Source organism: Mobula hypostoma, chromosome 2 (genome assembly GCF_963921235.1).
Source record: "Mobula hypostoma chromosome 2, sMobHyp1.1, whole genome shotgun sequence".
NCBI classification, from domain to species: domain Eukaryota; kingdom Metazoa; phylum Chordata; class Chondrichthyes; order Myliobatiformes; family Myliobatidae; genus Mobula; species Mobula hypostoma.
This window is the reverse complement of record NC_086098.1, coordinates 154,701,006-154,840,301: the sequence shown is the minus strand read 5'-3', so window position 1 is coordinate 154,840,301 and position 139,296 is coordinate 154,701,006. Positions and strand designations below refer to the sequence as shown.

The window sequence follows — 139,296 nt, the reverse complement described above, 5'->3', positions numbered from 1 at the left end:
GGGAAAATACTTAAGGGGAACTTGTTCACTCAGAGGGTGGTGAGAGGATGGAACAAGCTGCCAGAGGAAATGGTGAATGCATGTTCGATTTCAACATTTAAGAGAAGTTTGAACAAGCACATGGGTGGAGTATAGTTGCCTATGGTCCAGGTGGTTGGTTGTACGGGGGAGAATAACAGGTCAGCATCAACTAAATGGACTTGAAGGTCCTGTTCCTGTGCTCTGGTGCTCTATGACTCTGTTAGTGTGTAATATAAGTTGTAATAATTTTCCTCAGAGTTCCTCATTGTCAACAGATGAAGCACAAGTGTGTGCTCCCCATTCTTAGTGTATTCCATTTGGAAATAATTGTTCCCTTGCATTGAAGGCAAGAAGGAGAATAGTTGCCAGAGAGTAGAGCTCTGGTCCAAAGGGTGGAGAAACCAAACTCAGGGGTGGAGTAGCTGCGCAGGAAATTCAGCCCTGGGCCAGAGACATTTGAAAAAGTCATTCCAATAAATTTCAGTGACTCCTGAGTCTGACTGCTGATTCAACAGGCAGTAGAAATCCCTGAAGCTGATATCATAAGTTAATGCTGAACAGATCTCAACAGGTATATGGATACAATCTACAGATCAACCTGGGGATTCAGAAATGTTTAAATGGCCCGAAGGATAGCTTGGAGAGCAAGAACACAAATTCAGGGTATGTACAATCTTCATAAGACAAAACCTACTGACTCATTCAACAATATTCCTGGTTTGATTCAAGACTCTAGTTTATTTATCGCAATTATAATGAAACGTACAGTGAACTGTGTTGTTTCCTTTAACAACCAACACACCTAAGGGTGTGCTGGAGGCAGCCTGCAAGTGTTGTCACACATAACGGAGTCAACATAGTATTCCCACAACGCTCAGCAGAACAACACAGAACACCACAAATCAGAAACGAACAACAGCAAAACAAGCTCTGTTCCTACTACCCACCTACCCACGTAAAATCCTCTAACCCTAAGATGGGCCACTTTCTTCTGCCTCCAGCAGACTGGGATTCACACTCGGAACTCAGAAAATGGGCCTTCAACTACACCAGCTGAGGTCAGAATGGAGATGAGGAAGAATTTCTTTAGCCAGAGGATAGTAAATCTGTGGAATTCGTTGCCAAAGGTGGCTGTGGAGACCAAGTCACTGGGTGCATTGAAGGTGGAGGTTGATAGGTTCTTGATTAGTCAAGGCGCGAAAGGTTCAGTGGGAAGTGGATCAGCCATGATCAAATGGCAGAACAGATTTGATGGGCTGAACAGCCTAATTCTGCCTCGATGTCTTGTGGTCTTATGATCCAAGTTTGGATGTGGACTTTTCAATACTGGAGCATGTTTGAGGTGCAAATGACTGACCCTGGCTTCTGTTTCTTATGAATCTTTTAGACTGTGGTGTACAAGAAGATCTTCCTTTTGAATTCAGTGTAAACAGCTGTTTCAGCCCATGGAATGAAGATGAAATTCATAGCTTTCAGAAAGAAAGCCAAAGTATTTTCTGTTTCATGTAATATGAACAATTTTTCCCTTATCCTATCTAAATCTGGCAGCCCTTGACCTACATTATTAAGGATTCTTCTCCATCCAAAGTAATGTAGTCAATTGCACTACTCTGAGCAAAACAGGCCCACCTTGCCTTATTTTCTGTAACATGGGCTCATAAAGGTGATAGTATCAAAAATAGGTTTGTATGTTTTTGTCTTAAGAATACTGACTAGAAAAGGAACAAAGTTACACTTAATAATTATGACATTTTCCCATGGAGAAATGATAAATAAAACATTAACAATAAATATTCGGCAGGTCATAGAATTCACTTTCACACCATGGAAAATGTAATGTGCTTCAGAGAGACTGAGACTGAATTGTGTGAAATGGGTGACTGTTGTGTAGGTAAAATGTCTTTACTAAATAAAAGGCACCACAGGCATGCATTTGGTTCCTGTTTTGTGACGAACTGAACTTAAAAGCTGCTTGAAAACATTAAGGAATGTGAAATTTTTGTTTAGCTTGGCATATTGCCTTGGTACTAATATAGCAGGGATTCAGAACCCAGTCCAGGAAATGTGGTTCCTTCAAATACAGACATACAAGAAAAAAAACACTTGTTCTCACTTAGACAGAGTCTGAGATTCATTCTTATTCACCTCCCAAAACTAAAAGAACCTAGCCTATCCAGCCAGATGACTTTATGTGGAAGTGCTACACTGGTGTGCTGCCATCTTTTAAACAGGACAATAAACCAAAGCCCTGTTTGGCACTTCAGGTAAACTTGGCTGAACCCAAAGAAGATCAGAAGAATTTTCCTCAGTGCCATGGCCAATATTTATTCCTTAACCAACACGTAAAAATATATATTTGTGTTTGAAACCTTGCTATGTGTAAATTGGCTGCCATATTACCTGCATCTCAACAATAACTCCATTCAAAAGTTCCTCTAATGCTCTAAAGTACCATGGGAAGTCATTAAATATGGTACAGAAAAGCAAGTTGATCTCTTTTTTTTTGGAGCCAATCAGATTTGGAACATCCTAAGCATCTTTAAGCCAAAGAGTGAAGAGAAGAGCTCAGAAATAATAACAGGAAAATATTATTTTTTTTAAATTAAAGCAGACTTCAGGTATAAGTATTCCAGAGTCTTCTGTCCTTGGTTATAGGCTTTATAAAGAGCTTTGTCATGCAGAGATTTTGAAGGGTACCATTTAACACGTGTTTCTTTTGAATCTAATTTACATCAAGAATGAGAAATAGGTAAGTGTCTAATGCATAAAAATTATCAGCATAGGTGAAGAAGGCAAGGTTAGGGTTTCTTCACTGGAAGAAGTCTTTCCAGTGGAAAAAGCTATAAGATCCACAAGGAGCACTGACATAATCATCACCAAGGACCCCCACCATCCAGGCTGTGCTGTTATCTCACTGCTTGCTATCGGGAAGGAGGTACAGGAGCCTCAGGACCAACACCACCAGATTCTTCTGCTCCTGAACCAGTGTGGATAACTTCACTCACCTCAACTCTGAATTGATCCCAAAACCTATGGACTCACTTTCAAGGACTCAACAACTCATGTCCTCAGTATCTATCTATCTATCTATCTATCTATTTATTGTTTTTTTTTATTTGCACATTGTTTTGTATATTGGTTGTTTGTCAGTCTTTTATAGATTCTATTGTATTTCTTTGTTCTATTTTGAAAGCTTGCAAGAAAGTAAATCTCAGGATAACATACAGTGACATATGTACTTTAATAAAAGATTTAGATTATGAAGACATGCAGTCCTCTTTTATTGTCATTTAGTAACGCATGCATTAAGAAATGATACAATATTTCCTCCGGTGTGATATCACAAAACACAGGACAGACCAAGACTGAAAAAAACTAACAAAACCACATAATTATAACATATAGTTACAACAGTGCAACAATACCATAACTTGATGAAGAAGTCCATGAGCACAGTAAAAAGTTCAAAGTCTCTCAAATGTCCCACATCTCACACAGACGGGAGAAGGAAGAAAAACTTTCCCTGCCATACCTGACCATGGTCCGACTCTGAGTCATCTGAAAACTTCGAACTCTGATCAGCTCTCTGACACCGAGTACTAAGTGCCATCTCTATCCGAATGATTCGATGTCCATCTTGGTCACCAACAGCAGGCAAAGCCAGGGATTTTGAGGTCTTCCCTCTGAAGGATTCCCGATTCACGCAGTAACAACAGCAGCAAACTGGCATTTCAGAAATGTTTCCAGATGTCCCTCTGTGCTTTCATGTCCATCTCCATCAAATCAGAATTGTCCACGGCCCCTACTTAACGGATACGATATCATTTACTTTGAAATTTGAAAATATAGATACAACTGTAGTGTTTATCATGAATATCACAAATGAGAAAACCTGCAGATGCTGAATTCAAACAACACACACAAAATGCTGGAGGAACTCAGCAGGCCAGACAGCAGCTATGGAAATGAATACAGTCAATGTTTCAGTCTGAGACCCTTCAGCAGGACTGGAGCATAAAAAATGAAGAGTTAAATTTAGAAGGTGGGGGGAGGGCAGGGAGAAATGCAAGGTTACCATGAATACATAGGGATGGAGGAATATGGATCATGTACAGGCAGAAGAGATGTAATTTAATTCAGAAGTTTGTTTGATATAGACATTCTGCACTAAAGGCCTGTCTCTGCACAGTACTCTTGCAAATAAAAGTACAAAACAGAAGACAGATGAATGAATTAGAGGCTTCATTACAACTTGTAAAGAATGATATGTGACCAAAACAAAGAACAAAATACAAGAAAAGATAGGAACAGAAATAAACCATCTTGCTGCTTGAACTGTTCCATCATTCCAACAGTTGTAATAGGTTCTCCTTTCCAATCACTCTTGTCATGAAAGCTAATATTTGACTGCCTTCTGCACCTACATGTTGGTACTCAGTGACTTGTGTCCAAGCACACCCAGGTTACTTCGAATATCAATACTGACCAAAGCATCTCATGCTTTTGTCTTGAGTCCAGCAAAATGAATGATCTTTTCCCAGATACTATTCCATTTACCACATTCTCCACACTCATTCAGCTTGTCCATATCTCACTGAAGCTTACTTTCTAAATGTTTTTCCATACTAACATAATGTCAGAATCATAGAGCACTATAGCACAAAACAGGCTGTTCGGTCCATCTAGTCTATGCCAAAATGATATTTTGCCCAGTCACATTGACTTGCACCTGGACCATGGACACTGTAGCCAAGTACTTATCCAAACTTCTCTTAAATATGGCAATCGAACCCACATCCACCACTTTCTCTCATGCTTCATCCCATTTAGTCTTGCATCATCTGCAAACCTAATTTGTTTTGAAGTAACCTGACATTGAAGGGAAATCTAATTTGAACCAAGAATGTGAACATTCAGGGATAAGCATAAGAAGGAAAATAGTATAAGAAATAGCACAGGCACTAAAGAGTAATTGATCCATGGAATTAAATCAGAAAATATGAAAGTACACAAGTGTCATTTGTGGAGACAGAAAGAGTATTATATCTTACCACCAAGCAGTTTAAACTAAACAATGAATTGACAGTAAAGAGAATGGAAGATCCAAAGTGGTGTTTCTGTAGAAAGTGAACTCAGTGGCCAATTTAGTAGGTACACCTGTACACATGCTCTTTAATATAAATATCTAATCAGCCAATCATGTGGCAGCAATTCATTGTATAAAAGCATGCAGGCACAGTCAAGATGTTCTGTTGTTGTAAAGACCAAACATCAGAATGGGAAAGAAATGCAATCTAAGTGACTTTGATTATGGAATGATTGTTGGTGCCAGATGGGGTGGTTTGAGTATCTCATAAACTGCCGATCTCCTGGGATTTTCAAGCACAACAGTCTTTAGAGTTTACAGAGAATGATACAAAAAATAAAGCAAAAAGAAAATCCAGTGAGCAGCAGTTCTATGAGCGAAAATGTCTTGTTAATGAGAGAGGTCCGAAGTGATTGCCAGACTGGTTCAAGCTGAAAGGAAGGCAATAGTAACTCAGATAAACATGCATTACACCAGTGATGTGCAGAAGAGCATCTCACAATGCAGAACCATGTTGAGCCTTGAAATGGATGGGGTATAGCAGCAGAAAACACAAACGAGGTGCGTTAGGTACTTAGTAAAGTGGTCGCTGAGTGCAGTAATCAGATATACAAAAATCATCAGCAAGACTAATAAAATATTAAATTTATAATCATAAATACAGACTATGTAGGAGAGGAAGTTTAGCCACAGTTGTACAAAGTTCTGTTTAAATCACATCTGGAATAACGCACGCATAGCTGTGAAATGCTATTACAAAATCTGGACAGAATACAATGCAGATTTACTAGAATGTCATTACAGCCAAGTGATTTAGATCAAAAGGAAAGTAAATCAGTTAGTCTTGCATTTCCTGCGCTCCTTACTTCACTGAGTTTAGGATTTTGAAAGGAACCTACAGAGTAGGAGGAAAGTGGAACAAACAGAACCTTAAAACCAGAGTCAAACCCATCAACAGAAACATTATGAACCACTTATCCACTGATTGTGACATAGAAGTGGGACAAAAATACAGCTGTCAACTCAGTTTTAAATCTGACAGCAGTTTTTTCAGTTCAGATGATGGGTTAGGATACACTTCAGATGTGAGATCAATAAATGGCAAGAGAGGTTCAAAGATCTGATGGGTGTATTCTTGTTGTCCTGTAATTTCTGGTCAATGGCACAGCAAACATGTTAATTCTATTCTAATGGACATAAGCAGAATGATAACCTAAAAGTCACTGCGGAATCACATTCACAGACATTGTATCCCCTGGCATTGGAGAAAAAGCAACTGCTGATGATGAGCAGTGTGAAACGGTTTAAGATGACTTCCGTTAATTATATGGACATCTGCCACTGTGAAATAGTTTCTATCTTCTTCTGATCCATTTGTAACAGTCAGATTGATTCCTCTACAAATCGAATGGGCGAATCCAGGCTGCAGACCCATTGAACTGAGCTAATGAGGTTATCCCAATGAGGAATTTAACACATGGCTCCAAATACAAATGGCTGAAGAGACTGGGAGAGGAATTTAATAGATGCAGCTTTTTCATGAAATTACACAACTATCATGCAGCTATTTTGTACACCAGAAGTAGATAAGTATTAGGTTATCAACTGAGATGTTCCCTGCATCATAACATAACCTATTGCCAATACCAGAAGCAGTAGCCTGTGTGGTATATTAGAAATAGATCATAAATAAAGTTGAACTGAAAAGAATATGTAGGGAGTCCAACGGAGAAGATCTTGGTGCTGGTTGGAGCACTGGCAAATGAACTACGATGTATTACAGAAGAGAGGGAAGGAAGCATCTAAGCAATAATGACCATAACATAGTAAATACTGAAATAAAAATTGAGAATAACAGAAGTATGATGAGGACTGGAGAAATACACGGACAACACTGATTTTGAGAAGCAAAAAAAAAGGGAGAGGGAAAGGACAATAATATAACAAACCAATGGCAATGGGAAGCATCTAAATTGGAATTAAATAGAATTTAGGAAAAATTCTAATAAAAATCAAACCGACATTGTTGTGTTGAACATTTGTTTAATTGGAAAATAGCATATAATTTCTGCTGTATACTAAAGAAAAGGTGCAGCAAGTGTTGCAAGGGCATTGTCAGAAAAGTATAAAAATGATTGAAGGTTTTAAAAGAAAGATTGCAATTCTATATCTTTCTTGGCCTCAAGCCATCATGGAGCCTATAGTCAATAAGCACATTTGTCAGGACACCACTTCTGTAATGTTGAAACTGAGCTTCTAATTTGTTCACTGCATTCCTCCACAGAAACCAATATAATAACCAGATAATCTGTTTACACCTCAGCCAAGGGATCAAATTTTGAAGTTATAATATGATTTGATACAAGTAGGCAATAAAGAGATATGTGGATAATCAAAGTTAGATTTTATCGAGATATCCTTGTCACAAAGAAATCAAACAGGCAAATTCTCTGCCTAGAAGCTGGGGGAATGTAAATCTGTAGGATAATATACATGTAGAGGCTGGATAAACACAAGAAGGAGAGGGAATGCAAAAGTTTACTGATAGTCAAGGAATGTCAGGAAGAGACAAGAGTAAATAAATAGCAACATGAATCTCTGAGCCAAGTGGCTGGTTTTTTGTACCATATATACCTCTACACATCGTGTAATTCTACATAAATGAAAGCTAACAATGAATTTTGAATTAGAAATTTACAAGCAGTGGCAAATTCCAGAAATGATTTCAGAAAGTCTGTTGGCTACAACACAGAAAGTGACCTCAGTGAAGCTAATGAGAAATAGAACTTTTGATTGTGTTGAGCACATGCTATGGGCAGAGAAGACTAGCACTCAAAAAGCACCAGACAGAGCAGCTGGGCAGAGATGAATGATACTGAGAAATGTATTTTGGAATGAAAAACAGTGATTAATATCTGCTCTTTGAAGTAGGCGTGAATCCCATGGCAATATTTTATGACAAGCAGGAGCATTTTCCTAAGTATATTCGCTTTCACTCAATAAGTTGTTCATACCACTAGTTGTGGGAGCTTGTTGTACACAAAATGCCAATTTAAAACACCTGACTACATTTCTAAACATTTTCATTGAAGGGTACTAAAATATCAAAGTCTTTCCTTTTCACGTCGCCAAGTCCACATATAACATATTTATTCAGTTATAGCTGCAAGTGAATAGAAAGATGGGTATAATTAAGGCATATCTACTTGCTGTCTACTGCATATACACTCAGTGGCCACTTTATTGGCAACCTCCTATACCCAATAAAGTGGCCACTGAATGTATGGCCTTGGTCTTCTGCTGCTGTAGCCCATCCACTTCAATGTTTGCTGTGTTGTGTATTCAGGGATGCTCTTCTGCACATCACTGTTGTAAAACACAATTATTTGAGTTACTTACAATTTCCTGCTGGCTTGAACCAGCCTGGGTATTCTCCTCTGACCTCTCTCATTAACCAAGGCCTTTTCACCCACAGAATCGCTGCTTACTGGATTTTTTTTGTTTTGTTTTGTTTTTGCACCTTTCTCTTCACCATTTACACCTCGGACTTCAACTACTGCACAGAGTCTTCTCATCTTCAGAAGTTTTCGGATGACTCTGCCATAGTTGGATGCATCAGCAAGGGAGATGAGGTTGAGTACAGGGCTACGGTAGGAAACTTTGTCACATGGTGTGAGCAGAATTATCTGCAGCTTAATGTGAAAAAGACTAAGGAGCTGGTGGTAGACCTGAGGAGAGCTATGGTACTGGTGACCCCTGTTTCCATCCAGGGGGTCAGTGTGGACATAGTGGAGGATTACAAATACCTGGGGATACGAATTGACAAACTGGACTGGTCAAAGAACACTGAGGCTGTCTACAAGAAGGGTCAGAGCCGTCTCTACTTCCTGAGGAGACTGAAGTCCTTTAACATCTACCGGATGCTGAGGATGTTCTACGAGTCCGTGGTGGCCAGTGCTATCATGTTTGCTGTTGTGTGCTGGGGCAGCAGGCTGAGGGTAGCAGACACCAACAGAATCAACAAACTCATTCGTAAGGCCAGTGATGTTGTGGGGATTGAACTGGACTCTCTCACGGTGGTGTCTGAAAAGAGGATGCTGTCTACATTGCATGCCATCTTGGCCAATGTCTCCCATCCACTACATAAGGTACTGGGTGGGCACAAGAGTACATTCAGCCAGAGACTCATTCCTCCGAGATGCAGCACAGAGCGTCATAGGATGTCATTCCTGCCTGTGGCTATCAAACTTTACAACTCCTCCCTTGGAGGGTCAGACACCCTGTGCCAATAGGCTGGTCCTGGACTTATTTCATAATTTACTGGCATAATTTACATATTACTATTTTACTATTTATGGTTCTATGACTATTTATTATTTATGGTGCAACTGTAATGAAAACCAATTTCCCCCTGGGATCAATAAAGTATGACTATGACTATGACTCTGTAAATCCCAGGAAATCAGCAGTTTCTGAGATACTCAAACCAGTTAGCTCTGAACAACTGAACCTCTTGACCATGTCTCCATGCTTTTATGCATTGAGCTGCTGCCATATGATTGGCTGATTAGATATTTGCATTAATGAGCAGGTGCATAAGAACCTAATAAAGTGGCTACTGATTACAAGCTGTTTATTCTGCCCCATGTAGTTCTATGCCTTGTTTCTTCACACCACCGTGTCACTGGATCATTCTTTCCTCTATTTCCTCTCCAAATGCCTTCGTCTCTTCACATAGTGGCAGATTCCCCATGCTCATTTCTTGTTAAATTATAGACTTCCTTGTGCATCGATTCTGGGGTTTCTACATCGCTGAACCAAATGTGGTGAAAGATTAACTTGACACCACTGGAAAAAAAATGAATGGTCTGTGTAGAGAGATGGTTTACTTTAACCAAAAAAAGAAAAACAACGATTAAGAACATAAAATGAGGAAGCGATTAACTAATCGCTTAAAGAACACTTCAGGGCTGATAACTATTCATGAAGTCGAAGCCAATTAGATAAGTTCACAGAGGTCACATTTTGAAAGGGAGAGAATAAAAGTGGGCTGATTTTAAGTGACTTTAAAAAAAGAAGCAGAAAGTAGTTTGAAATAAGATCTGGACATTGAGCAAACATCTCCAATTTTCGTCATCGGATTGGCAAGCCAGCTGTGCACTGCGATGTTCTCCTCGCAGTAACCAATAACAGATTACCTCAATCTTGAATGTCTGATTACTGACATTTCTGGGCTCAGTCGGAAACATCCTCATTTTTGTTTTAAGAATGTAAACTATCTTAATATATCTCAGTCTGAAAAGTAAACATTAATGTTTGAGGTCTCTTCCTCCCAGAGCTGGCCGCGCCATTGTTAATTGATACCGAAAATCATTGAGAAGGAAAATCGGGCGATGCGTGTAACCCGCTCCTGATCTACATCGAACAACTTCCGCCGTCTCCGGAGCCAATCTGTACTTCTTCGTTCATTTCCAGTTTACCTCACACTTTCCTGTCATAAATCCTTACATTTTCAAAGGGCTGACTCTTGCAATAATTGTCTCACTATTCGCAGTATCTCTTGATCTGTTTGTTTTTCCTTGTTGTTTATCCGTTTTTAATTCCTTGCAAGTATGTTCACTTGATTGGCTCGTTATGCCTGCTCAGCTTCTCTGATTGGTCTAACCGAGACGGCCTTTGCACCTGATTGATTATACATTAGCCATTTATAGTACTGTTGATTGGCTTACAGGTAGAAATTCACGCCACGATTGGCTAAACAAGGATATGTCATACGCCTGATTGGTTCCTTGCACACAGAGAATTGTACACGCTGTCTAAATCATGTACGTGATTGGTTCCGTGCCTTCCCCCGCTGCATGCAATTGGCTCTCTGATTGCGCTGGGTACCAGTTTTCACTCTGTCAGTAATCCTGGCTCTCTCGGTGAATCAAGCTCCGTGTTCTCCGGTCTTGGAGGGATTTAAATCTACCACAATGGTCAGCAACGTCAGATTTAAAAGCCGAATGCTGAAATCGGGTAAGTTCCCTTTATTTCCGCAAAAATAACCCGATTAGCACTTGCCAGAGGTCTCCTCTGTTACTGAATGAATCTTTCCATTCACTGCCTCTCCTTTCTCTGCCCGCTGCCGATGGGCGTCGCTGGGATACTGAACCTGCCGTATTTCAACGACCGGCGCCGCTTCCCCCGATGCGCTCGCTGCTCCCGCGGCATCCAGAGGAGAAAGAGGTAAGTCTCATACTGTCCTGTTCCCTTTCCTGAATGCCATCGAGCCGGCTTCGAGCTCCGGCGCTTTTACTGTGCGTCTTCTTTCCGCGTACAGTGGCAATTTTCACATTGTATTGGCGTCCCGGTCAATGAATCTAAATGTTCACACTGATCTCAGGATCCCTTTTCCGGGTTCGTCCCCAGCAACACCCGGCACCGCTGCGCGCTGTGGACCACGTTCACCCTCCTTGTTATTTTTTTTCCCCAACCTCATCCAATAAAAAAAATCTTTGTGCAGAGATTTGCAAAGCAAATGAGGCCAGACAAGCTGCCTGGAACCGGCCCGACAAGCATCAGATTGCGGTCAAGAATGAGGGCTGGGAATGGAGCCGGGATGAGTTTAATGTGTGGGATCTAGTGGGAACCACCTCACGCCAGTTCCACCTCTGTTATTCCGCTTGGCCTACGCCTGTCTGCGAGACACCATAATTTGGCTGCCGTTTGAGGCAATTCGTTCTGAATTATCTTGTATTCCCCAGTGAGAGGCAGGTTGGTGTGTGTACTATAACAGACATAAAGGGTGGGTGCATAAAGGGATTTGGCTTGAAATCATTTGTCCAAATACCATGGAGGGTTTGTCCTTCAGGGTTCATGCGTGTTTATTCTCTCCTACTCCGCCCCCATTTGTTAGTCCATTGCTACAGTATTATGTTGTTATTCCAATCTTCAGCACGTTTGGGGTTAAGATTTAATTATTTCTATTTGGAAACCTACCTTTGAACCAAGACACGGGAAGGTGTTTATAGTTCACATGGGGTTTCTGGTGGTTATAGTGACGTGGGGATGGGGGCCGGGGTTGGACTCGTGATCTCTGAAGGACACTTTTTCCTATTTATGTAACTATGGAAAGCCTGATGAGCAAACTTCGTTACTGAGTGGGAAGGCCTGTGCTGAGTATCCTACGTCATTTTCATTGTAATTGGAGAAGGTAGATCGAGAGGATGTTTGGGTCAATCATACAGCCTAGGGTAGTGAACTGAATGGCTGGGATGTGTTTGTTCATGCCTCATTACCAGCAGGTCATAGTAAATGATATTTGTGTCGAAAATTAAAGAGCATAGTTTCGGATAAGGAGTAAGAGGAGATTTGAATAAAGATCACTGACATATCGTGAAATGTATTGTTTTACAGCAGCAGTACTGTGCAATACATCAAATACAATGAGAAATGTACAGTGTGATGACATTTTTGAGTACCTCCTGTTTCTAATAAAGTTGCCACGGAGTGTATGCTCGTGGTCTTCTGCTGCTGTAGGCCACCCACTTCACGTGTGTTCGGAGATGCTCTTCTTCATACCACTGCTGTAATGCGTGGTTATCTGAATTACGGTCACCTTCCTGTCAGCTTTAACCAGTCTGTCCATTCTCCTCTGACCTCTCTCATTAACGAGGCATTTTCACCCACAAAACTGCCACCCACTGGATGTTTTTTTAAAAGTTTTAACACCATTTTCTGTAAACTCTGGAGACTGTTGAGCGTGAAAATTCCAGATCAGCAGTTTCTAAGATACTCAAGCCACCCTGTCTGACACCAACAATCATTCCATGGCCAACGTCACTTGGATCACATTTCTTCCCCTTCTGATGTTGGGTCTGAATAACAACTGAACCTCTTGAGCGTGTCTGTATGATTTGCTGCCACATGATTGACTGATTAGATATTCACATTAACAAACAGGTGTACAGCCATACCTAATAAAATGGCCACTGAGTGTGTATATAACAAATAAACAAGTAGTGCAAAAACAGAGCAGGAATAGTGAGGTAGAGTGCATGGGTTCAATGTCCATTCAGAAAACTGATGGTGGAGGGGAAGAAGTTTGTTTCTAAAACATTGAGTATGTGTCTTCATGTTCCTAGACCTCCTCTCTGGTGGCAGTAGTGAGAAGAGAGCATGGCCTGGGTGGTGGGGTTCTTAATGATGGATGCTGCCTTTTGCAGCAGCATTTTTTGAAAATTTCTTTGATGATTGGGAGGTCCATGATTGAGCTGGCCAAAGTTACAGCCTTCTGCAGCCTTTTCCGATCCTGTGCAGTGGCCCCCTCCATACCAGATGGTGATACAACCAGATAGAAATTTTACATCCTATGGCACTGCCTGAGTCGGTTGTGGAGGCAGATGCTCTCAAGGGATTTTAAATGGTCTGAAAAGCACTTGAGTTGCCACAACACTGAAGGCTCTGGACCAGTTGACAGTAAATGGTATTACTATGGATAGCTGATGATTGGCGTGGACTTGATGGGCCAAAGGGCCTATTTCTGGTCTGAATGTTACTGACTTTATAATTTCACATTAATATTAAACTAAGAAAAGGAATCATGTAACAAAAGATGTTGGATGATTAGATTAGAAATGATAGAACCATATTTAAAATACAAGGGAATGTGCATAAATGAATTCAAAGACAATAAAACTCCTACTCCAGAAGGATTTGATAATGTGCATTTTAAAAGGATCTAGGAAGGAGACAGGAAAAACCTTGTAATATATAATCAAAATATTGTTGGGAAATGGTATCAACAGTAATAATAGTGGATATAATTGGTCATCATAATGTCTATTTTCAAGAAGAGGGATGGAATTATCTGATGAACCACAGACCAACCAGATTAATGTTTTATTTATTTAACTGTAGGATATAGATATTGCAGACCAGGCTAATTTTGATGTGCATGCTAAATTACCCTTGAACTGAGTAGTATAATTGCCATTCCGAATCTGGAATCACAATAGGTTGAACTAGGGAAGGTTGGCAGGTCACCCCTTCCTGAAGGCCTTCTGCAAGCCAAGTGTGTTTTATGTGTAATCTGATTAATTATGAGAAAATAATGGAAAACTAATTAAAACTCTAGAAACCAAAAGTATAATGATATATATTCATCAAAGTTGCTGGTGAACGCTGCAGGCCAGGCAGCATCTCTCGGAAGAGGTACAGTCGATGTTTCGGGCCGAGACCCTTCGTCAGGACTAACTGGAGGAAGATCTAGTAAGAGATTTTAAAGTGGGGGGGGAGGGGGAGATCCAAAATGATAGGAGAAGACAGGAAGGGGAGGGATGGAGCCAAGAGCTGGACAGGTGATTGGCAAAAGGGATATGAGAGGATCATGGGACAGGAGGCCCCAGGGAGAAGGAAAAGGGGGAGGGGGGGAAAAACCCAGAGGATGGGCAAGGGGTGTAGTCAGAGAGACAGAGGGAGAAAAAGGAGAGTGAGAGAAAGAATGTGTGTATATAAATAAATAACGGATGGGATCTCCCAGTGGCCACACATTTTAATTCCACATCCCATTCTGATATGTCTATCCACGGCCTCCTCTACTGTAAAGATGAAGCCACACTCAGGTTGGAGGAACAACACCTTATATTCCGTCTGGGTAGCCTCCAACCTGATGGCATGAACATTGACTTCTCAAACTTCCGCTAATGCCCCAACTCCCCCTCGTAACTCATCTGTTATTTATTTATATACACACATTCTTTCTCTCTCTCTCCTTTTTCTCCCACTGTCCCTCTGACTATACCCCTTGCCCATCCTCTGGGTTCCCCCCCCCCACTTTTCCTTCTCCCTGGGCCTCCTGTCCCATGATCCCCTCATATCCCTTTTGCCAATCAACTGTCCAGCTCTTGGCTCCATCCCTCCCCCTCCTGTCTTCTCCTATCATTTTGGATCTCCCCCTTCCCCTCCCACTTTCAAATCTCTTACTAGCTCTTCCTTAGTTCTGACGAAGGGTCTCGGCCCGAAACGTCGACTGTACCTCTTACTAGAGATGCTGCCTGGCCTGCTGCGTTCACCAGCAACTTTAATGTGTGTTGCTTGAATTTCCAGCATCTGCAGAATTCCTCGTGTTTGCGTTGATGTACATTCAACATGGATTTCTATAGCATTACTGGACAAAAGAGAGAGTAATGCAATAGATTTAATATACCTGAATTTCCAAAGGGCCTCTGAAAAGAAATTTAGATTAATGAGAAAAGTGTATATGGACACTGAAAACATGGCAAAATGAATATTTATTTATCTTTAAAACAAAGGAGAAATTAAGGATAAAAAGTTGCTCTTCAACTTGACGAAAGATGACTTCCCATAAAGATTGTTGCAGAAATGGCATTTATTCACAACTTATTTTTTAAAAATTGGTAAGCTGGTAAATTGGCAAATTGAACAGAATGTCAAATCAATTTTTTTTAAAAAGTCCAGTTCATCACAGGAAAAGCCCTCCCCACTATTGAACACATCTAAAAGGAACGCTGCTACAAGAAAGCTGCATCCATCATCAAGGACCCCAGCCATCCAGGCCACTGTCTCTTCTCACTATTGCCATCAGGGAGGAGATACAGGAGCCTTCGTTTCCACACAACCAGGTTCTGGAACAGTTATTGCCTTTGACCGTCAGGCTGCTAAACCAGCGTGCATAACTTCACTCACTTCAACACTAAACTGATTTCACAACCTGTGGACACTTTCAAGGATGCTACAACTCATGTTCTCAGTATTAGTAGGGTGGCATGATAGTGTTGCAATTACCACAATGCTTTACTGCACCAACAACCTAGGTATAATTCCTGCCATTGTCCGTAAGGAGTTTGTGTCTTCTCCCCATGACCGTGTGAGATTCCTTTGGGTGCTCTGGTTTTCTCTCAAATCCTAAAGATTAAGTAAGTATGTTAATTGGTCACATGGGTGTAATTAGGCAGCATGGGCTCATTGGGCCAGAAGGGCCTTTTATCGTGCTGTATCTCTAAATAAAATTTTTAAAAATTGTTTATTTACTTGTATATTTATTGTTATTATTTGCTATTTTTTATTTTTGCACTGTTTGTTTTCTTTCGCATATTGTTTGTCAGTCTTTATACGTGTGTATTTTTCATTGATTCTGTTGTATTTCTTTGTTCTACTGTGAATGCCTGCAAGAAAATGAATCTCAAGGTAGTATATGGCATTTATATACTTTGATAATAAATTTACTTTGAACTTTCATTTAATATTGTCCCATGTACCAAGACAGTGAAAAATGTGCATACCATTCATATAGATAAATTCATTATGCCAGTTCATTGAGGTAGTACAAGATAAAACAATACCACAGTGCCACAGTCACAGTTACAGAGAAAGAGCAGTGCAGATAGATAGTAATGTGCGAAGACACATCAAGGTAGATTATGAGTTCAATAGTCCATCTTGTCATACAAGGGAACAATTCAATAATCTTCTATTAGTGAGGTGGAAGATGCTCTTGATACCTGGTATACAGTTCCAGGTATTTTTATCTTCTGCCCAATGCAAGGGGGTGAAAGAGAGAAAGTCTGGGGTGGGTTGGGTCTTTGATTATGTTGGCTGATTTGTCAAGGCAGCAAGAAGTGTAGATGGAGTCCTTGGAGTGGGGTCTAGTTTCTGTGATGTGCTGAACTATGTATGTTCTTTGATTTTGGATTAAAACCACTGTTTGGGGATGACACTCAACCTGGTTAGATTTCTATCAGCAAGGACAGAATTTTTCGACTGTGGGATGAATCCAGAGCACCCGGAGAAAATCTATGCAGTAAAGGGCAGAATGTACAAACTCCTTACAGATGGCACCGGATTTGAACTTCAAACTCCGGAATGCCCCGAGCTGTAACAGTGTCATACTAATTGTTACGCGACCGAGATTCTCAGGATCAGTTTCCTAGGAAGTCATCACTGAGCAGATCTCAAATGGAACAGAGGTCACACAGTTCTATGCTGACCATTCAAGGTCAAAAGCTGAGTCTTCTGTAATGTAACACACGCAAAATACTGGAGTAACTCGGTGGGTGAGGCAGCATCAATGGAGAGGAATAAACAGCTGATGTTTTGGATTGAGACTTTTCATCAGGGCTGGAAAGGAAGGGGGAAGAAACCAGAGTAAGGAAGTGGGGGAGAAGGGAAGGAGTAGAAGCTGGAAGGTGATAGGTGAAGCCAAATGAGGGGGGAGGTAGGTGGCTGGGGAGGTTGGATGAAGTTAGAAGCTGGGAGGTGATGGTTGGAAAAGGGCTGAAGAAGAAGGAATCTGATAGCAGAGAGTGGACCATGGCAATAAAAGGAAGGAGGAGGAGCACTAGGGGGAGGTGGTAGTCAGGTGAGTAGAAGAGAGAGTTAAGAAGAGAACCAGAATGGTGAATGGAAAAACAGAGGAGGGGGAGGGAGAAGGAGGCAAATTACTGGAATTTGGAAAAAATTGATGTTCATGCCATCCATTTGGAAGCTGCCCAGATGGAATGTGAGCTGCTGCTCCTCCCACCTGAGAGTGGCCTCATTGCGGTAGTAAAGGAGGTCGTGGACCAACATGTCGGAAGGGGAATGGACAGTGGAATTAAAATGGTCGGCCACCAGGAAATCCTGCTTGTTATGGATGGAGTGAAGGTGCTTGACAAACCGGACCCCAATCTATGTCAGGTCTCACCAAACTAGAGGAGACTGCACCAGATTGGATATAGTAGATGACATTTATGTTACTTCTGTAATGAATGGCTTAACACATGATTCACCAAAGCCTTTCCACCAGTGGCAAGACATGTTTGGCAAATCAAATAGAGGACAATACTAGCAACATGGAGTTTTCCTTTCTAGAATCTATAAATACTAGTCCATGTCCTGGGACAAGAAGTATTAAACATAAGGAAACAATATAGGAGTTAAATGGAATTTGGGTGGACACTGGTTGTGTCGGAATTTATTTATTTATTTGTAGGATGTTGACATCAGGAGCAGTTAGTTTTAAATGCCCATCCTTAATTTCATTGTCTTTATAAAATTTCTAATTGCATATTCTCTATCCACTGCTCCCACTGTGGTGAAGGCACTGCCACTATTCTGTTGCAAAGGAGGTCTCTGGATATTGATCTAAAGGAGATTAATAGAATGGTGATGCATTTCCAAGTCAGCATGATTTAGGCCTTGCAGGAGAATATACAAGTGGCTTTGCACCTTTGCACTTGGTGCTAAAAGTAGTGGAGGTTGCAGAATTAGTAAGTGCTGTCAAAGAAAGTCTGGAAATTGAATGTGGAGGTTGTGCATACTGTGGTCATGCTGTAGAGGTAATGGAGGAGGGATATATTTAGTGTTTTTGATCAAGTACATGCTTTGGAGGATGTTGAATTTCATTATTACTCACCGAAACAAGGTTTTCTTTTTTGACAGTGGGTGGTGGTATTGGAAGGTCAGGAGGTGAAATGTTCACAGAACATTACCGAGTTTCTCAACTGTTCCTGCTGCCAACATATTTTCGTGGTTGTCTCATTTAAGCTTTTCAGATTCAGATGTAGATTCATTTATCACATGTAAATCGATTTATACAGTAAAATGCATCATTTGCGTCACCTTAGCTGGGCCGGGGGCGGGGGGGGCAACCCGCAAGTTTCACTGTACATTCAGGCGCCAACATAGCATGCCCGCAATATTCCACAGAACAACACAGGCAGCAGCAGCAAACAAACACCCACCCATCCACTCAAACACCCAGGCAGTACTCCAGTCCCAGGACAGTCCACCTCTGGGCTTCTAGTTTCTAGTCGCATACATCAGGCCTCCAACTTCAGATTTGACCTCAGCACACTGGTTATCTTTAGTCAGTGGTTATCTCCATGATGCTTTTGGTCGGAACCTCAGTAATACTAGTACTGCTGGATGTCCGTTATTGGCAGTTGGGCCTTTTATTGCCAGAGACGCTTACTGTCTGTCACCTGTGTAATGCAAGCTCATTTGCCCATGAATGAATGCTACACATTTGCTCCATGGACACCTCCATACCCTGGTTGTTGTGAATGAAGCTGGACTTCGTCGGATCATCAGGAAGATGCCATTGATTAAGTAACTGAAGATGCTGGACTGTCAATGATATCCAGAGTGCAGTTGTGGCCCCGTCTGAGAGCTCCATCACCAATCACTACAACCATCTGTCTTTGTACTCAGTCTAACAATGGAGAGTTTTCCCTTGATCTCCATTCACTGTAATTTTACTAAAATTCCCCATTGCTGTATCAATTAAAAGCAGCTGCCCTTTAATTCACCTTCAACCCAAAGCTGTAATGAGGTCTGGAGCTGAACAACCAAGGTGAAAATAATTGCACCATTGCTGACACCTTTTGTCACTTTGCTAATGATTTGCAGTAGATTGACTGTTGGTAATTAGCAAGACTGGACTTTGTGGGCAAACATGCCTGGGAAATATTTCATATGATTGGGTGGATGCCAGCATTGTAATTGTAGTGGTATAGCTTGGCTGGAGATACATCTATCCCTGAAATATATCAGCAGCCAGAATCTCATTGGCTTGCAAAGGCTTTGATCTGTCCAGTGCTTCCAGCTGTTCCTTGAGTGAATTGGAATCAGCTGAGTTCAACAAATTTCAATGGTGTGAACCTTAAAAAGAGTCTTGGATAGATCATGTACTAATCTAGGAGAGATCATTTGCTATAGATTGAAGTTATTTGAAATGAATTAATCCCTACTTACTGGGCTGTGCCTTTACTGAAGAGTGACCTCTCCATCACCAATCATCAATGTGGCAGGACTCGTTGATCCTAGAGATGTCCAGCTGTCTGACTGGAATGTTCTTCTACTCTAGGTTTGTTTGCCTGCCTTCTTATTGACAGCAGAATAAAGAGTGGGCCAGCCCATTACATCCAGATTCTGGTAGAATACACTTCTTCGGCAGCTGATGAGAGAACAGAGAGCATTACAGCACCATACAGACCTTTGGACCATGATCTTGTGCTGAACTTTTAACCTACCATAAGATCAATCTAACTCTTTCCTCCAACATAGCTTTCCTTTTTTCTTCCATCCTATCATTATATTCCTATTATTGTATGTAAGTATTGTCTATATGCCGGTCTTGTCATCTTTGCCCTAATGATCATACTTCACAGCACAGCCAACAGAAGATAAATTGAGCTGAATGGGAAATTGAGCAAAGTGAATGGTGCCAATCACAGTGAGCTCATAGTAAATGAAAATTAACAAACTGCAGATGCTGAAAATCTGAAACAAATTTTGGAAATACCCAGCTGGTTAGACAGCATCCCACTCTGATGGAGGGTGCTGGACCTGAAGCATTGACTCAGTTTCTCTTTCCATCGATATCATTGCCTGACCTGCTGGCTGTTTCCAGCATTTTCTACTTTGCTGTAGTGAGGATGCAGCATCGATAACTTCCAAACTAGTAGAGGGGAGCCACTAAACGCACCCTGGCCCAAGGCGTATTCCTTTGTTACTTCCTTAGGGATTGTGCTTTTTTCCTGTCAAAGATTTAGCAGAGAAGAATCAGCATGAAACTCTGTGGAATATCAATGCTGTGATTTGGATGTCACCCAGGAACAAGCTATTGCTTTAAATTAGTCAGAGTCTGAACATAAGAACAGATCAGTAGGGCTGAATAACCTGTTTTACTACTGTGAGTTTCACAAAATCTACCATGACAAAGAGAAGCAGCTGGAATATTGGCCAAACAGCCTGTAAGATCAGGATACTCTAAATACCATTCAGCAAATTCACCCAAAGTGACTTCAACAAAACAAATTGAAATAATTTAAACCAGAAATGAATAAAAAAAAAGGTTTGATCCAATGTCAAACCAATTTCCTCTGAGCTGTGGACCTTAGACTATAAGAAATAAGATAGGACTAGGCCATTCGATTCATTGAATTTACTCTGCTATTCAATCAATATCATTGTTCTTTCTTCTCCTGTCCAATTGGTCCACGCTGACTGGTGTTTCCACGGAAGTTTATCCCATTTTCCTGTGTTTGGCCCACATTTCCTATCAAGTACCTTACTAAATCGGGGCACCCAACCTTTTCTACGGCATAGACCAAGACCATTAGGCAAGGGGTGTGTGGACACGAGGGTGGGAACCCCTGCTTTAAATGTTATCTGATCACCTGACACAACCACTTCCTCTGAACTGGATGGATACAAATGGAACCAATTACAGTCCTAGCCCACTGGCTGGCATGGGCAGACAATGGAGAAGCTTGTGTGGTCTGCCACATCGGAGAAATCAGGCAGGGCACGAAGATCAAAAAGGAAGAGTTTAACTTTAGCCACAGCCACTTGGCACGTCTTTTGTGATTTGGTAAGTGCAGGGGTGAAAACCTGATTGTTGGTATTAAAAAGTGAGTTCCAGGAAAGACTAAATGAATTTTGGGGCTGTAGCTCATTCAGGATCTTGAAGGGGATGGGGTGTTTTTGTGCAATGGAGTAATGATGGCAGATTTGGAAAAAAAATTGCTTCAGGCAGGAGATTTGCCAGTGCTATGAGTTAACAAGGATGCCGTGAAGGGAGGTTCGATGGACAGCAGCTGAGCAGGAACAAAGCTGAGGGAATAGAGAATGGCTCTCGGGGACAAATTAAACTTGGAAGAGTGAGATGAGCAGAGGGAACCAACAGAATATAAATGGGAAAGAATGGATTTGGAAAGACTAGTTAAAACAGAAGATGTGGAGTGTTCCCTGAAAAGAGGTAAGACAGACAAAATGCTGGGGGAGCTCAGCAGGTCAGGCAGCATCCATGGAAATGTCAACATTTCAGGCCAAGACCATTCTTCAGGACTGGAAAGGAAGGGGGAAAATGCCAGAATAGAAAGGTGGGATGAGGGGAAGGAGGCTAGCTGGAAGGTGATAGGTGAAGCCAGCTGGATGGGAAAGGTGGAGGGCTGGAGAAGAAGGAATCAGACAGGAGAGGAGAGCAGACCATAGGAGAAAGGGAAGGAGGATGGGACCTGGGGGGAGGTGATAGGCAAGCGAGAAGAGGTAAAAGGCCAGTGTGGGGAATAGAGGAAGAAGGGAGGGGGAGGGGGAAAATTTTCTGGAAGGAGAAATCGATATTCATGCCTTCAGGTTGTAAGGTACCCAGACAGAATATAAAGTGCTGCTCCTCTATCCTGAAAGCGGCCTCACCTTGGCACAGGAGGAGGCCATGGACCAACATGTTGGAATGGGAATTTAAATATTTGGTCACTGGGAAGTTCAGCTTTTTGCAGATGGAGTGGAGGTGTTTGATCCACCATAAAAATTTCAAAATGGTTTGAAATAGGAAAAAAAAGCCTCAAAATTAAACTACGGGGCAAAATCAGGGGATGTCAGGATCATAGATTGTCTATTGGATATGAAAAGACAGGAAGACATCACATTCTATGATTCAAGGGTCACCAGATGAAAGTCACAAACATGAGGTACAGGTAATTGTGACCTGCAATACTAATCCTAAAGATTAGCTTTATTTGTCACATGTACATTGAAACATTGGAATACACAGTGAAATGTGTTGTTTTTTTTTTGCATCAATGACCAACACAGTCTGAGGATTGTCCTGCGGGCAGCCTACAAGTATCTCACACTTCAGATGTCCAGAACTCACTAACTGTACATCTTTGTAACATGGTAGGAAACTAAAACTCCCAGAGGAATCCTATGTGGTCACGGGAAAAGCATGCAAGCTTTTGAGAGCAGCAAGAATCAAACTCCGATTGGTGATCACTGGCGCCGTGAAGTGATTGCGCTAATCGCAGGACTTTTCAAATATTTTCTATTCAAATGTTGAGAGTGTTTCAATGAGAGTGACCAACCCAATCTGGACTTAAAACAAATGAAATGAAAACAGCTAACATAAAAAGGCAAATATAGTTTGTAAATCAGGCAAAAATGCGCACACAATACTGAGGTTTGCCAGTGTCACATAGAGTAGAATCTAGTCTCATCAGAATGAACCAAGTGAAGTTTCTCAAGTTTCACTATTTTGGAGAGCTTATCCCACTTGTGCTGTTCTAAAAGAAAGAAATATACCATGTTAACTAAAAAAAAAATTGCCAAATAGAAATTCAAGTTAAAATTAGTTTCCCTTTCAATTTCTCAAATCTATTGTTCTAGCACTCAAAATATACTGGGACTGAGCTTTTACTCAATAGATAGCTGAAAGGCCAGAGTTTCTTCAGTATCATTGCGGACCATTCCCCAATGCTACTTTAATGTGAATCTATCTATAACAGCAAAAGTTAATGAGATGGGGATGTTGTAGGAGTCTGGATATTAATAGAATCAAAGGTTATGGGGTTAGTACAGGAAAGTGGAGCTGAGGTAATAGACCAGCTGTGATCCTTACTGAATTACAGATCAGATAAAAGGGGTCCAACGCTTCTGATTTTTATGACCTGATTTAATTCCAGATCACTTTAACATTTTGAAATTTATAGCATGTGTGTGAGTGTGTGTAGTCTACACATTATTCTCTGCCAATGAGGATTTCCTTTGGGTGCTTCAGTTTCCTTCCATGTCTCTTGGACATGACGGCATGTGGATTGGTAGGCTGCTTTAACTTGCCGCTGGTGTGTGGGCGAGTGGGAGAATCTGCAGGGAGTTGATGGCAAGGTGGGGGAATAAAGTGAGACTGGTATAAATAGGTGCTTGATGATCAGTTTGGACTCAATTGGTGAGATGAGCCTGTTTACATGAAAATTTGAAATTTCTGTGCGTGACCTTAAAGGTACATGGTTGATTACAGATAGTATGGAAATGAAAAGCAAATGGTGATAAATAGCATCTTATTACAGTAGGAATATAAAAGTTCAAAGTAAATTTGTTAACAAAGTACGTTTGTCACCATATACCACCCTGAGATTAATTTTCTTGCAAGCATTTGCAATAGATAGAAATACAATAGAATCAATGAAAAACTACATACAACCATGAATGGACAAACAACCAATATGTAAAAGACAAACTGTGGAAATACAAAATAATAACAATAATAATAAATACATCAGTATTACATAATATTGAGAGCATGAGATGTAGAGTCCATAGGTTGTGCAATCAGGTCAGTGTTGAGGTGAGTGAAGTTCATTGTTCATGGTTCAGCAGGGAAGAGTTAGAGGCATTTGATTTGTAATTGTGTAACTAGAGATTATAAATTGCTCATATAAATTAGAGGTCGGTCTAAGTGCTTGCTTAGCACCTCCACAGTATGCTGAGGAGCCCACCAAACAGCAATTATTATTAAAGCAAATTTAGAAAAAGAAAAATTTGGAAAAGAAAACAATAAATAGTTCTTTAATAAAGAGATCAAAAATGAATTTAAGCAAAGATAGTAAATCCTTTATTGAAATGTTATGGTGCCAATCAAAGTGAGACAAATGCTGGTACAACCCACACTGATGTCCCATTGGTTCAATGCCAATGTGCAGGCCAGCCAATGGCAGGACTCTGAGGTACAGAAACAGCCAATGGTAGGACTCTAAGGTGCAGTGAGACCACCCATGGGGAGGTGCTGTTCAACAATAATGCAGGAATAGTATAATGTGGTGTTGGGCAGCATGGTAGCACAGCAGTTAGCCCAAAGCTTTACAGTACCAGCTGTAAAATTGATAGGATTTCAACTCCCACCACTGTCTCTTAGGAGTTTCTACATTCTCCTTATGACCATATGCATTTCACCTGGACGCTCTGGTTTCCTCCTGCATTCCAAAGGGTTAAGGTTGGTGAGCTGTTGGCACACTATGTTGGGGCCAGAAGCGTGGCGACATCTGCAAGCTGTCCCCAGCACATACCTGGACTGTGTTCATCATTGACACAAAATGATGCAATTCACTGTGTTTTGTGATATACACGCGACAATTAAACTAATCTTAAAATCTTACCTAGCAATACCATGGTTAGCACTGGGTACTAGTGGAACAATGGGGCCGAAATTAATGGAAAATGGGTTAGGAACATAGAACATTACAGCACCCTCCTGGCCCTCGGCCCACCATGTTGTGCCAACCTATCCTACTCTAAGATCAGTTTAACTCTTCTTTCCTATATAGCCTTCCATTTCCTATCATCCATGTGCCTATCAGAGTGTTTTTTAAATGCTCCTAATGTATCTGCTTCTGCCACCACCCTGACAGGGTGTTCCATGCACCCACCACTCTCTGTGTAAAGAACCTGCCTTTGACATAGTCATAGTCATACTTTATTGATCCCGAGGGAAGCTGGGTTTTGGTACAGTTGCACCAGCCAAGAATAGAGTATAAATATAGCAATATAAAACCATAAATAAATAATAATATGTAAATTGTGCCAGATGGAAATAAGTCCAGGACCAGCCTATTGGCTCAGGGTGTCTGACCCTCCAAGGGAGGAGTTGTAAAATTTGATGGCCACAGGCAGGAATGACTTCCTATGACGCTCAGTGTTGCATCTCGGTAGAATGAATATCCCTCTATACTTTTCTCCAACCACCTTCAAATTATGCTTCCTTATATTAGCCATCTCTGCTCTGGGGGAAAAAAAAGTCCCTGTCTATCCACCCAACCTATGCCTCTAATCATCTTGTACACCTCTATCAAGTCACCTCTCAGCCTCCTTCACTGCAAAGGATTGTTCATCGTACACTACTGGCTTTTTACACAGGCCAATTAACCCACCAGCCTGCATGCCTTTGGGATGAAGGAGGAAAGTGGAGCACCTGGTCGGACGGAGAATGTATAGACAGTGCAGGCATAAGGATTTACTGACACTACAAGGTGCCAACTCTATTAGATGCTCCACTGTGCTGTGTCTACATAAACACTGACCGGTACAGTGGGCTTTGCCTTTCATCTTGTTAATCAGTGCTAAACACCTGAGATTAGTGTATTCCTGTAACATTTCTGATGAGCTGCCCATAGGTATTAGCATTAATTATACACTTTGCCATCAACCGTGGCGTCACAGTGGCGCAGATGATGGAGAGTCTGCCTTAGAATGGAGGTTCAAGTCTAACCTCTCCTGCTGTCTGTGTGGAATTCGCACATTCCCCCTGCAACCACTTGTGTTTCCTCCAGGTATTCCACATCCCAAAGATGTGTGGGTTAATTGACCACTGTAAACTGCCCCTAGTGTTCAGGGCAATAATAGACTCTGGGGAGAACTGAATGGGATTAATGGGAATGGGTCCTTGGTGGTTAGCATGGACTAAATGGGCCAAAGGACCTTTATCTGTGTATCTCCATTACTAGTTAAGCTGGTGCTCAGTCCAACTCTAATTAATATCAGTTACAACTATTTTGCCCTGTTGTCATTAGCCTTTTCTACACTAATGTATTCACGACAATAAAGCTTGACTTTTGATGTAGTATTAACTTCATCTGTTTTGATGTCGGTCAGTATCTGAACACTACATTCCTTGGTTTTATTGTTGCTTGGTAACATGACATTAATGCCTGGCCACCCATTTCCTCCAGGCTACCCACTTTGATTTGTGGTATTTTTCCCCTCCCAGACTTTAATCAGATATGAGATACACGGCTGAAGCGAAGGATGATTAATTATGTTTGGTTGAAAGGGATTGGGACTGAATTCAATTTACTGTTTAAATGAGAGAGAAGATTATTTGTCGGAAGAGGAAAATATAAATTGAGTCATTTCAGTTCATTCTAAAGAGATGTTGTTTAAAAATTGTGAAGATCAGAGACAGAAGAAAAGAGTTAAATGCCAGAATTCCGTGACATTAGCATGCTGCTCCAAAAATAGTATGTTTGATGCCTATTTACAATTTATTACTGAAGAGAAAAGAACCTTCAGTGTTAAATTACATCCCTGGCCAAGATGTGGAGCCGCCCATTAATTTTCTATTATCTATCCCATAAGGAATAGTGGATAGTATCTCAATGAACAGTGGAAACTGTTCCCAAACTTACAATGATTTAACTTCGGTTTTGCATTTGTCTCATTAAAACTATAGTGTTCGTTCCCATTCATTTGAAGGTACCAGCTTAGGAGTGCAAGTACCAAGTCAGTTTCAGACCCAATTTACAAACAGATAAGAAGAAGAAAATGGTATATTCTCCAGACAATCATTAACCTTCTGGACAGTAATAAGAAACAAATAATCTTCTCAGCCAACCATCTGTATCCTTAAGCAGCATTCTCTCAAGTTGACCTGTAATTTCCAGTGGGCGTATTGACTGACTTTTTAATTTTTTAAATTGAGGAATGTGAGTGTTATCACCCCTCTGGCGGCCCCAGCTGAGGTCAACATAAACCAAGAAAAAAATCTTCAAATCTGCACTCCTTCAAATCGGTACGGGGCACAAGACCTGAATCAGCGACTGTTTATTACGCTCCATAAATGCTACCTGACCCACTGGGTTCCTCCAGCATTTTATTTGTTCCTTTAAATTAGTATGATTTGTTACATGCTGGATAAACTGGGCGATTTATACTAATCTTCAAAGTGTTATAGAGTCATAGAGAAGTACAGTACAGAAACAGGCTCTGTGGCCCAGCTAGTCCATGCTGAAACCATTTAAACTTCCTGCTGCCATTGACCTGCACCACGACCATAGCCCTCCACATCCCTACCATCCATGTATCTATCTAACTTCTCTTAAATGTTGAAATCGAACTCGCATGAACCACTAGTGCTGGCAGCTCATTCCACACTCATACGACCCTCTGAGTGAAGAAGTGTCCCCTCATGTTCCCCTTAAGCTTCTCACCTTTCAACCTTAACCCATGACCTCTGGTTGTAGTCACACTCAACCTCAGTGGAAAAAGTCTGCTTGCATTTACTCTATCTATACCTTTGTACACCTCTATCAAATCTCCTCTCAATCTTCTAGGTTCTAAAGAATATGGTTCTGACCTATTCAATCTTTCCCTTTAACTCAAGTCCTCCAGGCCCAGCAACATTCTTGTATATTTTCTCTGCACTCTTTCAACCTTGTTTACATTTTCTCTGTAGGTAGGTGACCAAAACTACACACAATACTCCAAATTAGGCCTCACCAACTTCAATACAACATCCCATCTTCTGTACTCAATACATTGATTTATGAAGTCTAGTGTGCCAAAAGCTTTCTTTACAATCCTATTTACTGTGACACCACTTTCACTGAATCATGTACCTGTCTTCCTAGATTCCTTTGTTCTACCGCACTCCTCAGTCCCCTACCGTTCATTGTGTAAGACCTATCCTGGTTGGTCCCACTGAAATACAAAACCTTGTACTTGTCAACATTAAATTCCATCTGCAATTTTTCAGCGCATTTTTGCAGCTGGTCCAGATCCCTCTGCAAGCCATGATATCCTTCCTCACTGTCCACTACACCCCCAATCTTGGTGTCATCCACAAGTTTGCTGATTCAGTTAACCACAATATCATCCGGATTATTGATATAAATGACAAACAACAATGGACCCAGTGCTGATCCCAGCAGCACACCACTAGTCAGTGGTCTCCAGTCAGAGAGGCAAACCTCTACTATCACTCTCTGGCTTCTTCCACAAAGCTTAAGTCTAATCCAATTTACTACTTCATCCTGAATGCTGAGCAACTGAACCTTCTTGGCCAATCTTCCACGTGGAACCTTGTCAAATGTCTTACTAAAGTCCATGTAGACAACATCCACTGCCTTCCCTTCATCCACTTTCCTAGTAACTTCCTTGAAAAACTCTATAAGATTGGTTAGACGTGACCTACCACGCACAAAGCCATGTTGACTATCCTTAATCAGTCCATGTCCATCTAAGTACTTATACACTATATCCAGTCCCTTAGAATACCCTCCAATAGCTTTCCCACACTGAAGTCAGACTCACTGGCTTGTAATCTCCTGGTTTCTGCTTAGAGCCTTTTAAAAGAGCGGAACAATGTTGGCTATCCTCCAATCCTCTGGTACCTGTTTTGTTGCTTAGGGTCTGTGGGAACACCTTGTCAGATTTATCTACACTGATTTGCCTCAGGGTAGCAAATACCTCCTTCTCTGTAATCTGTACAGGGTCCATGAAGTTGATGCCACTTTCCCTCACTTCTCTTGACTCTGTACACGTCTCCCGAGTAAATACAGATGCAAAGAATGAATGCATTTAAGATTTCTCCCATCTATTTTGGCTCCACACATGGATTACCATTCTGGTCTTCCAGAGGATTAACTTTGTCCCTTACAATCTTTTTGTTCTTCACATCCTTGTAGAATCCCTTAAGATTCTCCTTCACACTGTCTAGTAGTGCAATTCATGCCTTCTTTTTGCCTTCCTGATTTGTCTCTTAAGTGTTCTTTTGCTTTTCTTGTACTCAATAAGCACCTCACTTGTTCCTTCTTGCTTATACCTGCTATGCACCTCCTTTTTTTCTCTTAACCAGGGCCTCAATATCTCTTGAAAACCAAGATTCCCTACATTTGATATCTTTACCTTTTATTCTGACAGTCACATACAAACTTTGTTCTCTCAAAATTTTGTTTTTGAAGGGCTCCCACTTTCCAAGTACACCTTTGCCGGAAAACAGCCTGTCCCAATCCACACTTGCCAGATCACTTCTAATACCATCAAAGTCGGCCTCCCTCCAATTTAGAATCTCAACCCATGGATGAGACCTATCTCTTTGCATATTTACTTTGAAACTAATGGCATTGTGGTCACCGGATGCAAAGTTTTCCCCTATTTCGGTCACCTAATAGCAAATCCAGTATTGCACACTCTCTCATTGGGACTTCTACGTACTAATGAAGGAAAATTTCTTGAACACATTTGACAAAATCTATCTCATCAAGTCCTTTTACAGTATAGGATCCCCAGTCAATACGTGGAAGGTTAAAATCACCTACTATAACAATCTTATGTTTCTTGCAACACTTTGTAATCTCTTTACAAATTTGTTCCTCTAAGTACCTAGGAGTATTGGGTGGTCTGCAATATAGCCCTATTAATGTGGTGATACCATTCTTATTTCTCAGTTCCAGCCATAAAGCCTCACTAGTCGAGTTCTCCAGTCTGTCCTGATGGAGCACTGCCAAAATATTTTTTCTGACTATTAATGTCACTCCTCTTCCTTTAATCCCTCCCACTTTGTCATGTCTAAAACAATGGAACCCTGGAACACTGGCTGCCAGTTCTGCCCCTCCTGTAATCAAGCCTCACTAATGGCTATATGTCATAATTTCAGGAGTTGATCCACGTCCTGATGTCATCCACCTTTCCTACAATACTTATTGTATTGAAGTATACACAACTCAGGACTCAGTCCCACCATACTCAGCCTTCTGATTCCTGAATTTGTCTGAGATCTTACCAACATCTGCCTCCACAACCTCTCCATTTACTGTTCTAGCACTCCAGTTCCCACCCCTCTGCAACTCTAGTTTAAAACACACCATGCAGTATTAGCAAACCTTTCTGCTAGGATATTAGTTCCCCTCCAGTTCAGTCCAAATCATCCTTTCTCTACAGGTCCCACCTTCCCTGGAAGAGAGCCCAATGATCCAAAAACTTATGCCCTCCCTCCTACACCGACAACTCAGCCACTTGTTAAACTGTATAATCTTCCTAGTTCTGGCCTCACTAACACCTGGTATCGGTAGCAATCCTGATATCACAACCCTGAAGGTCCTGCCCTTTAACTTAGACTCCCTGAACTCCCTATGTAGAACCTCATCACTCGGCCTACCCATGTCATTGGTACTTGCGTGGACCATGAATTCTGGCTGTTTACCCTCCCACTTAAGAGTACTGAGAAGTTGATCCGAGATGTCCTGGCATCTGGGAGGCATCTTATCATCCTGGAATCTCATTCTCACCCACAGAACCTCCTGCCCATTCCCCTAACTAATGAATCCCCCATCACCACAGTGTGTCTCTTCTCCCCTCACCTTCCCTTCTGAGTCACCAAACCAGACTCAGTACTAGATACAGGACCGCAAAGGTAGTAATCTTGGGATTACTGCCTGTGCCACGCGACAGTGAGAGTAGGAATGCGATGAGGTGGAGGATAAATGCGTGGCTGAGGGATTGGAGCAGGGGGCAGGGATTCAAGTTTTTGGATCATTGGGACCTCTTTTGGCGCAGGCGTGACCTGTACAAAAAGGACGGGTTACACTTGAATCCTAGGGGGACCAATATCCTGGCAGGGAGATTAGCGAGGGCTACTGAGGTGACTTTAAACTAGAATGGTTGGGGGGTGGGAACCAAATTAAAGAGGCTAGGCGAGAGGAGGTTAGTTCACAACAGGGGGATGGGAACCAGTGCAGAGAGACAGAGGGGTGTAAAGTGAGGGTAGAAGCAAAAAGTGGTAAGGAGAAAAGTAAAAGTGGCAGGCCGACAAATCCAGGGCAAGCATTAAAAAGGGCCACTTTTCAACATAATTGTATAAGGGCTAAGAGAGTTGTAAAAGAGTGCCTGAAGGCTTTGTGTGTCAATGCAAGGAGCATTCGTAACAAGGTGGATGAATTGAAATTGCAGATTGTTATTAATGATTATGATATAGTTGGGATCACAGAGACAGGCTCCAGGGTGACCAAGGATGGGAGCTCAACGTTCAGGGATATTCAATATTCAGGAGGGATAGACATGAAAGAAAAGGAGGTGGGGTAGCGTTGCTGGTTAAAGATGAGATTAACGCAATAGAAAGGAAGGACATAAGCCGGGAAGATGTGGAATCGATATGGGTAGAGCTGCATAACACTAAGGGGCAGAAAACGCTGGTGGGAGTTGTGTACAGGCCACCTAACAGTAGTAGTGAGGTCAGAGATGGTATTAAACGGGAAATTAGAAATGTGTGCATTAAAGGGACAGCAGTTATAATGGGTGACTTCAATTTACATGTAGATTGGGTGAACCAAATTGGTAAAGGTGCTGAGGAAGAGGATTTCTTGGAATGTATGCGGTATGGTTTTTTGAACCAACATGTAGAGGAACCAACTAGAGAGCAGGCTATTCTGGACTGGGTTTTGAGCAATGAGGAAGGGTTAATTAGCAATCTTGTCGTGAGAGGCCCCTTGGGTAAGAGTGACCATAATATGGTGGAATTCTTCATTAAGATGGAGAGTGACATAGTTAATTCAGAAACAAAGGTTCTGAACTTAAAGAGGGGTAACTTTGAAGGTATGAGATGTGAATTAGCTAAGATAGACTGGCAAATGACACTTAAAGGATTGACGGTGGATATGCAATGGCAAGCATTTAAAGATTGCATGGATGAACTACAACAATTGTTCATCCCAGTTTGGCAAAAGAATAAATCAAGGAAGGTAGTGCACCCGTGGCTGACAAGAGAAATTAGGGATAGTATCAATTCCAAAGAAGAAGCATACAAATTAGCCAGAAAAAGTGGCTCACCTGAGGACTGGGAGAAATTCAGAGTTCAGCAGAGGAGGACAAAGGGCTTAATTAGCAAGGGGAAAAAAGATTATGAGAGAAAACTGGCAGGGAACATAAAAACTGACTGTAAAAGCTTTTATAGATATGTAAAAAGGAAAAGACTGGTAAAGACAAATGTAGGTCCCCTACAGACAGAAACAGGTGAATTGATTATGGGGAGCAAGGAGATGGCAGACCAATTGAATAATTACTTTGGTTCTGTCTTCACTAAGGAGGACATAAATAATCTTCCAGAAATAGTAGGGGACAGAGGGTCCAGTGAGATGGAGGAACTGAGCGAAATACATGTTAGTAGAGAAGTGGTGTTAGGTAAATTGAAGGGATTAAAGGCAGATAAATCCCCAGGGCCAGATGGTCTGCATCCTAGAGTGCTTAAGGAAGTAGCCCAAGAAATAGTGGATGCATTAGTGATAATTTTTCAAAACTCGTTAGATTCTGGACTAGTTCCTGAGGATTGGAGGGTGGCTAATGTAACCCCACTTTTTAAAAAAGGAGGGAGAGAGAAACCGGGGAATTATAGACCGGTTAGCCTAATGTCGGTGGTGGGGAAACTGCTGGAGTCAGTTATCAAAGATGTGATAACAGCACATTTGGAAAGCGGTGAAATCATCGGACAAAGTCAGCATGGATTTGTGAAAGGAAAATTATGTCTGACGAATCTCATAGAATTTTTTGAGGATGTAGCTGGTAGAGTGGATAGGGGAGAACTAGTGGATGTGGTACATTTGGATTTTCAAAAGGCTTTTGACAAGGTCCCACACAGGAGATTAGTGTGCAAACTTAAAGCACACGGTATTGGGGGTAAGGTATTGATGTGGATAGAGAATTGGTTAGCAGACAGGAAGCAAAGAGTGGGAATAAATGGGACCTTTTCAGAATGGCAGGCGGTGACTAGTGGGGTACCGCAAGGCTCAGTGCTGGGACCCCAGTTGTTTACAATATATATTAATGACTTGGATGAGGGAATTAAATGCAGCATCTCCAAGTTTGCGGATGACACGAAGCTGGGTGGCAGTGTTAGCTGTGAGGAGGATGCTAAGAGGATGCAGAGTGACTTGGATAGGTTGGGTGAGTGGGCAAATTCATGGCAGATGCAATTTAATATGGATAAATGTGAGGTTATTCACTTTGGTGGCAAAAATAGGAAAACAGATTATTATCGGTGGCCGATTAGGAAAAGGGGAGGTGCAACGAGACCTGGGTGTCATTATACACCAGTCATTGAAAGTGGGCATGTGGGTACAGCAGGCGGTGAAAAAGGCGAATGGTATGCTGGCATTTATAGCAAGAGGATTTGAGTACAGGAGCAGGGAGGTACTACTGCAGTTGTACAAGGCTTTGGTGAGACCACACCTGGAGTATTGTGTGCAGGTTTGGTCCCCTAATCTGAGGAAAGACATCCTTGCCATAGAGGGAGTACAAAGAAGGTTCACCAGATTGATTCCTGGGATGGCAGGACTTTCATATGAAGAAAGACTGGATGAACTGGGCTTGTACTTGTTGGAATTTAGAAGATTGAGGGGGAATCTGATTGAAACGTATAAAATCCTAAAGGAATTGGACAGGCTAGATGCAGGAAGATTGTTCCCGATGTTGGAGAAGTCCAGAACGAGGGGTCACAGTTTGAGGATAAAGGGGAAGCCTTTTAGGACCGAGATTAGGAAAAACTTCTTCACACAGAGAGTGGTGAATCTGTGGAATTCTCTGCCACAGGAAACAGTTGAGGCCAGTTCATTGACTATATTTAAGAGGGAGTTGGATATGGCCCTTGTGGCTACGGGGATCAGGGGGTGTGGAGGGAAGGCTGGTGCAGGGTTCTGAGTTGGATGATCAGCCATGATCATAATAAATGGCGGTGCAGGCTCGAAGGGCCGAATGGCCTACTCCTGCACCTATTTTCTATGTTTCTATACCTGACTACTGTGACTTTCCTGTGTGAGTTCAACAACATCACCCCCCCCCGCCAAAAAAAGGCATCCAAAGTGATATACCTGTACCTGTTATTGAAGGGGATGGCCACAGGGTACTCTGCACTGATTCCTTAACACCTTTTCCATTCCTGTCACCCAGTTTCCTGTGTCCTGCATCTTGGGTGTAACCACCTCTCTATATCCGAAATGATCCGGAATTCATTCAGTTCCAGCTCCAACTCCAACTCCTTGACGTGGATTGTTTGACGCTGTGGCTGGATGCACTGCTTGCAGGTGTACTCGTCAGGTCCTCTTGTTTTTCCACTGTCGCACAAGAGGATCATTCCACTATCCTACCTGCCATCTTTACTGTCCTAGCCAAGCAGATATAAAGGAGGGAAGGAAAAAAAACTTGGAGCTTTTCTTTGCTTTTTCTGACTGAAGCCTCAAAGAGCTAAAGCCTCAAGATCACCATTCAATTGACTCTGCCCACTCAGATGATGGCTGCTACGCTTGCCCCTGTTTCCCTTTAATTTGCTCTTGCTAATCAATCTCAAACACAGATTGGTCGCTGGTCAAAGCTCTATTACTCTGCTGTGACCCACTGTTCCATTCTCATAGCTCTGAGTATTCATATTGTGAAACTCACATAGATATTGTCCCCACCATCCTATTAACAATTCCCAGAACTTGCCAGTATAATGCATGAGCATTTGATTTTTCACAATAAATAGAGTCAAATTGAAATTAAGAAACAAACAGTAAGACTATTGACCCCTCAGTTGATCTGCCAAATACAGTATGTCACTCTATATACCTTAATACTCTGTCTCAATAAAACTCTGTTGAAGTCAGCCTTGAACGCCTTATGAGTCAGCATAACAATCCTTTTGAAGAGAGACCACTGAGTTTCTACTACTGTGTGAAAATGTTTCATATGATTTTTCTTGTGGTTCTGGAGGTACTTAGATTTTGAGCAAATAAATGCAGTGTAACTCCAATAACTTGGCACCCTCTGAAATTTGGTAGCACTGGACCAGCAGGTTTTCTAGGGTTTTGCATGGCATTCCTATTAATACTCAAATATCCTCTCATTTCACACTTCAGCATATTGCATAGCAGCATTATACATTTTTTCAGTGAATCTGTTCTAGGGTAAAGGAAGTGGGAAATATGGAAACACTCTGACCTCGATTCTAGCCATAATCTGATCTGCATTTGTGACCCCTGTTGTTGGATCCTAACTCCAGCTTCATATACACTTGGGCCACTATGCTGACTTTAGACCCCAGATCTGGCCACTGAACCCACTTGCACTCTCAAACACTGCCACTCACTTCTGAAACTAAGGAGCCAGATGCTGAACCATTATGATTTCCAAACAACTGGAGCCTTATTATCAAAGTCTTACTGTAATTAATCTGATGGAAGACAAAGTTACTTTTATTCTGCTGGTTTCTTCTTCTGCTGGAACCTTTAGGTCTGCCGGAAATGCCAGTGGACTGGTGAGGAGTCCAGATGACTTGAGCATTTTGTGCAGATTAGAAAAACAAATGCCACAATTTGTGAATGAGCAGAAATGATTGTAAATGAAAACAAAAGAGTAGAAGGTCTTATTGAAACTTAAAAATGACATCCATCATCTGGCCCCATTATTCAAGATAGACTGACAATAATCTGCAGGTCTGACTGCAAAGGGGAACAGAAAAGACAGAGGTAGGAATATCACTTGAAATCATGTTGTATTAATGTGAGGTCAGTGGAAATGCACTTCGCATTGAGGTGGAACCTGCAATGCATCAGGGTGGGCAAGGCTGTATGCAGTCACAAAACCGCAAATGCTGAGACCAGAGTCTCCAGTTCAGCTAGGTTGCTTAGCAACACCAACTTCACCAGGAGGTTACCTGCTTATTGTGATTTGGCAACAAATCTGCAACAGAACATTACAGAGACCTCTAGAAGCATTACAATATCACATGTTTTCATCTCTTAATTTTCTGTGCCTCCAAGCTGACATTCAAGCCCACAGATTGTAGCTATTTTTTGTTGTTTTTTTTTCCCCCCACTGCTTCTCTTGTGAATGTAGGTCTATCACTGTGCTGGGAGGGCCATGCAGTGGAGTTTTATCCCATTTTCAGAGTCATGGTCATATGAAGGAACAGACACAGCACATCAGCACTGTCCATCATACGGCCTCTAATCCGACATAAATTCCATTGCACTCCACAAATCCCCATTCCCATCAACATCCCCCACAGATTTTTCCATTCATCACTCGCACATCTTTTGATGGGTTGGGGCGGCGGGGGGGGGGGAGGGAGGGAGGGGACTACATGGTTGCAGAAATGAATACATGGAAACTCCTCACAGACAGCACCTGTGAGGGATTGAACCCAAGTCAATGGAGCTGTACCACTGTCCCAGCATCGCGCCTCCCATTCTCACTTCATTGCTACTTAGTGATCAGGGCCATAACCCAAGGCTTCATGGTTTGGAGGGCACTCAAGGGAACCAAAGCTACTAATGAGGGTATCTGCCTGGGAACTGGAAAGGCAACAGTCTGGGTGATGTTGTTGTACACCGGGTGGGTGGGTGGGGGGTATGGGGGGTGATAATAAAACCCATGGTAATATTGATCAGAATTAATCAAGGCTCACAATTGATTAGAAAGCCAGTATTTTATCCAGCTTGGGCAACACTCCGTGGACTATGGTTCAAGTAGGGTCGAAGGGACTAGGTAGAACGATGGTTCAGCACAGACTAGATGGGTCAAACGGCCTGTTGTGGTGCCGTAGCGCTCTATGACTCGAACCTTCTGAATCTTTTCGACTTCACTAGGTATAGAAGGCTTTGCTTAGGTCTTGGCTGGAAGGAGTCAGACTGGCCATAAAATAATGGCACAGGCATGAAGAAAACACATCATTCGTGGATGCTGAAAACATAACAAAAATCCCTGTTGTACCGAAGGGGAAAGAGAAAAAGGGAGCTTCGGATATGGTTACCAGAGGAAGGTGGAAACAAAAAAGAAACAACGGGGTTAGCTGCAAAGACAGGGAGGACTTAATGACAAAGATCACAGCTGTAGAGTGTGTGTAGGGGGAGGTGCAGCGGGAACTGATAGTCTCAAGCCATTTTGCCTCCTCTCGGCTTTGTTTGTTCCGTGCCTGGGTAAATACAGCGCAGCACTTTCCCCTCGCGTTGTCTCTGGCAGCTCTGGCTGCTGTAAATGTCGCAGTTTGATGCTGAAGCTTCCCCGCCCCCCCGGAATCCGAAATTACTGAATGGGCGGTTCCGCAGCTGGCAGGCTTCACTCTGTGGAAACATTCAGTGCACCGTTGCACGTCGGTTTGCTTTTGCGGCACGCTGCTATGGGACCGCTGACTGTCAGAACCGGGGCATAACCTCATCTCCAAGACATCCCACCGCGGCAGGGCAAGGATTTTCCATACCAGCTGGGAAATACCAGCCTCTGACTAACGGGCCAATCGAATAACCCGCGTTGTATGATGGCTTTGACTGACAGCCACGCAGTAAATTAGCCGATGAAATTCAGCCAGACTTTCGCAGCTGGAAGTTCCAGGACCCGGCGCCGTATTCTTGACTACTGCAATCCTGATCACAGGGGAGAGGGTGGGACGGCTTGCGGTTACCTAACCTGCTTTATGACTCGTAAGACCCTCTCGGAGCCATAAAGCGGGGAATAGTCCTTGAGGCCGTGCTAGCCATCAAGCACCCACTTACACGATTCTAAGTTTAAAGTAAGATTCATTATTATCAATGTACATATATGGCTTTACCTGTAAACAACAGGAATTCTGCAGATGCTGGAAATTCAAGCAACACACATCAAAGTTGCTGGTGAACGCAGCAGGCCAGGCAGCATCTGTAGGAAGAGGTGCAGTCGACGTTTCTGGCCGAGACCCTTCGTCAGGACTAACTAACCTTCAGTTAGTCCTGATGAAGGGTCTCGGCCTGAAACGTCGACAGCATCTCTTCCTACAAATGCTGCCTGGCCTACTGCGTTCACCAGCAACTTTGATGTATGTGGCTTTACCCGTGATGGACTGGACCGTAAATATTACTTTATGCAGGATTTTCCGTTCGAGGGCGTTCGTGTTTCCATACCCAGCAGTGATGCAACCAGCCAATATACTCTTCACCTCACTCTTATAGAAGTTTGTCAAAGTTTTAGATGTTGTGCCGAATCTTCGCAAACTCCTACGAAAAGAGAGGTGCTGTCGTGTTTCCCTTGTAATTGCACTTAAGTGCTGGGCCCGGGACAGATCCTCCCAAATGGTAACACCGAGGAATTTCAAAGTGAATTTATTATCAAAGTACATACAGTATGTAACCATATACAACCTTGAGATGAATTCTCTTGTGGGCATACTCAATAAATCTATAGAGTAGTAACTGTAACAGAATCAATGAAAGACCGCGCAGACTTGGGCTTTCTACCAGTGTGCAATAGACAACAAACTGTGCAAATACAAAATGAAAACAAACTAATAAATAAATAGCCAATAAATATTGAGAACAAGAGATGAAGGATCATTGAAAGTGAGTCCATTGGACTGAGTGGAGTGAAGTTATCTCCTTTGGTTCAAGGGCCTGATGGCTGAGGAGTAATAACTGCCCTGAGGCTCCTGTGCCTTCTTCCTGATGGCAGCAGTGAGAAGAGTGTTGGGGGTGCCTCACAATAGATGCTGGTTCCCCACGTCAACGCTTTGTGTCGATGCGCTCAGTGGTGGGGAGGGCTTCACCCATGACGGACTAAAGCCCTTCCCACCATTGAGCACATCTACACGAAACATTACTTAAAGTTTAATGTTGCTGACCCTCTCCACCTCTGATCCCAGAGTGAGGACAGGCTTGTGGACCTCGAGTTTCCTCCTCCTGGAGTCAATAGTCAACTCCTCGGTCTTGCTGACATTGAGTGAGAGGTTGTTGTTGTAGTGGCACCACTCAGCCAGATTTTTAATCTCCCTTCTATATGATGATTTGTCACCACCTTTGATTCATACTGCTACACCAATTTTTTTAAAATTCTTCTGCACATTTCTACCAAGCCCTCCCCTACAGTTTTCTCGCTCACCTGCAGTTTGCGAGGATTTACACAAATTGCACATTAATTTTAATGTTTGCTCCCATCGACTCTCCCCATATTCAACCATTCACCTGCACGTTAGGAGTAACTTACAGGACCCAATTGATTTATCAAACTGCAAAGCCTTGGGACACCAGCACCTGAGGTCAGGATTGCACCCGGCTTTGTGAAGCAGCAGCTGTGTCATCGTGCTGCTCTGCGTCTCTGACTGGTTCATCTCCCTAATCGTGCACAGAAAGCAGAACCCTGAAAGGAGAAGGATAACTTTCCTTTAAAACCCCATCTTAAAAATTCTCATCCTCTTTAAATCCCTCCGAGATGTACCCTCCAAAGAGTGTTGGCATCTTGAGTAGCTGCAGCACTTTCCCCCACTTGGCTTAAGCAGACTGGAATCCATTGGGGAAGTCAAAAGCACAATGTCTGTGAATCCAGGAGCCTACTAGAGGCTGAAGAAGATGGCCTGTCCTGGGTTTAGAGGACTGTGTATGCCACTTGGTATGTTCATAGAACACAGAACATTGTTTCATTGTGTTCTATGTTCTTCTGCCAAGCATGGTGGGCATGCTATGTTGGTGCCACAATGTATGGCGACATTTTCGGGCTGCTTCCAGCACATCCTCGGGTGTGTTGGTTGTCAATGCAAGTGACACATTTGCTGTGTGTTTTGATGTATGTGTGACATGTGACAAATAAATCTGAATCTGTTTTTAGGTTTATTATCACTGACGTGCACTCAGTGGCCACTTTATTAGGTACATTTGTATGCGTGGCTCTGAATGCAAATATCTAATCAGCTGATCACGTGGCAGCAACTCAATGCATAAAAGCATGTAGACATGGTCAAGAGGTTCAGTTGTTGTCCAGACCAAACATCAGAATGGGGAAGTAATGTGATCTAAGTGACTTTGAGCGTTGAACAATTGTTGGTGCCAGACGGGTATCTTAGAAATGGTGTTCTCCTGGATTTTCATGCACAACAGTCTCTAGAGTTTACAGAGAATGGTGTGAAAAGCAAAAAAAAAACCCAGTGAGCGGCATTTCTGTGACTGAAAACATTTTATTGATGAGAGAGGTCAGAGGAGAATGGCCAGATTGTTCAGTTTCTTTCAAGCTGACAGCAAGGTGACAGTAACTCCGATATCCACACGTTATAATAGTGGTGTGAAGAAGAGCATCTCTGAATGCACAACGTGTTGAAGTGGGTGGGCTACAGACCCAGAAGACCATAAACATACACTCAGTTTATTAGGTAGAGAAGGTCCCCAATAAAGTGGCCACTGAGTGAGTGTGTGCCATGAAATTTGTTGTCTTGTGGCAGTATAGCTCAAGTCAAGAGCATTTGGTGGTCTCTTCTGTCAGAGGGTAGGTAGGATCTTGGCTTTAAGAGCTGAAAGGCAGTCTTGGGTTTCTGGACTCAAGAGTCTGGAGGGGGACTTGATCTCACTGTCTTCTGTCTCTGAGGCAAGAATGGATTCTCTAAGCTTAGTGACAGGGCCATGGAGCACAGAAGCAGGCCCCACAGCCCACTGACCATTAAGTATTTTACCTCCCACCCCCCCACTGCTTCACCTCAGATTCCACCACTCACCGGGGGCAATTTACAGCAGTGGTTGACCTAACAGTCCGCGCATCTTTGGGATGTGTGAGCAAACTGGCAATTCAGAAAGATAACCATGCAGCCTTAGGCAAACTCCACAGGGACAATACTCAATGTCAGCATTGCTGGAACTTTAGATCAGCTTGGATCCATACTTGGATCTGCAGCTTTATGGCCATTACTGAGATTTGGCTGTTGCAACAGGAGAAACGGCTGCTGGATTTTCCGAGGTTTAGATATTTCGTAAGGGAGGTAAAGGAAGTGGGAGAACGGCATTGCTAATCAGGGTTAGTGTCATAGCTGCAGAATGGGAGGACCTCGTGGAGGAATTGTCTGTTGAGTCAATGTGGGTGAAAGTCAGAACTGGGAAGGCAGCAGTCACTCTACTGGGGATAAAATCAATATCTCCCAATAGCAACAGAGATGGTGGGGAGCAGATCTGGAGGCAGAGTTTGGAAAGGTGCATGGGTGACTTCAACTTCCCTAATATTGACTGGCACTGCCTTACTGCAAAAGATTTAGATTGGACAGAATCTATTAGGTGTGAAGGATCCCTGAAACAATACGTGGACAGGCCAACTAGAAGAGAGGCCATATGCATCTGGTACAAGGCAGTGGACCTGGTCAAGTGGCAGATATGTTGGTGGGAGAGCATTTTAGAGACAGTGATCTTTACCATACCCTTGGACAGGGATAGAAGCTGACGGTATGGGAAAGCATTTAGACCATAAGACATGGGAGCAGAGCTAGGCCATTCAGCCCATTGAGTCCACTTTGCCATTCAATCATGGCTGATCCTTTTTTCCCCTCCTCAGCCCCAGTCCCCTGTCTTCTCCCCATAACTCTTGATGCCATGTCCATTCAAAAACCTTCTGAGTTCTGTTTTAAGTACACCCAATGACCTGGCCTCCACAGCCGCCTGTGGTAATAAATTCCTTGAATTCACCTCTGTCTGGCTACGGAGATTTATCTGCATCTCAGCCTCTATCCTGAGGCTGTGCCCTCTTGTCCTAGACTTTCTCACCATGAGAAGCATCCTTTCCACATCTGCTCTGTCTAGGCCTTTTAACATTTGAAAGGTTTCAATAAGATTCCCCCCTCATCTTCCTAAATTCTAGTGAGTACAAACCCAAAGCCTCTGCATCACATTCTTGCTCTTGTACTGTGGATCTCTTGAAATGAATGTTAACATTGCATTTGCCTCCCTCACCGGTAACCTTTAGAGTGTTCTGCACAAGGACTCCTAAGTCCCTTTGCATCTCAGATTTTTGGATTTTCTCCAATTTTAGAAGATGGTCTGCACATTTATCTCTACTACCAAAGTGCATGACCATGTATTTTCCAACACTTCATTTGCCACTCTCTTGCCCATTCTCCTAAGTCCTTCTGCTCATTCTCTGTCTACGTCCTTCTGCAGCCTACTTGTTTCCTCAACACTACCTGCCCCTCCACAAATTCTTGTATCATCTGCAAACTTGGCAACAAAGCCATCTATTCCATCATCAAAATAATTGATATACTGCATAAAAAGAAGCGGTCTTAACACTGAACCCTGCGGTGGCATTTCCTGTAATGCCATTGGCTTTTAACTTGGTAAGCAGCCTCATGCGTGGCACCTTGTCAAAGGCCTTCTGAAAGTCCAAATATACAACATCCACTGTATTCCCTTCATCTATCATATGTGTAATCTCCTCAAAGAATTCTAGCAGGTTTCTCAGGCAAGAATTTCCATTAAGGAAACCATGCTGACTTTGTTTTATCTTGTCCTGTGCACCAAGTACTCCATAACCTCATCCTTAAGAACTGAATTCAATATTTTTCCAACCACTGAGGTCAGGCTAACTGGTCTATAATTTCCTTTCTGCTGCCTTTCTCCTTTCTTAAAGAGTGGAATGATACTTGCAATTTTCCAGTCCTCTGGCACCAGGCCAGAGTCCAATGATTTTTGAAAGATCATTACTAATGCTTCCACAATCATTTCCGCTATTTCCTTCAGAACCTAAGCGTGCAGTTCATCTAGTCAGGGTGACTTATGTACCCTTAGGTCTTTCAGCTTTTTGAGCACCTTCTCCCTTGTAATAGTAACTGCGCTCACTTCTCTTCCCTCACACCCTTCAACATCTGGCACACTGCTAGTGTCTTGCACAGTGAAGACTGATGCAAAATACTCATTTAGTTCATCTGCCATCTCCTTGGCTCATGTTATTATTTCTTTGGCCTGATTTTCTAGCAGTACTATATGCACTCTCATCTCTCTTTTATTTTTTACATACTTGATAAGGCTTTTACTAGCCACTTTGATATTATTTGTGAGCTTGCTTTCATATTTCATCTTTTCCCTCCTGGTGATTCTTTTAGTTGCTCTCTGTAGGGTTTTAAAAGCTTCCCAATCCTCTGTCTTCCCACTAATTTTTGCTTTGTTGTATGCCCTGTCTTTTGCTTTTACATTGTCAGCCAAAGTTGTACTATTTTACCATTTGAGTATTTCTTCATTTTTGGAATGGATCTATCCTGCACCTTCTTCATTTTTCCCAAAAATTCACGCCATTGCTGCTCTGCTGACATCCCTGTCAGCATCTCCTTCCAATTTTCTGTGGTCAACCCCTCTCTCATACCACTGTAATTTCCTTTACTCCACTGAAATACTGCGATGTTAGACTTTACTTCCTCCCTATCAAATTTCAAGTTGAACTAAATGATATTGTGATCACTGTCTCCTAAGGGTTGTTTTACCTTAAGCTCCCTAATCACCTCCGCTTCATTACATAACACCCAATCCAGTAAAGCTGATCCCCTCATGGGCTCAGCGACAAACTGCTCTGCAAAGCCATCTCATAGGCTTTCAACAAATTCACTCTCTTGAGATCCATTTCCAATCTGATTTTTTCAATTGACCTGCATGTTGAAATTGCCATGACTTACATAACATTGCCCTTTTGACATATCTTTTGTATTTCCTGTTGTAATCTGTGGTCCACATCCCAGCTACTGTTGGGAGGCTTTCAGGGTCCTTTTACCCTTGCAGTTGCTTAACCCAACCCACAAGGATCTGACATCTTCGATCCTATGTCTCCCCCTATTTTATTGGGGAAGGGTGAGTTATGATGCTATCAGGCAGGAACTTGGAAGCAGAAATTGGGAACTGATGTACTTGAGGAAATGTACATCAGATATGTGGAAATTGTTTTGGGAGCATTTGCATGGGGTTATGGATGGGTTTGTCCCATTGAGGCTGGGAAAGGATGATAAGGTTGACAAGAGAAGTGGAACATCTCGTCAAGAGGAATAAAGAAGCATACTCAAGGTTGAGCAAGCACAGATCAGACAGGGTTCTTGAGAGCTAGAAGGGGACATGAGAAGACCTTGCTGAGTAGGATTAAGAAAAACACCAAGGCCTCGACATGTACATGAAGATCAGGAAGATGACTAGATTCAGATAAAAGAGAAACATCTTGAGTTGAAGGAGATGGGGAATGTCCTTAATGAATGTTTTGCTTCAGTATTCACCAGGGAGAGGAACCTTCATGAATGCGAAGTCAGTGTAGAACAGGTGGATATGCTGGAAAATACTGACATTAAGAAAGAAGATGTGCCGGATCTTCTGAAAAACATCAGGATTTAACCCAGGTTACCATGGAAGAGAGGGAAGAGATTGCTGCACCTTCAGTGATGATGTTTGCGTCCTCACTGGTCACAGGAGTAGTACCAGTAAATTGGAAGTTGACAATGTTTTGATTTATAAACAATAGAAAATCTCCAGATGCTGGAAATCCGAGCAACACACACAAAGTGCGGGAGGAACTCAGCAGGCCAGGCGGCATCTATGGAAGAAAGTACCGTCGACATTTCGGGCCGAAACCCCTTGGCAGGACCCTGGGTATTAGGGTAGGCTCATTTAGGAGGTCAGGAGAAATGGGATCCAGAGAATCTTGGCCACGTGTATTCAGAATTGGCTTGTCAACAGAAAGTAGAGGGTGGTAGTCGATAGAGCATATTCTGCCTGGAGGTCTATTATTCATGATGTACCACAGGAATCTGTCCTGGGACCTTTGCTCTTTGTGATTTTTACAAATGACTTGGATAAAGAAGTGGAAAGGTGCTTTAGTTAGTTTGCAGATGACACAAAGGGCAGTGGTGTTGTGGAGAGTGTAGGAGGTTGTCCTAGGTTACAATGGGACATTGGCAAGACTCGGAGCTGGGCTGAGACGTGGCAGATGCAGTTCAATCTGGAGAACTGCGAGGTAATACACTTTAGAAGTTTGTACTTAAAGGCAGAGTATAAGATTAATGACAGAGTTCTTAGTAGTTTGGAGGAGCAGAGGGACCTAGGGGTCCACGTCCATAGATCCCTCAAAGTTGCAGTGCAGGTGGATAGGGTGATTAAAAAGGTATATGGTATGTTAGCCTCCATTTGAGTCGGGGGATTGAGTTCAAGAGCCATAAGGTGATGTTGCAGATCTATAAAACCCTGGTTTGACCACACTTAAGGTATTGTGTTCAGATTTGGTTGCCTCCTTAGAGGAAGGATGTGGAAGCTTTAGAGAGGGTATAGAGGAGATGTATCAGGATGCTGTCTGGATTAGAGATAATATCTTATGAGGAAAGGTTGAGCGAGCTAGTGTTTTTCTCTTTGGAGTGAAGGAGGATGAGAGGTGACTTGATAGAGGTGTATAAGATGATAAGAGGCATAGATCGAGTGGATAGCTAGTACCCTTTTCCCAGGGTGACAATGGCTAATATCAAAGGCATAATTTTAAGTTGATTGGAGGAAAGTATAAGGTGGATGTCAAAGGAAGGATTTTTACAGAGGGCAGTAAGTGTGTGGAATTTGCTATCAGTGTGGTGATAGAGACAGGCACATCTGAGACAGTTAAAGGACTCTTAGATAGACATCAATTTATCTTTCAGCTAGGTGCCTTTGTGGGAGGGAAGAATTAGTTTGAAAGGTCGCACAATATGATGGGCTGGAGTATCTATGCTGGACTGTTCTATGTTCTCTGATACAATATGCCCACCTCAATGACTATTTTTGGCAGCTGATTGAAGTACACCACATCCTTTGCGTGAAGAAGCATCCCTGATGCCGCTTTTAAATCTCTCTCTTTTGATCTTGAATCTATGCACTCTTGAGTTTAGCGCTCTTTCCTGGGAAAGAGACTTGGGGAAAAAAAAGATAACCTCTTATAGTAAGGAATTAAAGAAAATAAATATGTTTGCTGATCATAAATCAGCCAGGAGCAATATCTTGCTTTTAGGCACTGTGTAAAGGGAATGGTTGTTGTAATATGGGCAGCTGGTTCAATGGGGTCCCATCTCTCCCTGGTTATTAGTAACTTTCCTCTCACCCACAACCACCCCCAACCTCAGCCAAACTCAAACCATCCCTGCTGACTGATCCCAACCCCTCAGCTGCTTCTTTGTCATATAATCAATGTGATAAAGAGATCCAAACAAGTTCTGCCCCAGCTCAGTGGGTTATATTTTTAGCTCTGAGTCAGAAGGCAGAGAGATCATCCCCTCTCTGGAAGTTTAAGCACCAAAGTTCAGGCTGACACTTCAGTAGTCAAGAAGTTCTGTAGTGAGGGTGATGCTGCCTTTTAGAGGTCTTATTAAACTAGGCAGGTGCAAGTGGTTAAACTTTGCACGTAAATCATCACCAGTGCCTTGGACAATGCTTGTCCCCCACTCAACACTGCAAATAGGATTATCTGAATTTTTTTACATTGCAGTTAGTGAGAGTTGTAGTCATCTTCCATGTGTTTGTGCACTCAGAAATTCCTTGTTCATTGCAAATTCCTGGCCTTGTATTTGCTACTTCAGGGCAGAAATGGCTAATACAAGGGTGCATAAGGCATCCGTTAGTCTTGCGAGACCATGGATCTGCGCCTGGAAAGTCTTCACTCTCCACGGAGCAGCCCTGGGCAAGGTTGTATGGAAGACTGGCAGTTGCCCATGCTACTAGTCTCCCCTCTCCATGACACTGTTGCCCAAGGGAAGGGCAAGGGCCAATACAGCTTGGCACCAGTGTTGTCGCAGAGCACTGTGTGGTTAAGTGCCTTGCTCAAGGACACAACACGGCACCTCAGCTGGGGCTCGAACTCACGACCTTCAGGTCGCTACTCGAATGCCTTAACCACTCGCCATGTGCCCATAAGGGTGCATAAGTTTAAGGTAATTGGAGGAAAGTATAGAGGGGCTGTCAGAGTTAAGTTTTTTACACAAAGAGTGGTAGGTGTGTGTATTTAGAGCATCACAATACGGTACTGGCCACTCTAAGACCAATCTAACTCTCTCTCCTACAGAGCCCTCCAGTTTTCTATCATCCATGTGTCCGTATAAGAGTTTATTAAATTCCCCAAATGACTCTGCTTCTACCTCCGCACTGGCAGGATGTTCCACGTACCCACCACTCTCGGTGTTAAGTGCTTGCTGTGTGCTGTGCAGGAGATTCATTTCTGTTCAATGTTATTTTGTCATGTGCTGCTTTGCCAGTGTTTTGTTCTATGCATAGGGGTTGAAGGTGCATGGAAATATTTTGCTATGTTGAAGGCAGTATATGAATATAAATTGTGCATTATACATATTTAATGCTCAGGCTCTGTGCAATCTCATAAGAAGGTAAAAACGGAAGGGGAAATCAGTCATTCAGCCTTCGAAAGGCACAGGAGACTACAGATGCTGGAACCTGGACACTGTTCAATTAGATACAAACAAATGCAAGGCATCCAGGATTAGCTTCAGTGGAAGAGTATTGCTAAGCTTAAAGTTTGGTTGGACCACGTGGAATATTATATGCAGTTCTGGTCATGATGTTTTTTAAAAAATATTTGCAGGAAAGGGGCCAAGGAAGATTTAAAAGAAATGTGAATTTGTACCTGTAGGTCTTTTTTTTCTTGAAAAGCAAGGTGATATAATTGGGATCCTTGAATTATGAAGGACTTCGGCTGTAAAAACACAGAGATACGTTTTCCACTTATGGAGAAACCTAACAGTAGATACCGTCAATATGAGATAAAAATAGGAAATTCAGGAGAAACGTCTTGAGTGTGAGAGATGGGTTTGAATGCAGATCCACATCTGCTGATTTAGATCAGTGGACACTAGAATACAGTATTCACTGGTTGGGTTGGATTGCGTATTCCTTAGATGGTAATTTTAATTGGGGCAGCTGCAAATTTGGGACAACACTTATAGAGCAAAAACTAATCGAGAAACTAGCCGGCATTCCTTTTTTAAAATTTGGGACACTATGCTGCTTAATTGGGACAGGAGACCGCTGCCAAACAATTTCTTACTAGTGTCAGTCGCGTGCACTTGTGTGGCTGTTAGACACGATACTGTTCTTGGAGAGAACAATCTTTAAATAGCATCAGTTGTGTGGGTTTGCATTCAAAAAACAGTGATCTTTGTCACTGATAGTTTGTGAGAAATATGCAGTAAGACAATTCTGAACTGCTTTGCTCACTGCGGTTTCAAGTATTCAGGTTTTGAGATGCCAGTAACATCTGGGAGTGAATATGAAATGATTTCACTATGGAGAATTTGAAGGTATCGACAATCATCTTGAATGTTACAATGAAAATGAAGATTTGGAGGTTTCATTTTACTGAAAGCATTGAATGAAGGACACTAATTATCTGCACTAAGTGTCTGTGCTGATTTTGTTCATTTACAGTCAATCAAAACAACATGGCAGAGTACACTGGATCAATTCCTCTGTTGTTAACTATTATGAACTAAAACAGTTTTATAGTACTGTTGGTGTTCTACTTTGATCTGTATTTCATTTAAATACCTAATTTGTTACTCACTTGAATGGTACTTTATTTTCTTTTATATGCTCCATAAAACTTCGGCTAATTGGGGCAGCTGCTTAATTGGACCAAAATGTACTGGTCCTGATGCATCCCAATTAACCAGAATCCACTGTATTTGTAATGTTAACAGATGTTACAAGGCAAGTTTTAGCTTTCCCTCAGATTTCCACTTCCAGTTTTTCACTTGTACCAAGATAAAAAGTTCTAATTGCAGAAGATCTCCACAGTTGTCTGTGGGACAATACAGTGAGGTAGCTCTGTAAATTAACAGTAGAGGAAGGGTAATCTGCTAGGAGGGAGATGGAGACCAAGCTCTGTCCAAAGTGTTTGTGACAACTTCATCTGGATGACTGTTTGACTCAAGAATTATATACACACAGGTAAAGGCAGACAATTTCTTGACTTCCGAACGGACTGAGTCACCCAGCAGCGAAACGAGGAGGAATCTGACCTGCAGCAATACAGCATGGGTGAGGCTTGGGATGCCCAAAGGGCAAAGTGTGGCTCAGGGCTAAATGTCTAAAGATATAATGTTTTATGCAAGTAGCATGGTGAAAGCAGGAGATTACTTTTCAAAGTGGCTGACAAACCTGTTTGACTTGATGGGAGGGTGTGGAGAAGGTTTTGTCAGAGATACTTGCTTTGGAATTTGTGTAACAATGTTCTGTATCTGAGACAATTAGTTCAAGTTGCACTTGTTTTACTTGCTACTCTTTAAAATTTTCTCTGATTTTGCTCTTGGTAACTGCTTTGGGACATCTCTCATTTAAATGGGATCTGTTTAATGATCAGTAAATGAAATGCCTAGAACAGTTAGTTGAAGTTACTGAATCTCTGCCTTGAGCTCATTGCCATCACTAATACCATTGTCGGAAAAGGGCCAGTAACATCATGAAGGATCCTGCCCACCCTGCTCATGAACTGTTTGTCCCACTCCCATCAGGTAGGAGACTACGAAGCTTCCACGCCAAGACCAACAAACTCAAAAACAGTTACTTTTCCCAAGCAGTAAAGCTGATCAACACTTCCACCCACTAACCCAGCCTACCACTACTTTATCACTTCCTGTCAGAGTCACCTTGTGTACAGACACCTCTGTACCTAGTGTCACTTTATGGACTTTTAATCAAGCTATGTATATAAACTATCTTATGTATTTATACTTACTGTGCTTTTTAATTATTGTGTTCCTTATCTTATTGTGTTTCTTCTGTGCTGCATCGGATCAGGAGTAACAATCATTCCATTCTTCTTTACACTTGTGTACTGGAAATGACATAATACGATCTTGATATCTTAATCTTAATGTGATATGCTTAATCTTGGAGGAATCCATTCTGTCGAGGATTGAGAGCTTTCTCCAGGATTCAGTGTCATCCTTTTCCCAATGCCAAACTTGACCCGGCCCATCCCTTCCTTGATTGCAGTACATTCACAATATAATTTGTGACCTACCCTGGGTGGACGCCACTTGAATGTCATAGGGAGTGGGTGGGGCTAAGGAAATTTAAGGGAAAGCTTAGATTGACCCCGTTTGTGTTAAAGTTCAGAATCAGATTTATTATCACTGACATATGTTGTGAAATTTGCTGTTTTGTAGTTGTACAATACATAAAATATACTACAAATTACAATGAGGAATATGCAGTATAATTGAAGATCTATTGAGATTGTGTTCATGGGATGATTGACCATTCAGAAATCTGATGGCAGAGGGAAAGAGCTGTTCCTAAAACGTGGAGTGTGTATTCTCAGGATCCTGTACCCCCTCCCTGATGTAGTAATGAGAGGAGGGCATGTCGAAGGTGATGAGAGTCCTTAACGATGGGTATTGCCTTTTTGAGGCATAACCTTTTGAAGATTTCCTCAGTGGTGGGGAGGCTAGTGCCCATGATGTGTTACGTTGTGTGTTGTCAGCGAGGTTCAAAGCTAGGTGCTTTCACTTTTCGAAATGAAGACCTGCTAATAACCAGGTGGTGATAACTAGGACAATAAATTGGTAAGTTGGTTTATTAATTTCACGTGTCACAAGGTACAGTGAAAAACTTTGGTTTGCATGCCATCCATACAGATCTTTTCATCATATCAGTGCATTGAGGTCATAGGTGGGAAAACATTAACAGGTTGTAGAATAAAGTGCTACAGTATGGAGAAAGTGCAGTACAGGTAGACAATAAGCTGGAGGGTCATGATGAGGTTGATTGCGAGGTCAAGAATCCATCTTATCATACTAGGGCACCATTCAGTAGATTTATAACAGTGGGGTAGAAGCTGTCCTTGAGCCTGGTGGTACATGCTTTCACGTTTCTGCATCTTCTGCTCAATAGGTGGGGGGTGGGGTTGTGGGGAGGAGAAACTGTTGTCTGCTTTACGGAGGCAGTGAGAAGAGCCCATGGTAGGGAGGCTGTTACATCCACACCTCTGTAGTTTGTTTGTGGTTGCAGACATAACAGTGCCATACCAAGCTTTAATGTAGCAGGATAGGATGATTTCTATGGTGCCCCTGTAAAAATTATTAATGGTTGACAGGGACACGCTAGAAGTAGAGGTGCTGGTGTGCTTTCCTATCATTGGGGAGTTGGAGTACATGGTTACAGTTGAAGTGAAGGATAGAAAGTGGCTGGTCTGTGTTGGATGCAGTGTGGAAAAATATGAGAAAAAATTGAGTTGATAATACCACATAATCTTGCTAAGAAAGAAAACAGTGACCAGTTATCTTGAAATATTTGTAAAGAAGATCAAAGTAATAGATATGCGAACTTCTTTAGGCACTGTAAAACTGACATGAAATCAGAGTGGAAAACAGTGTTGGGACTGTGGGATAACAAAATCCTGGAAGTTTTGAAATAGAAAAGAGTACTAGAAATATTCAGCAAGTGGAGTCAGCATCTGAGGGGACAGGGGAACAGAATAACTGTTGCATGTTGATGACCTTTTAGCAGTTCTGAAAACAAATGGAAGGTTCAGGTAGCGAAGATTGTGGTAATGGATATTTAGCTCCAGAAATTAAAGGTCTACAGGATGTTCGTATGGTAGTTATAACAACCATATGCCAGCCTTAAACACCTCCATGGAAGCCTGAATCACCAAGCACTCATCAGAACACCCAGGCTGGACATAGAACGGTGCAATGGCTGCACTGGTGCTTTCTGTGCAAGGCATGAAGAAGCAGGTCTCATCTCAGAATGTGCCCTCTCTCCCCAGTAGCCCCCTCACACTGGGTTAGACTTCTGAAACAGATTATGAATCTAGTGTCATCAATAAAGACCAGCAATGGGCATTGGCTAGAAATTCAATTGGTCAGAACCCTTCCCTTTGGCATTATGTGATTTTAAAATCATTTCTTGTTTCTATGAGTGAAATGCAATAACCCTTTTGGAATACTGCAAGGAATCAGCTCCACACCATTACTGAATACTCCTGTGGAAACCATGTCATCCTGGACTCCTGTCTCATTCACTAGCATATTTATGGCCAGTCTAATCAAACTGCTCCCATCCCCACATCCCGTAGGTCTTCATCCTTTCCCCTCCTATCACTAGCCTCGCTGTGAGCTTTGATCACCTACATCCTCACCACTCATTTCTTCCCTCTGCATCCACTCCCCCCAACTTAAGGCACAGGTCCCAGTACCTTTTGACCAACTATAGCACAGCACTCCCAATCATTCTGCGACTGAGGTGACAATGCATCTTGAGGCTCTATTGCAACCACCACCACCCCCCCAGGCTACAGTGACTGTATACTAGAGGAATGTGGTTTCTTAACCACATGTAGTGAGTTTAGAAGCAACAGTTTAGGTGGGAATCATAGACATAATGTCAGAAACAGGCACTTGGGCCCACTGTGTTTGTGATTGCCTTTAGTATCTCATTCACCCTAATCCAGCATCAATCTTATCTGATTCTCCTCACACTCTTGTTAAAGTTCAAAGTAAATTTATTACCAAAGTTAGTGTATGTCAACATATACAGCCCTGAGCTTCATTTTCTTGTGGGCATACTCAATAGATCTATAGAATAATAACCATAACAGAATCAATGAAAGATTGCCCAACTTGGGCGTTTAACCAGAGTGCAGAAGGCAACAAACTATGTAAGTATAAAAAAAAAGAAATAATAGTAGTAAATAAAGAAGCAAAAAATATTGTGAACATGAGATGAAGAGCCCTTGAAAGTGAAGCCATTGGTTGTGGGAACATTTCAATGATGGGGCAAGTAAAGTTAATCCCTTTGGTTCAAGAGCTAGATGATTGAGGGCTAGTAACTGTTGCTGAACCTGGTGGTGTGAGTTCTGAGGCTCCTGTTCCTTCTTCATGATGGTAGTAGTGAGAAGAGAGCATATCATGGATGATGAATGCTGCTTTCTTAAGAAAGAATTTCACGTCGATGAGCTAAATGGTGGGGAGGGTTTTATCTGTGATGGACTAGGCTGTATCCCCTACATTTTTTTTTAGGGGTTTCCTGTTCAGGGGCCTGGGTGTTGGCCCAGGACAGGCTCTCTGAGATAGTAACACCGAGGAATTTAAAGTTGCTGACCCTCTCCACCTCTGGTCCCCAGTGAGGACTGGCTCATGCACCTCTGGTTTCCTTCTCTTGAAGACAATAATCAGCTCCTTGATCTTGCTGATATTGAATTTGTTGTTGTTGTGGCACCACTCAGCCAGATTTTCAATCACTCCCCGATATGTTGATTCATCACCACCATTGATTTGGCCTATGACAGTGGTGTCGTCAGCAAACTTAAATATAACATTGGAGCTGTGCTTAGCCACGGTCATAAGTGTTAAGTAAATAGAGCAGGGGGCTGAGCACACAGCCTTGAGGTGCACCTGCACTGATGGAGATTGTGGAGATGTTGTTGCAAATCCAAACTGACTGGGGTCTGCAGTTGAGGATCCAATTGCATAAAGTGCTATTGAGGCCAAGGTCTTGGAGCTTATTGGTTAGTTTTGAGTGGGGATGATGGTACTGAATGCCAAGCTGTAGTCAATAAAGAGCATCCTGATGCATGCATCTTTGCTGTCCAGATGTTCCAGGGTTGAGTGAAGAGCCAGTGAGATGGCATCTGCTGTGGACCTGTTGCTCCAGTAGGCAAATTTGAGCAGATCCAAGTCACTTCTCAGACAGGAGTTGATATGTTTCATCACCAACCTCTCAAAACATATCATCACTGTTGTGTAAGTGGTCTTGGATGATAGTCACTGAGACAGATCATTGTGCTTTTCTTGGGCACTGGTATAATTGAAGCCTGCTTGAAGCAGGTGGGTACTTCAGACTGCCGAATCGAGAGGTTGGAGTTCTCAGTGAGCACTCGAGCCAGTTGATCAGAGACTGAAATCATAGAACCATTGGGGGATTTGTGAGTTTGTGACAGTTTCTCCATGTTTTGATGGTCAAAGCAAGCGTAGAGGCATTGAGCTCAACTGGAAGTGAAGCCCTGCTGTCACCTATGGCACTTGATTAAAACTTATAAGAGGTGATAGTATTCAAAGTCCTGCCACAAATATCGAGCACTCTTCATTGATTTAAGTTTCGTCTGGAATTGCCATTTCATGCATGAGATGGCTTTCCGGAGATTGTACTTGGACCTCTTGTAACTTTCTTGGTCACCAGACTCGAATGTCTCTGATTTGGCTCTCAGCAGGTTGTGGATTTCAAGGCTTATTCAGGATTGCTGACTGGGGAAGACAATGATGTTGTGAGGACACACTCGGCTACAACTGTTTTGATAAAACTTGTTACAACCATGGTGTATTCATTCAGATCCACAGATGAGTCCTTGAGCACGGCCCAGTCCACTGATTTGAAGGAATCCCTGAGACACTCATCTGCCTCCCGCAACCACCTCTTAGTTGTCCTAATCTCTGGAATATTGTTCTTTAATCTCTGCCTGTATGCAGGTAGGAGATGACAGCCAAGTCTCGAGATACGGTCTGGGCATAACATGGTAGGCATTCCTTATCCCAGTATAACAGTGGTCTAGTGTGTTGGGACCTCTGGTGCTACAAGTTATATGCTGATGGTAACTGAGCAGGGTTTTCTTCAAACAAGCCTGGTTAAAGTCCCCGACTATGATCTGAAATGCGTTGGGGATAAACTGGTTCTTGTTTGGAGACACCTTCATGCAGTATCTCAAGCTCATGATTATGGTCGGCCGCTGGGGGTATATGAACTGCAGTCAGGATTATGGAGAACTCCCCAGGTAAATGGAACGGACAGCATTTGACCGTTTAGTGTTCAAGGTCGGGAGAACATGAATTCAACAAACCACCACATCACAGCACCACTGGGAGCTTGTGATGAAACACAGACCTCCATCTTTTGCCTTTTCCAAATCAGCAGTTCAATCCATTTGGTAAATCGAGAAGCATTCCAGTTTGACCGCTGTAAGACATGCTGGAAGACATCCAAGTTTCACTTGACTGCACCTTTGCTAACAAGATGCTGGGTAGAGGGGACCTCATCTCTCTGTGTTTCAGCCGGGCTCAGAGTCCCCCCCCGCCCCACCCGCCTCACTTCCAGCCATGGCGGTGAACCGCTTCATGGTGTCGTATCTGCCTGGTCCGCCGAGACCTTCGGATGATTGTGAAATCTGTAAGTCATTAAGTTGATTTCAGAGCATGTTGCTTAGAGGGAAATTACATGCTGCAGATTGCCATGAGAGTGATTTGAAAGAGGTATATTTAAAAGTGTATTTAGAAGTATTGTCCACAGCCCACACAATGTCACAGTGGTTCCCTGGCACCACCTTTAACGACAAACTCTCTGCAGATTCCAGCACTCACCTACAGACCAGGGGACATTTAGCCAACCACTCTCCGCATCTTGGGGATGTTGGAGGAAACAGGAGCACCTGGAGGAAATCTGTGTAGTCACAAGCAAACTCTACATACACAGCACCAGATGTCTGTATCGAATCCAGCTGCATGTGGTTCTGCCAGTGGCAACATGTTTCTGTTAGCTGAGGATGTTGCAAGGCTGCCGGGTGAATGGCCACATGTCTCAGTTCTCTGTGACCAGGTCCTTGGAGCTTCTTTGCAGTTGTGCAACTCCTGGGATCACTAACACAGCACCGTAGCAGTCCGTGCAACTCTTTACAGTGCCACCAATTAGGGTTTAATTCCTGCCACCGTGTGCAAAGAGTTTGTCTGTTCTCCCCATGACCGTGACGGTTTTCTCTGGGTGCCCTGATTTCCTCCCAGATTCCAGAGTTGTTAGGGCCAGTAAGCTGTGGGCATGCTATGTTGGCACTGGAAGTGTGGTGACACTTGTGGGCTGCCCCCAGCACATCCTCGGACTGTGTCGATTATTGACACAAACAACATATTTGACTGTATGTTTCGTTGTACATGTGACAAATAAAGCTAATCTTTAATCTTAGAATCATAGAAATCTACAGCACATTTCAGGCCCTTCAGCTCACAATGTTGTGCCGTCCATGTAACCTATTCTAGAAGCTGCCTAGAATTTCCCTACCACATAGCCCTATATTTTTCTAAGCTCCATGTACCTAAGAGTCTCTTAAAAGACCCTATTGTATCCAACTCTACCACTGTCGCTGGCAGTGCATTCCACACACCCACCACTCTCTGTGTGGAAAAACTTACCTCTGACATCTCCCTTGAACCTACTTCCAAGCACCTTAAAACTATACCCCCTCGTGTTAGTCATTTCAGCCCTGGGAAAAGCCTCTGGCTATCCACATGATCAATGCCTCTCGTCATCTTGTACACCTTTATCAGGCCTCCTCTCATCCTCCGTCACTCCAAGGAGAGGAGGCCAAGTTCACTCAGTAACCAACAGGGAGAAAATTAAATAGAACAAAGTAGTGAACTGAAAATGGGGGCGGGGGGGGGGAACTGAAGAATCTTTTTTTTGTTTCTGTTCAGAAAGTACCTGTTACAGGAGGCAGTACAAGGAATTTGCTTGATTCATTAAATCTAAAAAATACTTAAATAATCAGGCATCATTAGTAGGTCAGCACTTTCCCAACATCCACCATTTCTGTTAAGAATATCAGCTATTGTGTGTCATAGTGCTGGTTCTTTGGCTCCAGAGCATTTTGGACATCAGATTAGCCAACAGTTAACTGGTTCTATCTTTAGTGAGCTGAAGAGCAGGATAGAATAGATTGAATGAGTAGACAGTATTCATTAGAAGACACGTCCTGTGGTTTCCGACAGTGTGACCATTCACTGCGTTGGATTATTCTGTTTCATTCTGCCATGCATTCAAGGACTTGCATTGCATGCCTGATCATGTCATCAGAAAAATGCATTGACAACGATCTGTCTGGAGCAGGTGGGTTGATGTGGGAATTAATTCTGCAGTTGGCTAATGCTTGGCTGCACGCATTTAATTAATGGGGCTTGTCATGTGCTTATTCAATTAGTGTCCACTAATTTAATTTGTCTGCTGGTTTGATGGGTGTGGACACTCATGTTCAAGTTTCGTGGGAGTGCGTGCATGAGGGCTTTATTTGTGTAGACGTGTGCATTTTTAGTGGGTTTGGATGGCTGCGAATGTATTTTTTTTTTAGTTGTAACTAACCCCAAGCAGGAGTTGAAGACATCTGTGTTCTCAAAGCACCCAGTCTCACAGAGCAGGCTGAGTCATCACGTCTGACCTGGACCACAGTTATGAGCAGGTTTCCAGCACAGGGTGGTGGGACTGTATGCGGGAGCTGTTGGGCTCTGCCCTCCTGCCCTCCTGCCCTCCTGCCCGGACGCTTGTGGCCATAGCAGAAGTCTGCAGTGTCTACCTTTGCTGCTCGTTGCCGGATCAGTGAGGCCTCCCAGGCGCAAGTCGTCCACCCAGGGTTCAGACTTGCCGTGAGCCTTAACTCCTGGTTCTTGTGAGTGGGGCCCTAGGAGAAAGGATGCAACTGAGTAGCTAAAGGGGGATGAGTGAGCAGATGGCCGTGGGTTTAATGGAGGTGAGCACACAGGATACGGAGTTTTACTGGGCACAGTGGAGGCTGGTCTGGAGATAGCAGTGGGTGCAGTGAAGGTGGCAGCAGGAGTGTCAGGTAGAGCAGAGATTACAGGGTGGGAGCTGGAGGGCCAGGTGTAGCAGACATGGGTACAATTGGAAATGGTAGGAATGAATTAGGTCTCATCTATCACTAAGGACTCCTACCATCCAGGAAATGCCCCCTTCTCATTACTACCATTAGGGAGGAGGTACACTCAACACTTCAGTAATTGTTCCTTCCCCTCTGTTATCAGATTTCTGAATGTTCCATGAACACAACCTCACTCTTTTTTCCACTATTTATTTATTTGTTAATATACAGTGGATTCTGGTTAATTGGGCCATTGGTTAATCGGAGCAGCCACTTATTTGGCGCAACCCTTAACGAACAATAACTAATTGAGAAAATGGCTGGGATTCCCTTTGCTTATTTGCGACACTATATCACTGAAATTAGGACAGGAGAATGTTGCCGAACAGTTTCTAACTAGCGTCAGTCGTGTGTAGTTGTGTGGCTGTTGCACACTACACTGCGCTTAGAGTGAGCAGTTTGTAAATGGCGTGAGCTGTCTGTGTTTGCACTCAAAATGCAGTGAGTTTTGTCACTGATAGTTGGGGAGAAATGAGCAGTAAGACAATTCCAAACTGTTTTGCTCACTGCGGTTTCAAGCATTCAGGCTTGGAGATGCCAGAAATGGCAGGGAGTGAAAGTGAAATGATTTCACTACTTCAAAAAGTTAGAAATTAGGAAGTATTTGAAGGTATCAACAATCATCTTGAATTTTACAATGAACATGAAGATTTGGAGGATGCCAAACATGAGAAAATCTGCAGAAGCTGGAAATCCAAGCAACACAGGCAAAATGCTGGAGGAACTCAGCATCTCTGGAAGGGAGTAAATAGTCATCGTTTCGTGTCGAGACCCTTCATTTGGAAGCATTGAATGATGGCTGTCCATTATCTGCACTGATTTTGTACATTTACGGTCAATCAAGGAACATGGCAGCATTCACTGGATCAATTGCTCCATCTAGGAACTAATACACAGTTTATGATACTGCAGGGTATTAGTAGTGGTCTCAGTTGTTCTGTATTTCATTTAAATAAGTACGTGTCACTTAGTTAGATGGTAGATTCACAACATATGTCTGTGATAATAAACCTGGTTATGGAGGGAGCAGTGGAGTGGAGTAGGGAGCTAGAGCTGCAGTTCATTGAGAAGAGGACTGGAGACAGAAGCATGCCAGCTGACTGTTCTCCTACTGTCCCTCGGAATGGCTGCTCCCACTCTACATCCGGGTGGTGGCTGATGAGGCCGATGTGGGACCTGCGGGTCGGTGGAGGGGAAAGAGGTTGGTGGGGAGGGTGGGTAGTTGGTTTCGTGGTGTGGTCCACCCCCCATTTAAGCTGTACCTGTGGGATACTGCTAATAGCCGCCCTGCATGGGATTCGTAACTCATTACCAAGGATGTTGGTCCAGGATAGGACTTGGGCAATGAGGAATGATGGAATTAAAGCAGTTAGCAGAAAGTGATGAGAGCATGGGAAGGGTTTTATGTAGTTTTTAGAGCTGGCATTCATGTTCACCAATACCTCCTCCATTTCCTGCACAACCCCCCTTACTCCCATCTCCCACTGTCATAACCGGGATAGGGTTCCTCTTATCTATCGTCCTATGAGCCTCCATACCCAGCACGTCATTCTCCATAACGACCGCCACCTCCAACGTGACCTTACCACTCAGCACATCTTTCCCCTCCCACCCAGTTTTCTGCAGGGACCGCTCTCTACATGACTCCCTTGTCCACTCCACACTGATGTCCCTCCTGGCACCCACCTGCAAGTAGGATAAGTATGAAACCTGCCCCCTTCTCCTCCCTTACCACCATTCAGGGCCCCAAACAGATCTTCCAGGTGAGGCAACCCTTTCCCTGCGAAACTGTCAGGGTCATCGGTTGTATCCCGTGCTCCCAGTGCCATCTCCTCTACTGCAGTGAGATCCGACAGGGATTGGTGGAGTGATTTGTCAATCGCCTTCACTCTGCCTGCTGTAAGAGGCAGGATTTCCTGCTGCCCACATATTTCAATTCCGCTTCCTATTCCTATTCTGACCTGTCTGTCTACGGCCTCTTCTCCTGCCACGATGAGGCCAAACTCGGGTTGGAAGAGCAACACTTCATATTCTGTCAGTGTGGCCCCAATCTGATGGCATGAACATTGATTTCTCCCAGTTCCTATAATTTCTCCTCACTCCCTCCTTCTCTCTTTCCTTCCCCATTGTGATAACCTCTCACCCATTATTTTCTTCTCAGCTGCCTGTTATCTTTTTCTGGTTCCCTTCCTGCTCCTTCATGGTCCACTGTCCTTTCCTATCAGATTCTTCCCTTTAACTCTTTCACTAATCACAATCGCAGTCCTCTGCCCCGCCCAGCTGGATTCCAACTCGCCCGGCCTTGCCTATCACCTACCAGTTTGTGCTCATCCTGCTCTCCCCACCTTCTTATTCTGACTTCTGCCCCCTTCCTTTCAACTCTTGATGAAGGGTCCCAGCCCCAAACGTCGATGTGTTTGTTCCCTTCCATAGGTGCTGCCTGATTTGCCGAGTTCCTCCGGCATTCAGTGTGTGTTGCTCAAGGACATCTTCTATCCTGTGTTATTAGACTCTGAACAGACCGATTGTATAAGATAGACTCCTGACCTCACAATCTACCTCATTATGAATTTGTACTTTGTTGTTTACCTGCACTGTACTTTCTCTGTAGCCTTTGCACTTTACTTTGGCTCAATGCACTCTGCAGTGATTTGATCTGTATAAACAGTATACAAGACAAGTTCTTCACTGTATCTTAGTATGTCTGACAATAATAAAGCAATACTGATACCACACTCTTTCAAAAAATTATTTTGATCTTTTTAAAAAAAAAGGAAATTCGGGCCTTGGAACTGGCTGCATAGCATTTTCATAGGGCTGGCAGGATCATGATGGGATGAATGGCCTGCCAGCTTCAGTGCTGTGTGATCCTGTACCAACATCAGGCACGTGACAACTGATAACTTGGCATCCCTAAGAATGAGCCAGTGTCCGCCTGGCTGCAATTGACACAATTCTCTAAATATTATTGCAGCCCATGGTTATCCCAGTCCACATACTCAGCTGATCAGCAGCGGGGGTGGGGAAGGGGATTTGGCTGCTAGGTGGCCAGGCCGCTGCCAAGCTCAAACAGTGCTGTCCTCTGTCACCGGGGAGAAGTGCCCGCAGGGGCCAACGGCCTTGGCTGCAGTTGCAAGGGGTCATATCCACACTGAATCGCTGCCAGGCTGCTGGACAAATTGGTTTACAGCAACTTTCAGTCCAGCTTTCAACGGGAAGGGAGCAGAGAGCTTAGTTTACAGCAGGGGAAGCGTTTAGTTGTCAGCAGAGGACAACTAAGGAGAAAGAAGCCATCACCGAACAGTCAGAAACACATTTAAACCCCACAGGTCAGAGTCTTCAGACTTGGCCTCCCGAGAAGAAATGGTGTTACTGTCTCATCAGGCAGAAGCAGTGGAGGATTCGACACTCCCGGCAGAGGAGGTGGCCTGCTATGTGGATGGTCCGTCCTGTGTTTCTGAAACTCTTGTACCACGTGCAGAAGCTGCAGCTGTGGTATGCTGCTGGGGTAACAGACTGGAGGGTGTATGATGCAGTGTGGGGGTAAATGGAGGGCTGAGCGTGCTCTGGACATGAGGTGATCTGCGTGGTAGTCCTGATGATGTGATATGTTTTGGAAAGTGCTGTGTGGCAGGTACTATTATGTCATGAGGGGTGATATAGAATGGGGTTTATACAGATTAGGAGTATGTGGTACATGAAAGATTACAGAGAATGTAGGAGCTGTGGTCTGGTATGTGTGAGAGTGATGTGGAGTGGGTTAGTAATGCAGTGTATGGTGGTTTGTGCCTAGTATACGAAGATGGGTGATATTGTGCATGGAAGATATGGAGCATGAACAGCAAGTGTGGGTGTGACGGTGTGGGTGGGCAGGATGATGCCGAGTGTGGTACTGCTTTGGGTCCATGAGATGACAGGGTGGGGTTTACAGTGAATGTGACAGGGTGGGTAAGGTGGAGTGATATCCTGTGTAAGTGTCTGTGGGATTCAATGAATGTGTGAGGGGCTGGTATGGTGTGTTTGTAGGGGTGAGGGATTGGTTATGGGGTGTGTTGGGACCTGAGGGTGGGGAATGTACTTGGGAGTGGGGTCTTTGTTGCTGTATGTGGGTGTGTGAAATATAAGGGCTGGTTGTACAATGTATAACCATATCACCTCTCCCATATCTCCTCTGCCAAGAACCACACTGGAGTGATAAACCCAGGATATTGTAGATAACTCGGCACAGAGACTCCAGACCCCAGGAAAAAGGTGGTCGTAGTCAGAGTTATACCATATGGAAAAAGGTCCTTCGAACCAACTTGAGCATGCCTGCAAAGTTTCCTATCTGAGCTGGCCCCATTTGCCTGCATTTGGCCCATATCCCTCTAAAGTGAGGGTTCCCAACCTTTTTAGTGCCATGGACCCCGTGCGTTAGCCAAAGGATCTGTGGACCCGAGGCTGGGAACCCCAACTCTAAAATTTTCCTGTCCACACACCTGTCCAAAAGTCTTTTAAATATTACAGTTGTTCCTGCCTCTGTCACTTCAAAGAGCCCATTCCACACACTGATCATAGAAACATAGAAAATAGGTGCAGGAGTAGGCCATTCGGCCCTTCAAGCCTGCACTGCCATTTATTATGATCATGGCTGATCATCCAACTCAGAACCCCGCCCCAGCCTTCCCTCCATACCCCCTGACCCCCGTAGCCACAAGGGCCATATCTAACTCCCTCTTAAATATAGCCAATGAACTGGCCTCAACAGTTTCCTGTGGCAGAGAATTCCACAGATTCACCACTCTCTGTGTGAAGAAGTTTTTCCTAATCTTGGTCCTAAAAGGCTTCCCCTCTATCCTCAAACTGTGACCCCTCGTTCTGGACTTCCCCAACATCGGGAACAGTCTTCCTGCATCTAGCCTGTCCAATCCCTTTAGGATCTTATACGTTTCAATCAGATCCCCCCTCAATCTTCTAAATTCCAGCGAGTACAAGCCCAATTCATCCAGTCTTTCTTCATATGAAAGTCCTGCCATCCCAGGAATCAATCTGGTGAACCTTCTTTGTACTCCCTCTATGGCAAAGATGTCTTTCCTCAGATTAGGGGACCAAAACTGCACACAATACTCCAGGTGTGGTCTCACCAAGGCCTTGTACAACTGCAGTAGTACCTCCCTGCTCCTGTACTCGAATCCTCTAGCTATAAATGCCAGCATACCATTCGCCTTTTTCACCGCCTGCTGTACCTGCATGCCCACTTTCAATCATGCTACGTACTTGTGGAAAAACTTCACAAGATCACAAGACAAAGGAGCAGAAGTAGGCCATTCGGCCCATCGTCTGCTCCGCAGCTCCCCCATGAGCTAACTATTCACCCATCTAGTTCCAGTTTCCAGCTTTTTCCCCATATCCCTTGATCCCTGACTAATTAGATACCTGTCAATCTCCTCCTTAAACATCCTCAATGATCGGGCCTTCACAGCTGTATGTGGCAACGAATTCCACAAATCCACGATCCTCTGGCTAAAAAAATTTCTCCTCATCTCTGTTTTAACTGTGTACCCTCTAATTCTAAGACTATGGCCTCTTGTCCTGGACTCACCCACCAAGGGAAATAACCTTTCCACATCTACTCTGTCCAACTCCTTCAACATTCGAAATGTTTCCATGAGATCCCCTTTCATTCTTCTATACTCTAATGAATACAATCCAACTTGTGTCACATGTCCCCTTTAAATATTTCCCCTCTAACCTTAAATCAATTCGCTCTAGTTTTAGACTCCAATGCTTGGAAAAGAGACTGAATATTCACTCTATTGATGCCTGTCATTATCTGTGTGTACCTCCAAGGTCAGAGATGAGACTGCTCAAATACACTGCTCTTGTGTTCAATGCTTAGTCTGGAGGGGGGTGCAAAATTGGGACTGGAGACTGTGGTGTATGTAAATTTTACCCATTGACGAAATGTATAACCCTTCTGCCCCATTCACTCCTCAACACTATACCCACCATTAGATTAGATTATGAGAACACTCAGTCCTCTTTTATTGTCATTTAGAAATGCATACATGTATTAAGAAATGATACAATGTTTCTCTGGAGTGATGTCGCAAAAAACAGGACAAACCAAAGACTAACACTGATAGAACCACATAATTATAACATATAGTTACAGCAGTGCAAAGCAATACCATAATTTGATGAAGAGCAGACCATGGGCACAGTAAAAAAAAAGTCTCAAAGGCCCCTGAGTCGATCGACTCCCGAGTTCCTGATAGCAGGTGGCAAAAGGGAGAAACTCCCTGCCGTAAACCTCCAGGCACCGTCAACTTGCTGATGCCTTGGAAGCAGCCGACCACAGCTGACAGTGAGTCCGTCCATCCGAAAACTTCAAGCCTCCGACCAGCCTCTCCGATACAGCCTCCTGAGCGCCATCCTTTGCCGAGCGCCCTCGACCTCGCCCCGGCTGCTGAAACACGCAAAGCCGAGGATTTTGGGGCCTTCTGCTCCGGAGATTCGGGTTACCACACAGTAGCAGCGACAGCGAAGCGGGCACCAAAGGGTTTTATAATAACAAATTAATATTCAACTGAAGTCTTCAAACAAACAAATACGCAGACACACACACCAAGACAGACAGACAGACACACATATATATAGATATAGATTATTGAAAAGAATTTCACAGCAAACGGAGTTCTGCTGAAATATAGTCTTTGTCACAATGTTTGTTCATGAGTTAGCCATGCTCTACAGTGTAAGGTTCCCAATCAGCAAAGAAATAAAAGGGTATTTATTGGAAGATAGTTGTCAGCCAAGATAAAAATAAATGTATTCTGTATTCTAAAGGACAACAGAAACATTTAAGGATGTGGATGAAAGAATTTTTGTGCATTTGTTGTTAAGGATGCCAATGTTTGTTTAAGTGGCATAGTGGAGATCTGATACAGATTCAGATTTATTTATCAGGTGTACATGGAAATATACAGTGAAAAGTGTCATTTGAGTGAACAACCAACATGCCCAAGGATGTGCTGGGGGCAGCGTGCAAGTCTCTCCACACATTCTGGTGCCCACATAGCATGCCCACAATGTTTGGCAGATGGGTGGGAAGCAGGTGAAATGGGTAGGAATGTGGGAGGATGTCAGGAACAGGACGGTGAGACAAAAATAATTCAGAAATTTGCTGTAGATTTAAGAAACTTGATGGAAAGTCCTAGGAATACAGCACATGAGACATTAATAGGGCAGTCTCTGATTGTAATATGCCTAAAATCACCTTAGAAAATGTAAAAAGGCAATCAAGATGATTCCAGATATCAGGAAATAAAGTTGTGAGGGAAGATTGTTATCCTTTGAAAGGAAAAGACTTGTAAGTGAGTTATTGATTTCTTGAAAAGTGATCAGAAAATTGGTCCAGATAAATTGTTCAGGGCATATTACTTAAATACCAAGGGTGACAAGTTTAAATATTAAAGGGCATCCAATGGATGTATTTACTCAAAAGGAATTTGGAATATTTAAAGAGGAAAGTATAATAATAAGTTCTAAGTGCCTATTAGACATCAATTGGGACATGTTTGGCCACTCAGGGAATGTTCGGGTTCCTGTCAGAAGGGAAGGATGTGCCATCGGTGTATCTCCCCCTCTCTCCTTCTCCCCCCCTGTCCATTTCCCCCTCTCCCCTCTCTCTCCGGTAAGGAAAACAATAAAAACACACACACAGATGTTGGAAATATGAAACAAAAACAAAAAAAAGCTAAAATGTTCAGCAGTCAGTTAGCATCCATGGAAAGAGAAACAGCATTGACATTTTCAGTCAAAGACTCTCTATCGGAACTGGGAAGGAGAGAAAATCATTCAGTTTAAAGTTCTCCACCCTTTCTGCAACTTTAAATCGATTATCCCTCTGGATCCCAAGCACTGATCCATGCAGAGTACTCCACTGCTCACTGCCTGACAACTGGAGCAAGGCCTGTTTATTTCTACTTTCTCTTTCCTACTTGTCAACTAATTCACAGTCCATGCCAGTATTATCACCGTCAGTCCCACATGCTTTAATTTTGCACACTAACCTCTTAAAAAGGACTTTATCAAAGCCCTATTGTAAATCCAAGTACAACACATCTACTGGTTCCTCAGTATTTATTGATCTAACTACATCTTCAGAAAACTCCAGTTGCTTTGTTAAATCTGTTTTACATTTCATAAGCTCACACTGAATGTGGGTTTTGGAATGTGGTCTTGTTAATCCTGTCCATATCCTCTGTTGTTGCATCTGAATCTTGGCTATTATATTTTTTTCTCACTGTATAACTGCAAGAAGCTTCAGTCTAATGAATAGCACAAGAATTGCAAATGTAACCATTTCTTCCCTCATTCCAATACATGATTACCTACACGTGCGGTACCACCTCAGTTAAAGAAAATTCTCAAACTGATTTTCCAATGATCAATGGAGTCATCTTCCTTACTTGTGGGCCTTCCTCAGTTCACTTTTGGTGGCCCAGTTCTTAGCTATCTAGGCCCTAGCTTTGGAATTATCTCCCTTGACCCCTCTGTCAACCTGTGGTAAAACTCACCTTTTAACTAAGCTTTTGGTCACTTAGTATCTCCCTATCTGACAGTATCAGACTCAGTTTGATAGTGCCCCTGTGAATTCTTCAGGGCATTTTAACTTGTTGCACATAAACTATATGTGGTTGTCGTTCAGTACAATTGTGAACACTGATATTATAGATGGTACACTCACAATTTATGGCACGGTTCCAAAGAGCTAATTGTCATGAGTCCAAATTCCAACCTGGAACATTGCAAACATAAATTTAATAAATCTGGTAATGTCTGTGGGCAGGAATAGGTTGGAAATTTTGCTGGAACATCATCAAAATTGAGTGACTTTCCCTGTGGGTGTTCTGTTATGTTCAAGGTGCCTTACATGTGAAACGTACTGTTTTATGTAGTAGAGTGCTGATGAACCAACTAGTACATTGGAAACTGAACCTGATGCCTAGTTGGTCTCTGTGTTGCAGTTTCACAGCTCCTAATTCATTAAGTGCTGTGTCAGTGGGCTCCTTGATTTGTGTGGTGGGACATAGGACCTGATCAGTGGTGGGGCAAGGTGTGGAGTGAGATAGTGTGGGTGCATGAACATATATCATTACAGCCCAGTATGGGCTCTTCAGTCCACAGTGTTGTGCCAACCTTCTCACCTTCTCAAAGATCAATCTAACCCTTCCCTCCTACATAGTCCTCCATTTTCCTATCATCTATGTGCCTGTCTAAGTTTCATAAATACCCCTAATCTACCTGTCTCAACTGCCATTCCTGACAGGACTTTGCGCACACACATCACTCTGTGTAAATAACTTAACTCTGACATCCCGCCCCCCCAATACTTTACTCTAATCACCTTAAAATTATGCTCCCTTCATATTAATGTGGTTCAAATTAGGCCTGGACCTTTTTACTGGCTGGTTAAAGGCCATGGGGAAGGCAAATTTACAGTACCAGTGTGCTTTGCGCATGGGACGGCCACAGAGGGAAGACTTTGGTAGAAGGCATATCTCTGATGGCATGACTCGCTTGTCTGTGACCTTTACCAGAAGGTGGAGCAGCTGTTGGCCATCTCCAATGTTGATAACTTGGAAATCAATGATATAAATATGTGATTTGAATCTGCTTTTCCGGTATTATGTGTAATTCTTGTCTGTAATTTCTCTCCAGTGTTGCCTCTGCCCATCGTACAGATTGTTTAGTCACCACAGTTATTTCACTTCTCTCCTGGCTCCCTCTGACACTGCACCCTTTGGAACTTTGAACATCTAAAACTCAGCTGCTCTTGTACAAACCAGCGCCCAGCTCCTTGATCATGCCTCCTCCCCCCAAATATCTCTGCACCTACTGATTGGTCTATATATGGAAATATGGCAATATTTCAGTAATAAAATGTTCATCCTTGTTTTCAAGTCTTTTCATGGTTTCACATCCCAATTTCTGTACTGTACTCCCAGGCCAATATCCCTCAGCAATCACTGCCTTCCTCCAATTCTGGACTCTCATACATTCCACCATTTTTATTGCTGCTCCACTGGCAGCCTTGCTTTCTAATGCCAATGTCCAAGGCATTGGAATGCCTCCTAATGCTCTCCACCTCTCTTCCCTCCTTCAAGACAATTTGCAAAACCCGAGAAAAAGAGAGAAACTGAAAATCTTGAGCAACACACACAAAGTGCTGGAGGGACTCAGCAGGTCAGGCAGCATCTATAAAGGGGAATTAAAAAGTGGACATTCCGGGCTGAAACCCTTCATCATTTTGGGCCAAGACCTATCATCAGGAATGATGAATGGTGTCAGCCCAAAACGTCGACTGTTCCTTCCCCTCCAAGAAGTATGCTGCCTGACCTGCTGAGCTCCTCCAGTACATCGTGTGTGTTCTGCTCAATTCGTAAAACCCATTTTGCCGACTAGGCTTTGTACCTGTCCTGCTGACTCCTTTCAGGACATAGAACAATAGAGCACAGTACAGTATAGGCCCTCTAGCTCATAAAGCTGTGCCAACCACTTAAACTAAGATCAATCTAACCCTTCCATCCCTCTTTACCCTCCATTTTTCTATTATCTATTTGTCTATCTAAAGCAGAGGTTTCCAACCTAGGTCCACTGACCCTCTTGGTTAATAGTAAGGCTCCATGGCATAAAAAAGGTTGGGAATCCCTGATCCGAAGTCTCTTAAATGCCCCCAATATATCTGCCTCTACTCCACACCCATCACTCTCTATGGAAACAACTTACCCCTGACATCCCCCCCATATGCTTTTATCCAATCCTCTTAAAGTTATGCCTTCTTGTCCCCTTTTGTGTGAAATTGTATTTGTCGATGTTTTTTGTGAACACCTTGGTAGATTTCACAACGTTAAATGGTCGCTGTGGTTTGTTCTATTTGCTGTTTTCCTGGGAGGTGGAGACACTGAGGCAATATAAGCAAAAATGTTTGTTGTAGCAGATCGGAGAGGCAGGGGTTACATTTTCAAATCCCATGCTGCCAGGCAGTGAAATTGAATTCAATAAGCCATGTTATTTTATGTGACCAGAGAGTCCTGGTGGACTGCTGTAAGAATGACATGGCCTACCCGATAACTGGCGAATTTCGACTGCAAATATTGTCAAGCTGCTACCGAATTTTCAGTTTTCAACAAGGTCACATCGATAGACTTGCAACAGAAATGTATATTGATTCAACTCATATCGCAGATCATATCTATTCTGTGTTATTATTTTAACATGTTATTTCATTCACTCGCCTGGATCTGTTGATTTTTGCCAGCTGTAGTTTAAAGTCCCTTTGCTTACTTTCTGTCTGCAAATTCTGACATTACTCATCAGTTATCAAGATTTTGTTCTAATCAAAGCCAAAGGAAATTCTGTGCTAATCTTGATACTGCACACATGACAGACCATGGAACATTGAACTGCATTCTCCTCCAATAATATCCCGATCCTCATTGGAGCATTTTCCCCTCATTGACAATGAGTGGAGTCCCGCCTCACAAAAAGGTGGTTGCAGTTAGTAAAGGCCAATTATCCCATTGCTGGTGGAGTTTCAGGGCCAGCTATCTTCATCAGTGAACTTCCTTCACAAGGTCAAAAGTGGGAATGTGCAATATCAGCAAACAATGTTTGATTCCATTCACAGCCCCTCAGTGAATAACGTGGACTGAGCCTGGCTACAGCAGTGCTGAGAATTAGATTCAAAGAGTTACACAGCATGGAAACAGCCCTCCCAATGCCATTGCAGGCAAAGGGCACCAGCTCAGGGAGACATCTTGATTGATATGGAAGCTTGCCCATGTCAACAAAAATGTCTCCTCGAACTTGTCCAATTTGCTTGCATTGGCCCATATTCCTGTTTCCCATTCATGAACCTGTACAAATGTCTTTTAATTGTACCTGCCTAAACCACTTCCTCTGGCATCACCTTCCATATCCCCATCATCTTTTCACCCTGTGAAAAAACTACTTCTCAGTTCTCCTTTGAATCTTTCCCCTCTTGCCTTAAGCTGTTAGGTCTGCACAAGCAGGGACCTCCCAGTCTCCACCCAGCTAACAGGAGCCACCCGCCACTTGTTTCAAAGTCATCACCTACAGCCAATTTAAACCCAGCTCTCATCCACAGTCCTTTGTTTGCTCATTGAACTGATTACAGCCTTAATCAGTTGCTCCTGGTGTTCAGTTATCCTTGTTAACTGTGAGTTTAGTATCTGTTCTCGCTTGTTTTTTTTTGCCCCTTGTGGCTTGTTATTTTGCAGTTGATTATTGAAGTTAATGCTCACCACTAAATTGTCTCCACTGCTCTGCTTGTGGGTCAGTCCTCCTCTACATTCCCTGACATCAACCAATGCCCTCTAGTTTTAGATTCCCCTACCCTTGGGGGAGAAAAAGACTGTGGCCTTCCAGTTCATCTATGCTACTTTCAATTTTATAAACCTCTATAAGATAACCCTTCAGTATCATTGACTTTGGGGAAAAGAATCCTAGCCTATCCAGTATCTCCTCATAACTCCAGTCCCGGCAACATCCTTGTGAGTCTTTGCTGAACGCTCTCCAGCATAAGTACATATTTCCAAGGTATGGTGACTAGAGCTACACACAAGATTCCAGGTGTGATCTGCACATCCTGTGACACTATGTCCCAGCTTTTGTACTTGATGCCCTGCCTAATGAAGGCAAGCTTACCATTAACCTTCATTACCACTCTGTCTACCCATGGCTCTGCTTAGAGTGAACAATATACTTGTATCCATGTTCTACAGCAAGCCTGAGGGCTCTTTTTGTCGCTGTGTATGTCCTGTCCTGATTTAACTTCCCAAAATGTAGCTCTTTGCACATAAACAAATTAAAAGGTATTTACCATTCCTTTAACACACATCAAAGTTGCTGGTGAACGCAGCAGGCCAGGCAGCATCTCTAGGAAGAGGTACAGTCGACGTTTCAGGCCAAGACCCTTCGTCAGGACTAACTGAAGGAAGAGTTAGTAAGAGATTTAGAAGTGGGAGGGGGAGGGGGAGATCCAAAATGATAGGAGAAGACAGGAGGGGGAAGGGATGGAGCCAAGAGCTGGACAGGTGATTGGCAAAAGGGATATGAGAGGATCATGGGACAGGAGGCCCAGGGAGAAGGAAAAGGGGAGGGGGGGGGAACCCAGAGGATGGGCAAGGGGTATAGTCAGAGGGACAGAGGGAGAAAAAGGAGAGTGAGAGAAAGAATGTGTGTATATAAATAAATAATGGATGGGGTACGGGGGGAGGTGGGGCATTAGCGGAAGTTAGAGAAGTCAATGTTCATGCCATCAGATTGGAGGCTACCCAGACAGAATACAAGGTGTTGTTCCTCCAACCTGAGTGTGGCTTCATCTTTACAGTAGAGGAGGCCATGGATACACATTTTAATTCCACATCCCATTCCCATTCTGATATGTCTATCCACAGCCTCCTCTACTGTAAAGATGAAGCCACACTCAGGTTGGAGGAACAACACCTTGTATTCTGTCTGGGTAGCCTCCAATCTGATGGCATGAACATTGACTTCTCTAACTTCCGCTAATGCCCCACCTCCCCCCGTACCCCATCCATTATTTACTTATATACACACATTCTTTCTCTCACTCTCCTTTTTCTCCCTCTGTCCCTCTGACTATACCCCTTGCCCATCCTCTGGGTTTCCCCCCCTCCCCTTTTCCTTCTCCCTGGGCCTCCTGTCCCATGATCCTCTCATATCCCTTTTGCCAATCACCTGTCCGGCTCTTGGCTCCATCCCTCCCCCTCCTGTCTTCTCCTATCATTTTGGATCTCCCCCTCCCCCTCCCACTTTTAAATCTCTTACTAGCTCTTTCTTCAGTTAGTCCTGACGAAGGGTCTTGGCCTGAAATGTCGACTGTACCTCTTCCTAGAGATGCTGCCTGGCCTGCTGTGTTCACCAGCATCTTTGATGTGTGTTGCTTGATTTTCCAGCAACTGCAGAATTCCTCGTGACTGAGTTTACCATTCCTTTGCCAATCTTTACTGCTCATTTAGATGCCTTTGTTATCTTAGGCAACCTTCCTCAACTGTCTACTACGCACCACCCCATCTTTCTTCTCATCCAAAATGTTAATAGAAATGACAAAGCAACAGGAGGTCCAACACCAATCCCTATGGCACACCACTAGGCATAGTCCACCAGTCTTAAAAAAAAACTCTCAATTCTTCCACTCAGCCAGTTTCGTGTCCAATTGGCCAGATCACCCTGAATCCCATGTAATCTCATCTTCCAAACCAAGCTACCGTACCGGACCTTGTCAAAGACCTAGATAAAATCCTTGTCAACAATGTCTGCAGACCCATCCTCATTAATAATCTTGGTCATCTCTTCTAAAAATGCAGTCAAATTCATGAGACATCATTTCCCATGCACAAAGCTATGCAGATTATCCCTAATCAATACTTACCTTTCCACATGTAGATCAATCCTGTCTCTCAGAATTCTCTCCAATAATTTTACCACTACTGACAGCAGACTGCAGTTCCGTGCCTTGTCCTTCTTAAACAGACTGCATAATCATTCATGCAGTAATAAATGGCAAGAAAAAAATCCCATAACAGAAGTGACAGGCTTTTTCCATCTTGTACAAGACAGGGTCTGACTACCTACCAATTTACTGGCTTTATGACCACTCAGTCTCCTGTCATCATCATCCTTGGGGTCACCATTAACCAAAAATTCAACTAAATCTGTCACAGAAATACTGTGGCCGAATGATCTTTTCAGAAGCTCTATAACCTGACTCAATTCCTGACATACCTAAGCCATTCCATCATCCAGAAGGCATGGCAGGAGAATGATGGAATAGGCCACCTTTTCAGGATAAGTACAGCTCCAACAACAAGCAGGACCCTCGCCTGGCACCCTATTCACCATTTGGGCTAATGTCAGCAATTGGATTATCGTCAACAGTTTTGAGCCCCATGTCTCAGAAAAGATGTGTTATCAGTGGAGAGAGTCCAGAGGAGGTTCATGAGGATGATTCTGGGAATGAAGGGATTAACATATGAGGAGCATTTGGCAGCTTGGGGCCTGTACTCACTGGAATTTAGAAGAGTGTGGGGGGGGGGTTAGTTCTCATTAAAACCTACTGAATGTTGAAACGACTATATAAGGTGGGTGTGGAGAGGATGCTTTTTATGGTGGGGGTGTTTGGAACTAGAGGACACAGCCTCAAAATTGAGGTGTGACCTTTTAGAACAGAGGGAAGGAGGAATTTTTTTAGCCAGAGAGTAGTGAATCTGTGGACTGCCTTGCCACAGATTGTGGTGGAGGTGAAGTCCATGGGTATACTTAAAGTGGAAGTTGGTAGTTTTCTGATTGGTCGGGGCATCAAAGGATATGGTGAGAAGGCAGGTGTATGGAGTTGAGTGGGAGCTGGGATCAGACATGATGGAATGACAGAGCAGACTTGATGGGCTGAATGGCCTAATTCTGCTCCTATGTATTATGGTCTTATGGGCCACCCATTCCCTTCAAAGTAACCAGGAGACCACAAGGCCAGAGTAAGCAGTGGAAAGCATGCACCACTTCACTAACTACCCATCTGCCTGCACCCTTATGTACCTCCCACCCAAACAGTGGAAGAGTCAGCACCTTCCACATTGGCCTCATCAGTCACCTCAGGATATATAAAATAGGAGTGGAAGCAGGTCATCCTCAATCCACAGGGACTGCTTAAGTTAAAGCATTGTTACATTAAAAAGTGAATACCCAAATTCTAGAGTCAGTTTTGTTAAATTGATAATTTGTGAAAATAATCTTAATAAATCAAAAGATCACACTGTTGGAGTAGGCGGTTGTAGGTGGGTTATGAATCATTCAATAATAAGTCCACCTGGGAGTTGGCAACTGGTGTCAGAAAGACTCTGGTCCACCGTATCCAAAGTGGGTAACTGGAGATGATGAATAAGTGAGGGCAGAAGGTCACAAGAATCCAGGAGCTGAAGTATGTCACCAGTCCCTCAGTTCTGATCTGATATTCTGTGTGATCACAGTTAACCTGCCTCAGGCCTCATTTCCTCTTCTGTCCTTGCTCATTTCCTGAATCATTTATCTATCTCCATTTTAAAGACTTCCAATGAGCTGGCCTCCATAACACTCGAGGGTAGTGAATTCCAGAGATTCACCACACACTGCAGGAAGAAATTTCCATGGACATTGGTTGTAAATAGCTACCTCCATATCTCAGAACTATCTCCCCTAGTTTACCACTCTTGCACCAGGGAAAATATCTTGATATTTACACTGGCTTGCCCCTTTAAAAACATTTCAATAAGTTCACCATTCATTCTTCAAAGAATACAGACACAACCTACTTAGTTTCTCTTGAGCAGCATACATAAATTGCTGGAGGATCTCAGCAGGTCAGGTGGCATCTATGGAGAGTAATAACAGTCAATGTTTCAGGATGAGACCCTTCATCAGGATGAGGGAATGTCCCAGGAACTTGGGACAAGGAGGCAGGTTGTATGTAGGATGCTTAGAGCCAAAATGGATTGGGTTGCCCAGGTTAAGTTTATGTGGATAAATGTGAGTTTTCTACTTTGGTTCTAAGTAGAGAAAGGCATTATCTGAAATGATGATAGGAAAGGTGCATTGAGATGTGGGTGACATTGTACACAGTCACCGACAGAAAGCATTCAGTAGCAGCCAGCAGTTACGAAGCTAAATCTTATATTGACATTTATTGCAAGGGGACTTGAAAGCAGGAGCAAGGATGTCTTCCTGCACTTTTCTGGTCTACTGGTGAGACTTCATTGTCAATTTTTGGTCTTCTGTTCTGAGGAAGGATTTTCTTATGATGAAGGTGGTGTGACAAAGGTATACTGAACTACTGTGATTCCAGGAAGAGCAGGACTGAGCTACGATGAAAGGGTGGGTTGGCCACTGGAGTATTGACAAATGAGAAAGGATATTATAGAATCCTATAAAATTCTAATCAGACTTGAGATGGAGAATCTTACTGATGGCTGGGAGTCCCAAAGCGGCAGGCTGAAGGCATGTGTTTAACAATTTAGAGCTGAGCTCCAGAGAGATTTTACCCAGAGTTGCTGAACCTGTGAAATTATCTACAGATTATTAAATACGCTCATGAAGGATTTGGAATTTTTTTCCATGTCAAATCGCGAGAACAGGAAGAAACAAGACAAATAAGTGAATGATCAGCCACGATTGTGTTGAATGGAGAAGCAGATCTGAAACACCAAATGATCCACAATGGTCTCCACTTGCTATAGTTCCACATTTGTCTCTGTTTTATAAGAGATATTTTGCCTTTAGTTGTTATAGAAAAAGAATCTGATGAATTTATCTTTAAACAAACCTTCCCAGGGGTTGCAGATACATTTTGGAAAACTGAGAGAAGTTGCCTTCCAGATAGCTTGATGGAAGAAATTTATTTGTTATTTTTCCCAGCCAAGAGCTCTTCTCTAACAGTACAAACACAGAAAGGAATGAGAAAAAGTGGATCTCTCTGTGAATATGGCAGCAAGTGTAGGATTATTTAGAGTATGCCCATCCATTCATTGTGTCCCAGTCCTGCATGCTGAATACAGATATCCAGGTGCCTTTCCCAATACCATTCTCAAATGAATGTTTCTTAGCCAATGGTGATAGGCACAACCTTATGGCTAGAGACACCTAGTGAAGCTGCTGAACCCATTCATGAGGCATTAGGTGCAACAGAGTAAGTGTGCTACACTGTCACAGAAATTCACTTGTTTTGACACTCAAGAAATTATTACATTATTATCTATAACGGATGGAATGATTTTCTTTTTCCTTGGACTCACAGCTCCACTTAGTAAGGATTTGTATATTCCACACAATTGAAAAGAATCTGGCTTATCCTTACTCTGGCAGCAATTATCTATTTCCTAAGTCCCTTGTAATTTTGTTAAACCTCAGTCAAGTGCTCTCTCAGGCTTCTTCACTGCAGGGAAAACAAACTCAGTCTATCCAGTCAGTACTTACGATGGAAGTGTACCCCATTGTCACGAGTACAGGCAGTATTGAAAGCAACTGAAGGAGAAGAGCAATAAAGGCAGGGTGGCTGTATTGTAATAAGTTTGTCTTGAGCAAACTCCCCCAGGAGAAGGAACAGCAGTCATTCCCTGTGAAAGTACGTTAGCTCTGTTGTCATAGACTCTTGGAACAACTGCTTTACTAATGTTATCATTCTTATAAAAGTTGACGTGGTCCTGTAACAACTACACTCCACAGCCACTTTATTAGGTATCTCCTGCACCAACTAAAGTAGACACTGAGTGTCTGTTTCTGTTTATGGTCTTTTGCTGCTGTAGCCCATCCACTTCAATCCAACTTGTCTAGCACCAACAGTCAAAGTGTCTTAGATCTCATTTCTTTGTCATTCTGATGCTTGGTCTGAGTAACAACGCAACCTCTTGACCATGTCTGCATGCTTACATGAATTGAGTTGCTGCCATATGATTGGTTGATTAGATATTTGCACAGGTGTACCTAATAAAGTGGCCACTAACTGTATATCTCCTGCTTTGGTCAGGAAAATGGAAGTAGATGCTTTCCTTGGCTTTGATGCTGTTTTACAACTTACTTAACCATCTCACTCAGGAGTGGCACGCTCACATCTCAATGAGGAGACGAGAGATTCAGGCTGCACGTTAGAGGCCTGAATACGTAATCCAGGTGGAGACCAAATGTAGTGCTGTCATGCTGGAGATGCCAGAGTCAGATTCAATGATGAACCATCTCCTTACCTTCCTATTCTGATCAGTGCTCAGGACGCAATGGAGCATTTCGACAAGCAGGCCAATATCAGTACTTGAAACAACATTGTTCAAATCTTCAGTACTGTGCAAAGGTCTTAGGTGCATATATATTGCTAGGTTCCCCAAGACGATTGCACAGTACTGTATTTGTCAACGTGGAGCAGAAAGTGAGTTTGTAAATCTGGCAGGAGCAAAGGATGTTTGGAATGGCAAGTGTAGAGTACCAAGGGAGGGGTGTGAGACATGTGGCAGAGAAAACGTGCCAGGGAGACACACCCAGCTCTGAGACACCAGGCAAGACAATTTGATTCCAAACAGCTTGTTTATTGATCATTACAGAATGTCTCTCTGATGCTTCCTGTTCCCTCCACTCTCCTTTTTTCCCAAGCGTGATTCCCCCTCCCTGCCTCAGTCCACAGTAGAGCCCCATATCGGAATCAGGTTTATCCTCACTCACATGTGTCATGAAATTCGTTTTTTTTTTCTGTGTGGCAGCTGCACAGTTCAATATATAAAATTATTACAGTACTGTGCAAAAGTCTCAGTCACCCTAGCTATATATTTACATTCATACTGAAGACTCTTGCACAGTACTGCAGGTTGTTCACTGCTTGAGGGAACTTGCTGCCTCCAAAACTTCTGTCATGATTCCTACATCACGACATTATCCATTGGTTGTGAAGCACCTAAAGTTATGAAAAACCCCAGGACAAATTCACCACACTGCTGTGCAATTACTAGAGTTGGGTATGACGTTCTCTTCAGGTATTGTATTTTGGTGGGTCCTCAGGAGGCTGTGGAGGTTGCTCAGGATCCACAGATTCTGGTGCAGTTTGGGCAAGAGTAAGTGGTGGTTGTTGATAGTGGTTGGGTCCTTTGGTTGTTCAATCTCCCCTTTTGCAGCTGCCACAGTGGAGGTCGTTCTCATTACCACGCTGTATCCCCGTGTCAGAGAACAGGATTTGAATTATTCAGTGACTGAAACACTGGACTAGATGGAGAATGACACAGTGGGTGGGTATATCAGCACAAACATCCCTTGGGGAGATGGGGATGGGGGAGAAAGCATTTTCGCCATTCCCAGAAGTATTTCTATGTTATGTTCTGACATAAAAAACCTTTGCTGCTCTACCTCAAAGTTTGAATCTATGAAATGATATGCTGCTAATTAATTATTCCTGAGAGTTTAAAATAATTACTTTGTTTTCCTTTCCTTTCTGTTGCTTTGTTCTGTTTCAATAATGCAATCTGATTTCCTTGCCCATTATACCTGTTTTTAAATCCCATTGACAGGGATAGACTATTGCTTGGTTGAGTGTATTATCCACAAAAACTCTACTGAACATGTTGTATTCAGACAGCAGTCTGCTGCCCAGAATGTCTAAGCAGGAGTAAGAGGGAAATTAATCTAGCAGATGGAATCTCCCTGTGGCACCACCCTCTGGGCCACAAATGTGGAAACTTGGTGTTACAGAAGCTGCAAAGGCTCGTGTAGCAGAAGTGGATGTGGCAAGGCGGTTTCTCAGCAGCTACACTATCCTGTGGCTTCCTCTTGTGGAAATGACTGGACATTGCAACCTAATCCATTCCTTGTTTCTGGGATGAATGGGAATACTAACACTTTATTACTTTATAATGTATTTCTGTTGGCACTTGGGGGTTGAAATTGGTATCTAAAAGTTCAAAGTAAATATGTTATCAATGTATATTTCACCATATACAACTCTGAGATTCGTTTCCTTGTGGGCATTCACAGTAAATCCTTGAAATACAACAGAATTAATGAAAGACAGCATCCAATAGGACAGACAAACCACAATGTGCAAAAGACAGCAAACTGCAAATATGAAATAGAAAAAAATCAATATTAAGAAAATGGGATGAGTCCATGAAAGTGAGTCTATTCTTTGTGAGCACAATTAAGTGATGGGCACATGAAGTTGAATGAAGTTATCCCCACTGATCGTTGAGGGGTTATACCTGTTCCTGCACCTGGTGGTGTTGGTCATGAGGCTCTTGTACCACCTTCCTAATAGCAGCAGTGAGAAGAGAACATGGCCTGGGTGGTGGGGGTCCTTAACGATGGATGCTGCTTTCCTGTGACAACGTTCTGTGTAGATGTGCTCAATGGTAGGGAGGGTTTTGCCTGGTGACAGGTTGGGCTGTATCCTCTACTTTTTGGAGGATTTTCAGTTGAAGGGCATTGGTGCTTCTATACCAAGTTATGATGTAATCAGTCAACAAACTGTCCATGACACATCTATAGAAGTTTGTCAAAGTTTTAGATGTCATCCCAATTCTTTGCAAACCTCTAAGGAAGTGGAGGTGCTGTTGTGCTTCCTTCCTAATTGCACTTATGTGCTTAGCCCGTGGCAGATTCTCAGAAATTATAACTCTGAGGAATTTAAAATTGCTGACTCTCTCCACCTCTGATCCCCTGATGAGGACTGGTTCATGGACCTCTGGTGTCCTCCGCCTGAAGTCAATAATCAGCTCCTTGGTCTTGCTGAAAATGAGTGAGAGATTGTTGTCGTAGCACCACTCAGCCAAATTGTCAACCTCCGTCCTATTTGAATCAACACCACTGATTCGGCCATTGGCATTGGTGTCATCAACAATTAAACATGACATTGAAGTTGTGTTTAGCCTGACAGTCATAAGTATAAGACGAGTAGTAGAGAGGACAAAGCCCACAGCTTTCTGGTGCACCTGTGCTGACTGAGATTGTGGAGGAGATATTGTTGCCGATCTGAACTGACTGTAGTCTGCAAGTGAGGAAATCAAGGATCCAGTTGTATAAGGAGGTATTGAGGCCAAGGTCTTGAAGTTTGTAGATTAGTTTTGAGGGAATGATAGTATTGAATGCTGAGCTGTGGTTGATGAAGAGCATTCTGTGTCTGGCTGTCCAGATATTCCAGGGTATGAAATGGCATCTGCTGTCGACCTGTTTTGCTGGTAGGCAAATTGGAAGTGGATCCAAATTGCTTCTGAGGCAGGAGTTGATATGTTTTATCACCATCCTCTGAAAGCACTTCATCACAGTGGATGTAAATGCTACTGGATGTTAGCCATTAAGGCAGGTTACCACGTTCTTCTTAGGCACTGGTATAAATGAAGCTATCTTGAAGCAGCTGGGTACCTCAGACTGCTGAAGAGAGAGGTTAAAGATTTCAGTTAACACTCTAGACAGTTGATCAGCTATCTGGGTTGGATGGTTTTTGTGGGTTCATCCTCCTGAAGGCTGCTCTCACTTTGACCTCAGAGACTGAGGTCACAGGTTCATCGGGTACTGTGGGAGTTCATAAAGATTCCTCCTTGTTTTGACTGGCAAAGCAAGAATAGGAGGCATTGAACTCACCTTGGAGTGAAGCCTTGTTGTCATTCGTGTTGCCTGGTATCACTTTGTAAGAGGTGACAGCATTCAAGCCCTGCCACAGCTGTCGAGCATCCTCCAGTGACTCAAGTTTGGTCTGGAGTTGCCACTTTTCATGAGAGAAGGCTTTCTGGAGATCATACCTGGACCTCATTTATCTTACTTGGTTGCCTGATCTGAATGCCACTGATCTGGCCCTCAGCAGATTGCGAATCTCATAGTTCATCCAGAGCTTCTGGTTCAGGAAGACTGAATGATTTTGGGGGTCTCACTGCTTCACAGCTACCTTAATAAAGTCTGTGCCAACTGTGGTGAATTCACTCAGATCCTCTGATGAGTCCCTGAACAGGGCCCAGTCCACTGACTCGAAGCAATCTTGTAGCTGCTCCTCTGTCTCCCACGGCCACCTCTTTGTTGTCCAAGTGATCAGATTTCCTGAAGTGCAGTCTAGGCATGGAATGGTAGGTATTCCTGATCATAGTATAGCAGTGGTCTAGTGTGTTGGGAACCCTAGTGCAGTAGGTAATATGCTGATGATAATTGGTATTTTATATGTAGCTCAGCTGATTTCCTCCAGTGATAACTTCAAAGGAGGACCTGAATTGCTACTATTTGCAAGGAACTGAGGATTTGACAGATTATTCAGAAAGACTGGGGTAAATTCTCGCTTGGTACATCGTTATTGGCTGAACTTGGTACTAAATCAGCAGGGCACTACAAATTGCAGCATTGGTGGAATATGTATCCCATGAAGCAATAACAACAGGCTTTCAATTTCTTCTGATCCAGACTGCCTTGATTTAAAGCTCTCATCAAACTCTGCATGGTCTCATGGCCTTGGTACTTCCTACCTCCCTAAACTGCAACAGTCATCCACTTCTTCAAGAATACCTTATTCCAATTATGTCCACTTGTCCAACACCAACTCTTTGTCTTCTGCTATCAGCAACCTCCTGCTATCTGAGACTAAAGACCTCGAACTCCCCCCTCCTGCCCCCCCACATCACTAACAGGGCAGCACGGTAGTGTTAAAGGTGGCATAGTAGCATTAAAGGTACCATGGTAGTGTTAAGGGTCATATGGTATCTTTAAGGGCGTACAGTAATGTACGCGCATCGTAGTGTTAAGGGTAACACTGTAGTGTTAAAGGGCCAGACGGTAGCGTTACGAATAACACAGTGGTGTTAAGGATGACACAGTAACTTTAAGGGTGATACCATAAGATACAGGAGCAGAATTAGGCCATTTGGCCCATCAAGTCTGCCATCCATTTCATCATTGCTGATCCAATTTTCGTTTTTGCCCCAATCTCCTGCCTTCTCCCCATATCCCTTCATGCCCTGACCAATCAACAATCCATCAACCTCTGCCTTAAATATACGTAAAAACTTGGCCTCCACAGCTGCCTGTGGCAAAGAATTCCACAGATTCACCACTCTCTGGCTAAAGAAATTCCTTTCATCTCTGTTCTAAAAGGATGCACCTCTATTCTGAGGCTATGTCCTCCGGTCTTAGACTCTCCCACCACAGGAACCATCCTCTCCACACCCACTCTATCAAGGCCTCTCACCATTCAATAGGTTTCAATGAGGTCACCCCTCATTCTTCTGAATTCTAGTGAATACAGGCCCTGAGCTATTAAATGCTCTTCATATGACAAGCCATTCCATTTTGGATTCATTTTTGTGAAACTCCTTTGAACCCTTTCCAGTTTCAGCACATCCTTTCTTAAGTGGCCTAAAACTGCTCACAATACTCCAAGTGAGGCCTCAGCAGTGCTTTATAGACTCAACATTACATCCTTGCTTTTATATTCCAGTCCTCTTGAAATGAATGCTAACATCACATTTGCCATTCTCGCCACAGACTCAACCTGCAAATTAACCTTTAGGGAATCCTGTATAAATGACTCTCAAGTCCCTTTATACCTCAGTTTTTTTTTGTATTTTCTCTCCATTTAGAAAGTAGTCTACCCTTTCATTTCTTCTACCAAGTGCATGACCATACACTTCCCAACACTGTATTCCATCTGCCACTTCTTTGCCCGTTCTCCTAATCTGTCTGTCTTTCTGTAGCCTCCCTACTTCCTTAAAACTATCTGCCCCCTCACCTATCTTGATATAGTCTGCAAACTTTGCAACAAAGTCGTCAATTCCATCATCTAAATCATTGACATATAATGTAAAAATAATCAGTCCCAACACAGACCTTTGTGGAACACCACTAGTCACTTGCCGCCAACCAGAAAAGGCTCCCTTTATTCCCACTCTTTGGTGCCTGCCAACCAGCCACTGATTTATGTTTGCTAGAATCTTTCCTATAATACCATGGGCTCGTAGCTTGTTAAACAGCCTGATGTGTGGCACCTTTTCAAAGACCTTCTGAAAATCTAAGTACACATCAACCAATTCTCCTTTGTCTATCCTGCTTGTTATTTCTTCAAAGAATTTTAATAGATTTATCAGGCAAGACTTTCCCTCAAGGAAACCATGCTGACTACGGCCTATTTTATCATGTACCATTATCACATTAGTGTTAATGAAGGCACAGTAGTGTTAAGGATGCTATGGTGTTGTTAAGGGTGGGACGGTAGTGTTTAGGGTGGGACAGTATTGTTAAGGGTGGGACTGTAGTTTAAGGGTGGGACGGTTGTGTTAAGGGTGACACCATAGTGTTAAGGGTGGGAAGATAGTGTTAAGGGTGGCTTAGTGGTTACTGCATCACTTTACAATGCCAACTGTTAGATCAGGTTTGAATACTGCCTCTGTCTGTTTGGAGTTTGTACGTTCTCCCTTGATCATGCATGTTTCCACATTCTCAAGACATATGGTTAGGGTTACTGAGCTGTGTCCATTCTTTCCTTGCAGCAGAAACATGGTAACACATACAGGTAACCCAGCACGGTCCTTGCTGATTTGAATTGAGGCAAATGATGCTTTTCACTATGTGATTCGATGTTTCGATGTACACGTGACAAATAAAGTTAATCTTTAAATTTTATCTTTTATCTTTAACCTGTCTCCCCAGATTTCCTCCGTTAAGTCCCTGCTTTAAACTTAACTCATCCTATTTATGAGTTGAGGTCAGATTTTGTTCCATTATTCCTAAAAATGTGTTCACTTTTCCAGAAATGGGCATCACCGTCAAGACCAGTGTACCATGCCCATTCCTGGTTTTTCTTGGGAAAGCGATGATCCATTGCCTTCCTAGACTGCTGAAGTCCTTCCGGTGTAGTTTCTCCCACAATGCTGTTAGATAGGAACATCCAGGATTCAGTTCCAGTGACAATGAAGGATCAGCAATGCATTTACCAATCGAGACGGTGTGCCATTTGGTGGTTAACCTATAGGTGGAGGTGCTCACATGCACTTGCTGTTCTTGCTCTTCTTTGTCGTGGAGTCCAGTAAAGGCTGTCAAAGTGGCATGGGAGAGTAACCATGGTGGATTTCATACTATTAAGCCCCTCAGCACTGGTGACAGAAGGAATGAATGCTTTTGAAGGTTGATTGGGTACCACTCAAATTAGCTACTCAGTACTGGATGATGTTGAACTTCCTAAAGGGTTGGAGCTGCACTTGATGTAGGAATTGCATAAATGAGTGATGGATGGACAGTATGGAGATGCTGGGATGAATAACCTATTTCCGTGGTAGGTCTCCATGACTCTAAAATAGTGAAAGTGCCCCATTCAGCCTCTCTGCATTTATTGTTTTATTCCCCTTTTGTTGCATTTAATACTATCTTGTACTCATGGCAATGGGATACCCTTTCACCGTGAGTAGTGACTGGATAGGCAGACTTTGTTTTCCTTGCAGTGAAGAAGCCTGAGAGAGCACCTGACAGGGGTATACAGAATTACAAGGGACACAGATACCAGTGGATGCTGAGAAACATTTCTCCACAGCAGAGTTATCTAAAACCAGAGGGCATATGTTTAAGGTGAGGGTTAGGGGAGTATGAGGAGACCTGGGGAAACTCTTTGCAACCTGAGAGTGGTTGCAGTGTGGAGCACTGCTTGAGAAGGCAGTGGAAGCAGATACACTCACAACCTTCAAAAAGTATTTTGATGATCACTGTCCCAGCTTCCATCCCACTGTTTTCAGACTCGTGAGTGGACTTCTTGTACAATAAGATGGATCTTGAGCTCACAATCTACCTCGTTATGATCTTGCTCTTTATCGTTTAGTAGCACTGCAGTTTTGGTTTTACACTCTATTCTGCATTGTTATTGTCTTATCTTATTCTAGCTCAATGCACTGTGTATGAACAGTAAGACAAGCTTCTCACCTCACCTTGGTACCTGAGACCATAACAAACAATACCAATACCAGTACTTGAATTGCTAAGGCACAGAAGGCTACAGATTAAGTGGTGGTGAATGAGATTATTATAGTTGGATTTTGATGGCCAGAATGGCCCAAAAAGCCTATTTCTGTGCTGTGTGAATATCTATCACTATTCTTTCTATTGACCCTTTCTCTTAAGCCTCTCATTGTCTTTTCTGATTGTTTGCTTCTCTAAGTACCTTTTGCTTAGCTCCTCCTTTGCCATTTTCTTCTTCTCCTTTGCCTCTTAATTTCATAGCTCTCCCCCTCTTTCATTTTCTTTCTCCCCTGTCCATTTGAAACTCACAGCTGGTAATGTTTTCTTTGGCTCCAGCCTTGTGTGATATCAGAGTTTGGCAGTGGCGAACTCTCATTCAGAAGCAGTACACAGGGGCCCTACACAACGAGGCTGAATAACCTGTATTTATAGTAACAGGATGCCTGACACAGCTTCCCAGTTGCAGGGAGTCTGGGATCAGGGCCCAGCCTGGGAGGTGGACTGCCTCCTGTTCAGCGAGGCTGGTAGGAGAAAATATCAGCAGAAATAAGAGGCGTGGAGCTTCGCACCTCAGTGTAAATGAACAATTAACTCCTTTATCATACAGTCTTCAATTCAGACTTTTTTTGGCTACATATATCAACTTCTGAATGCAAATTCTATGTAGAAGTGTTAGCACTAATGGAAGGAGAGAACCAAGACGCGTTCTACAATTAAGGGAAATCAAACAACTGCAAATAATCTGAAATTAAAACAATAAAATATGCAGGAAACACCCAGCAGGAAAGACAGCAGCTGTGGTAAGAGAAACAGTTTATGTTTCAGATCAGGACACTTCTTGTCATGTACAATTGTCTGATTTTCAGCGGGACACTGAGTAGACTCATGCATGCTAGAGATAATTTCTCCCTGGTACGCAACATGAGGTATGATATGACCTTTCTGCAGTGCTGCTGGCTTAGTCTCACTACACTGTTTGAGATTTAGTTCGTCACTGTTATTGATTCAAATACTTTTTATTGTTAACAGTTTGGTCTCACTTCAATGTTTGTTCAATAGACTTTGAAACTGGCACATTATTGCAGCCTGCCCTCTAGATTCAGATCAAGTTATTTATCACGTGCACATCGAAACGTGTAATGAAATGCATTGTTCACGTTTACAACCAAAACACCCAAGGATGTGCTGGGGCAGCATGCAAGTGTGGTCACACATTCCAGCGCCAACATAGCGTGTCCATACGTTCAGCAGAACAGAACAAAACCAAACACAACAAGCAATAAAATAACAGCAGCAAATCAAGCCCTGTTCATCCATCCTGTCCACTCATGTACTGTACAGCAGAATCTTCCAAACCCAGTCTTTTAGCCCTCAGCCTCCAGTGGAATCTGATTTGCAGCCATCCAGATTTAACAATGGCATTTGAAATTAACGATCCCTTGTGGAATACAGACAACCTCATTAAGGGTGGCCCAATCCAATTGGTAGATTGACAAGTGGAAAATTTTCCAAATCAGGCATGTATCAGTAAATGCTTACTGAATCTGTCAAGCAGGAAAAAAAATTGAAAAAATCTTTGCAGATGAAGCTTCATTGAAGGAGAAAAATTATTTAAACCTTCCAAAAGATGTTTCTCCTGAAGTTCTCTGCACAAGGTAAACCTCATCTAACAGACAGAAAAGAGATATTTTTTTTCATGGAGTTTGCATTGGTTCTGCAGGTCTCCAAATGAAAGTAGAGTGGAAAGACTGAGAGGTGGATATTCTGTGGAAGTCTAGGTTCAATACTAATGACATTAGCTTGCTGGAGCTCCTGGATGGACAGCTAAACCTGAAGCAGAATTAGAAAAGTTCCATCATCATGGAGATAGGTTCCCATTGTAATTAACTTTGACTCTCATTTTAAGGCCAGAAAACCCTTTATGGTCCTGAAGAGTTTGAGAAGGTGCCAGGAAGAGAAAGAAGCCCAAAGAAATACACACAAAATGCTGGAGGAACTCAACAGGTCAGGCAGCATTTATGGAAAGGAATAAACAGTTGACATTTCTGGCTGAGACCCTCATCCCAAGTCCTGATGAAGGGTGTCAGCCCTGAAGTGTTAACTGTTTATTCCTCTCCAAAGGTGCTGTCTGACCTGCTGAGTTCCTCCAGCAGTTTGTGTGTTACTCTGGATTTCCAGCATCTGCAGAATCTCTTGTGTTTAAGAAGCCCAAAGAGATAAGTATTGTGTTTATCATAAAACAAAAGTAAAATACTGCAGAAACTGGAAACTGAATCAACCTGCAGGTTTAACTCTGCTTCTCCCTCCACACATGTTGCTCCCCTTCATTTTGTCTTCTCAGACAATCCATCAGAATCAGGGATGACTTGTTCCACTCATATTCTATGGGTTCTGAGGTCGATGATGTGGCCAGTATAGGAAATGCAGATACTGGATCAGGTGATGGAGTTGGAGAAAAGTATTTTGTGAGGTGGTGCCACCTTCCACTGTTTACACCCGGGCTTCTATGAGCTTCCAACACAATGCTTTCAATTTCTTAACTGAATATTTGAAACATTTTCTATAGTGATTTCAAACTTCTACTAGTCAGCAATGTCTCAGTTGAAAGAGCTCTTGCCGCTGTGTGGGAATATTCTGTGTTCATTCAAGAGGCTTCACACAGAGCCAAGGCTGACATCATCAGTGCTTTAGTTAAATATTAAGCAGAGGTTTTCTCAAGGGAATCCAACAGATCTTCTCTATGGACTGAGTTTTGCTGAGTTTTGAATATTGATGACTCGCCCAGGGATATTGACTATTTGGTATTTTCTCTGGGAGCTTCCCTGTAAAGCAGCAACAGCTATTTCTCCAACCAACACACACCAAAGTTGCTGGTGAACGCAGCAGGCCAGGCAGCATCTCTAGGAAGAGGTACAGTCGACGTTTTGGGCCGAGACCTTTTGTCAGGACTAACTGAAAGAAGAGCTAGTGAGAGAATTGAAAGTGGGAGGGGGAGGAGGAGATCCAAAATGATAGGAGAAGACAGGAGGGGGAGGGATGGAGCTAAGAGCTGGACAGGTGATTGGCAAAAGGGATATGAGAGGATCATGGGACGGGAGGCCTAGGGAGAAGGAGAGGGGGAGGGAGGGAAGACCAGAGGGATGGGCAAGGAGTATAGTGAGAGGGAGAGAGAGAGAGAAAAAGGGGGGAGAGAGAGAGAGAGAAAGTATATATATATATATAATAAAAAATTTTTCTCCTAATTTCTCCTACTTCTCCTAATGTTTGTGCTCTGGCTAAAACTTCACAGCTGGTTTGGAATTGAAGTGTAAACCAGCCTGAACTCACTTAAACATCTGGTGCTTTTAAAGGTGGTATAGCCATTTTCATGTCTTTTTGTAGTGGAAATGCTGGTGCCTGGTTAAAATGGAACAACAAGTTTCACAGCTGATTAAGGTGGAACAGCTCATTTGATGTCAGGTTAAGGTAGATTCAGGTTAAGGCAGAGCAGGTCGTCTGATGTCTGAATGGCTAATTTGGTACATTACTATTCTGGTGTGGTATACTTAAAGTCTCTATCCTTGTGACTCCAGGGCTGTGGCGAGAATGGCTGGATTTAGTCTGGGCTTGGGTCTTGGGATGCATAGAGTTGCACTGTTAAAGGTTGATTTCAAAGGAAATCCCCTCTTTCAAAAGGAAGTTTGCATCTTATGAAGTTTATTTTCCTTCTACTGCTTTCTAAAAAAAAGTCAAGGGGAATACTAACAATTGCCTTGGAAAGGGTGGCCTGGAATGGTAGAAGAGGGAAGAATCGCCTTCTGCTTCATACTAGGGCAGGATAGGGACTGTCAACCAGCAACAATCTGATGCATGATGCATTATCTCTCGACAGAACGATTAATATCCTTGGGACTAGGCAGAAAAATAGTTTGGCATAGACTAAAAACGCAAATAGTTTGGCATAGACTAGATGGGCTAAAGGACCTGTTTCTGTGCTGTGGTGCTCTATGACTCTGTTACTGAATCGCTGTGGCAGTCTTGTCCTACTGAGATGGAGAAGCCAGTGCTTTTTATGTTTGTTGTTCACATCCCAGTGATTCATTGACAGAAAGTCCCACAGTGGATTAGGTAAAGCTTAGGATGAGTAGTGTCATCTGCATTAATGAAAGTCTGTCGCTATTGGAAAAACTGACAGTGAACAGTAAGCTCCCTGTGGAATGGTACCCACAGCTAGGGCAAGGATCCAGGATGGAGGAATAGTTTGGAGTGGGCAGACAAGAGTTCTGTGGGGAGAAAATAGTCTAGCCGTTCATATTAGGAATGGGCACAATATGCTGCCCTTGACAGCACTAACCTGATCCATAGAAAATAAAACAAAATGAACTCCTGAAGTCCAATTCATTGTTTCACATTTGAGCTACAGTAATGCTCAGGACAGCTCCAATTACAATGGACCGTCACCTTGGCCAATCTAAACTTAGTTGGTGGATTTTTTAGGCCTATGATTTTATTTTTTCAATTCATCTCAATTTCTTTTAGAGGTATTTTGTTTGTCATGTATCCAGGCTTCTCCAACGCAAAGTTTGCCTGGAAAAGTGTGGTGGTTTTACTCTGTGAGAGCAGCCATTCATTAATTTTCAAACTAAAGCATTTCTTTCAGAGAACTATATTTGGCAGTTTGGAAGTGATTCCAGACACCTGAAGTCTTCCAGCTTCAAAAACCAGCCACCCATCTTTGTGAAAACATAATTAAATTGAATGTGTAGCTACCTGGTCAACAGTGTTAACAACTCTGGAGACCACAGTCTCTTTCTCCAAATGCCCTTACCAGTCTGGAGTCTTGCTTCGCATGTTGGAAATAGCAGTCATTGCTTACATGAGGGAGTGACTGTAAAAAATGAAAATGTTTTCATAACATTATCAGACCTACCATAGTATTTTCCAACTTGCATTCACACTTCTGTACTTGGAGTGATGATGCTTGTAATGATTATCTGGCCTTTGAACCTTTGCTTACTCAAAATATCCTTGCCCCCTCCCAAGCCCTCTCCCCCATCACCCCCCAAGCATGCTGATCTATCCAGGTTCCAAGATCCAGCAGCCTGTTTGGGGAATGAAATGGATTGTGGCAAGATTATTGTAAACGGGCGGTTAACGGTAGGTGCAGACATGGTGAGACAATCAGAATCAGGTTTATTATTACTGGCATGTGTCGTGAAATTTGTTAACTTAGCAGCAGCAGTTCAATGCAGTACATGATGTAGAAGAAGATTGTTGTAAATGGGCGGTTAACGGTAGGTCAGACATGGTGAGACAAATAATGCAAAAAGGCCCGAAAGGCGGCGGCCAAACGACAGAGAGCGGAGAAACTAAAGAAAAGGGCAGGGAACCACACAGCCTCCGGTACCCTGTTATGATTCAATAAACATCTCATTTTTAATGTTCTCACCCTAGAACTGAAGTTCTTCCATGACTTCTCCCTTTACTGATTCCACTTCCCCGAATCCCCGTCTTCTATGAGCTTTACATTCTGCCAATTCCACCTTCTTCAGCAGCACTAAGTTTTCGTTGCTTTACTGGGGCTCCACAAGGGACTGTCTTATCTCCCTTTCTCTTCACCATTTACAGCTCGGACTTCAGCTACTGCACAGAGTCTTGTCATCTTCAGAAGTTTTCTGATGACTCTGCCATAGTTGGATGCATCAGCAAGGGAGATGAGGTTGAGTACAGGGCTACGGTAGGAAACTTTATCACATGGTGTGAGCAGAATTATCTGCAGCTTAATGTGAAAAAGACTAAGGAGATGGTGGTAGACCTGAGGAGAACTAAGGTACCAGTGACCCCTGTTTCCATCCAGGGGGTCAATGTGGACATGGTGGAGGATTACGGATACCTGGGGATAGGAATTGACAATAAATTGGACTGGTCAAGGAACACTGAGGCTGTCTATAAGAAGGGTCAGAGCCGTCTCTATTTCCTGAGGAGACTGAGGTCCTTTAACATCTGACGGACGATGCTGAGGATGTTCTATGAGTCTGTGGTGGTCAGTGCGATCATGTTTGCTGTTGTGTTCTGGGGCAGCAGGCTGAGGGTAGCAGACACCAACAGAATCAACAAACTCATTCGTAAGTCCAGTGATGTTGTGGGGATAGAACTGGACTCTCTCACGGTGGTGTCTGAAAAGAGGATGCTGTCTAAGTTGCATGCCATCTTGGTCAATGTCTCCCATCCACTACATAATGTACTGGTTGGGCACAGGTGTACATTCAGCCAGAGACTCATTCCTCCGAGATGCAGCACAGAGCGTCATAGGAAGTCATTCCTGCCTGTGGCCATCAAACTTTACAACTCCTCCCTTGGAGGGTCAGACACCCTGAGCCAATAGGCTGGTACTGGACTTATTTCCTGGCATAATCTACATATTACTATTTAATTATTTATGGTTTTATTACTATTTAATTATTTATGGTGCAACTGTAATGAAAACCAATTTCCCCCGGGACCAATAAAATATGACTATGACATTGGCAGCTGTAGATTTGGCTTCCTAGACCATGGGCTCTGTTTTATCTTTCCAAACCTTCTAGCCTCTCTTTATCCACTGAAACCCCGCTTGAGGCCCATCCCGTGTCCAACCTTTTGAAGATCAATCTTAATGCCCTCCCCCCCCCCCCCCCGGTTTGGGGTCACCCTAAGTTTCATTCTACACCAGTAATGTCACTGTGCTGGTAATGTTTGTGCAGTGGCGAGATCTGGTCAGCATTTCTGTGGAGCTTGCTACATGAGAAATTGCAGACACCTGCCTGTGGCCCATATTGAGAGCCTGCTGATCAACTGACAGTGACATCATACAGCTGACACAAGCCTGATGTGTCAGTATGAGATGAGACACAAGTATGTGCAGAAGAAAAATGGTTCAACTTGAGATGCTGGCTTTAACATTGAAGTGAAAATCTGAACAAGGTTAAGCCTAATCCATGCTTACCTTAGTCACTTGTTGGGTTATGGTGTAGGTTTGTTATTTTCCTTGTACTCCTCTTGTAGTTTTTCTTTCCTGTAGTTGCTTGTATTTTGTTATAATCCCCTATATAAGACATATAATTATTCAGTGAATTTTCCAGCAGTTATGGTACAACTGCTTCTGTATTTTTCTAGAAACTTATTAGTTTTCTGTAACAGGGGTTACACCACTTGAATCTGGCTCTTTTATAGGTTAATTGTTATCTTTAGAGTTCTGTTATCTTTAGTCTGGGTATGGGACAACCACAACTGCTTTTTTTTTTCCTTTTCTTCCCTTGGCTCCTGTGCACCGTGAATGCTCACACTCTGAGTAAATATAAGATAGAGGCATAAATACTTCGATATTGTAAGAGTCAATGGATGTATAATTAGTGAAATGATGTGGCACTGCCAGATCTTAACTGAATGGCAAAGATATAATGAGGGGCTGAATTGTCTTCTATTCCTTATGTTGTTATTTTCGGGGATGCACACCCAAACATTCCGCTACTTCCCTTGTTGCAACGGTGCTCTCATGTCAATCAGAAACATGGGGTGTCATTTCGTATCTAGAAATACATCACATATATATCCACAACACTTCACATACATTCAGTCTCCTCAACAACTTGCAATTCCCTGGCCCTGATCACCTCATTTTCACCATGAATGTCCAGCCCCTTTGCAGTTCTATCCCCCATCAAGAAGGCCTTAAAGCTCTCTGCTTCTTTCTCGACAATAGGCTCGACCAGTTCCCCTCTATCACCACCCTCCTCCATCTGGCAGAAGTGGTCTTCATACTCAGCCATTTCTCTTACGGCTCCTCCTACTTTCTCCAAACTGAAGGAGTAGCCATGGGCACCAGCATATGCCCCAGCTATGCCTGTCTGTCCATCAGCTGCGTGGAACAGTCCATGTTGTGTGTCTTCCCTGGTAATGCTTCCCAACTCTTTCTGCGCTACACTGGTGACTGCACTGGTGCTGCTTAATGCATTTATGCTGAGCTCATTAATTTCATCAACTTTATCTCCAACTTCCACCCTGTCCTTAAATTCACCTGGTCCATTTCTGACACCTCTTTCCCCTTTCACAATCTCTGTCGCCATCTCTGGAGACAAACTGCTGACCAATTTCTTTTATAAACCTACCAACTCCCACAGCTATCTGACTATACTGCTTCCCACTTTGTCTTCTGTAAAAATACTATTCCTTTTTCTAAGTTCCATCATCTCTGCCACATCTCTGGGTGAGGCTTTCCTTTCCAGAGAATCAGAGATATCCTTCTTCTTCAATCTTTAAAGAATGGGGGTTCCCCTCCTCCATCATTGATGCTGCCCTGACCTGCATCTCATCCATTTCCCAAACAGCTGCCTTCACCCCATCTTCCTGATGCCTTAGCAGGGATAGAGTTCCTCTTGTCCTCATCTACCACCCCATGAGCCTTTGCGTCCAGCTCCTCATTCTCCACAACTCTGCCATGTTCAACAGGATTCTACCATGAAACATATCTTGCCTCTCACCTTCCACTCTTCGCTTTCCACAGGAATTCCACTCTCTGCTTCCCCTCTGACATTCCCTTGTCCATTCATCCTTCCCCACTCTTAAGACCATAAGATATAGGAACAGAATTGGCGAGAGCCAATGCAGAAGGGTGGACTGTTTTGTTGAACATCTTCACTCCATCTGCAAAAACTATGATTTCCTGGTAGCCAACCATTTTCATTCCAATCCCCATTCCCATCCTGTACCACCACGATGAGGTCACTCGCAGGTTGAAGGAGCAAAATCTCATATTCTGTCTGAGTAACTTCCAACCCAATGACATGAACAACAATTTCTCCAGCTTCTGGTAACTTTTCTCCCATTTTCTTAACTCTTCTTCATTTCCCCAGTCTGCCCCCACCCCTTTTACCTCTTCCCCTCAACTGCCTATCACCTTCCATTGGTGCCCTGCCTCCTTCCTTTTCTCCCCGGTCCAATTTCCTCTCCTATCAGATTTCGTTTTCTCCAGCTCTTTATCTTTTCCACCTATCACCTCTCAGCTTCTTAACACTTACCTCCTGCACCCACCTGGCCTCACCTATCACCTTCTAGCTTGTAGTCCTTGCCCTCCCCAACTTCTTATTCTAGCTTCTTCCCCCTCCCTTTCCAGTATTGATAGAGTCTCATCCTGAAATGTTGACTGTTTATTCATTTCCATGGATGCTGCCTGACCTGCTGAGTTCCTCCACCATTTTGTGTGTATTGCTCTGGATTTCCAGCATCTGCAGAATCTCTTGTGTTTATAAAAATGTATACCTTTCTTTGTGGGCACGTAGCCAAGTGGTTAAGGCATTTGACTAGTGACCTGAAGGTCACGAGTTCGAGCCCCAGCCGAGGCAGCATGTTGTGCCTTTGAGCAAGGTATGTAACCACACATTGCTCTGCGACGACACTAGTGCCAAGCTGTATTGGCCCTTGCCCTTCCCTTGGACAACATCAGTGTGGTGGAGAGGGGAGACTTGCAGCATAGGCATCTGCTGGTCTTCCATACAACCTTGTCCAGGCCTGCGCCGGGGAGAGTGAAGACTTTCCAGGCACAGATCCGTGGTCTCGCAAGACTAACGGATGCCTTATATATATATATATATATACACCTTTCTTTCAGTGCCCCTCCAAAATGTATAAGACTATAAGAGCTAGGAGCAGGATTAAGCCATTTGATCTATCAAGTCTGCTTTGGCATTTGATAATGGCTGATTAGCCCCATTCTCCTGCCTTTTCCCCTTAAATTTTGACGCCCTTACTAATCAAGAATTTATCAACCTCCGCTTTATATATCCTAAATAACCTGGCCTCCTTTAGCAGCTCATTTAAACGGAAGAAGTTGATGGAAACGTTGTTTTTCTCCCCCAGAACTGTGGCAATATCTAAGTGTAAATGGACGGAGCTGGGGGCGAAAGAGTTAACACGTTTGTCCGTTGAGGCTACACAGTACTTTTGAAGAGCTGCTGCTGATTGAGTTAATCTCACCGTGCCAGGATGAGGTGGATGAATGGGTTAATGCCCTCCGCTGGAAAGCACTGTCCCAAAGTTTACTGCAATTGGGAAGGATTATGAGGGAAGTAGAGGGAAATTCACGGAGAATTATTTGATTCAAATTCCGTTAGTTTTCAGCTGAAGTGACTGTTCTGTGAATAATATTTCCTGCCATTCAGATCAAGTTGTGATTGTTGGGAGTCATTCTTTTTCCTGAGTTTTCTGATTAATGAAAGAGACTTAAAATAAGTATTGGATACCACATCCCGCCAGAGTCCCACATTTCAGAACCCTTGGAGCTCAGATTTGAGGAAGTCTGTTTGGACGAAGTCTGTGGCTGTCACCCCACCCCCGCTCCCGATGAATACATAAAGCAGGAAATTCCAGGTCTCTTTTCCTTAGTCCAGCCTTTCCCTTGGACCGTTCATTTGCGATTAGCACAGGAGAGCTTCACCGGAGACTGTTGGTGGGTGGTGAAGTGGGAGGTCACCCTGCAGGTGAGCAGAGATCTAATATCTGGCATGGATACCATCATCATCCAGAAGCGACTGGTGGAGCGACTCCTCTCTCCCCGGAGCGGATCTGAAAGGTGTCAGCGTACGCGGCTGAAGGTACAGTACAGTGACATTTGGGACGGTTTACAGCGCAGGAACAGAAGGTGTTCACCGTGCAGAGGAACTTGCAGGCGAAAGGTGGGGGCTGGGGAGGCTTCACTTTGCTTTCTGTGTAAATGATTCCTGTGACTCACCCAGTGGGAATGAAGGAACGGTTGCTTCAGCTGGACCGCAGATCCTGACGACAGATACTCTGACAGAACATGACGTTCAGTAACACTTTGAATTCATTCAGTGACGCTGGGTGTTACTCAGTTCCCTTAGATCAGTGACACTGGTTATAACTAAGAGTCTCAGGACCCGTTCTGTTAGTGACATCATCCAGGCCGTGCTTTTTTTCTCTCGCTCCTGCCATCAGGAGGAGGCACAGGAGCTTTAGGTCTAACATCACCAGGGTCAGGAACAGTTCTAACCCTCATTCTCCTGAACCGGCATGGATAACTTCACTCACTTCAATACTGAACTGACTCCACGACCTATAGACTCACTGTCAATATCTCTACAACTCATGATCTCAGTATTATTTTTTATTTATTATTTAATATTAGTATTAAGTTTATTTTTGTATTTTCACAGATTGTCTTCTTTTGTACATTGGAGGTTTGCCAGTCTTTGTTGTACTTTCTCATTGATTCTGTTGTATTTCTTTGTTTTACTATAAATGGCTGCAAAGAAAATGAATCTCAGGGTGGGATATTATGACATATACAATGATAAATTTAGTGTGAACACTGAACTTTGACACTGGGTGGGTGTTACTGAGGAACCCGGGATTCCTCAAATCAGTGACACTGGGTGTTCACACTGAGGACCCCTGGAGACACCTCCTTCAGTGGCACAGGATGGTCTAACTGAGCGATTGCTAGGATCAGATCTGTGACATTGATGACCTGTAACTGTTGAGTACTTGTTGAGTGTTTGTGTCAGATGCTGTTACCTAAAGTTTTCTCCAATTATATCATCCGGGATGCACTACAATGTTTCTGTTTCACTAAATTCTTTCCTCTCCCACTAGTTCATCCACAAGCTGAGCTCATTATGTTCAGGGCCCAGTTATAAAAGTGAGAAGTTGCAGAACCCTGTAAAAAGTTTTGACATTCCTTTGCAGTTTGTCTTCTGCTCTGCATCAGCCTTATTCATAATGTTGAACTTGTGTTGTGTGTGGAGTCACTTGTGAGCTGTGGCTGATCAGGGCCATGGTGTCAAAGAATGTCGTTGTTGTCGTGGCTATCCCTCGAGGTTGAGGATGATGGTCTTCGTTCTGTTGATCTCTGTCAAAGAGTGTAGGAAGGGACTGAGTCAAAGGTGGACAAAATAGCAAAATGGCAAAATGACAAAATGTGGCTGATCAGTGCCATGGTGTCAAGGGTGTCATGGTGGGAAGAGTCTGAACCAAAGGTGGACAAAATGGAGGTGAGGCAGGAGCAGGCAGAAACAATGAGCCTACCCAGTGGATCTTGAGTAGGAGAGAGAAACAGCCTGTACGGGATAAAAGAATAATGATGTTGGTGGCAGTGGACGGGAGATCTCCAGAGTCGATGGTGCGGGACACAACGGCCTGATGGTCCTGAGTGGGATCATTTTCAAGCGGTAAGTAAGAGGAGGTGTCTGAGAGTTGCTGCCTGGCTTCAGCAAGTGTCACCCTTGGAATTCCCTCACTTCATCTGTCTAGTACTTTGTCCCTGTATTTCCTCAAGGCATTCATTCTACAAAGGTTTAGGTAGTATAGCTGCTTCTTAATCAGCTTCAGTAACCTGAATTCAGTCTTGACCTGAGTGTTGTCTGTGTGGAGTTTTCATGCTCTCCTGAACACATGGATTTCTCAGGCCAGGCCAAGATGCTGCCTGGCCTGCTGCATTCACCAGCAACTTTTATGTGTGTTGCTTGAAATTCCAGCATCTGCAGAGTTCCTCGTGTTTGGATTTCTCCTGTGTTCTCTGGTTTCCCCCCATATCCCAAGAAATCCATTTCAATGGGTTAAATTGGCCCTGGTGTAGGTGAGGGGTAGATCTTGGGGTGGTTGGTGATATGGTGGAACTTGTGGCATCTGAAGATTGGGAAGGCAGGACAGGCAGGGAAGCTCGTGTGGATGAAGACAATGTCGCTTGCTGTAAATCTTGGCAGAGTGCAGCTTCCTCTGTCACTTCGCTCCTCTTCTGATTTCAGTCCCAGGAATATTCCAGAATGTCCATTTTTTTTTGTAGTTATTTCTTCTGGCATGGAATGTATCAAAGAGATGATGGGAGTCGTTCAACAGCAACCTTTAAAAGCCAACTGAATGTGTGTTCCAGGAGAAGAATTCTGCAGGTCCTTGAGATTTGAGCAGTGAGGTTGGTTAACCAACACTTCTAAACAGATGCCATTGGCACACAAGGCAAATTTCTCCTTGTGAAATCTGTCCTATTATATGTGAGGGGTAACAAGAAATGTGAGTACTGTTAAGGCTCTTTTTGTTCCCTAACCACCCCCCCCCCCACCTCCACATTGTTCCATGCTGGGAGACACTTAGCACAAATGGCCTGGAAACTGATCACTGTATGTGCAGGCAGGGATTGGCTCCTCCTGTGTGTATATAAATGGTATTGTTTGGAGAATTTTGAGGTAGTGCCCTTGGCTGACCGCATGAGTATGTGGACTTGTAAATAGCAAGTCAATAGATAATGTTGACTGGGAGTCTTGTACTACTGTGGCTTCATAAATCAGGGCATTGAGTTGGGGAGTTGGGATGTTATGTTGAAGTTGTGTAAGACTTTGGTGAGGCAAAATTTGGAGTATTGTGTGCAATTCTGGTCACCTAGCTACAGGATGGTGAGGTGGAGATGCATCTCTACCAAAAGAGGTGTAAGGCACTCCTTCCCTCTGCTGGCTTGCAGGGTCACCCATCAGGAAGCCATGTGAAACCATGGGGGCAGGTGGTGGATGGTCGTATGAGCATCTGGTGCATATCACAAGACCTGGTTATGTGACCACTGACACCAGGCAGGCAATCTCTGAAGAGTATTGATAATTGCTGGGAGCACCCGTCTTGTAAAGACACTGCCCAGAAGAAAGAATGGCAAACCACTTCTGTAGAAAAATTTGCCAGGAACAATCATGGCCACAGACCATGATCGCCCACATCATGTGACACAGCACACAATGAATGATCCTACAGGAGAGATAACAATAAGATTGAAAGAATGCAGGAAATATATAAGGATGTTCCTGGTTCATGAGGACCTGAGTTATTGGGAAATGTTGAATAGGTTTGGACTTTATTTCCTGGACATGGGAGAATGGGGGGAAATCTTATAGTGCTTTACAAAATTAATGGTATAAATAGGGTGACTACTTGCAGGTTTCTTCCTCTTGGGTTGGGTGAGACTAGAACTAGAGGTCATAGGTTTAGGGTGAAAGGTGAAATACATAAGGGGGAATCTGAGGGGAAACTTCACTCAAAGAGTGGTGCGAGTGTGAACAATTTGCTGGCAGGAGTGATAGATGCAAGTTCAATTGTAATGTTTAAGAGAAGCTTAGCTAGGTACGTAGATGAGAGGGGTTTGGAGAGCTGTGGTCTGTTGCAGGTAGATGGGACTAGGCAAAAGACCAGGTCAGCACAGGCTAGATGGGCTGAAAGACCTTTTCTATGCTGTAGTACTCGATGACTCTATGTCTGTTACCTGTGGGGATTGCAAACCGAATATTCACTTAAATTGGAATCACAAGTAAGTTGGTTGTGCTTCTTCACAAACCTGTGAGGTTGCTGAAGAGGTTAATGGGATACTTGATGTTTTACATTATTATCTTTAAAACACACTTTAGAGCACATCACTTCGGTTATGCTCGTGACCTTTATTTGAATGATGGCAGACATTACCTCCCTTTTGCACTCAGCAAGATCACATAAACAGCACATCATTTCAAAATGCATTATATGCAGTATACAGTGATCTCTCAGTCTAAGGGGCCAATGGCTGTGTTTATGCCTCTCCCTATATCTGTATGTTCTGATGCACCTTGCTCCCTTGTGTAGTCATCAGGTACTCCCTAAAAGTGGTTTGTGAATTCAACTCCCCCATCAGTGCCAAGTCCCACATTCAAGAGAAAACAGGTCTCTGATTAAAGCTATTTATCTTGAATTCCTTACAGGATTTATTGGTGGTTATCAAATAGTTAAGCCTCTAGTTGCGGATGCCACCACAGGGCAAAAGATATTTTCTATGCTTATGTATAGAAAACCTCTTCAGAAATTTGGAAGTCACTGATCAGCTTTCTCTTTTTCCAGTTCTGGGGAGTAACCCTTCCAAATTTATTTGGGAAATTTGTCCGGTAAGTTTGTACTTGCCTTAAAAGTAATCCATATATATTGCTGGGAGTGAGGTTCCCTGACTTAATAATTCCATTGGAGGAGGAATTTTAGCCTCATGGGTGTTTCTGTGCCAAGTTTTGACTTGAAGCCTTTATAATTTAATAGAACGTAATTGCAAGTACTAACATGGCTTCAAATTCAAGTACATACTTTTGAAAGTAGGAATGTTTTCAGGAGATAACATTGAAATGGTTGAAAGATGACCAAGGATTAGCTATTAGCTATACTGTTTGGGCACGTAGCCAAGTGGTTAAGGCATTGGCCTAGCGACCTGAAGGTTGTGAGTTCGAGCCCCAGCCGAGGCAACGTGTTGTGTCCTTGAGCAAGGCACTTAATCACACATTGCTCTGTGATGACACTGGTGCCAAGCTGTATGGGTCCTAATGCCCTTCCCTTGGACAACATTGGTGTCGTGGAGAGGGGAGACTTGCAGCATGGGCAACTGCTGGTCTTCCATACAAACTTGCCCAGGCCTGTGCCCTGGAGAGTGAAGACTTCCCAGGCGCAGATCCATGGTCTCGCAAGACTAACGGATGCCTTAAATACTGTAGGGGGTCTGACTCCGCACTCTGAGTAACTCCAAGTTGCATGGCCACAGCCGGGTGAAGAAGATACATCATGGGCCATAGTTTATGGTATTATCAAAAATAAACTTCTCCACGAAGGGTCTCGGCCTGAAACGTCGACTGTACTTCTTCCTATTGATGCTGCCTGACCTGTTGCCTTCCACCAGCATTTTGTGTGTGTTGCTTGAATTTCCAGTATCTGCAGATTTTCTCGTGTTCTCCAATACTTCATGGGTTATGGATTGATTTTTTTCATGTTAGACATAAGTTAGACTCTTATCCCTTCAAACCAGGATCAAGGTTCAAAGAAAATTTATTATCATAGTATGTGTATGTTACCTTGAGATTAATTTCCTTGCAGGCATATACAGGGAAAAAGAAATACAACATACAGGGTGCCCAAAGTTTTGCTTTGGGCCCTTTTCCTTTCTTGTTATTTTGAAACTGTAAAAGATGGAAATAAAAAAGTTTTCTTGCTTAAAATATTAAATAAATGCATCATCTTTAACTTTACGTCTTTTGGAAATCAGTTCATCTTTTACTCGCTTAACTATTCACAGTAACAGAAATTTTGACCAGGGTGCCCAAACTTTTGCATGCCACTGTATGTAACACATTTCAACTTTACGCGCCCCCCCACCCCATGCATAAGCAGCAGTGAAAGCATCAACCCTCCCACTCCCCCTCCTCTCCCCCACCTGCCTCAACAAAAGCGGCAGTCCATCAGCACTTGCCACGTAAGCAACAGCAAAGCCTACAAAGAGACCATGATCTAAAGCCTATCAAAAAATTCACTGTGAACCCCAGCACTTCAACATTCTGCAGGCTGTCTCTGTTGCTGATGAGGGAGAGAGAGGTATCCCTCCTGCTGCAGTGACAGGGGCGGCCAAGGGCTCACTGATTCGATGTTACGGTCTGCAACGTTGCCTATTGTGATAGCAGTGTGTACTGCTGACTCGATGTTCCAACCTCCCACAGTGCCTCAGGTAGTGACAGCTGCGAGGAATTGTGTCCTTCCCAGGGCCACACCCCGAAGGTGCACGTCTTCCAGGCCGTTCCTGAAGATATTGAAAATGCCAGGCTGCTCAGCAAGCTCCAGACAGGATACTCTCTACTCTGCATCTATAGAAGTTTGTCAAAGTTTTTGGCGATATGCTGAATCTATGCAGACTTCTTAGACAGCAGAACTGCATGGATGGCTTATTTGCGATGACACTAGCTGGTCCCAGGACAAATCGTTGAATATGTTGTCCCTAAGGAATTTAAAGCTACTGACGCTCTCCACCTCTATTTCCCTAATGAGGACTGGCTCATGCACCTCCAGCTTCTTCCTCCTGTCGTCAATAATTAGCTCTTTGGTTTTGGTGATGTTGTGAGAGGTTGCTGTTGTTGAAGCACTCAACCAGATTTTCACTTTCCCTCTTTAGATACTAATCTGTAACCACCTTTGATCTGGCCAACAAAAGTGGCATCATGAGCAACTTAAATACAGCATGAGCTGTTCCTAGCCACACAATCATAAGTATAAAGTGAGTAAAGCAGGGGCTAAGCACACAGCCCTGCAGTGCACCTACATGATAGTGAATGAGGAGGAGGTGTTGTCAATTCAAACTCACTGGGGTCTGCTAGCAAGGAAATTGAGGATGCAGTTGCACATGGAGAATTTGAGGCCTAGGTCTTGGAACTTATTGATGAACTTTGAGGGGATGATAGTGTTGAATGCTGAGCTATAGTCAATGAAGAGTGTTCTGACATTGGCATCATCACTGCCTAGGTGTTCCAGAGGTAAGTGAAGTGCCAATGAAATGGCGTATGCTGTTGAGCTGTTGTGATGGTAGGCAAATTCAGGTCACTCTTCAGGCAGGGGTTGATGTGCTTCATGACCAATCTCTTGAAACTCTTCATCATGGTGGATGAGAGAAAGAATGGAGGGAGAATGGAAAGCAGGAAGGGATGAGGAATAAGGGGATGAAGAACCCACATTTTATGGGCTTGCTCTATTTAACGAGCAATTGACTGCTCCATTCTCACAAGATGCTTCTTTTCCTTAATGATTTCTGCTATCTGCAAACCTACTGCCATACCTCCCCAACCATTGAAGAATATGTACTGTACTGGAAAAGTCCTAAATGGAATAACTGAAGAACAGGGGTCACCCAGTAGACACTAGGGCTAGGACTCTGTAGTCAATGATGAGCACTGATGTATTGCTGCTAGTAAATTCAAAACATTGGCTACACTGTGATCCTCCCTGTGGGAACCTGCAGGAACTGTTGATGAGGAACACATGGGAAAATACATGGACTGTGAAACTTATTTTGCTGTGAACATAGGCTTTAGTACATTCTTGTCTGTTGCAGTTTCAGAGATGAAGTCTTATGTGCATGATATTGAACTGCAGGGAATTCTAATGATTCCTTGACCCAATGCAGAAAATAGCAGCGAGATTGACAGACTACCCCATCGTTCTTCCTTCAACAGAAAGAAAAGTAAACGTTTGTCATTTGCATGATGTTTGTGAGTTAGTGGCATGTAAGAGGGTTAAATAACAACAGTGCACCATAACAACATGGCCTATCTAACCACTGTGACAATGCCTCAAAGTAATCTGTAGTGTATTAGGTCTCTGGGTCATTATATGTTCTCTTGCGCCCTATCTGAATTTGCACATGTCGGTTCCACTGTTCTCAACATCTATCACTTGCAGCAGAAGAACTGTGGGAAGGAAGTTCTGGTGTTCCCTGCTGTGGCCATCATTATGTTGCTAATTCACTTATCTGTCATTCCCACTTATCAGGCTGCCTCTTGATGTCTTGTCATTTCAGCTGGTTAGTGAGCCGTGCTACCCATCACTGGTCTAATGACTGAGCATATGTAGGATCGCATATACATCGCATCACATCCTATAAACAATGAGACCAATGCAATACTCTGCCTTGAAAATACATCACTATTCTTTTACTATCCTTGATTCTACATCCTGGAACTCCCTCATCAAAAATATTGTGAGTCTATCTTCACCAGTATGACAACATTAGGTTGAGAAGTTCATGAAGATCAGGCAATAAGTATTGGCTTTTGTTGGTAACTGTTCATAAAATAAAAATGATCAAAGTTAAGGTGGACACAATTTATCCTGGACTTCCATCCTCCTTTGGGTTGATTCTCCCTTCTGCAACTGTTTGAAACATTATGGCTCTTATTCCTCACACAGCTGCCGGCTGACCTGTTGAGTGTTTCCACAATTCTCTGCTTCCAGCTCGTCAGTGACTACTCCACCACTAACTTCCCTACAATCCACTCTTTGCCTCCCTGGCACCCTCTAATTCTTGCCTGGCTGCCTGATTATTCTTTCTTACTCACGATATCTTTACTGCCATAAATACTGCTGTTTCACCCTGTCAGTTCTACTGCTAGAATCCTCAGTACTCCCCAAATCTTCTTAACCCAATCTTTCCCCAACTCTCAGACATCCTCTATGTTCCTTGGTCCTTTCGACCTTCATCCTCTATGGCTCTCTAAACTTGAATGCATTCTTAAACCCCACCCTCTCTATATATCCCCATTCCTCTCAGCTCTCTAATCCTCTCCCAATCTTCCCTCCAACTCCAGCATCCTGCTTGGCCAATCCTCTGCCCTCCCCATTCACTTCCCTCTGTCCCAGCCTGAAGCTCAACTGCAGGCGTTTGCATGAAGTGTTTAACCAAGAAGACAACAAACTGCAAGATAAAGAAATAACAATAATAAATAAGCAATAATTAGCAAGAATGTGAGATGAGGTGTCCTTGAAAGGGAGTCCATAGGTTGTGGGAACAGTTCAGTGAAGGGGCGTGTGAAGTTATCCCTACTGATTCAAAAACTTGAGGGTTGAGGGGGAATAATTGTTTCTGAACCTGATAGTGTAGGTCCTGAGGCTCCCTTACCTCCTTCCTGATAGCAGACAGTGAGAAGAGAGCATGGCCTAGGTGGTGGGAGTCCTTGGAAGTTGGATGCTGCTTTCCGAATCTTCACGACCTTCTATGCAGAGGTGCTGGCATGTTTTCTTTGTAATGGAACTTACATCCTTGGCCCAAAACAGATCCTCTGAAATGATAACACCAGTGAATTTAAAGTTGCTGACCCTTCCCACCACTGATCTCCCGATGAGAACTGGCTCATGCACCCCTGGTCAGTGGAACCACTCATTCAGATTTTCACTCTCCCTCCTTTAGCTGCTTCATCACCACCTTTGATTCAGCCAACAGTGGAATTGTCAGCAAACATAAATATGGCATTGGAGCTGTGCCATAAGTGTAAAGCGAGTAGAGCAGGGGGCGAAGCACACAGCCTTGTGCACCAGTGCTGGCTGAGATTGTTGTTACCAATCTAAATTGATTGTGGTCTGCAAGTGGAGGAAATTGAGGCCTAGGACTTGAAGCTTATTGATTAATTTTGAGGGGATGATAGTATTGAATGCCAAGCTGTAGTCAATGAAGAGCAGCCTGATGAATGCATCTGGATCATTGTGTTACAGTTACAGTGAAAGTGAGGCACAGGTAAGCAAATGAAGTACAAGGGACAAGAGAAGATGGATTGGTAGATCAAGAGTTCATCTTTGCCAAATGAAGGAAGATTGAGAGATCAAAATTTCAGCTTTAGATTCAACAAAAAGTGGTGTTTTCATCTGTAATTTGCAGCTGATGAAACCAAGTTGTGACTGCAACAATGCCACCCAAAAAAAGCTCCATGTTCAGGTTGTTGTTTGCTGTTAATTGCATTAATTCACGAGCAAGTAACTAATTTATTTATTTATTGAGAAACAGTGCGGAGTAGGCCCCTCCGGCCCTTCAAGCCACAGCAACCAGCAATGCCCCAGCTTAATGCTAGCCTCATCAGGGGACAATTTACAATCATCAATTATCCTACCAACTGGTATGTCTTTGGGCTGTGGGAGGAACCTAGAGCACCCAGAGGAAACCCATGTGGTCACAGGGAGAATATACAAACTCCTTACAGGCAGCAGCGGGAACTGAACCCAGGTCGCCTGTACTGGAAAGTGTTGTGCAAACCACTATGCTACCGTGCCGCCCACCGAATGCACCTCATGCAAGGGGAATATGTGTTGGAAACTCCAGTCTACCATTCATAAATTGTGTGCGTTTCTTTGTAATGGAGTAAGCAGGTACTCCTCTTGGCCCTTGTTGTGTGATCCCCAGTTATTGCCCCACTAAAATCTGTGTTCTGTTTGTTTCAGGACGTGGAAAAAGAATACGTGGGATTCGCCACGCTTCCCAACCAAGTCCATCGCAAATCGGTGAAGAAAGGATTTGACTTCACATTAATGGTAGCAGGTACGAATGCCAGCTGCTCACATTCTTTAAAACCATTACTCAGAATAATGATGAATAGTATAACAAGATGAAATTCTGACATGCAAAATTGCAGCAGTGGTTGGTTGTATAGCGCTCTAGATTTCTCTCAGTTTGTGAAAGGCATTCATGAATGTCATTTCTCCGTTTGTTTGTTGAAAATGGCATGTCTTTGTGAAAAGTGAGATGTCCCTTGGTGAGTGAAGGAAAACTCTGTCAAGGTCCAATCTCCCCTGCCTGCTTCAAGGTGTGGCGCATGCTTAACAATAGGTCATTAACCATTGCTGCTTGGCAAATCATTGAGAAGCCGGTAGTTCTTGTACATGTCAGTTTAATCAGGAATGGAAGTTGTTTGGGGGTGTGCATACTTGTAGGATGTACAAATTGCAAAAGAGTATATATAATTGTAGAGCTATTAGGCAAATGACAAATTCAAATTTGTGTTATTTCATGCGTTTTTTACAAAAATGTCTCATTCCTACTGTTTCCAAAATTGATTACATTTCATAGAGTCATTATTGGAAGAAGGAAGCCTTAGTCCATGATGTCTCTCTGTAGAGCACTCCAGTATATCCCATTCCCTTCTGTCTGTTCACTACCTGGCAGAATTTTCCCACAAATATGTATTCAATTTCCTTTTGAAATTGTAAAGCAACTCATCTTCCATCTCAGGCAGTAGTTACCAATGATCAATATTTATTGTGTTTAAGAATTAATTCCTCATAGACTCCTATATTTTTTGCTGGAAACCTTTACTCTGTATTTGTTCGAAAAATTATGTTAATCTCTGAGGTTCACAGGAGCCTTCTAGAAAATCTATTTGGAGTCAGGTGTTCCAGTTAATGAGATGAGATTGGAGGTGTGGGTTGTAGAGGTGCCCTGCTCTATAAAAAGATACTTAGTCAGGTTACTGACAGGGTCTGCTCTTCTCAAGAAGGGTCTGTTCATGAGCACCATGTCACGATCAAAACACCTTTTGGAGGACCTTAGAAGAAGAATTGTAGAGGTGCATGAAGCTGGAAAAGGCTACAAAACCATTCCTAAAGACCCAAGTGTTCATCAGTCCACAGTAAGAGAAATTGTCTGCAAATGGAGGAAACTCAGTACTGTTGCGACTCTCCCTAGGAGTGGGCATCCTGCAGAGATCACACCAAGAACACAATGTACAATGCTGAAGTAGGTGGAAAAAACCCAAGGGTAACAGTAAAAAAAACCTGCAGAAATCTCCAGAGGTTGCTAAAGTCTGGGTTCATGTATCCACTATAAGAAAAATACTGAACAAGAATGGTTTTCCTGGAAGAACACCATGGAGGAAACCACTGCTCTCCAAAAATAAAACATTGCTGCATATTCCAGTTTGCAAAATACCACCTGGATGATCTACAGCACCTCTGGGACAATGTTCTGTGGACAGATGAGACAAAAGTTGAACTTCCTGACAGAAATGCACACTTCTATGTTTGGGGAGAAAAAGGGCACTGCACACCAACACCAAAACCTCATCCCACCCACAGAAGGAGCATCATGGTTTGGGGCTGCTTTGCTGCTTCAGGGCCCGGACAGCTTGCAAAGGTTGAGCGAACAATGAATTAAAAATTGTATCAAGACATTTTACAAGAGAATGTCAGAGTAGCAGTCTGTCACCTGAATCTTAATAGAAATTGGATAATACAACAAGACAATTATGCGAAAGACAAGAGTAAATCAACAACAAAATGGTTTAAAAAGAAGAAAATTCGTGTTTTGGAATGGCCGAGTCAAAGCCCTGATCTTAATCCTATAGAAATATTGAGGAAGGATTCGAAGCAAGCAGTTCATGCAAGGAAGCCACCCGACATCCCAGAGTTGAAGCAGTTCTGCAAGGAGGAATGACATAAAATTCCTCCAGGCTGACATGCAGGACTGATGAACAGTTACTGGAGATGTTTGGTTGCAGTTATTGTTGTACAGGGGGGTCACACCAGTTACTGAAAGCAAAGGTTCACATACTTGTTCCAACAAATACATGTAACATTGGATAATTTTTCTCAATAAATAGATAAATAAGTGTTTGCTTTTCAAAAGCTTTTTCCCACCATTCTGACACATTCCTGTTCCGTGTCTTTCATTTTTTTTTACAAGAAGCTTTCTGTGTCATACATGATATACACTGCATTTCCTCATCAAACTTCTTCTTTCATCATTAAAGCCATCACTTAAGTTAATCAAAACTATCTTAGCTTTCAGGATTTATGAGGAGCAGGCAGGAGAATGGATTCAAGAGATATAAAAATCAGCCAGACGCGATGGGCCTAATTCTACTCCTATGTCTTATGGTCTTATGGTTTGAGGATTCCATTTGTTTTAAAAGACCTGGTTACGTACAATCTCGGTTCCTGCCACTCTTAAAAGTTGTACCTTTTAGCGTGTAGTACCTTTCCTCACTGTTCTCAAAATCAATCAGTTGTTAATTTTATCTACCATGTAACTAAGGAAGTGAATGATGGGGTCTGATAGTAAAATAATGAGTTTTGGGCAGATTGGTGCATGATTGGAAGTAAAAATTTGCCAGTTGTAAGTTTTATTTATTAAATTTAGCTCTCTAAACACACACTGTCTTAAATTATGTTTTGCTCTCCCCACAGGAGAGTCAGGGCTGGGGAAATCTACATTGGTCAAGAGCCTGTTCCTTACAGATCTTTACAAAGACAGAAAGCTTCTCAATGCTGAAGGTAAGACCTAAAGGGGTTGACAGCAATAGTAATGCAGTTAATGGTGCTGGGGGAGTTCAGGTCAAGGAATGAGGTAAATTTTACCCTGCTATTTGGGCTAATTGCCAGGAATTGGTAACATTGCTGTAGGGGATTCAATAGATGTTGCCATAGTGAATGCTTTCCAATGTGAGGTGGTACTGGGTGGTAGAAGTGATGGTGCCCTGTGCTGGATGGTTGATTAGTTCCTACTCATCCCACAATTGACATAATGGCCATTACAGAGACTTGGATGTCACAAGGGCAGGAATGCCACTGGAAGTTCCGGGGTTTAAATGTTTCTAAAGGAACAGGGAGGGATTTTGTTAGGTTATTATACTCAATCCTCATATTTTCCTCATCTTTATTTCACAGAGAGAATCAACCAGACAGTGGAGATTACAAAACACACAGTAGACATTGAAGAGAAAGGTGTCAAACTAAAGTTGACAATAGTTGATACTCCTGGATTTGGAGACGCAGTGAATAACATCCAAAGGTAATCCTATGCTATGCCATTGGTGAACTTCACACAACTATTATGGGAATGTAGAGTTCTGTTCCCAAGGAGCTGTTGATAGAAAATTGCAAAACTCAGATTGGTGGATTATTTTCCTTTAACGGGTATGCAAAGGGTTACAGAGCCAAATTAGGTTACAATAATGAATCTTCCAGGAATGAGTTGAATCATACATGAAGTACAACCAGCTGACCAGCCAACATCTGTTGTTCTGTAAAGGAATAATGTCTATAGTTGGATTCAAGCCAAAAGATTTGCATGCATGGTTAAGACATATAGAAGGATAAATTGTAAACCATCTGGACTCGCACCTTTTTGGTGGTAAAATTGGGAAGCACCAACAATTGTCAATATTACCCTGAGAAACTGATATCATCAGTGGCATTTCTGCCCGGGCATTGTGGAAGAACTAAAGCAGCTCTCAGAGAGTGTACCTTTTGTACTCTATATACTCCAGTCAAAGAAAGTCATTGGAAATGGTGTTAAGGTAAGGCATTTATGAACAGGATGAGCTCAGTTATGTGAGAAGGACAGGAAAATGGGATTAGCCATGGATGGAGAGCAGAGACAACTGGCTGAAGAAAGGGAGGATCTCATAGAGACTAAAATCTTAGGATTTTTTTTAGATGTATTAAGAGAGTCAGGGGATAAAAAGCAAATGTAAGAAAATAATGTGAGATAAAAGATCAACCAAGATTGTGTTGCTATTGTTGCTGTGTTGCTTGTTGTTCTGCTGAGCATTATGAGCATACTATGTTGGTGCCAGAGTGTGTGGCAACCCCTGCGGGCTGCCTCCAGCACATCCTTGGGTGTGTTGATTTTTGATGCAAGTTGCACATTTCACCATATTTTGCAATGTATACATGGTGAAAAAATCTGAATCTGAACCTTTTCCTGTTTCCACATAGATGATCATGTAATATTATGGCGTGAACATACCCTAAAAACGTTAAACTATTTTCCTTACTTGTGAGTATTGAGTGTCCTTCAAGCTACAGGGTGTGGTGATGGATTAATAGTTCTCTGAGCACCGATGAATTTTTCAATCATACCCGGATTTATTAAACTAGGCATCAGTACTAAGGTCAGGATTTCAAGAGGAAGGATGTCTTGCAGATATACTGTATATATAGAACTTTTATTCAGAATGTCCACTCAGCATCACAGCAGTGAAAGTTGTTCTGTTCTGCTGTCTGGAATACATCAACAGCTCAGACCCTCCGTCGTGTGTGCAGGGAAATGTGAGCTTTCACTTGCTGAATAATAAATTAACCCTCTATTTGTCTGGCAGCACTATAAAACCTATGGCTGCTCTCAACTGCTCATTTTATCTGTGTAATGTGATCCTAACACTTCCTTCACTCACTTACATGTACTGTGTAAGCTGCAGTGCAAAATAAGCATTCATTAAAGAAATTTGAAAGATTGTTCATATTTTATCAAGATCTGCATCTTATTGTTAGAGTCCAAATCCAGATTCCCCAGATTGTGCCACTCAGCTACATAGAGGACGGCTTACACTGACTAATTAATCTGTCAATCTGAATGCTCTAGCGTGTGGGTGGGGAACTGGCATATGCAGAGGAAATCCATGTGGTCAAAGGGAGAAGGTGCATACCTCACGCAAAGAGCACCAGAGTCAGGATTGAACCCTAGTCTCTGGGATTGTGAGGCTGCAGCTAAACCAATTGTACCCCCCCCCCCCCGGCTGCTGTGACTAATGAGATGAGTGGATCCCATCTGTTCTGTCAGGTGGACATGGAGAATGCGATGACAGTATGGTCTAAGTGCTGAAGAATGGGGTTAGTATGGACGGCCAGCATGGACAGTGGGCTGAAGGGTCTGCTTCTCTGACAGTTTCGCAGAAAAGCAGACAAGTTGTTGTCAGACTTCTGATAAATATTTATTAATCAATGAACAGTAGGAAATCTGATTATCATTAGTCTCCTGTTTATATTAAGAATACTTTCCACCAAATAGGCTGCTATTTTGGGTAAACGATGAGTCTAATCTTTCAACTAAAGCCATTAGAAGACACAAAAGTGCCCCAGTATTGTACAGTGAAACAGCAACAAATATTCTCCTGTTTTAGAGATGCACAACTGATAAAGTCTGAACGATAATAAAAACAAATAATAATTTAAAATGTATATTTTTATTCATAATACCAAGCACACACCACTGGTACTGACAGGGTATGGAAATCTTCAATGATTCACCAGTGATGCTCCAAGCATTTCTGAAAGACCACGTCCAGGATGTCTCAGGGACATGTACAACAATGAATTGAAATTTTGAGCCACGGGTGCCAAATATTCCAGTTTGTAGTTACTGTGCCAGCATGGATCATAATCAGGATGCATAGTCAGATTATGGTGACTGTATAGAGCACCCAACTATTTCCTGGGCCAAAGAGCTAGAGAGAGACAGGCTGAGAGGCGAATGAGTAAGATGGAGATTAGTGCACGACGTGGCTTTGGCGGAGATGACGAGGGGTGTCGTGGATATGATGAGGCTGCAACAAACCTTGAGGAAAGGTCTGTGCTCTGTTTCATAGGCTTTACTTCTGTGTCTGAGAACTGGAACAATAACAAACAGTGTTGAAAATGGGATCAACTGCATAAATGACTTGTCTCCACACTTCCAGAGGTTGTGAATCAGTCTGTAATGGATGAAGACCAAGCAAACTCAATCGCTGCTTTTGTCAAAGTCATGAGCCCACATTCCATTTGACCTCATTCTCTCCTTTTGTGACAGCTGGAAGCCCATAGCGGACTACATTGACCAACAGTTTGAGCAGTATTTCCGAGATGAGAGTGGCCTAAACCGGAAGAACATTCAGGATAACCGTGTCCACTGCTGCCTGTATTTTATCTCTCCCTACGGACACGGGTAAGAGGAAGAGTTCAAGTTCAGTTTATTGTCATTCAACTGTACGTATGTATGCGGCCACATGAAGCAATGTTCTCCAGTCCAAGGTGCACAACTCAATACATATAGCTCATACACACAACACATAAAGTAATTTTACCACTAGTAAATTAATAATCAGGTGCATTTATGATTCAAGTTTAAAAAGTAAACAGTATAACACCTCTGCTGCTTCATGCATGATGTGACCTGGGTGGTGGCAGGGAGTTCAGTAGTCTTATGGCTTGGGGGAAGAAGCTGTTTCCCATCCCAGGAGGGGGAGAGGTAAAGCTAAGAGCTGGAAAGTTGATTGGCAAAAGGGATACAAGGCTGGAGAAGGGAGAGGATCATGGGATGGGAGGCCTAGGGAGAAAGCAAGAAAGGGGGAAGGGAGCACCAGAGGAAGATCGAGAGCAGGCAGGGAGTTATTGTGAGAGGGACAGAGAGAGAAAAAAGAGGAAAAGCTAATAACTAAATAAATAATGGATGGGGTAAGAAGGGGAGGAGGGGCACTAACGGAAGTTAGAGAAGTCAATGTTCATGCCATCAGGTTGGAGGCTACCCAGACGGAATATAAGGTGATGTTCCTCCAACCTGAGTGTGGTGTCATCTTGACAGTAGAGGAGGCTGTGGATAGACATATCAAAATGGGAATGGGATGTGGAATTAAAATATGTGGCCACAGGGAGATCCTGCTTTCTCTGGCGGACTGTGTATCTGCAGGACTCTGCTGAATTTGTTCATTGTGATTGAACACGTGTCGTGTGTCTCATGGTTGTGATGGTAACAGGGTTTTGTTGAACTTTCTGCATCTGATCTTTAGTTCTTTGGGATTTTAGGGTCTTTAATTCGCTTGAGATTTCTATTAGAGACTTGAGATTTGTATTAGAGATGGTCCACTTGTGTGAATGCATTTTATGTCCATGTTGTGGGTTTGGAGGAGGGGGGGCTGGTGTTCTCTGATTAATTTATTCTGTTTTACCTTTGGGGGAAGGCTTGGATATTGGACTCAGGGTGGTTCATGGGCAAGACCAAAACATATGAGTTAAAGAGGCTATCTGCCCCGAACATCTATCACAAAAAGGATTAATATGCGAGTAAAAACGCGCTAACTTATCTTTGGACATATGTGCTCTATGAACCACTTTAAATTGAATTAGGGAATGTTTAGCACAAATAGAGGAAGTATTAACTAATTGTAAAATCTGCCCCCAATCATCCACAGAAATGGTAAGCCCCAATTCCTGTTCCCAATCTACCCTAATCTTATCAAATGGAGCTTTCCTAAATTTCATAATAATATTATAAATCATAGCCGATGCACCTTTCTGACAAGGATTGAGGTTAATTATCGAATCTAAAATATATGTAGGAGGAAGCATTGGAAAGGAAGAAAGTATAGTACTTAGGAAATTTCTAACTTGTAAATATCTAAAAAAATGTATTCTTGATAAGTTATATTTATTAGATAATTGTTCAAAAGACATAAGGGAACCATCTAAAAATAAATCCAAAAACGGTAAAATACCCTTAGTCTTCCAAGTTTGAAAAGCGCGATCCGTAAAAGAGGGAGGAAAAAATATGTTACCTAAAATAGGAATCGCTAACCCGAATTGATTAAGATCAAAAAATTTTCTGAATTGAAACCAAATGCGCAAAGCATATTTAACTATCGGGTTAGAGACCTGCTTAAGGCGTTTCGAATCAAAAGGGAGAGAGGAGCCTAAAATGGAGCCAAGTGTATAACCCTGAACAGATTGTAGTTCCAATGCTACCCATTTAGGAATAGATAGTATATCCTGATCAAGTAACCAAAATTTCATATGTCGAATATTAATAGCCCAATAATAGAATCTAAAGTTAGGTAATGCTAAACCTCCATCTCTCTTAGCTTTCTGTAAATGTATTTTACCCAGTCTCGGATTCTTATTCTGCCAAATAAATGAAGAAATTTTAGAGTCAACTTTGGAAACTTTTTGGAGAGATATTTTTAATATTATTTCTAAGGTATTAAATATAGATATCTCTCCTCACCCTATTACTGCTATCTTTGGACTACCTAAAATTTTTAGTAATCTTTCCCCTTCAGCCCGTAGAATGATTGCATTTCTTACTTTAATGGCGAAAAGATGTATTTTACAACATTGGAAAGAGCTTAATGCTCCAACTACCTTTTTTTGGTTCTCTCAGACGATTTTATGTTTGAATCTGGAGAAAATTAGAAGTAACCTTTATGATTCTTCATTTAAATTTGAACAGATTTGGGGACCTTTTATTCGATATTTTCATTTAATGTAATATATACCCTTCTTGTTTTTTTTTTCACTGTTTTTAATGGAGGTCGGGATTGAGGACGTGATTTTAAGTTTAACTCTGTTTGGTTTCAAGTTAGCCCATTGCTTTGCTTTGCTTTTAGTTAGTTGCACGGTGGGTTTTTTTTTGGGTTTTTTTTTTCTTTTTTCCATTGATATATATAAAATTTAGTATACTATTATGTTATCTTGGTTTCTTATGTTTAAATTACATTGTTTGTAGTATTTTTTTTGTATTGATACCTTCTGGAATTTTATTATATTTTAACATTGTATTAATGTTTATATGGCTTACCTTTTTGTATACTTATTCAATAAAAAGATTTGAAAAGAAAGGGTGGTTCATGGGTCCAGTTAGGTCTGGTTGATGTTTGAGACAAACTTTCAGCACATTGGCAAAGAAATCAATGGTCCTTACAGCAGAATGACACAAGAAATTTAGTTTGCATACCTTTCCATGGGCTCTGGAAGAATAGGATTGCTCCTTAAAGCAATGCAGCCATCATGCACTGCAACTGGGGAGTGATCACATCACCGCTACTCTGTGCTTAGTCTTGCAGATCAGCTTTACCCTTTGTGAATTTAACTTTTATCTGGTGTGTTTGGTCCATGGACGTGATCTGTCTTTCTCTGCTGGGAGGGATCATCTTCCCATCCTTGGTGTAATTTATTCCATCTCTTTGGGCACAGGCTGCGGCCACTGGACACCGAGTTTATGAAGGCATTACATCAGAAAGTGAATATTGTACCAGTGATTGCAAAAGCTGACTCACTTACCCCCATTGAGGTGAAGAAACTCAAAGAGAGGGTAAGAAAAGTAATTTATAATATAACAGGGTCTCAATGATAAAGAAGTAGAACATAAAATTCAGCTCCCACATGTCAAAAACACACCCTCCATGTTACTATTATAATATCCAGGGAAGTATGGCATATTATGGCCAGCAAACTATGGCATTCACAGCCTAAATTGTTTGTCAATCACAGGTTAAAAATATCATCTGTTCTTACATTTACAACATTGACTTCTACACAATAAATGAGGAAAATTCTCCACATGTGTCCTGTTCACTAAAAGCAGAACAGACTCAATCGGTCCAATTACAAACCAATCAGTATTCTTTCAGTCATCTGCAAAGAGATGGAAGGGATCATCAACAACAGTGTCAAGCAACACATGCAAACCGAGGTGCTTACCAACATCCACACTCTTCCATCCCCGCATTCATTACCTTGAAATCTCCACTCGTTTTTTATGAAACCCTTTGTGGATTCCTCGGCCACTGCCCTGTCCTCGCTGCTCAGTCTAGCACCTCTGCAATCCACTTTGTGGTTAGTACTTCTTGTTTACCAGATTCTGATATGTAGTGGTAAGCTTGTTCCTCACCCTGAACCCATACCTACACATGGTGTCAGGGCTTTCATCCTCCATGAAAAGCAGAAGCTGCTGGAAATGTTCAGTAGGTCAGGCTGCATCTATTGAGAAAGTAGCAGAAGTAACAATATCACATGGAAAGTTCCAACAAAGGGTCCGTGATATCAAACATTAACTCTGTTTCTCTTCCCATGGATGCAGCCTGGCCTGTTGAGTATTTCCAGCATTTACTGTCCTTTTATTTCAGATTTCCAGCGTCTCCAGTTCTTTTGATTTTTCTCCACCCATCATGCTGAATGAGTCAGGGATTTTTATTCTATATTCCCAATTTTTTTCCATCTTGTCCTGTTTTGATCAACATCCTTGAACAACCTCTCTGATCACCCCTTCGCTCTTTTGCTTAATTCTCTATTTTTGTCCTGACTCTTAATCTGTCATGTTTGAAATTCATTGTCTTGTCACGTCAAACATCCTTGTTGTTATTGTCAACCTGAACAAGTTCCCAGTCAGTTCTACTTCTCTATTAACTTCATTATGTTCTTCCCTGTTCCAATGTAGATCAGAGATGAAATTGACCAGTACGGAATTAAAATATATCAATTTCCAGAGTGTGACTCAGATGAAGACGATGAGTTTAAAAAGCAAGATAAGGAACTAAAGGTAAGATGAAATTCCAAGAATGTGAGATGTAAGAAAAATGAAGGGGGCAGAAAAGGAGGTCCTTTTAGAAAGAATCAGGATATAGATGCATTAACAGCAGGTCTCGGGGAAGGGAAATGTTGCAACAAAGAATATGCTAGAGGAATATAGGAGTGTGAGCAGCATCAGAGGAGAGAAAGGAATTGTTGACATTTTGGGTCAAAATAACAATTCCTTCTCCCCACCCACGGGCACTGATGCTTCTCAACATGCTGAGTTCCTCCAGAAGATTGTTGGATGCTCCAGATTCCAGCAGCTGCAGGCTTGTGTGTCTTGCAGAGGAATGTTGCAATGAGTAGGTGCTACTGCAAAGCTAACTCCAGCCCTAATGGAAGAGCTCTGATTCAAGTCTTGTCTGGAGAAAGGGAGGTTTCCCAATTCAGTCTTCCCAGAGCTTAATAAGGACCTCAGTCCCAGCCTTCATTAGATTTGCCTGGGCCTAGGATGCAAACTACTGTTAGGGTCTTGCCATAATGTAGTGTTCTAAGAGCCACAAGGATTACAGCATTGCAAGGAATTTACCAAATTAGGAAGGAAATTTGTTTCTTCTGGAAAAACAGATAATTGAGCTGATCGTTATTGGTAGAAGTAAAGTTCTGTGAGAAATTCCATAATTACGGCCCAGATTGCCAATAAACCCAGGAACATCTTCCTTGATTTCTTCCCTGTTCTAGCTATATTTATTAATTGATTCCATATTGGGAGAAATTAGGACAAGTCAGTCCATGGAATAAGACTTTATTACACTGGTGCTGGTCCTATATCATGATAGTATCTTTCAGTAGGGAGTTCTACTGCACTTCATTCACCTTTCATTTTTATCATTCATATTTAATGCAATATCCTGCATCTTCTTGATTGTAGGAGAGCATTCCATTTGCAGTTATCGGCAGCAATACAGTGGTGGAGGCTCGAGGTCAGAGGGTCCGTGGGCGACTGTATCCCTGGGGCATTGTAGAAGGTGAGCAGGTTCTGGGGGCAGAAGGGGAGCCAGTCTAACCCTGGCCCTGGTCCAAAGTGGCTAGGAGATATTGGCATTTAAATCACTCAGGAGAGGAGCAAATGCCCTACTTTCTCCTTAAGCAGAATTTTGTGCAAACATAATGTCTGTTCTGAAACTTAAAGAAAATATAGATGACAAAATAATGGTGTGTAAATGTAAACTAAAGGGCATTTTTAGTGGATCTGGTACCATTATCCATAAGAAAATTGCCTGATACTGAACAAAGATAAAAAAAATTATAGTATCTCATATTAATTCCCACTCATCTTACTTTGTTTAAGGCAACAATCTGGATGGTATCAATAACCTTTATACAAATTTGCTTGGAAAAGGAACAAACCATTCACTTTACTGATATTCAATAATCCAAGCTCATGTGTGGATGAATTTCAGATACCATTCCCATGAAATAACCCATTGACACCGTATAAACAATTGCACATTAGCATCGACATATTTGGTAACTAAAAGATTGATGTGCCTGGAGAACTACAGTGTAACTTGACAGCAGCACTTCTGGCACAAGGGGGAAAATATCAAAGAAAAGCAACAAAATCAGTTCGCCATGGCAGATATAATATTTGCTTTACCTCACAAAATGGGAACAGATAAAAAAGGGGAATGCATACAGTATGTTGATCTAATACCATCAATATCCAAATCTGGGGCGTGAAGAAGGGAATGATAATAAGTGGAAGAGTTACGGACAAGTTCCCATTTGTATCATTTAGAGGCAAAGTTTAGAATTATTGGGTAGTGTATAGTGCCCATAAAAAGTACACACCCCTCCTTGGAAGTATTCATGTTTTATTGTTTCACAGCATTGAATCATAGTGGATTTGATTTGGTTTTTTTCCGTACTGATCAACAGAAAAGACTTTGTGTCAAAGTGAAAACAAGTTTCTACATATTGGTTTTAATTTATTACAATTATTAAACAAAATAACTGACTGCATAATTACTCACTTCCTTCAGGACAGTGTTTAGTAGATGCACCTTTGGCAGCAATTACAGCCTTGAGTCTGTGTGGATAGGTCTCCATCAGCTTTGCATATCTGCAATTCTTCCCCATTCTCTTTACAAAACCACCCAAACTGTCAGATTGCATAGGGATTATGAGTGAACAGCCTTTTTCAAGTCCAGCCACCAATTCTCAATTGGATTGAGGTCTGGACTCTGACTTGGCCACTCCAGGACATTAACTTCGTTGTTTTTAAGCCATTCCTGTGTACCTTTGGCTCTATGCTTGGGGTCATTGTCTTGCGGGAAAACAAGTTTTTTCCCAAGTCATAGTTCTCTTACAGACTGCATCAGGTTTCCCTCCAAGATTTCCCTGTATTTTGCTGCATTCATTTTACCCTCTACCTTCACAAGCTTTCCTGACTCTGCTGCAGTGAAGCATTCCCACAGCATGATGCAGCCACCACCATGCTTCACGTTAGGGATGGTGTGTTTTTGGTGAAGTGCAATGCTTGGCTTACCCCAAACATAGTGTTTAGTCTGATGGCCAGAAGCTCAGTTTTGGCTTGAGCAGACCGTAGAACCATCTTCCAGCTGACTTCAGTCTCCCACATGCCTCTGGCAAACTCTAGCTGAGATTTCATGTGTTTTTTTCCCAACAGTGGCTTTCTCTTTGCCACTCTCCCATAAAGCTGCAACTGGTGAAGCATCCAGGCTACAGTTGTTGTATGTGCAGTCTGTCCCATCGCAGCAACTAAAGCTCGTAACTCCTCTGGAGTTGTCATAGATCTCTTGGTGACCTCCATCACTCGTCCCCGTCTTGCACAGTCACTCAGTTTTTGAGGATGGTCTGCTCTAGGCAGATTTACAGCTGTGACATATTCTTTCCATTTCTTGATGACTCACTTAACTGTACTCCAAAGGATATTCAGTGACTTGGAAATTTTCTTGTATTCATCTCCTGACTTGTGCTTTTCAATAACCTTTTCATGGAGTTGTTTGGAGTGTTCTTTTGTCTTCATGGTGTAGTTTTTACCAGGATACTGACTCACCAGCAGTTGGACCTTCCAGACACAGGTGTATTTTTAATACAATCAATTGAAACACCCTGACTGCACACAGGTGATCTCCATTTAACTAATTATGTAATGTGTAAAACTAGTTGGCTGCACCAGTGATGATTTGGTGTGTCATAATGAAAGGGGTGAATACTTATGCAATCAATTATTTAGTGTTTTATATTTGTAATTAATTTAGATCAGTTTGTAGAGATCTGTATTCACTTTGACATGAAAGTCTTTTTCTGCTGATCAGTGTCAAGAAAAGCCAAATTAAATCCACTCTGATTCAATGTTGCAAAAACAATAAAACATGGAAACTTCCGGGGGGTGGTGGTGTGGGGGGGTGGGTGAATACTTTGCATAGGCACTGTAGTTCAAGGAACTGCAACTGGGTGTGCATGAGATTGAACAGGATAAGTTAAAGGTCAAAGTACAATTTTCACCTTGGACACACAATGCAAATTGCACCCAAACCTGCATCCATTCAGAGGAATGTTATTTTTTAACTTTCCAGTCATACATATATCACAAAATGCAAAACCTGCCGTGAACCAATGATATTGTGCAGTGTTTTAAATACTAATTAATTATTACTTTTGAATTGGTATTGATATTTATATTTTGCAAAGCATATTCCTTGAAATGTTTAAATATCTCAATAGTACTGTTAGATAACTACTGCTGAAGTTGTTATCACACTCAGAAGTCGCACACATTTTAGCACAGTGTCAATGCAACATTCATGATAAAGTAATTCTAAGTTATGACTCATGAAAAAAGTTTTAGATGATTTGCGATTTGAAGGGAAAGAGTGGTTAATTGCACAGCATTTTCAAGGATTGTTCAAGTTTGCCTTTCAGTGCCATACTTCCCTTATAAGCTAATTTAACTGTTGGAGCTTAAGAATATAAAAAGTGGAAGCTGCAGCTCCACTACTCAGTGTCAGCATGTCAAAAGTATAAATGCTGATACTTTGGGGTTACCTTCTATCTTCCACCAGTCAGAAGCAACTTAATATAGTAGCAATATCTAAAATCTGACATGCAAAATGCTAAAAATGAAATTCACTATGCAAAATAAAAGGCAATAAGGCAATGTTGAAGGGCAATAGCTCTTCAATGCTATATTTCCTGTTGACCATTTTTCAGAGTCATTGGTGGGATTGTCTACCAGGCATTTCATAACATTGAATAATTTTTGCTGAGTCTTTGGCTTTGTTCAGCGTTATGCTGCCTCTGAGGCAGCATTAATAATGTTTGAGCTCCAATTTGCCAGCGTGGCTTGACCCATAGCTCTATAATTTCAGTTGACATGCATTAAAGTATTTAAGTCCAGTACATGGGTCAGCTTTCCTTGAGTGAAAACCCATAAAGCTCTCCTCTATGGCTTTGTAAAGTGATAGAAAGTGTGCTCCTGCTGCATTAATCACCTTGCAGATCCTCCCATTACTTGATCTGAGTGTAAAACAAATTGAAAACCTATCATTTGTTTGGGAATAGAGCAATAATTTTTGGTTCCTTGTTTATGGTACATATAGTGGAGAACCAGGCACACTGTGACTTCGTCAAACTGCGGAACATGCTGATCCGAACACATATGCAAGACCTGAAGGATGTGACCTGGGACATACACTATGAGAACTTCAGAGCTAGATGCATCCAGGAAATGACCAGGTTTTTGTTTCATTCTCTCTTGCATTCATCTTCCCATCTGGGAACTAACTCTGTCAGGGAACTAAGGTTTGTCCTTCTGATTGGTGCTACTGCAGGAACAGTGGTCTCTTTTCCACTAGTGACAGCACAGAAACTATTCACCAGCCTGGTTCTTGTGTTGGCTTTCTATCTTAAAGTGAAATTCAACGGATTACAGTTAAATGAGACATATGGGACCAGTACATTTTGGCTCAATTAATTGGCAGCCGCATTAGCTGAAATTTCATGGAAATAGTTAAAAAGGTATAGAAAAGACAAAATGAGTAACAAATTGTGTACTCAAATGAAATGTAGAATTAATTAGAACACTACCAATACTACTGAAGTACTATAAAAATATTATTTCCTAATACTTGTTAATGGAGGAATTCATCCACGTTGCTTTCTTTTGACTGTAAATGAACAGCACAGCCACCTAGTGCAGAAAACAGACTGCCTTCACATACTGCAGTTGATGATTGCATCCTCCAAATCTTCATTATCATTGTAACATTTGAGATGATTGTCAAATCTTGAAATCCTTCATAGTTTCTAACATTACCGGCATCTCCAAGCCTGAATGCTTGAAACTGCAATGAGCAAAATAATTCTGAATTGTCTTACTGCTTATTTCTTATTGACTGTCAGTGACAAAGATTACTGCTTTTTGAATATACACACACACACACACACACACACACAACACACACAACTGCTGCCATTTAAAAACTGTTCACTTGAAACATGGTGTTGTGTTGGAGTGTGTAACAGCCATGCAAGGACACATGACTAATGCTAGCTAGAAACTGTTAGGTAATAGTTTTCTGCCCCAATTAAGTGGCATAGTGTCCCAAATAAATGAAGGGAACCCTGGCTATTTTCTCAATTAGTGAATGTTCTTTGAGAGTTGTCCCAAATAAGCAGCTGCCCCTTTTAAGCGTGGCCCATTTAAGTTTAATCCATTGTAAGTACAAATTTCATCATGCTGACATTAGTTACATTTGATGCATTTTATTAGTCTTAGTCTTATCATGGGCAGTGACCCAAATGCAACTCATCATAATTTGTCACATTCCTGCTTTAACTTCACTAGGCATTGACAAGAGCAATGGGAAAACCTGCATCATAATTCACCTTTTAATTGAAAATATATCAAATTATATTTTGCATGGATGAGATGCCATAGATACTGCATCAGCTACATCATGTGGCTCATGCCTTAAACAGACACGTGGTTTTTCAACAAAAATAACATTCTTAGGCATTGAGTGGGTGGAATTTCCAGTAATGTCTGTATCAGTCAATTAACTCATTTCTTTGAATTTCCACCACTTGTTTGCAAAGAAGTTCAGAGAACTTTTTGTAAGAACTCCTCTCATGGTTTCCCAGATAATTGAAAAGACCAATGAGCGGCCCTGAAGTTCTTTTGCAATATGGGTGGGATCTATACAACCCTTCATGTTAAACTGGTGACACTTTTTTTTGGGAGTTTCATTTAGTTCCTATTGATATCATGGAAGTGTAGACTTCAAAGATCAGAGATTTTTCTGTTATTTCCAGTGAGACATAATAAAATTGAAAAGCAAGCTAATAAAAGCCACTGAATTTTCCTTACTTTTATTTATACAGTAAATTGACCCAGGAAAACCGAGCAGAAAGTCCTCTCCCCATACTACCAGTGCCAACTCCAGATGCAGAGACAGAGAAACTGATCAAAATGAAGGATGAAGAGGTGAGTGTCTGACATGCAAAGTTCAGATCATGTAGCTGAATAGTCTATGAAAGTGTGAAGTCTATTTCCAGTAGCCATCTATGACCATCAAGAATGACTGTGACCAGTATTTGATTTTGTTTGTAATAGAGATGACAGGAAGTAATCATTTGTTAATCAATCCATGAGACTTTGCCATGAGTACCATGATTATGGATTCACCAACAATGGGCAGTACCATTCGAATGGAATGATAGTGAAATTTTGTTCCTTCCTGGCATGAATTCATCCTCAGTGCCCTGAGTAGTGGGGTCTTGTAATGACTATTTGTCTGGCCGTAAGAAACTGCTGTTTCTACTTTCTGCTGGAAATGATTCTTGCCCATTAAAGAATATAAGTTTGATTTTGGTATTGGTATCAAATTTGATTTTGGTATAGGTATTGGTTTGTTATTGTCACATGTACTGCAATATAATGAAAAGCTTTTTTTCATGGGCCATCCAGACAGATAAATTGAATCATCAAGCTGTGTAAAACTTGATTTAGGCTGCACTTGGAATATGTGTTCAGTTCTGGTCACCCCATTACAGAAAGGATATGGAGACTTTGGAGAGGTTTCAGAAATGGGTCACCAGGATGCTGCCTGGATGAGAGGGTATTAGCTATTATGAGAGCTATGCATAGGGTGTTCAGTCAGAATATTTTCCTAATGTTAGAGATGTTGAATACAGGAGGGCATAGCTTTAAGGTGAGCTTTAAAGGGCCGTCACAGAAGGAGTGATAAGAGTCTGGAATGTAATGCTGAGGTGATGGTGGAACCGGTTGACAGTGGACCAAACAACCTGCCTATTGCTGTACTGCTCTATGTTTGCACACGGTGGTTGAGGTTTTTCAACAGGCACCAGAATATGGAGGGATATGGATCATGTGCAGGCAGAAGGGATTAATTAACTTTGGTATCGTACTCGGCATCACCATCATGGGCCGAAGGGATGTAATTCACTATGACCGACGTTCAAACTTCCCTGCTTAGTGCTGGCTGCAGGACAGTGCTTGAACGTTTCCAGAACTTTACACAAATGCGGAAGTCCCAAAATCAATGGGTGAGCTCCACCAGCCATTTTCCCTAGCAGCCTGTCCTCCGTTGACTCTGAGATCTCACATCATTTGCAGAGGGGGCACGTGGAAATCTGCTCAGAGATCAGGTGTAGATCACATTTGTTCTATATTCTAAAAGGTAAAAATCAGACAGATTTGATAATATCACGTTGATGCACATACCAACTTTAAAATTTGGGTAGCAAGTAAAGTATTACTCTTTGTTCTCTGACTTGACAACAGAACCAAGTTGTGACTAAGGAACCTGCATGTCATAGATAAGAGATAATTCCTCATATCATCATCTAGTCCTCATAGAAAGTAAATAACATTTAAGGGCCAGGTTGATCTTGGAGTAGGTTAAAAGGTTGGCACAACACCAAGGGCGGAAGGTCCTGAACTGTGCTGTGCTGTAGTATGTTCATATAACATGCATTTTTATCTACTCAGCTATCTTGGATGTTTCATTTTCTGACTATCACTGTTCTCAAGCCCTGGGCTCTCATTATCCCAGTGTAAGGAATGCGTGGATGCTGAATTAGCGTGCAGTGGTCAATGATGGAGAAAGCATTACTCCTATTTGTCACTAATGTGCAGCAGCACCCAATGCAGCTCAGTAATTGTATCTTCCTTTCTGCAGCTCCGGCGAATGCAGGAAATGTTGCAAAGAATGCAACAGCAAATGCAAGACCAGTGACCGATGGACTAAAACTGAGCAAAGAACAAACACTCACCTCTTCAGCCAAATCCGATGGGAATGAGGAAGGTGACACCAGGCACAGGGCAAGCCCTGGGGAACTGCACTGTACAGAATGTGTCGTGCGTTTCCTGTTATACTCTAGAGACAGCTTAAGGGTCACCTTGTGTCTGACCTACCCTGTATGGTGCCACCATGTAATTTACATATCCTGCTTGTTTGTTTGGGTTTGTATTTAATATCTTGTCAGTACAATTTAAGAACATTCAGAGGCATATCTACGTCAGAATGCTTATGTGGAAAATACTCTTTACTAATAAATGTTTTCAAATGTGTCTCACTTCAGGCAGTGGGCTTTTATTAAAGGCGAGGGGCACATGAGCATTTTGTACACGTTGACAAACTCGGGGGAAAGGCAAAGATTATAGCTTGCATTTTTCTCTGCCATTTGCCCAAAGTTCTGCCTGGTTTACAACAGGAGACTGGAAAAACTCGTGGACATTCCAGGACCAAATCGCACAAAGCGCTGATCAGCCTGAAAGCCTGTCCTTCAACTTCATCATTAGAAAATAAAAAAATTTAACTCCGTGTCACTTACCAGCACCATCCCATATCCCTTGGTTCTTTAAAGTTTGAGAAATGAACAAGCTTGGTAACGAGAACCTTTGGTTTGCCTTCCATCGTATATAATACCATAAGACATAGGAGCAGAAGTAGGCTATTTGGCCCAGAAGGTCTGTTCCACCATTCCATCCTGGCTGATTTATTATCCCTCTCAACCCCGTTCAGCTGCCTTCTCCCCATAACATTTCACACCCTTACTAATCAACATATCAACCTCTAATTTAAAGATACCAAATGACTCGGCCTCCACAGCCATCTATTGTAATAAATTCCACAGATCATCATCTTCTGCTTAAAGAAGTTCCTCATCATCTCTGTTCTAAAGGGATGTGCCTTTATTCTGAGATGGCGCTCTCTGGTCCTAGACACCCCACCACAGCAAACATTCTCTCCCTATTATCCACTTTATCTAGGCCTTTCAATATTCAATAGTTTTCACTGAGATACCCCCTCATTCTTCTAAACTCTAGCACGTATGGACGCAGAGCCATCAGACGGTTCTCATTTGTTAACCCTTTCATTGCTGCATCATTCTCATAAACCTCCTCTGGACCCTCTCCAATGTCAGCACATCTTTTCTTAGATAAGGGGCCCAAAACTATCAGACTGACCAATGCTTTACAAAACCTTAGCATCACGTCTTTGTTTTTATATTCTAGTCCTCTCGAAATGAATACTAACATTGCATTTGCCTTCTTTGACACCCATTCAACATGCAAGTTAACCTTTAGGGAATACTGCATAAGGACTCCCAAGTGCCTTTGCGCCTCTGATTTCTGAATTTTCTCCCAGTTTAGAAAATAGTCTAGGCCTGTATTCCTTCTAGCGAAGTGCATGACCATACACTTCCCTACATTCTATCTGCTACTTCTTTGCTCATCTCCTAATCTGTCCAAGTCCTTCAGCAAACTCCCCACTTCCTCAAAACACCTTGCCCCTCCACCTACTTTTTGTATAAAGATTCTCACAGAAATGTTTTGTGTCATGTCAAAGAATGATTAATTCTTTTCCATGGCTTTTTTCCTGGCTTCTGACTTCTGAAACACTTATTCAAACAAATCCAGTTGGCGCTTCAAAGGACACAAAATTGTTGTTGGATGTCCATATAATAAATTGTTGTCCCTATCCAAACCTTGAGGTGCACATAGTTGTTGCTTTAGCATTTGTTTGTGTTATATGAGGCTGAGCTGCAAGCCTGACTCTCAACCTAGCATGGATGGAAAGCATGCAAGGAGCCAGACAGATCTGAACTGGATACAATTCACCTCGAAGTCTGGTGAGGATGCCAGTACACCACTGGCCAGCCTAGACAATAGAGAAAATTCAGTTAATATATTTTATCCAACTTCACTCAATTCAATTTATTTCAATGAGGCAAAATGTCAGAGGCAGAGTCTAACTTGTACACATTGCCGTATCACACATCTAGCATATGTAATAATCCAAATTTCTACACAAATCTTGTTCCAATTCCAGAACCCTTCTCCAGGTGGAAGTGGTTATAAGTGTCAGTTTGTTCCATTTCTTGAGTGCCTTGGAAAAAGGTCTGCACAGATTCACTAGAATTGTGAGATCATTGAAAGATGGAACAGATCCCAGCATGAATGGCCTTCTCTTGTTCCTCTGTTTATACCAAGTATGGTTAAAAAGGAAAAGGAATTTCACCCACTTAACATATTTCAGATGCACATCCAATTAAACACTTTTAAGGTTGTACTGTAGGAAAACACAACAGGTATCACATGGCTCCACATAAAGCAAAGAGATTAATGTCCTATGGTTTAACACAGTGATGCTGCCAAGGTCTCAATATTGTGCTGAACAGCAGGAAAATTCCCTGTCCTTTGGATCTTCTATGCCCATTTTCAGAAGGAAATCCTGTTTTAAAGTTTAAGCTTTTCTCAGCTTATACATTTTGTGTATTTTGATTCTACAATTAAAGACTGGGTTGACGTGTTCAGAGGCTGAAGATTTTGATGCTCCTGAATTCGAACTGAGTTCACCTTCAGTTTTTCTATAACCATTTAGTATCTGTATATCCATAACAGGGCATTCTTATTTGTAACGTGCTGCTGATTTTGCTGTAGATTTCAAAAGAAGGTGTATTGTAAAAAAGTCCAATCAAGTTCTAATTTGGAAGAGTTTGGCACAGTGTGCCTACCAATGGTATCTTTGAGGTATTTCCAACCAAGCCAAGACTCTGTGGATTGATCCTGATGAGCAGTTCAATTGATATGACTTTATATAAATTATAACGCAAAAGATGATAAACAAATTTGTTAATACTGGATGCAAAAATTGCACTTTTTACTCAGTGAAGAGCACTAGTCATTGTCAGAAAGGTTTCCTGTGTTTTTAAAATTTATTTCATCTTTCAGTAACAGGATGTGTTTGTGAATGTGCTCTGTGCTATAAACCCCCATAGAGACAATGTACATAGCTTTACTTTCATTATTTAATGTAGATTCAATATATTTCCAAAAAGACTACCGTACCACCCAGAATAAATTAGAATCTTGATTTTGTGTAGCATAGGAATTCCAAATACATTGTCAACCATTATATTGATTATCAATAATTTTCACTATAAGACTTCACAAAAAGTGTAGACTTGTATTTGATTAAATGGATTGAAATTTTATCCCCAACTGTAACCCTTAACTTCTGTATTCAAAATGTTGTCCTTATTCTAGTAATTGGTGTGTTTTAGGGACAGCAAGGAAAGTGACAACTGCTGTCAAGCTTTGCAAAGTCTTAAAATCTATTAGAAACACTTGCTTGTCATGTCAAGCTCCAGGAGGGTGATGAGATAAAATTGATGAAAAAAAACTGCCAACTCATCTATGCTGCTGCACTGTCTGGCTGTCCTTTTGCAGTCAGCATTCAGCTTTTGCATTTACGCCACTTTTGAAATAAAGGGAAAAGATTATGTGCCAAGTATGTTGCAGGTGAGAAAAATGAAGGAACTGACTGTTTCAATACAGAAAATAATAGAATTACTACAAGAGCTAAAAAAAAAAGAAATAAGAGCAACTGTTGTTTTAATGTTGATTTTCAGAATCCATAGACTTTGATAAGAAGTTAAGCAGATGGCACTGAAATGAGTCAGAATCCCAGACAGTATACATATACTATATATCAAAAATCATTTTCTAATTTAGCATGGGCAAAGGAGGCAAGTTCAAAGAAAGATCCAAGCTGTATTAAGAATACTGTATAACAAAGCAAGATATCAGAACTTAGTTATAAAAGAATGTTGACTTCAGGAAACAACTTTATCGCTCGACCCCGAATGCATAAGATTTGCATTATAATTTAGGATTTTGCAATTCTTTTTGCATTCACATTTAAAAAAATCCTTGAGATTGAATGTGTATAATTCAAAACTTGTACATAAAAATATAATACATATGCAGTAGTGTAGTCAGTGTTAACAATTTTCCTATAGTTATTTTCAGCCAGGAATAAATGAAACACCAGTAATTCCTTATGAATCTCCAGGAAAATACTGTATCTTTAGAAAGTGGGTGAAAACAAAAAGTGAGTATGTTTATACTTCAATGAAGTATGGCAGTTCCAGAGTGATTTTTACAAACACATATGAGAATTGAATCACCCATAATATAAGAAATTATACTTTACGAGGGGTGATTGATAAATTTGTGCCCTAAGGTAGAAGGAGTCAATTTTAGAAAACCCAGCACATTTATTTTTCAACATAGTCCCCTCCTACATGTACACACTTAGTCCAGCGGTCGTGGAGCATACGGATCCCTTCTTTGTAGAAGTGGTCCACAGCAGGGGTGATTGATAAGTTCGTGGCCTAAGGTAGAAGGAGATAAGTTATTAACTTCAAACTTTCTGCATTTATCACTGAGTGTTGAACTGCACATGCATGTAACAAAAGTGTCTTGGATCTCCAGGTGGTCCACAGCAGGGGTGATTGATAAGTTCTTGGTCTAAGGTAGAAGGAGATGAGTCATACAGCTCTCATTACATGCACATGCAGTTCACCTCTTTGAGTGAAAATGCAGAAAGTCTGAAGTTTCTCCTCATCTCCTTCTACCTTAGGCCACAAACTTATCAATCACCCCTGCTGTGGACCACTTTCTGGAGGTCCAAGACGCCAACTTCTACAAAGAAGGGATCCATATGCTCCATGACCACTGGACTAAGTGTGTAAATGTAGAAAAAATAGATGTGCTAGGTTTTCTAAAATTGACTCCTCTACCTTACGCCACAAATTTATCAATCACCCCTCGTGTAAGTATTTCTACTTAATGAGCGGTTTTAGTTTATCCATAGCTGTGTGATGCTTGGAGAAAAACATTCAATGCAATGGAAACTGCAAAAATTGCAAACTCATCTGTTTGGGAGATTTCCTTGTGGTTTTTGGAGGATCTCTGTTTTCCCAGAAGATTGGGAGGATTCCTGGAGGATGCCTTCGGATAGATAGTCAGAGTCATGGAGAGAGAACACTAAAATGGTCTGTTTGACCTGCTGACAATTAAGCACTATTTCCACTGTAACATTTTATTCTCCCCACTTTCGCAACAACTCCTACCACTCATCTACACACTAGTGCAATTTACAAAACTCATTTAACCTACCTCTCTGTGTATGTTTGAGAGTGGGAGAAAACCAGAACACCTGGAGGAGCCCATAGAGTTAGGGAGAACATGCAAACTTCATGCAGATGGCACCTGAGATTGGTACTGTACCCAGGTCACCAGAGCTGTGATTGGCAGCTCCGCCATTGTGCCGCCCAAGGAACTTCTAAGGAAACTGAGTAAATGAGCAAGATGCACAGTAACTGACATCAAATGAGTGTTCAATGATGTAATCTTTCTCTCTCTCTGTTGAACTCCATTGAAGAACATTTGGCTGAGTTCAATGACTTTGGAACTGGAATCGGTTTACTAAAGCTTGCCTTGCAGATCAATTCATTGCATGATGTATTCAGATGGTACAAGGTAAAACAATGCAGGATAGTGTGACACCTGCAGTGAAATTATTAGTGCATGTATACAATAAGGTGCAAGGTCATAACAAGGTAGATGGTGAGGCCAAGTCCATCTTATTGAACTAGGGAACTATTCAATAGTCTTATAACAGTGGGATAGAAGTTGTCCAGAAACCTGGCTTATGTATCTTCTGCCCGATAGGAGAGCTCTAAGGTAGGTGGGGTTTTTGATTACGTTGGCAGCTTTACTGAGGTAGCAAAAAGTATAGACAAAGTCCATGGAGGGAAGGTTGTTTTTTGTGATGTGCTGGGCTGTGTTGACAAGCACATGTCAAAATTCTTTCCCCACTTAATGCCTTAAAGAGGTTGGTGAGCTTTATTTGCCATGGCATCTAGTTCGTTGGACCAGTTCAGTCTATGGTGATGTTCACTCCCAGGAACTTCAAGCTTTCAACTCCCAGTGTCAGTAGCATTGATGTAGACAGGAGTATGTGGTTTCAGGTGCATTGGAGGCTCTTGGAGTAGGTGGTGAAATACCAGTCCCTTTCTGTTTGAAAAGTAATAGAAAAATGTGTTTAGCTCATGAGTAAGGGATGTGCTGCTGCCAGTGATGCTCTCCAACTTTATTCCATAGCCCATTATAGCATGCCACAAATGACGGATGGTCTGGGATTAATTTTGGATTAGTATAATCTCTTAGCATCTCTGATAGCTCTGTGGAGGTTGTATCTCAATTTCTTGAAAAGGTCAGGGTCACCTGATTTGACTGCTGAAGTCCTACCCTTTAGTAGGGAGTGGATATCCCTCATCAATCTTGATTTCTGGTTTGGGGACACCCATGTTATGCTCTTATGCCACACAGTTCTCAACATACTTGCTGATAATGTTTGTGCAGGTGGAGATATACGCATTTGGGCTGACAGCTGAGTCTAAACATTAACCAGTCTGCTGGCTTCATGTAGAAGTTCATCTGTTTCCTCAGATCACCAGTGTATGACTTTCTGTAATGGATTCACCTGTTTCTACTGCTGTTCGTATGCAGGGACTAGGAGAACAGCTTGGTGGTCAGATTTACCAAAGAGTGGATAAAGGAATGGGGTGGGGGTTGGAATGGAATGGTCGGGTGTGACTTGGTAGGCATCTTTGATGGTTGTATGGCAACCATCAAGGGGTGTTTGGGATCCCGGTGGGACAGGAGAGGTGCTGGTAGCATTTCCTTAACACACTTTTGAAGTTGGCCTGGTTGAAATCATCTGCAATGATGAAGAGGGCCCCATGGTATTCTGCTTCTGTGCTGTTAACCACAGAGTATAGTTGAGCGTAGGCTTCACATTCATGTGTGGTAGGCAGCAATAGTGAAGGTGGGCAGGTTAGCTGAAGTGAACTCCAATGTGAGTAGACCTGAGGAGAGCTAAGGTACCGGTGACCCCTGTTTCCATCCAGGGGGTCAGGGTGGACATGGTGGAGGATTACAACTACCTGGGGATGCGAATTGACAATAAACTGGACTGGTCAAAGAACACTGAGGCTGTCTATAAGGAGGGTCAGAGCCGTCTCTACTTCCTGAGGAGACTGAGGTCCTTTAATATCTGCCGGACGATGCTGAGGATGTTCTATGAGTCTGTGGTGGCCAGTGCTATCATGTTTGCTGTTGTGTGCTGGGGCAGTAGGCTGAGGGTAGCAGACACCAACAGAATCAACAAACTCATTCGTAAGGCCAGTGATGTTATGGGGATAGGACTGGACTCTCTGACGGTGGGGTCTGAAGAGAGGATGCTGTCCAAGTTGCGTGCCATCTTGGACAATGTCTCCCATCCACTACATAATGTACTGGTTGGGCACAGGAGTACATTCAGCCCGAGACTCATTCCACCAAGATGCAACACAGAGCGTCATAGGAAGTCATTCCTGCCTGTGGCCGTCAAACTTTACAACTCCTCCCTTGGAGGGTCAGACACCCTCAGCCAATAGGCCGGTCCTGGACTTATTTCCTGGCATAATTTACATATTACTATTTAACTATTTATGGTGTTATTACTATTTATTATTTGTGGTGCAACTGTAATGAAAACCAATTTCCCCTGGGATCAATAAAGTATGACTATGACTATGTAACGGTTGGATATTCCAATCTGGGTGAGCAGAAGTTCTGCAGAACCGTCATGTCCAAGCACCATGAGGTGCTGATTAAGAAGGCACCCCCCCAGCTCTAACTTTGCCTCAGAACACCAAATGAATTGTGAGGGGCTTGGTTTGTACCACACAGTTAAGTGTGCCATGTTTCCGTGAAACAGAGCATACAGCAGTTGCTCAGGTCTCTCTTGGTAGGTCAGTTTTGTCCTTTGTTCACCAAGTTTGTTCAAGGCTAGAAAGGGGGTCTTGAACCCACGCTGTTTTGGTTTTTACCTGCAGGCCAGCCCTCTTACCACACTTCCGAGGTAAGAGGCTGCATGTGGTAGGTCCTGGAAAACCTGAAGTGGAATCGCATGGACTGGAATGCTAATGATCGCTTAAGGGCAGACTTGGAAGACCTGGAGTGGATTCCTTTGGAATGGATGGAAAGTTGTTGTTCCCATATTGGTCTTAGGGGTCTGCTGAATGATGAGCGGGTTTCCCTGGTAGGTGAGTGGGAATTTAGGGGAGACTTGGACCAGGGTGTTCCCTAGAGTAAGGCTTCAGATTGGAGAGGCATCGGCATCAAACCTCAGTGTCAGGTGTTCCCACAGCCCCGGCCAGGCCATGCATTGGGTCGGGCCTTGTGCCCCAGCTCTTCTCCACCATTTAAAAAAAAATTATTTACTAAGTGCAATTGTGAACAATAGCCAGATCAGAAATGCTGTTCAAGTCAACTAGTTCCCAAGTAGAACTCTGATAGGCCAATCAGATGGTTCAATGCTGCTCAGCAATAGAACACAAAAAAAAATCATATGTACAATTAAGAAACATTAAAAAATAGTAGAAATACTGGAGTCATGATGATCATGATGAGGACCATCGCCGGTCCTTGCTTTGGGTGGCAGTACTATCAGTAATACCTACATGTTTCAGAGAACATAAGAATTAAACTGATTTGATGCAAGATCTGTGAAAACATTAAATTAATGGAAAGCAAATATAAACGGAGCCAGAAATAACGGTCCAACTTTAAGTACAGCGCACAGGTAGACACAGTGACACAGTGGTGTGATGACGTATTCCATTCACATCCTTCGTACATATAACCATAATTAATTATTTAAACAACAAAGGGTGCTTAATCAATGTATTTACGATATTATTCAAATATTACTGTTATATTAAATACACAACACTCCCTGCGTAGCTATAATCACTAACTCAATATAGTAATCACAAAATAATCTGCAGACGCTGGGGTCATATAGCATGTTTCTCAACTTACATACACATGGTATACAGTATATACAGTATGCTATATAATACAGCTGCTATATAGACATACACAGCATAGTAAATTTTAAATTGTCCCATTCAGGCTTAAAGATTTAATTGCTGTAGAGGATTTTTTACTCTTGTGGGATGATGTTTTTCCTGACCAGGTGTTCACTCTGCTTGGCAGGCGAGATTTGTGGCTATGAAAACAATCTTAGGTTCTGGAGCCTTCTCTGTGGTGGTTGTAGGAGTTGACTCTAAGACTGTAGGAAGTGGTTCTAACTGCTCTGGACACCTTTCTTCTCCTTTTCTCAGCTTTTCTCTCTGGATCTCATTTGATCCTTGCTTCCGTCCTGGGCCCAGTTTCTTTCTCTCTCTTTATCCTACTCTTGATTCCTTTATCGGTTGACCTCCCTTTCCCGACCCTTGGTTCTCTCATGATCTCTTTCACAGTCTCACTCATGGTCTTTCTTTCTATCTTGTCTCTCCTTTTCAACTTCTTGTCTTTCTTTGTCTTGCCTTTTCATTTTCTAGTTTCTTGTCAGTATCTCTGTGTTTGCTAATTTCTCATGAAATTAGGCCCCATTTCCATAGCACTTATGTCATCCTTCTTTTTCTTTTCCCTTTTCTTCTTTCTAGGATGTCCATCTTGATCTTGGGAAGGTGTATTTAGTTCATGGGAATATTCTCTTATTAATCTTTTTATTGCTCCCTTATGATCTGATCACTCCTCTCGGTTCCCTCATTCACAACATCATGTGATGAATCCTTTGTTTTCAGATCTCCACTGACTCCCTTCTGTTTGGTCTTCCATTTGGTCTTTGGTCTTTGCATCTAATTTTATGAGCAGGTTTTTGTTTCTCACTTGAATTTCATGCAATAACCTTCATGCACACAGAGCAGATTCCGGTTGTTTTTACTTACAAAAGCTGGATGTTTGCAACTTTCCTAAAACTTCTTGAACTCTCTTCCAGCTTAAAACCAAGCCACATATCACAAGCAACTGCCTGATTAACATATCAGAAGCTTTCTCTAATATGTTGCCTACATAAACTGTTGTAGTCAGACCACTGCTTTTGTCATTTTTGCGATTCTGCCGAGCAGCCTGGCCCTTCCTTGGTCCAATATGCTTTCCAATCAGAAGCACAGATGTTGGCACCGACACCTGTTTGCCCTCTGTTGGGCATGGAGACTGTTTTGGCATCATCCAGAACCTTTCTTAATTCACTTTCAGTTGACTATATTTCAGGGGATGTGGCATGCAAATGGTGGATGGATCTCCAATCAAGTTGTAGTTGACAGCACCAAGATGCTGGCCCTCCTGTTTTAATCACTTGAAATGTGGCTTGCTGGTTGTTTTATCTCACCATTACAAATGTCATTTCCACAGGAATTATCTTTTCTCAAGTATAAGTTCTGAGTTGGATATCTGTAGGCTTCAGTTCTGTATCTTTGAAATGCCGTTCAAATTAATTTTGTAGAATGACTGTAACAGCTGAGCCAGTGTCCAATTCCATTTAAATTAATTTGCTGCTCACTTCCGGTGTAAGTCATTTTGCTTGTCTATTGTTATTTTTCATACTGTAAATCGATAGACGACTCAGTCCTGTGTCACTCCCATCATTATCAGATTTTTCATCAACAGCATGCAAATTAGTGCTCTTTTTGAAGCTGCAACTTCACCTTTTAGCTTTTTCCCTTCCATGTGCATCCCATTTATTTTTGTCTGCCCAGCATGCTCTTTGCATGTGACCTTCTTTGTTGCATTTTCTGCAAGTTTTACCTTTAAATCTGCATTGGTCTGGTGTACGTGAGCCCCTGCCACATCGGAACATAGTTTATTCAGCCAGGCAGGCCTCCATCTAGATGTTGCAATTTTATCCATGTTCACTTTCATTACTGACTGGAACTCTATTGCATCTTTGTCTGCTATTTCCATTGATACAGCAATTTCAACTGCTCTTTTAAGTGTAAGTTGTGCTTCAGTTAGGAGCTGTTTTTGAATGCTTTCTCATAAGATTCCATGAATTAAACAATCTCTTAGTGCATCATTAAGCCCATCACTGAACTGACCATGCTCACAACTTTTTCAATTTAGCCACGTACGCTGAAACGGACTCCCTTTCCTTTAGATTTCACTTATGAAACCTAAAGTGTTCTGCAATCAACAATGGCTTTGGTGCTAAATGTTCCTGTATTACTTTCAATATATCAGCAAAGTTCATTTTGGCTGGTTTAGTTGGAGCGGGCAAACTTCTATACAAATCATATGCCTTTAAATCCGATACACTCAGCCAAATTGGCACTCACTTCTCATTGGCTGTTTCATTTTCTCAAAAATATTGCTCAATTTGCTTAGTAGGCGAAATCCAGTTACCTCATATGCAATTGTGTGAGTCTAACTTTGTGATTTAACCAGCCTTTTCTGTGTTTTGTTAACATTTATGATTATTATCATGCAGTATTCATAGCTTATGATGCTATGAATACACTCATTTTCTGGTTTTCTCTTGCAAAGAAAGTGTGCTGCACTTTTAAAAACTTGAACATATCGCAGTGCTTCAACACACAGGTAGTTGTCTTTGGTTAGTTTAAAATGTCACAACTGTTATGTTTTGTAACTCCAAAACATAAATTTAATTGAAAGCAGAAACAAGGAGCTGGGAATATGGTCTAACTTTGTTATAACTTTAAGCATAAATGAGCTGGTGTGGTGACGTATGCCATTCACATACTTTGTACATTATATTAGATTAGATTAGATTAGATTATGAAGACACGCAGTCCTCTTTTATTGTCATTTAGTAGTGCATGCATTAAGAAATGATACAATATTCCTCCGGTGTGATATCACAGAAACACAGGACAGACCAAGACTGAAAAACTAACAAAAACCACATAATTATGACATGTAGTTACAACAGTGCAACAATACCATAACTTGATGAAGAACAGGCCATGGCACAGTAAAAAAGTTCAAAGTCTCTCAAAAGTCCCACATCTCATGCAGATGGGAGAAGGAAGAAAACTCTCCCTGCCATGCCTGACCACAGTCTGACTCTGAGTCCTCCGAAAACTTCGAGCCTCCAACCAGCCCTCCGACACCGAGTACCGAGTACCATCTCTGCCGAATGCTTTGACCTCAGCCTCGGTTGCCAGCAGCAGGCAAAGCCAGGGATTTTGGGGCCGATCCTCCGGAGATTCTCGATCGCACAGTAGCAGCGGCAGCGAACTGGGCATTTCAGAAGTTTCTCCAGATGTTCCTCTGCTTCTCACGTCTGTCTCCATCAAATCAGAATTGTGCATGGCATCCTACTTACAAATACGATATCATTTCATCAGAGAGGTGCGTGCTGCCATCTTCTCCTTCCGCCTTCATATGATCATAATCAATTATTTAAGCAACAAAGAATGCTTAATCAAACAAATATTACTGATACATCAAATACACAACAATATGTAATTTGTAAATCTACAAATATCAATACTAGATAAATTCTGCTTCTCATGTCTGGGTGCAAGTTAGACTTAAACTTATCCTGATTATTACGAAGCATAAAATACCAATGTCTTGTTTGTTTTGAATAGTTCTATTAAAGATATATGGCAAGTGTCCTCCATGCTATAGTTTATAGGATGACACTTTCTTGTAATTGTGCAGTTATTTCCCCAGTAACCTTGCATCCTTTGCTTTTCTCCAACCTATCTTGCCCTCTCATAAGAATATCAAGAGATTCTGCCTCCCCCACTTTATGTGGATGAGAATTTCTAAGATTCCTAACTCTGAAAGAATAAAAATGACCCCATTTCTGTCCCAAATGATCAACCCTTTATCAGAATCAGTGATTACTGGTTCTAGATTTCCCACAAGGATACTTTCAAGATTCAAGATTTAAGATTGTCTAATGCCATTTCCAGTACACAAGTGTAAAGAGGAACAAGATATTTGTCATTCCAGATCTGATGCAGCACAAAAAAAAAATCTCAGTAAGAGAAAGCAACACACACAAAATGCTGGAGGAACTCAGCAGGCCAGGCAGCATCCTCCAGCATTTTATGTGTATTGCTTGGATTTCCAGCATCTGCAGATATTCTCTTGTTTGTGATAGTAAGGTAAATAACAGAAAATATAAAAAAATTAATATATAAGATAGCTTATATACATAGATTGATTGTATGTCCATAAAGTGACTGAAGTGCCTGTACATAAGGTGACTGACAGGAAATGGTGAAGTATTGGGTTTGGGTGGCTTCATTTCCACATCCACCATAACTCCCCAGGATCTTAGATGTTTCAATTGTCCCCATAACACTTTTGAACTCTAGCTGATATAAGCCTAGTCTGTTCACAATTTCCTCATAATATAACATTTCATTCTAGGTTTTAGTGCAAGTAAGCCTCTGACCTGGTTCGAATGTTAGCACCCTTAACTGAGTAGACCAATATCATGCAGTGTACTCCAGTTAAGATATCACAAATGTCCTAAATAAATGACACACAGTCTTTCCAGGCAGCGATTCATTTCTCATCACAAATACAAACAGTATATTTGCCAGCTTACCTAAGTATTTGTGCTAGTCTTTAGTGAATCATGTAAGAAGGGGAGGGGAGGAAGGGAGGGAGGGAACGTCGACTCAGACCATGAGATGCCTGCGTTGGGCATTTTCATGCCTTACAAGGAATTGGAAGTCTGTGTGGGACGTCACTCCTCACACAGACACTAGAGCAATGTGTGGTTAAGTGCCTTGCTCAAAGACACAAACACGCTGCCACAGCTGAGGCTCGAACTAGCGACCTTCAGGTCACTGGACGAACGCCTTAACCACTTGGCCACGTGCCCAACACGTATAAGAAGGGAATTTTATATTTTGGGGTTTATAAGGGCAAAGGTGTGACCATTGTTGAAGATAGGTTTGGAACATTTGGTAACAGTCCAACATTGTAATTTCAAATCTTACCCCAGAGACCTGAGCATATAAAGACATTGAAACTATTCAGATGCATTCATATGAATATCATATGCAATAGAGCAAAATTTTGTTACTCTTACATGCATGTACTCTTAAAGTGAAGATGACCATCCACCATAGATGGTCCCTAGCCCTGCCATGAATGTAGGAGTATCGGGCATGTGGTTTGCAACCCTCTACCGTAAACACCCAGAGCTACAGAAATGCCAGCAGAAGCTCCAAAGACTGCATCCCTGGGAGAAGAAGGATCTTTGAAGCTGGGCTACTCCTAGGATAACTTGAAAGACTGGGCCAGGTCAAAGGGCTCTGGCAAGCCACTGTTGGCAGCCTATGCCCCAGTAGGGGTGATGCACTTAACTAATTACTAACTATTTGGCTTAACAATCACTTGTTGCATCTGAATGTTTGCCTTCAGTGATTTGTATATAAGTACAGTTAGGTACTTCCCACTTTTGCATTATTTAAAATTACTGTGCTCTTCTGTTTTGTGCCACAGGCTGTACAACCTCAGATTTATTGGAATGACGTTCCAACCACCATACTCATTCACCTTGACCTTATCCTCACCAAATCTTCTTGGATTCTCCTCCACAACCTTGCAACTCCATCCAGTTTTGTGTTAACATGAAACTCAGGTCTCCTCGGCTGAATTGTTGATATAGATAGTGAATTGATGGGACCTTAAGGTCCAGCTTCTGTGGATCTCACCAGATATAACCTGTCAGCCTGAGAAGGATCCATTTAGTTCCACTCTTTGCTTCCAGTTTCATAACAATTCACAATTCATGTCAGTACATTACCCCCAGATCTCTGCACTTTAACTTTGCTGACCAACGTCCTGGGTGGAACCTTTCAAAAATCCAAATGCACCATACCTATTGGTTCCCCTTGATCAGTTCTACTATTTACATCCTTAAGGAATTCCAGTGTTTTAAAAGTGTTTTCTTTCATAAAGCCACTCTTACTCTGTGCAGTCTGAATATTCTTTTCAATTTGCTATATTACTTACTTAATTATAAATTCTAACATTGTCTTTACCACTGTTATTAGGCTAGCAGGATGGCCATTCCTTACTTTTATTCTTAGAATCATAGGGTAATAGAGTACTGCAGCACAGAAATAGGCTCTTCAGCCCATCTAGT

At 42.4% G+C, this 139,296-nt stretch overlaps 1 protein-coding gene and 1 long non-coding RNA gene across 4 annotated transcripts; one reads left to right on the top strand and one right to left on the bottom strand.

The window, feature by feature from the left end:
- Positions 1-61,281: 61,281 nt before the first annotated feature.
- On the top strand, positions 61,282-124,517 carry septin5a (septin 5a). 3 transcript variants are annotated; one of them, XM_063040892.1, is made up of 11 exons: positions 61,282-61,558; positions 105,326-105,422; positions 108,065-108,151; positions 108,545-108,668; positions 111,447-111,581; positions 114,602-114,719; positions 115,845-115,946; positions 116,850-116,946; positions 120,547-120,682; positions 122,330-122,432; positions 124,150-124,514. In XM_063040892.1, exons 1-11 carry the CDS (start codon positions 61,427-61,429, stop codon positions 124,204-124,206), a joined length of 1,188 nt encoding a protein of 395 aa, XP_062896962.1. In that variant the 5' UTR covers positions 61,282-61,426; the 3' UTR covers positions 124,207-124,514. The 3 variants fall into 3 exon arrangements, with proteins under 3 accessions (XP_062896962.1, XP_062896963.1, XP_062896964.1); XM_063040893.1 differs by having other exon boundaries at positions 61,466-61,505; positions 124,150-124,509; XM_063040894.1 differs by lacking the exon at positions 61,282-61,558 and adding an exon at positions 94,848-95,175 and having other exon boundaries at positions 124,150-124,517.
- LOC134342583 (uncharacterized) lies at positions 74,438-95,364 on the bottom strand. The gene is made up of 4 exons (XR_010017044.1): positions 95,313-95,364; positions 91,533-91,631; positions 89,376-89,435; positions 74,438-74,499 (listed from the first exon to the last, which is right to left on the bottom strand). It is a non-coding gene; the product is annotated as an uncharacterized LOC134342583 (long non-coding RNA).
- Positions 124,518-139,296: the final 14,779 nt, after the last annotated feature.

Excerpts from the sequence above, each read along its gene's own strand:
- septin5a (XM_063040892.1), top strand. The coding sequence starts at position 61,427 with ATGGTGTTACTGTCTCATCAGGCAGAAGCAGTGGAGGATTCGACACTC. Across the intron at positions 108,669-111,446 it reads GCAGTGAATAACATCCAAAG|CTGGAAGCCCATAGCGGACT; the intron begins GTAATCCTATGC and ends CTTTTGTGACAG. Across the intron at positions 115,947-116,849 it reads AGCAAGATAAGGAACTAAAG|GAGAGCATTCCATTTGCAGT; the intron begins GTAAGATGAAAT and ends TCTTGATTGTAG.